This window comes from Phyllobates terribilis, unplaced genomic scaffold (genome assembly GCF_046119375.1).
Source record: "Phyllobates terribilis strain yellow unplaced genomic scaffold, ASM4611937v1 Scaffold_3__8_contigs__length_932513732, whole genome shotgun sequence".
NCBI lineage: Eukaryota > Metazoa > Chordata > Amphibia > Anura > Dendrobatidae > Phyllobates > Phyllobates terribilis.
Window position 1 is genome coordinate 214,656,655 of NW_027362763.1, and position 120,720 is coordinate 214,777,374.

A 120,720-nucleotide genomic window follows, 5' to 3' on the forward strand; every position below is an offset into this window, starting at 1 on the left:
CGTTAGGGCCTTCCTCCCCCCTACGTCACCCTATTGCATCCGTGTGTTGTGACGTCCACCAGACATCCCCATGTCTGTCCATGACAGGTATCTGATAGGAAGAATGAGCATGTCGCTTCTTGTGACTGCTTCAGGGTTTCCAAACCTTGAAGCCTTTAAAAGAAGTGACATAAGGCGGAACATGAACACAGCAATGTTGTTTTAACATTACTGTGCATAATGTTTATTTTATGCGGTGCTTTTGCAGTGCTTTTTCAGGTGAATTGATTGCAGCATCCACCTAAAAAAGACGTCATGTGCACATAGCCTTTGAGGAGGATTTTGGGGAGTTTTCGTTCCAAAAAACTCCGGATAAAAACTCAGAATCAACATACCCCTCCAAGTATGTTCACACACTGTCTTTTTCTGCCATCTTCTGTAGAGAGGGTCTGCTTAAAAAAATGGCGGAAAAAGTTCTAATAAAATGATCAAAAGAATGGTCTCATTAATTTGTATGGGAAAACTACTTCTTTTTTTTGTATGTTCAGGCTTTTAAACGTCTTTTAAACATTTCAGGCTTTCAAAGGTGCCATGCATTATAAAGAAGAAATGTACCTTCTTCTGGCATTTCCACTAGGTAGCCCCTCAATACTGTAAGAAATACCATTTTACATAGCGCCACCATGACAGCACTGACATGAGATTGCCTCTTGGTCCTAATAGGAACAGGAAACAAAAGCAGAGAAGTTAAAAACACCTCCCTTTTCCCTACTTCCTCAGTGTTTCCTGTTCCTATTAGGACAGGGGCAGAAAGGGGTACCTTTCCTTTTAGACCCTGTGGCTGGTGGCAGGGTTTTGTACGTTCTTAGACAGGATATCAAGGAGCAATACTCCTAGGTATCTTTCCTATAGGGGATGAATTTTGGGTAAAGAAATTAGTTTTGGTGCAGTCTCTGTTTAAGAGCTTATGCAGATGATCGTATAATGCAATGCGGTCAAATTCTACAAGTTCCCAATTGTAATTGTAGCACCCTGAGGATTCGGCTGCTACAGGGGTATTGCACCTCAACCCAGAGGTGTGATATTCCACTCCCGGGTAAGGATGGAGTGTGGGACTGAGCTCGGTAGGCTGCATGCACTACATACATCCCATTTCCGAGGAACAGACCAACGGTACTCCCACTTAGAAATGTGCAGGTACGACCGAGTCTGTTCCTGGCTGGAGTGGGAGGGGGGTGGTACATCCCATGTAGTGTAGGGGCAGATAGGGGGAGCAGCCTGGGTAAAGTTAGGAGCTCATTGGGTGCTGGTCACCTGAGCTCACACATAGAGGGATATATAAGGTGGGCACCAACTAGAATCAGGGTCAGTTGTAGAGAACAAGTCAGTTGGAGAGGAGCCTGTCTGATGCAGAGAACAAATCGGCAGAGAGAAGGAAACAGCAGCCCTGGAGAGAGAGAGAGTGGAGCAGAGAAAGACCCAGAGGGGGAAGACTGAAGGGACCCAAGAACCCAAATTAGAGCACCGGGTGAGGAGTCAGCAAAAGGGTACCGGAACCCAAACTGGTGGGGGTAAAAAACAATCCCCAGCCAGAGACCGGAGGCCGTGGGCAGCATCTGCCACGGCCACCCACCACATTCACCCCGAAGGCACACCACATGAAGGGTCAGGGAACCCAAGGCCAAGGGTGTCCCAACAGCAGGCCCGAGGGAGCTGGACTTAGGTGGATCACTGGTGGGGACGGCTGAAGAAAGGACAGAGGGAGAGCTCAGGGCCACGCTCCGGACTTGTTTGGGGGTTGGCTGGATCCAGGACCTGGTGGACGCAGCACGGCTCGGGTGGTCACTAGCAGCTGGAGTGACCAGTACAACATCTGCAGTAAGTAAACACCCTTAACTGCACTACCCGACTCTGTCTTCATTGCCGTCTGCACTGCACCACTACAACCCCCATCCTCTGCGCCTGTCCCCTCTGAGGCTATACCCCTCCCGTTGGGGGTTATCTCACCAAGCTGCGCACCCACCATCAGCCTCAGCGGACCCTGCTGCAGCGGCGGCCACAGTGACCGCATCACAACGGGTGGCGTAGTCGACACAAAAGAACTTTAGTAACATCTGTAGAACTGCCACATCACACTGAGCTTGACGCCCTGGGCACGGGACCGGGTCACAGCCGCTCGGAGACTACAACCCCCCATCTGATCCGGTGCCGGGTATTCCCCTCAAAAAAGGAATATGTCCCAGGGGGCGCGTCAACTTTGGCGTAGTCGGCAAGATTACGTGCCCGCAACACCCGGGTACTGCGTGCCTGAAGAAAAGTGCAAGTTTACCTCAGAAAGAAGTCTCCTGCCGGTTCCGGAGGGTCCCCGCCATCGGACTCCATCACCAGTCGTTTCCCGCCGATTGTCCGCCATTTCCAACTTGTTCCCGCCATCTGCAGAGTTTCCCGCCACTGGGCGACGCTTCCCGCCAAAACCGCGGATTTCCCGCCTTGGAAGAGCAGCGGACGCCATTATGGGCGTGCCAAAGGAGGGCAGGAGGCCGCCTCCCATCGTGGGCCAGGACAGAAAATGGCGCCAAAAGTGGAAACCGCCCCCACCAACAGAGACTGTGATGCTGGAGGTGTCTGTCAGCGTGAAAGAACTACCCCTGGAGCTGACAGTCACCAAGTTGCCCCGGGACCGCCCTCGAAGTGGGAGGAGACGAAAGGAGAGAACAAAGATGGGTGCCGCCTGGAGCAGTCTGGAGCGAGCGGACCCGGAGGCAAGAGGTCTAACGAGGAGTAGCGGAGGAGCTCACCCGGAGATGGAGAGAAAGCAGAACAGCACCGGCCCGCTGGCCAGGAGTCTGCTAGAGACCGAGGAAGGAGGGCAGAGCAGCACCGGCCCGCTGGCCAGGAGCCTGCCGGAAGAAGAGCAGAGCAGCACCGACCCGATGGTCAGGAGCCTGCTAGAGTCCACAACCCCGCTAGGTCTAGCGGAGATCTTAGCGCAGCTCCCCCGAGACCGGGAGTGTGCACAAACTGCCTTGGAGGGCCTCGCAAGGAGGATGGCCCGGGTACAGCGTGAGATACTGGCGGAGTGGAGCCGGGAGATGGCCCAGCAAGCTGGAACCCGTCCACGGAGCATGCTCCCCTGGGAGAGGACACCAACTGCCTCTACGGATGACGCGGGAGGACCCAAGGTCGGAGACGGCGCTGAGAAGGGAGCCGAACGTATGAAGGCAGGTAAAGGGGACGCTTATACCCCATACCGAGAGATCGCCCACCTGCCCCGGTTCCCCGTCGCAGAGCCCGAAAGTCCCCCGTCCGTGCCCGTAACCGCCATGTCACCGCTATGGACTAGGCCCCGACCGGAAGCCGCCGAAGCGACCCCTGTGACGTCACGCGCCTCGACCCGGAGCGTGACAAAGCAGGAAACACCACCAGCCTGGTCGCAAGGCCTAGTACCCCCGGGCGCCGCATCACCAACAGCGCCCCCTACCTCCGCGGAGCCTCCGGCCTGGCCGCAAGGCCAGGTAGCCCAGGGCGCCGCCGTCCTAACGGTGCCCTTCACCTTCCAGGTGCCCCAGGCCTGGCCGCAAGGCCTGGGCAACCCGGGCGCCACCACCACCGCGCCCGCGCCCGTAAAACCAAGGGTGCCACACCTGGGGGAGGACTTGTTCAGCCAGCTCACATGGCCGGACGGGCGGCCCTTCATCTGGCCCGAAGGATACCATGAGCTGGAACGGCAGCAGAAACTAAGACCCCTGGATGAACCCCTGATTCCGGCTCCGAAGCCCGTGGCACGGATCTCGCCCCCGCTTGAAGAGGCCCAATTTGAGTGGGACCCCACCGGAGAAGACCTAATGGGGTTCACTCAGGAAACTCGGGCAGTCGCCGCTGAGCGTACTGAGTGTTGTCGTCGGCAGCTAGCAGAGTTTGCGAGAGAACGGGAGGAGAGGCGGGTCAGAGAACAACAGGCCCAAATCCGGAGCGCGGAGCAGAAGAGCCGGACTAGGAGGAACCCCCGTGCAGCGCACTGTCCCCGCACCATCGGGACGGTGATAAAGTTCAACCCGCAGCATGGGTGGGGCTTTATTCGGGACCGTAACAACCGCGGTGACGTTTTTGTGACCCGCAGAGACGTCGAGTCCCACCTGCCGGAAGGTCACAAAGGCCGTGACCTCTACGTCGGAGACGAGGTCACTTTCACCCGGCACAAGTGTGCCAAAGGACCTTACGCCCTCCACGTACACCGCTTGACGGAGGAGGAGTTGCGGTGCGGGGAGGAGGAGCAAGAGGACCCGGACGGGTCTGAAGTTACAACCAGCTATAAGCAAAGAGCAGGAGGAAGACGCCGTTGAGTGCGGCAGAGCAGGTGATGTAAATAGTTACCCGACCGGGGTATAAAGAAACCGTTGCTGCTAAAATAGTCCCCGTTGGGACCAGTGAACTGTTTACCCGTTAACCCCTTAATCCCACAGGCTGAGGACTGTGAGCAGCCATTCCCTTCCCTCTACCTGGCCGAGGACTGAGAGCGGCCAACTTCCCCTGTAAATAGTTGCGCGTCCTAAAGCGCCCCCTACCGGTTTTATAGAAAACCTGTTTTTCTAAGAGACTGTCGCACTTTTCCCGGACACACGTTGCACAGTGTCCGGAGGAGGAACCTGAAACAAGAGACGACGAGAATGTTATATGAAAAGTTTTATATATATAATGTTTTATACGTTTTATTATGTTTATATGAAAAATTTTGTATGTTTTGGTGTTTTTGTCTTTACAGCCCGAGGACGTGCTGTGATTTACCAGGGGGGAATGTAGCACCCTGAGGATTCGGCTGCTACAGGGGTATTGCACCTCAACCCAGAGGTGTGATATTCCACTCCCGGGTAAGGATGGAGTGTGGGACTGAGCTCGGTAGGCTGCATGCACTACATACATCCCATTTCCGAGGAACAGACCAACGGTACTCCCACTTAGAAATGTGCAGGTACGACCGAGTCTGTTCCTGGCTGGAGTGGGAGGGGGGTGGTACATCCCATGTAGTGTAGGGGCAGATAGGGGGAGCAGCCTGGGTAAAGTTAGGAGCTCATTGGGTGCTGGTCACCTGAGCTCACACATAGAGGGATATATAAGGTGGGCACCAACTAGAATCAGGGTCAGTTGTAGAGAACAAGTCAGTTGGAGAGGAGCCTGTCTGATGCAGAGAACAAATCGGCAGAGAGAAGGAAACAGCAGCCCTGGAGAGAGAGAGAGTGGAGCAGAGAAAGACCCAGAGGGGGAAGACTGAAGGGACCCAAGAACCCAAATTAGAGCACCGGGTGAGGAGTCAGCAAAAGGGTACCGGAACCCAAACTGGTGGGGGTAAAAAACAATCCCCAGCCAGAGACCGGAGGCCGTGGGCAGCATCTGCCACGGCCACCCACCACATTCACCCCGAAGGCACACCACATGAAGGGTCAGGGAACCCAAGGCCAAGGGTGTCCCAACAGCAGGCCCGAGGGAGCTGGACTTAGGTGGATCACTGGTGGGGACGGCTGAAGAAAGGACAGAGGGAGAGCTCAGGGCCACGCTCCGGACTTGTTTGGGGGTTGGCTGGATCCAGGACCTGGTGGACGCAGCACGGCTCGGGTGGTCACTAGCAGCTGGAGTGACCAGTACAACATCTGCAGTAAGTAAACACCCTTAACTGCACTACCCGACTCTGTCTTCATTGCCGTCTGCACTGCACCACTACAACCCCCATCCTCTGCGCCTGTCCCCTCTGAGGCTATACCCCTCCCGTTGGGGGTTATCTCACCAAGCTGCGCACCCACCATCAGCCTCAGCGGACCCTGCTGCAGCGGCGGCCACAGTGACCGCATCACAACGGGTGGCGTAGTCGACACAAAAGAACTTTAGTAACATCTGTAGAACTGCCACATCACACTGAGCTTGACGCACTGGGCACGGGACCGGGTCACAGCCGCTCGGAGACTACAACCCCCCATCTGATCCGGTGCCGGGTATTCCCCTCAAAAAAGGAATATGTCCCAGGGGGCGCGTCATAATGCTATATGATGTTGATTTCCTACAAAGGCATACCTACGTTTTTTCAATTTAATTCTGGAAGAATTACTAAGCAGACGCACCGTATGCAGACAAGACCAGTGTCGAGGAACAGTGGACGATATTTAAAGACACTATTTACAATACTGCCCTGTAGCATCTTGGACCAGCAGTTAAAAGAAACCACGATTGGTTTGTATTGCAGGTGCTGGAATGCAACGCACAGAGACACAAGACGGGAACAGTCAAGGAAAACAGTAACCTCTCTCTCCAAGACCCTGGCTCCGGCCCCAACCTCTAGAAAACACAGATCAGGACTCAAGCGCAGTTGCTCCTTTACAATCCGTTTCAGGGAGGGGTCCTTCAGGCCAGCAATCAGTTGGTCACGCAACACTTCGTCTAATGGCCCTAGTTCTCGGTTCTTATCTCGAGCCTTCTTGACGATATGGGCCGTCACTTCCTGCAATGCATTCACATATTGGTTTATGGTCTCATTTTCCCCTTGGACCCGCTGAAATAACCGCAGATGTAAGTGCCCCAGGTCCATGGTATCACCGTGCATGTCCTCTAATATTTTTATCACTTTTTCCACGGTATCGCAGTCCCCAGGTGAGCGGTACATCACAGTCTATCGGGCCTCTTCATCAAGGGTTAGGAGAGCCAGCTCAGCCTGTGCGAGAGGGCTCAGGGGATACATGCGTAGCATGCTTTTCAGTCTTTCTACCCAGTCCCACAGCAACATGCTGCTCCCTGTAAACTTAAGAAGGTGGCTTAGCATCGCCTCCAAGGGTATATGTCCCCTGCTGGACTAGGCCGCCATCTCTGTATCTGAATGTTGCATTCTGCTGACTACGCCAAATGTAATGCAGGTGCTGGAATGCAACGCACAGAGACACAAGACGAGAACAATCAGGGATATATATATAACCACTTTATATGTGTAACAAGTATTATGCAAGGGGGTTAGTAACAGGGATAATGAACAGCAAATGGGAATAACAATGAGAAACAGTTTCAGTGAATAACGGTAAAGTTCTTTGAAAAAGTGTGATGCACCCAGTCGTGGGAGTCACCACGTGAGTTCTCTTTGTATGACCCTAGTGGGGGTCTCCGGTTATTCCCGCTAGGCCACCTGTCTCTTCTGGATAAAGTCTATCAGATCCTGTTTAGCCTCCCACGCACCAACCTGCCCCCTCCCAAACTGAAATCCTAATTCCAACTGTCCCCGGTACCGTGAGTGGAAATTGGAAGTGACGGCCCTGTTCACTTGCGCGATTCCTCCGCTGCTGCTGGCGGGTCTCTCCTGTCGCAGTCCTCTCTCAGCTCTTCTCGGCTTGACTGTCGACAGTAGTCTCTCATGCTTGGGGTAAGGGGATCCAGACCTCGGCTCTTGACAGGGGGCGTCAGGTCCCAGGAAGTTACTCTGTGTGGGGCGCAGGTCCTGGCTCTGGGCCTCAGGTGCAGGGCTCAGGGCGCTTCTGTGAGGAATCCAGAGATTCTCAGGTGGTGTCTGACTCTGGTACAGCGCAGGCCTCCGGTTGGGGCCTGCCACGTTGGGATCTGCGGTCCCTCTGGAGCACGTCTGCTCCACTCTGCAGCCTGGCGTCAAATCTCCCTGTGTCTTGTCGCGCTGGGCTTTTATCTCCAGGAAATCCTTCCTGGAGGTCACCTGATCAGGTCCAGCATCTGAATCTATTCCCCCTTCAAATCTTCTAGCATAACATGGTTCCGCTTTATTTCACCTGGCAAGCAGATAGTAACCTTTCCTCATCTCTGGCACATCCTGCAAGAATCCTAATCCATTGCACTCTACTACAGGTTCGATGAAAATGTTGAAAAAATAAAGGCACTCCTAGAAGAAAAGCATCGGCAGTACGAAGCGCTAGCCAAGAAGGATGCCTTTACCAACACAAAAAGGAAGGTATAGATAAAGTTACACGAGATGCAGGACACTGTTAGAACCTTGCTCTTAGGTTTTTTCTATTGTTGGTCACATGACCTTGTTTGGCCTATTTAGTCCTGCTCCGCCCTTCTGGCTTGGCTGGACTTCATTGTATATCTACTTTCTAGCTAGCCTGTGCTCTGTATCTAACTCTGTTAGTTTGCTTGGTCTACGGACCTCTATGTTCTATATATTTTGTTTGTTCGTCTGTCTGCTACTATTTCTGTTAGGAGGTGTCCCATTTTCCTCCCAGTCCTTAGTACTTGTAGGGATTCCTTCCCCACATCTATAGGTCTCCGTACAGACTAGCTTAGGACTTTAGCAGGTCTGATCGCAGGATCAGGTCCCCTGTTACATCGTAGGGATTAAGCTGAGTTCTATCGTAGGGACAGATCTCCTCTCTTTCCTTAGCTCTGGTAGCAGAACATAACAGCAGACACCTGGTTTAGCAAGAAGAGTGACAAAATCCAGGGCTATGAAGACAGCCATGACCTGAAGTGCTTCTATGATGCGCTAAAGGCTGTATAGAGACCCCAATCATCCAACTCCTCCTTAGCTCGGATGGAACTAAGCTGCTGACGGAAAAGAAACAGATCCTGGAACGGTGGGATGAGCACTTCAACAGCATCCTTAACCACCTTGCCGATATCAACGACGAGGCCATTACTCGTCTGCCCCAAGGAGATCAACAAGGACCTCAATGTTCTTCCCACAGAAGACGAAGTCAGTAAGGCAGTAAAGCAACTCTCCTGTGGCAAAGCGCTAGAAAGCGATGCTATTCCTACTGAGGTATACAAAGCAGGCGGCCCTGTCCTGATGCAAATAATGACTGAACTATTCCAATCTATGTGGAAAAGGAACAAGTTCCACAACAGCTGAAAGATGCCAGCATAATTCACATCTACAAGAGAAAAAGCAACCTCCAATCTTGCAATAGCCATCGAGGCATCTCCCTTCTGTCCATTGTTTTGAAGATTCTGGCTTGACTCTTGCTCAACCGCCTCCTCCAGCATGCTGAGCAAAGTCTGTTACCTGAAATCCTATGCGGTTTTCATGCTGAATGTGGGACGACAGATATGGTCTTTGCGTCAACTACAGGAAACGTGGCAGGAGAAATGCAGCAACCTTTTCATGACCTTTGTTGACTTGACCGAGGCTTTCAATACAGTTAGCAGAGACGGCCTATGGAAAATCATGGGAAAGTTTGCTGCCCGAGCAAGTTCATCACAGTCATCCAGTTGCTCCATGATGTATGATGATGAAAGTCCTGAATGATGGAGACGAATTGGAGGCCTTCCCAGTCACCTACTCACCCCAACCCTGTTCAGTATGCTATTTTCTGCAATGTTGACAGATGCCTTTAGCAACCAAAATGACGGAATTCATGTCAGGTACATGACAGAATTCATGTCATGTACCAATCTGCTCCAGGAAAACCATACAGGAGCCACGTATTACAGTGAAGGAGTACAACCCCAAAACAGTCGACAACTTGACCTACCTGGGCAGCACACTCTCCCGTGTAGTGACCACTGGGCGGCACGGTGGCGCAGTGGTTAGCACTGCAGCCTTGCAGCGCTGGGGTCCTGGGTTCAAATCCCACCAAGGACAACATCTGCAAGGAGTTTGTATGTTCTCCTCGTGTTTGCGTGGGTTTCTTCAGTTTCCTCCCACACTTCAAAGACATACTGATAGGGAGTCTAGATTGTAAGCCCTGACGATAATGTATGTAAAGCGCTGTGGAATATGTATATTTATATATAAAAAAATAAAATAAAGATTATTAGATTAGACGCTGAAGTCAACAACAGAATTACCAAAGCAAGCGCCACCTTGCTTTGTGTACCAAGTGTGGTAAGGACCTTCAGGAGGTCCTTACCACACTTCTCTATGCCAGCAAGACCTGGACTGTCTACAGCAAACATGCCAATCAGCTTAATCACTTTCACGTGAACTGCCTCCACAGACTTCTCCACATCAGGTGACAAGACAATGTCCCCAACATGGCAATCCTGGAGCAAGCTGGGCTCTGCAGCGTCTACACTCTCTTGCTGAAAAGCCCAAGCCAGTTGGGCTGGACATGTGGTGAAAATGCCAGACAATCGATTGCCTAAACAACTGCAGTATGGGGAACTGTGTCAGGGAAAGCAAACAGTCGGTGGGCAGAAGAAACATTACAAAGACTGTCCCTCAAAATACTGAGAGTCGACATCAACGAATGGGAGAAGCTTGCCTTGGACATTTCAGTTTGGTGAGGCAGGATCACGTCAGGAGCTCATGCAGCTGAAGACAGGAGACTCTTTGAGGCAAAAGAAAGCGAGCAGTGCACAATGCACAAGTCCTGACTAGACCTACTTACTTATAACCCGTATGTAGGCAAGCCTTCAAGGCCCAGATTGTTCTCATCAGTTACCTCCAGATCCTCATCTAAACCCTGAAGTCATGGTTGGTCATCTTCATCTACAAGGGACAAACAGCAGCGGCAAGCATTGTTTCTGCAGCTGACTATCACTTGAATATAACACCAAACAATTGCACCATAAGTCCCCGTGCACAGGATCTAGGCTCAGGTGTCTGCTATTTGCATGAGCCTTTTTACATATAGTATAGACCACATGAGCAACACCATGAAGAGGCCTTCATTAGGCAGCGTCACACAGGTCCTACTTCCGGGACTATGGTGTGAGGTGACACCCCAGGTACAGTAACAGCTCAGTGTTACATTGATTTGGTGGTGGAACCAGTTGTACAGCCATTTCTCCAAAGTGTCCCAGGAGCTATTTTTCAACCCGACAACACCAGGCCACATGTTGCTTGTGCTACTTGGGGCAGCGTACATGGCTTAAAATGTGCTACAATGACAAAGTGTCTTTGGACTTCTATGCCATTGAGCATATCTGGGACATCATTGACTGTCAATTGCAAAGGGAGTCTTGATGACTTGCATGCCCTAGTGCATTCAGTGTGGCAGAACGTTTCTCAGAAAACCATTAATAACCTCACTGATAGCATGACAAGATCACGTGCCAACTCGTCTCACCTGGCTTCTCTCCACAAGAAGTCAAATGGGATACATATGCACCTACTCTGAGCGCACTGCATTCTGGCACAATTCAGCAGTCTGCAGTCACATAAAGTGACTGCAAACTTTTCTCCCAAGCCTAGAAGAATAGCTTTAAGTGTCACAAAATCATGCCCCCAGCACATCTGAATAAATAACAATAAAATGGCCAACCCTTTAAAAATATAACATCTGCCTACCTAATACAGCAAAACAAGAGACAGAGGTGTATGAGGTGACAGTCGATTTGCAATTTAGGAGTCTTGGACAGCATAGCTGCTGCCTCTATGGATGCTGTAATCAATACCCTGTTAGTTGTCTCTTGGCTCTCTCAGAATCAGTTCAAGGCAGCTAAAACTTTAAAGAGGCTGAAAAGAATTTTCAACTGTGAGAAACATATTTTTCATTTTCGGGTTGTGTTCTTCTTATATATGCATATATTTAGTTTTCTTTAGATGTTTGTGGAGCTGTAAATCAAATGTCAAGCTGCCGATGTATTTTTCTGCCTACCAGGACCATGGTGCGTCATTGTGAAAGAAGAAAATGTTCTCTGTAGACAGACAAGATAAACTTTAGGACCACTCTTACTCTGTCAACCGAAGAGCCAATTATCTAAGCATTGGAAAATGAAATCCAGATTGTTCCCACTGAGTATCCTCTTCGTCATGCTGTTTTAATTGCCATTTACTGCAGCCCTCAACATGAAAACAAAACTATTTCCAGCTACAGAACATTCTATGCAATTTGTGTTATTTCTTGTTCTTAAAACTTTTCAAGACTCCCATTGCGACCATCCCCAGCAGGTACAAACCACTTTCTTAAAGTGGGCTGCAAGAAAAGTATAGATATACGAGTATATGTATGTACTTTCTTCTGAAAGCCATGAATTACTGACCTGAAATTCTTTGTATCCAGACACGTGGATCTTTGAAATGAACCATCAGCAATATAATAGGTGACAGATGGTCACAGTGGGGTTAGCATCTTTTCACTGACTGTTTACATTCTCTTAGTAGGCACTGACATGATTATATGGATATATGATAAACCACTTGTGGAGTTAACACATTAATAAAGCTGTACAGCCACAATATAAGCACTGCTATGTATAGTACAAGCAAATCGGATGAACCCAACTTCAAGTCTCCTAAGGGGACTATTAAAAAAGTTAAAAAAAGTAAAAAAAAAAATATGAAAAGATTAAAAAAAAAGTTCAAATCACCCCCCTTTTGCACCATTGAAAATAAAACAATTAAAAAAAAACCTATTTTTTATCACTGCGTTCAGAAATGTGTGATCTATCAAAATATAAAATAAATGAATCGGTAAACTGCGCAACGAGAGAAAAAAAATCGAAACTTCAGAATAACTTTTTTTTGCCACTGCAGCATTGCAACAAAATGCAATAAGAGATGGTCAAAGCATCGTACCTACTCCAAAATGGTATCCGTAAAAAAGTCAGCTCAGTGCGCAAAAAATGAGCCGTTACCCAGCCCCAGATCTCGAAAAATGAAAACGTTACGGGTCTCGGAAAATGGCAACAAAAGCAAAAAAATTATTTTCAGATGAATTTTCTAAATTTTTTTTCCACCACTTCAATAAAAAAATACATACATGTCAGGTCAATTTTACCATTAGCTGAACGTGGTAAATAAAAAAATAATAATAATAATTGTGAAATTGCACTTTTTTTGGAAAATTCACTGCACTTGGAATTTTTTTTCCTGTTTTCCAGTATAATATATGGTAAAGTCAATGATGTCATTCAAAAGTACAACTCATCCAGCAAAAATCAAGGCAGATTAAGATCACTAGTGACCGAGTTTTTTCCCCCACCCTAGTCATAGAGAATAATTTATTATTCTAAGAATAACCCTTCAATTATCTTTTTCTGTTGTGAAAAATGCAATTCCACAAAGACAAATTCTATTGCCATCCTTTTTCAGAAATATAAGTAAAATTATAATTAAATTAAGAAGTACAAGATAGAAAATACTGCTGTAAAGAATGCCAGCAGACAAATAAAAGAGGACAACTCATAGATTTATATGCACATAAAACATTGAATTTGAGTTATTTCAGTCCTGTCTGAATAAATCACTCCCTAGTCAACTGTGCTTTTTTTTTTATAGAAAATATATTTTTGTATTTTAAACAGTAAAAAGTCCCCTTGAAACTACTTTTGTTTTCTAAATTCTAAATTACTTTTATTTTATTTCCAGTAGGGGGTGCACTAATCCTACAAACTTTCAAGAGGACGATTCAACTTTCTTAGTTTCTTTTCATAAATACAAAAACATGAAATAAAATACATTTAAAAAATAAATATAAATATATATATACATTAAACAAGAAAAATAAATCAACACTTTAGCTCCCATTTGTCATAACCTAAACTCAAAGATCTAAGATTTTTTCAAATCTGTCTAAATCTGTAAAGGTACTTTCACATTGCGTTCTGTGTCCCCGTTGGGGCATACGTCCTAAAATTCCCCGCAAAACGGGGTCCGGACATATGCGGTGACGGGGGGGGGGGGGGCAATAGACCGCAATGGTGACGGCAGAGCGAACGTGCGCTCTGCTGTGCACTTTTTTCGGGAGTGTACGCCCACAGGAGGCGGACACTCAGATGCAGCAGCCTACACAGAATGCAATGTGAAAAGCAAAGTGAGCCCTTCTCCTTTGCCGAGATAATCCATCCACCTCACAGGTGTGGCATATCCAGATGCTGATTAGACATCATGATGATTGCACAGGTTTCCCTTAAGGCCCCGTCACACTTAGCGACGCTGCAACGATCCCAACAACGATACGACCTGTCAGGGATCGTTGCTGCGTCGCTATGTGGTCGCTGGTGAGCTGTCAAACAGGCAGGCTCACCAGCGATCAGGGGAGCAGCGACATCGTGGAAAGAATCTTTCCTCGATGTCCTGCTCCTGGTTACCAGCCTGCTGAAGCAGGAGCAGGCAGGTAACTATGGTAAACATCGGGTTACTAGGGGCACACGCGCTCCTAGTAACCCGTTGTTTATCATGGTTACCACTCTGCTACAGTGAGCAGGAGGTTACCGCTCACCGTAGCAGGCTCGTAACCATGATAAACAATGGGTTACTAGGAGCGCGTGTGCCCCTAGTAACCCGATGTTTACCATAGTTACCAGCCTGATCGCTGCTCCCGCTGGTCACACACAGCGATGTGTGCTGACCAGCGGGAGAGCAACGACCAAAAAATGGTCCAGGACACTTTGCAGCGATCAGCGACCTCAAAGCAGGGGCCTGATCGTTGCCAAGTGTCACACATAGCGACATCGCTGGTGAGGTCGCTGTTGCGTCACCAAAACGATGCGAGACGGGGGCTTAAGGTGTACCTTAGGCTGACCACCATAAAAGGCCATTCTAAAATGGGAAGTTTTATCACACAGCACAATGGCACAGATGTCACAAGCTTTGAGTGAGCGTGCAATTGGCATGCTGACCGCAGGAATATCCACCAGAGCTGTTGCCCATGAATCGAATGATCATTTCTCTACCATAAGCCACCTCCAAAGGCATTTCAGAGAATTTGGCAGTACATCCATCTGGTCTCACAACTGCAGACCATGTGTAACCACACCAGCCGAGGACCTCAACATCCAGCGTCTTCACCTCCAAGAACATCTGAGACCAGCCACCCGGACAGCTGCTGCAACAATCAGTTTACATAACCAAAGAATTTCTGCACAAACTATCAGAAACTTTTTTCATCGGGGTCTCCACCTGGCTGCAGTTCGTCGACTTAACCGACTTGAGTGGGCAAATGCTCACATTTGATGAAGTCTGGTTCATTGGCGAGGTGTTCTCCTCATGGATGAATTTTGGTTTTCACTTTACAGGTGAGATAACAGACTATGTATATGGCGTTGTATGTGTGAGCGGTTTGCTGATGTCAATGTTGTGAATCAAGTGGGGTTATGGTATGGGCAGGCATATGTTATGGACAATAAACACAGATGCATTGCTGAGGCCCATTGTTGTGCCATTCATATACAACCATCACCTCATGTTGCCGCATGATAATGCTCAGCCCCATGTTGTGAGGATCTGTACATAATTCCTGGAAGCTGAATACATCCAGTTCTTGCATGGCCAGCATACTCACCGGACTTGTCACCCATTGAGTATGTTTGGGATGCTCTTGCTCGGCATGTACGACAGCATGTATAAGTTCCTGCCAATATCCAGTATCTTCGCACAGCCATTGAAGAGGTGTGGACCAACACTCCACAGGCCACAATCTACAACCTGATCAACTGGATGCGAAGGAGATGTGTTGCACTGCTTGAAGCAAATGATTGTCACACCAGATACTGGCTGGTATTCTGACCCCCCCGGATCTCCTCAATACTGTAAAGCTGCACATTTTAGTGTCCTTTTATTGTGGCCAGCCTAATGCACATCTATGCAATAATCATGTGTCTAACCAGCATCTTGATATGCCATACCTGTGAGGTGGATAGATTACCTCGGCAAAGGAGAAGGGCTCACTACCACAGATTTAGACAAATATGTGGACAATATTTGAGAGAAAAAGGCCTTATATGTATATAGAAAAAGTCTTAGATCCTTGAGTTCAGCTCATGAAAAATGGGAGCAAAAACAAAAGTGTTGTGTTTATATTTTTGTTCAGTGTATGTATGTATGTATATATATATATATATATATATATATATATATATATAGTTAACAATTAAAGTATGCTCTTACTGCAGAAAATTGACTCCAAAAAAAATGTGATGTGTGAACATAGCCTAAGAATAAACTATATCACATACAACAACTAAGCATAAAAACACGATTTATAAAAGAAATGTACTTTACAACTTTACATTTTTAATTTAGATATCAAGATTCAAGATATAAATTGTGAAAAGATGAACCTTCTGCTTCAATGGGGGGTAGTTACGAAAATACCAATATGATAGGGGATAACTTGCTGATTGTTGGTTATCCCAGTGGTTGGACCACAGCGATCAGCAAGTTATCACCAAATCCTATGGGTAATTTAGGAAACCTTTGAGATAAGTAAACAACACACACCTATAATAAGATAATGGTTTACCTTAGATCCCGAAATGATGGCTCTGCAGCCCTGTCTTGAATGATCAGGGAGGTTCACGCTTGGCCTTTCATCCATTCATTGTCAATCAGACCGCCAGAAATAGTGACGCAATGTTCTCAGCTTTCTTGAGCAGTCAATAAATGAAGATTAAGTCGAGGATGTGCACCTCCGCTCCATTCCAGACAAGGCCGCAGAGCCCTGTTCTTGGGGTTTACGATCTCAGGATCCCTGGGGGCTCCAGTGATCGAACCCCCAGTGATCACCAAGTTATAATTTGTTTTTTTAGATAACTACCCTTTAAGGTGACTAAACAAGACACATTTATAATTAAAGAATGGTTTCACCTATTGAATGTTAAAAGTCTAATCCTGAAAACATATGATTTTCCTTCATTACAAGGACAACAGATGCAGCACTGGCTGACATTAAATGAAAAATTCCTCTGTGAGCTCCTTGCTATTACTATGGAGTCGTTGAGATCTCTCAGAAGGAAATATTTTGGTTTTGAAGTCGGTTTCTTTGTTCCCTTTGACAGCCAGAGGGCAAGAAGAGTCTCTTTGCCTGGAATGTAAATCTTGAATATCTTTATACACTGGAATATTTTGTAGATCTTTTTCCGTCCTACAAACAGACGGCAGCTGCTGCCTTAGATTTCCTACTCTGTGTCCGGTATCTACATTGGTCTCTGTCTCGTCTACTTGTAGATCAGGTTTTGGCATAGGTTTGGGACCATTGTTATCAGTAATATCGCACACTGTTTGTCTTTGTTCTGATGCATTGAAGAACTTTTTACAATCTTGCTTCAGATTCAGGCTTCCTAGGACAATCTCATCCTCTAAGTGTATTGTTTCTGTTGGCTCTGCGACTGATGATAATTGGACAGTTATAGGACATGATTGAGGCTCTGGATCAGATTTGTCATCATTTTGTGACACTGTGGTGCTGCCAATCACCTAATAACCAAAATAAAGTATGTTAGAGAACAGAAAAGTAACAAAGTCTACTTTAGTGTAACATAAAGACATCATATACATCACTGGTAAGATATACAGGTGCATCTCACTAAATTAGAATATCATCAAAAAGTTAATTTATTTTAGTTCTTCAATACAAAAAGTGAAACTCATATATTATATAGAGTCATTACACACAGAGTGATCTATTTCAAGTGTTTATTTCTGTTAATGTTGATGATTATGGCTTACAGCCAATGAAAACACAAAAGACATTATCTCGGTAAATTAAAATAATTAAAAAACACCTGCAAAGGCTTCCTAAGCGTTTAAAAAGGCCCCTTAGTCTGTTTCAGTAGGCTCCACAATTATGAGGAAGACTGCTGACTTGACAGATGTCCAGAAGGCAGTCATTGACACACTCCACAAGGTCCCAGAGTCTGGAGGAAGAGTGGAGAGGCCACAATCCAAGCTGCTTGAGGTCTAGTGTGAAGTTTCCACAATCAGTGATGGTTTGGGGAGCCATGTCATCTGCTGGTGTAGGCCCACTGTGTTTTATCAAGACCAAAGTCAGCGCAGCCGTCTACCAGGAAATTTTGAAGATGGAAATTTCATTTTCCAGCAGGACTTGGCAGTCACCTGTCCACACTGCCAAAAGTACCAATACCTGGTTTAAAAACAACAGTATCACTGTGCTTGATTGGCCAGCAAACTCGCCTGACCTTAACCCCATAGAGAATCTATGAGATATTGTCAAGAGGAAGATGAGAGACACCAGACCCAACAATGCAGACGAGCTGAAGGCTGCTATCAAAGCAACCTGGGCTTCCATAACACCTCAGCAGTGCCACAGGCTGATCGCCTCCATGCCACGCCGCATTGATGCAGTAATTGATGCAAAAGGAGCCCCGACCAAGTATTGAGTGCATTTACTGAACATACATTTCAGTAGGCCAACATTTCGGATTTTAAAATCATTTTTTAAGCTGTTGTTATACAGTATTCTAATTTACTGAGATAATGACTTTTGTGTTTTCATTGGCTGTAAGCCATAATCATCAACATTAACAGAAATAAACACTTGAAATAGATCACTCTGTGTGTAATGACTCTATATAATATATGAGTTTCACTTTTTGTATTGAAGAACTGAAATAAATTAACTTTTTGATGATATTCTAATTTAGTGAGATGCACCTGTATGTATCATACACATCAGTGGCAACATATGTATATCCTATAAATCAGTGATAAAATATACGTTTCATATATTTCAATGGAAATCTTTCATTAATATTTCCATAAATAACGAAGAAAGCTGTTGAAGATGACAATTACAGAAGGTTCCTTCTTTGTGTCAACCACTGATTGACATCTTGTACTCCCTCCCTATGACAAAGAAAGCTCTTTGATAGCGGCAGTGAGTGTTATATAGTTCTGTACCCCTGTTGCTTCATATTATAAGATACACTTAAAGGGAATCTGACAGTAGGATTAAACCTCCTAATCCGTCTATATGGGCATGCAGGTCATAGGAAGCTTAATAAAGTGATAACTTGATATCTGCAATCTGGTGTCTTATTCCAGAGAAATCCATGTTTTTCTTATAGGTAAATGAGCTGTTCCAGGCTATGGGCCGGACACTGATCTGCATATAAATGGATTAGGAGGGTTGATCATACTGACAGATTCTCTTTAAAGGGAATTTGTCAGCAGGTTATTGCTATGTAATCCAAGGTCAGCATGATATAGGGGCAGAGACACTGATTCCAGCAATGTGTCACTTATTTGTCTGTGTGTTGTTTCTATAAAATCAGTGTTTTATCAGTAGTATATATCACTAATGAAATAGTTGTTTTGTGCCTGGAGTCCCCCTGCTTTGTATATCCCTGCCCCCACCACTGACTAGCAGCTTTCTGGCAACGTACAGCGTAAGCTGCCAATCAGAGGTGTGGGCGGAGTTATACAGAGCTCAGCATTGTGAGCACTGCTACACCTGCAGCAGAGAAAACAGTGATTTTATCAAAATGACAGCATACTAACCAGCAAGTGACCCATGGCTGGAATCAGGGTCTCTACTCCTACATCATATTGCTCTCCAATTATATAGAAAAATCCTGGTGATAAATTCCCTTTTAAGGGAATCTGTTACCAGGTTTTTGCTACCCCATATAATAACAGCATGATGTAGGGGCAGAGACCCTAATTCCAGCTATGTATCACTTACTGGGCTGATTGCTGCAGTTTTTATCACAGTTTTAGCTGCGGTATATTTACCAGTTCCCTGACTGCGCATAGGCAGAAAGCTGCCAATCAGTGGTGGAGGCGGGGTTATACAGAGCTCCTGAATATGGAGGACTACATGGCAGCAGACTTACTAGTCCTCTAATGATGATCTTTTGCTGATAAAACAGTGATTTTATCAAAACTATAGCAAGGAGCCCAGTAAGTGATATAACGCTAGAATCAGGCTCTCTGCCCCTACATCATGCTGCGCTCAGATGGAGTGGCAAAGACCTGGTGACGGATTCCCTTTAAGTTGCTAAAGACCTTTTAATGGAAAGTATGAGTGCATTATAAATAAATGAATAGGGGGCATGAATGTCCCCCCTATACATATTAGATGAAAGTAGCTGAATATTTTCAGAAGGATCTGGATGATTGTTTGATGTATACAAGGAGGGGGGCTCCTGACAGACAATGTTGGGGGAGAGAAGGATCAGGCAATTGGAATTTCAATGCCCAGTCTGTTTATTTTCAAGGGAGATAAGCCTCTTTCAGAGGAAAGATAGCTGTCTGCATCATGTATGGCCCACTATACTCTTTAAAAAGAGGTTCTGTAGCAGCTGCAGTGTGTACATTATAATGAAAATTGTAGCTCCTGCTATAAATGATAAGAATATAAGAAGTCATGGGTCAAGAACAGATTGAGATGTCTGGACCCGCCGCTGGTCTGCTCATATATTCCTCTGAGACTGTTAAACTCGAGCCAGGAGGCCGCTGGACGGTCCAAACGGCACAATCCATACTTGGACCTTTAATGCTGAATGTGTTAAACTGGCCTTATGGTAAGTTTATATTCCTAGCTGCCAGGGACTAGCGGACTGTCACGTGGGTACTACTACTTCCAAGGCAGGAGAGTCCTCCCATTTTTATTAATCCAAGGACAGAGGTGGCATAGGGCTGTAACCAAAGGAGTAACATACACAAGCCTGACACATGGAGAGCAAAGTGAGGGGAGAGAAAGCCTTGTCTGTATATGCTTGCTTATGGACGCGTAGCTCTAATGAACGGTTTACAACTCCATGTTCCCACGTGAAGTAGGGAGAGAAGTTTTGGAACTTGAATTATTGTTAAAACCATTTATACAGAAGTAAGAGTCTTATATGGTTTATAATTGTGTTTAAATATATTTTTTATGTTTTCATATCCACCTCCAAGTTTGTTTTGATTTGTTTCTGAGTTTTCTTAAAGAGAACCTGTCAGCACGATTTTGTAATGTAAAGTAAAGACATGGCTGTAATGGCGCTGTAATACTGATTACATTGATGCCTTTGGTGAAAAAATCCGCTTTGTGGTTCTTCTTTAATCATCATATGAAGTTTTCTGCTAATTAAATTTCGGTGCACAGGGGCCGGACTGTGCACTGGGGCTTCTCCTCCCTGTCTGTGATAACTCGCCCCTTTGCATCAAACACAGGAGACAGGCCACTGAACAAGCAGAGACCTATTATTCAAAGACCAGAGGCAGGCGGAGGGGCCGGGAATCACAGGAAGGAAGGGAAGACCCAGTGCACAGTCCGGCCCCTCTGCACCGAAATCTAATTATATGAAAACTGCATATGATGATTAAAGAAGTACAACCAAGTTGATTTCTTCATCAAAGGTATTGATGTAATCAGTATTACAGCCATGTATTCGGTAGCACTGTGTGCAATATACATGTTACAGTGATAAACACCTACAAATATGGCTCACAGTAAATGTACAAGAAATACTTTATTATAAGACATATAAAAACTGAATAATTAAGAGGGCATCTGAGCTGCAAACTACATGGATAAGTAGTAATACATAGTAAATATATAATCGCCTATAACAGGTATATTATGGAGGGGCGTTATACTGCCCTATGTACTTGTATATTAATCCCATATTTATTACTGTCTATTACTACTTATCCATGTTATTTGTGGCTCACTTTGGGGTTGTGTTGCATCTCACGGTTTGCATTTACCTTTGTGAACAGCGTCCTATCCTTACTGGCTATTCAGTATATATTTTGGGCATTTTTACACTCCTTGCTCTTTGCTGGATGTTACGTCGCACTGGTCTTTCATAATATACCTGTCAGCGTAGATTATATATTTACTATGTATTATAACTTATCCATGTAGTTTGCAGCTCATGTTTCTCTGGAGGTGCCTCCAAATTATTTAGTTTTTTTGATGTGTGTTTTTAATAAGTATTATACTAATAAAGTACTGATTTTACATTTACCATCTTATGTTGTGCAATATTTATAGGTGTGTATATTTATTAAAAAGCATAGAAATCGTGTATAGGGCGGTAACTGAGGCTTAAACTATGCAAACGGTTGAAACAGAATTCATTACCAAAAACAAGATTTTGTTTCCATCATAGTCTTGGGTTTGCCATCTCATGTCACTGATTGGCACACAAGGGTAAGGCAGCAAGGGAACCAGCTGTCCTATCGCTTGTATGGTGAACTGCAGGGCGCAGGCATGTTTTACTTGGGCACACACCCCAGGCGGCAGCTGTTTTAAGGAGAATTGTATACACGTGTGCTTTGTAGAATGCAAGGAAAATAAGCAGAATCCAATTTTTTGGCTTGTCGCCTCCATCCCCAAAATCATTTCATAAAGTCTTACTGAGTCCTCATAGTTATCAAAATCACAGTATAGAGTAACTCTCAAAATCTCTGTGCCATAGTGCACCTGTCTTATTCCCCACACGGGCATGTGCACATTCAGAGAGTAAAAGTCATCAGTAGTTTGGCATGATGATTGCGATGGTCCTTGACTAAACCCTGTGTTCACATGATCCCATGGGGGTAGCTGGAAAAAGCTTTGCAAAAGTGAGATCCTTTCTTCACCTAGGTCTTCACGGAGAAAGAGTATCACCGAAATCCCTGGAAATTCAAACCTTCTCTTTCGATATTCATAGCATTGTATTGGGGCTGCTCGATCAGACACCATAATAAGTTGAATATCCATACACAGTCCCTGAAGAATTCGCTTGACTGCTTGACGAAAAACTTCAGATTCACCTGGGTTGGCAAGAAGATGAATGGTGACGGGCAGAGCCGTGTGTTTGCCATCCATTTAAATGCTGTGTTGAAGAAAAAAATATTATATTATAACCTCACTGACTTTTTTTTCAAACCACGATATAAGCTTTGTTACTGTATAAATCTTATTTCTTATCTTGTATTCTGCTCTGTATGTACAGTGGCAACAATGTATCAGTATAGGATTGCTTGATATACTGTAGGTCATTCATTAATTCTACATGACATGGTGGGAGTTTGAAGGACATACAGTCATGGCCGAAAGTGTTGGCATCCTTGAAATTTTTCTGGAAAATGAAGTATTTCTCCCAGAAAATTATTTTAATTACACATGTTTTGTTATACACATGTATTTCCTTTGTGTGTATTGGAACAACACAAAAAAAAACTGAGACAAAAAGGCAATTTGGACATAATTTCACACAAAACCCCAAAAATGGGCCGGACAAATTTGTTGGCACCTTCAACGTAATATTTGGTTGCACACCCTTTGGAATAAATAACTGCAATCAATCATTTCCTATAACCATCAACAAGCTTCTTACACCTCTCAACTGGAATTTTGGACCACTCTTCTTTTGCAAACTGCTCCAGGTCTCTCATATTTGAAGGGAGCCTTCTCCCTAGAGCAATTTTAAGATCTCTACACAAATGTTCAATGGGATTTAGATCTAAACTCATTGCTGGCTACTTCAGAACTCTCCAATGCTTTGTTTCCATCCATTTCTGGGTGTTTCTTGAAGTATGTTTGGGGTCATTGTCCTGTTGGAAGACTCATAACCTTGGATGCAAACTCAGCTTTCTGACACTGGGCACTACATTACAATCCAAAATTCTTTGGTAATCTGTCAAATTTCATAATGCCTTGCACACAGTCAAGACACCCACTGCCAGAAGCAGCAAAAAAAAAAAAAAAAAATCTTTGAACCTCCACCATATTTGACTGTAGGTGCTGTGTTCTCTTCTTTGTAGGCCTCATTCTGTTTTCAGTAATAAGTAGAATGATGTGCTTTACCAAAAAGCTCTATCTTTGTCTCATCTGTCCACAAGACACTTTCCCAGAAGGATTTTGGCTTACTTATGTACATTTTGGCAAACTGCAGTGTAGCTTTTTTTATGTCTTTGTGTCAGCAGTGGGGTCCTCCTGGGTCTCCTGCTATAGCGTTTCATTTCATTCAAATGTCGACAGATAGGGTGCATCAATGTCAGTGCAAACTAAGCCTGCAGGACAGCTTGAATTAGCTTGGAACTTGATTGGGGCTGCTTATCCACCATCTGGACTAACCTTTCATCAATTTTTCTCTGCCATACACGTCCATGGAGATTAGCTACAGTGCCATGGGTTGTAAACTTCTTGATTATGTTGCGCAGCGTGGATAAAGGAACATCAAAATATCTGGAGATAGACTTGTAACCTTGAGATTGTTAATATTTTTCAACAATTTTGGTTCTCAAACAGTTCTCTTCTCATCTTTCTGTTCTCAATGCTTAATGTGGCACACACATACACACCATGCAATGATCGAGTAAACTTCTCTTTTTATCTGGCTTATTGCCCACACCTGTCACTTACCACAGGTGAGTTTGAACGAGAATCACATGCTTGACACAAAGATGTTTATCACAATTTTGGAAAGGTGTCAACAATTTTGTCCGGCCCATTTTTGGGGTTTTGTGTGAAATTATGACCAATTTTCCTTTTTTTCTCAGTTTTATTTGTATTGTTCCAATACACACAAAGGAAATAAACGTGTATAACAAAACATGTGTAATTGCAATAATTTTCTGGGAGAAATACTTCATTTTCTGGAACAATTTCAAGGGTGCCAACACTTTCGGCTATGACTGTATTAACTTCCCTCAAACAGCTCAAATTGGCACCACGTTAGCATTATTGGCTGTCAATTAGCCTGGTGTCGCCAGTGATGATACCGTCAACAGAGGAAACCAGGTGAACTGCTCTGTTGACGTGAGGTAAAATGAAGCAGCAGAATCACCGGCAGGAGAGGTCCGTGACCTCTCTTAGCAGAAATCGGCGCTGGGCATAACAAGCAGGTAGCTAACAACTACATGACTGTAAGTTCGTAGCCCCATAGGGAAAAATAAGCAAAGTGCTTGATAACCCCTTAATGGCTAAATTATTAAAGGAGACTTGGGAGAACTATGCAGCACACACCCTCATATGATAATGTCAGATGTCACTCTCACAGTTTATATTAAGACTCCTCTGTTTATTTTAATAATAAATGGAAAGTTAACTTTCCTGTCTGACAGCACAAGCTACAGTATCTTCCGAGCAGGAAAGGTGCCACTTCCGTTCATTGTGTTCTGACTCATTTCAAACAGCAAGGAACTAAATTGTAATTCAATGCGCTCCCACAATGCTGAAGTTACACTTGCAGCAAGATAGACATAACTTAGAGGGGTTGTCTGGGCTTACAGAATGGGGACCTATCTGTGTTATATGTCATCAATATGAGATCGGTGGGGTTCTAATAACTATTCTGGCAGTGGCCGGTTGTAATTTATGGAGTGGGACACATCAGTTCTGTTAATTTAGTGGCTGCTTTGGAGTACTGCAATTTACCTACCAATCACTTAAATGCTCCTGGATCCCATTCCAAAAACCAATGTAACAGGGCTACCCACCACTATGTGCCATTTATACTAGTGGTGTCTTCTTATGTGGCAGAGGGACCCTAGGACCCCCTCAGGCACCAGGACATGAGTACAGCTGCCTCTACGTGTCCTTTAGCTATATTACACCTCTGTGCAGTAACGTACGTCAGGGTTATCATATAAAAAAAGCGCAATACTTATAGACTGTTTAGAAGCTGTTTATTGTGGTATACGGAAAAAGTATTTGAGTTTATTAACTCTACAGTTGCCATGGCTATTAAATGTATTTCTTTACTAAATTGCAGGACTATATTTACCACAGATGTTTTAATTTTATCTAATTTTATGAATGTCTATAAGGGGGCATAGCTGGTAAATTTAGCTACATGCACAATTACACAATTACATACATATTAATAAATGTTTACGGCCCAACCATTGGGATTCCCGCCATTCCTCAGATCATGACTAATCAGAGCACAGTGTGAATGGAGCGAAGGTTGAGCACGCTTACGTCAATGCCAGTCATTCTCTATAGGACGGACAGATGTAGCCGAGGACAGGACATCTCTGCTTTGTTCATTGTCTATAGGACAGACAGAGATAGCAGGATATTGTGCTGTGCATTTGCCTGTAGTCTGATAGAGAATGGATAGAGTTCTGGTGTGCATGCTCGACCGTTGCAACATTCAGAAGGCGCTCTGTAGAACCTAGTTCTCAGCATCGGTGGTGGTCCCAACGGTCAGACTCCCAGCAATCAATAAGTTATTCTGTAGCACCCTGAGGATTCGGCTGCTACAGGGGTATTGCACCTCAACCCAGAGGTGTGATATTCCACTCCCGGGTAAGGATGGAGTGTGGAACTGAGCTCGGTAGGCTGCATGCACTACACACATCCCATTTCCGAGGAACAGGCCGACGGTACTCCCACTTAGAAATGTGCAGGTACGACCGAGTCTGTTCCTGGCTGGAGTGGGAGGGGGGTGGTACATCCCAGTAGTGTAGGGGCAGATAGGGGGAGCAGCCTGGGTAAAGATAGGAGCTCATTGGGTGCTGGTCACCTGAGCTCACACATAGAGGGTGTATATAAGGTGGGCACCATCAGAGAACAGGGTCAGTCTGTCAGCCTTTGCAGAGGAGTCACAGGAAGAGGAGCAGAGCAGATCCAGAGAGAGAGAGGAGAAAGAAGGAAAGACCCAGAGGGGGAAGCAGAAGAGAGGACTCTAAGACCCCAAATTCAAGCTACGGGTGAAGAGTCGGCATCAGGGTACCGGAACCCAAGCTGGTGGGGGCAAAAACACACCCCAGCCAGAGACCGGAGGCCGTGGGCAGCGTCTGCCACGGCCACCCACCACATCCACCACGAAGGCATACCACGTGGAGGGTCAGGGAACCCAAGGCCAAGGGTCACCCAACAGAAGGCCCGAGGGAGCTGGACCTGGGTGGATCAATAGTGGGGACGGCCAGAGAAAGGACAGAAGGAGAGCTCAGGGTCACGCTCCGGACTCGCTTGGGGGTTGGCTGGATCCAGGACCTGGTGGACGCAGCACGGCTCGGGAGGTCACTTGAAGCTGGAGTGACCGGAACATCAGCAGTGAGTAAATACCCTAAACTGCACAACCCGACTCTGTCTTCCTTTAACACCTATGCTGCACCACCACAACCCCCATCCTCTGCACCTGACCCCCTGAGGCTATACCCCACCCGTTGGGGGTTATACCATCACAAGCTGCACCTACACCATCAGCCTCAGCGGACCCTGCTGCAGCGGCGGCCGTAGTGACCGCAATACAACGGGTGGCGTAGTCGACAATAAAGAACTTATAACATCTGTAGGACTGCCACATACAACTGAGTTTGACACCCTGGGCACGGACCGGGTCACAGCCACTCGGAAGACTACAACTCCCATCTGATCCGGCTCCGGATATTCCCACTAACGAATATGGCCCAGGGGGCGCGTCAACTTTGGCGTAGTCGGCAGGATTACGTGCCCGCAACACCCGGGTACTGCGTGCCTGAAGAAAAGTGCAAGTTTACCTCAGAAAGAAGTCTCCTGCCGGTTCCGGAGGGTCCCCGCCATCGGACTCCATCACAGGTCGATTCCCGCCGGTTGTCCGCCATTAACAGCTTTTTCCCGCCATCTGCAGAGTTTCCCGCCACTGGGAAGCGATTCCCGCCATTTACAAAGGTTTCCCGCCTTGGAAGAGCGGACGCCATTATGGGCGTGCCAGAGGGTGGTGAGAGGCCGCCTCCCATCGTGGGCCAGGACCGAAAATGGCGCCAAAAGTGGAAACCGCCCCCACCAACAGAGACTGTGATGCTAGAGGTGTCTGTCAGCGTGAAAGAACAGCCCCTGGAGCTGACAATCACCAAGTGGCCCCGGGACCGCCCTGGAAGGGGGAGGAGACGAAAGGAGAGAGAAAAGATGGGTGCCGCCTGGAGCAGTCTAGAGCGAGCGCACCCGGAGGCAAGAAGCCGGGAGAAGAGTTTCGGAGGAGCTTACCCGGAGATGGCGAGAAAGCAGAGCAGCACCGGCCCGTTGGCCAGGAGCCTGCTAGAAACAGAAGAGGGAGAGCAGAGCAGCACCGGCCCGCTGGCCAGGAGCCTGCTGGAGACAACTGTAGGAGAGCAGAGCAGCACCGACCCGTTGGTCAGGAGCCTGCTGGAAACAACGACCCCACTAGGCCTAGTGGAGGTCCTAGCACAGCTCCCCCGAGACCGGGAGTGTGCACAGACCGCTCTGGAGGGCCTCGCAAGGAGGATGGCCCGGGTGCAGCGAGAGACGTTGGCGGAGTGGAGCCGGGAGATGGCCCAGCAGACCGAGACCTGTCAGCGGAGCACGCCACCCAAGACGAGGAGACCGACCGCCTCTGAGGATGGTGCGGGAGGACTCAAGGCCGGAGACGGCGCCGAGAAGGGAGCCGAACGAGTGGAGGCAGGTAAAGGGGACGTCTATACCCCAAACCGGGAAACCGCGTGCCTGCCCCAGCTCCCCGTCGCAGAGCCCGAAGTCTATCCTGCCGTGCCCGTCGCTGCAACGTCACCGCCGCAGACTAGGCCTCAAACGGGAGCCGCGACCCCTGTGACGTCACACGCCTCGACCCCGGGCGTGACCAAGCAGGAAGTACCACCAGCCTGGTCGCAAGGCCTAGTACCCCCGGGCGCCGCAATACCAACAGCGCCCCCTACCTCCGCGGAGCCCCCGGCCTGGTCGCAGGGCAAAGTAGCCCAGGGCGCCGCCGTCCTTACGGTGCCCTTTACCTTCCAGATACCCCAGGCCTGGCCGCAAGGCCCGGGCAACCCGGGCGCTAACACCACCGCGCCCATAAGACCTAAAGTGCCGCATCTGGGAGAGGACCTGTTCGCCCAGCCTACGTGCCCAGACGGGTCTGAAACTGAAACTAGAGCCAAAGGTAACAATAAAGAAAGAGCAGGAGGACGCCGTCGTTAAGTACAGCGAAGCAGGAGCTGTATATAGTTGCCCGTCGGGGCACCATAAACTGAAACTGTTACTGCTGCTAATATAGTCCCCGTTGGGACCAGCATGTGTGAACTGTTTACCCGTTTATCCCTATTCCCATTACCTGGCCGAGGACTGAGAGCGGCCACTACCCTTGTAAATAGTTGCGCGTCCTAAAGCGCCCCCTATCGGTTTTATAGGAAAACCATTTTTCTAAGAGACTGTCGCACTTTTCCCGGACACACGTTGCACAGTGTCCGGAGGAGGAGCCAGAGGCGACGAGAATGTTTTTTATGAAAAGTTTTATATGATGTTTTATTATGTTTATGTTTATGCAAAAATTTGTATGTTTTTGTTGTTTTTATCTTACAGCCCGAGGACGTGCTGTGATTTACCAGGGGGGAATGTAGCACCCTGAGGATTCGGCTGCTACAGGGGTATTGCACCTCAACCCAGAGGTGTGATATTCCACTCCCGGGTAAGGATGGAGTGTGGAACTGAGCTCGGTAGGCTGCATGCACTACACACATCCCATTTCCGAGGAACAGGCCGACGGTACTCCCACTTAGAAATGTGCAGGTACGACCGAGTCTGTTCCTGGCTGGAGTGGGAGGGGGGTGGTACATCCCAGTAGTGTAGGGGCAGATAGGGGGAGCAGCCTGGGTAAAGATAGGAGCTCATTGGGTGCTGGTCACCTGAGCTCACACATAGAGGGTGTATATAAGGTGGGCACCATCAGAGAACAGGGTCAGTCTGTCAGCCTTTGCAGAGGAGTCACAGGAAGAGGAGCAGAGCAGATCCAGAGAGAGAGAGGAGAAAGAAGGAAAGACCCAGAGGGGGAAGCAGAAGAGAGGACTCTAAGACCCCAAATTCAAGCTACGGGTGAAGAGTCGGCATCAGGGTACCGGAACCCAAGCTGGTGGGGGCAAAAACACACCCCAGCCAGAGACCGGAGGCCGTGGGCAGCGTCTGCCACGGCCACCCACCACATCCACCACGAAGGCATACCACGTGGAGGGTCAGGGAACCCAAGGCCAAGGGTCACCCAACAGAAGGCCCGAGGGAGCTGGACCTGGGTGGATCAATAGTGGGGACGGCCAGAGAAAGGACAGAAGGAGAGCTCAGGGTCACGCTCCGGACTCGCTTGGGGGTTGGCTGGATCCAGGACCTGGTGGACGCAGCACGGCTCGGGAGGTCACTTGAAGCTGGAGTGACCGGAACATCAGCAGTGAGTAAATACCCTAAACTGCACAACCCGACTCTGTCTTCCTTTAACACCTATGCTGCACCACCACAACCCCCATCCTCTGCACCTGACCCCCTGAGGCTATACCCCACCCGTTGGGGGTTATACCATCACAAGCTGCACCTACACCATCAGCCTCAGCGGACCCTGCTGCAGCGGCGGCCGTAGTGACCGCAATACAACGGGTGGCGTAGTCGACAATAAAGAACTTATAACATCTGTAGGACTGCCACATACAACTGAGTTTGACACCCTGGGCACGGACCGGGTCACAGCCACTCGGAAGACTACAACTCCCATCTGATCCGGCTCCGGATATTCCCACTAACGAATATGGCCCAGGGGGCGCATCAATTCCATACCCTATACTTGGTACAACTCAATTAAGTACAATCAGAAGTATTTTGAAGGAGTTTGTGAAATGTATATAAACAGCAAAAATTTAAATTATCAGCACAATTAAATTTAAAAAGTATAAGTGTCTATACGATTGGGAATCATTGTTGTCCTAGATTAGAATTCACAATTGGTATGAATTATTGAAGCTAATGCAAGGTGAATTCTTTCAATTTTAAAATCTGTACTTAATGGGTGCGAATTTGGTAGCCATGAGCTGCATTTTTATTTAGTTGTAAAGCTTATTTCTTTGAATGCCTTTGCAAAAATGTTTTCTGTTCTTTTCAAAAACAGACAGCGCTCAGCTACCCCCGTCAGTTCTGTAGAAAGTGAATGGAGCAGAGGTGCAGCGTCTCGTCCTCCGCATCATCCAGACATGACTCAGTACAGCCCCTTTCTTAGGACCAGTCCAAGCAGTCAGTCCCCCAATAAGTTATCCTATTGTTGGGGAATAACTTGGTAACTTAGTACACCCCTTAAATGTTCTGGGTGACAGAAATACCTGTAATATCTTCTCTTTGTAAAGCTGTCCTTCTCCATGATGCGTGGTAATAGATCTTTGTGCTTTTTTATCTGCTTGTAGCTTGTGGTGAAACAAGTCACATGCGGCTCTGTGTCAGGAGATCACTTGGTTTTGAAAGGTGATTTATGCCTGGAAACGAAATAGACATGAATACATATGACTCCATTATAGCTGGAACTCCCCCGATAACCAGTTTACAAAGCTGTCGCTGTTCTTTCATTCATATTGCAAAATCCCTGTCTCCTTAGTTACAGGTTACATTGCTTCTCTGTAGAAGGCAAAACCTGTCAGCCCCTCCCTATGTGCCGAATCATAACCCCACGCGGACAACGCTGAATCACATCTTATCGGAGAAGGTTTAACTGCTGAAAACCAAGCAATCCTTCAACTTATTCATGGTACTTTTCTGGTGTGGCTGGTTACTGGGCTGGACAACCGCACTCTTAATTTGCTCTACTTTTCATAAATGTGTCTCAATTAGTGAAGAGCGAGCATGCTCGTTTAACCCTTTTGCTGAGCAAGCTCGGGTGCTTACCGAGTATCTTCAGCATGCTCGTATATTAAGTTCGAGTCCATGCGTCTGCATGATTTATGGCTGTTAGTCAGCCTCAACACATGCAGAGATTGCCTGTTTGTTAGGGAATCCTCACATGTGTTGAGGCTGGCTAACAGCCATAAATCATGCAGACGCATGGACTCGAACTTAATATACAAGCACACCGAAGATACTCGGTAAGCACCCGAGCTTGCTCGGCGAAAGGGTTAAACGAGCACGCTCGCTCATCACTAGTCTCAATGCTTCTCGACGGTGTCATGAATAGAAGAATGCTAAATCAAAGACTTGACTTTGTAAGCTAAAATCCTGGATATTATATAGTAAGTCTCCTAAATGGAGAAATAACCCCTTTCAAAATGCAGCCCCTGGGACGATCAGCGGATCGGCCCAGTCCTGATTCCACACTACTGGCAAACAGCTGCTTTTACTCAATAGATGATAGGTGTCACTCAACTGTTTTGTAGAGGGTGCTCAGAAGTACGACAAAAAGTTACATGTAAATAAAAATAATTACTTTGGCACTCCAAATTGCAAGGAAAAAGAACATTTATATGAAATCTTGTGTCACAGACATATAGAATAAGCCAACGTTTTGGCCCATGTGTGGTCTTTATCAAGGTAAATCTGTGAAATGCTGAGACAGAGAATCAAGATTTAGCCTCCTCCTGCAGTAACAGTTTACAGTAAGGCTATGTGCCCACGTAGCAGATTTGATGCAGAGCGTTTTTGCCTCTCTCTGGCAGAAAAAAACGCATGTAGATTTACATGCATTTTTTCTGCCAGAGAGAAGCGTTTTTACATGCGCTTTCGCATGCGTTTTTTCAAGCACTTTTCCAAGCGATTTTGAGCATCACTTGGAAAGTGCTTGACAAGTTGGTCACACAATATAAATCCATGCGACCATCACCTGACTGCTGACGTCAGCGGTCGCGTGACCATCAGCTGACTAAATGACGTCACCGCAGGTCCTGCCAGTACACCATGGGACGTCGAGGAGAGAGGACGCGGCCGGAAGGAGAGGAGACTGGAGAGGTGAGTATACAGGTTTTTTATTTTTAACTTTTTAATTTCTTTTTTTCACCGCGTGGTAGCCAGGATGGAGAGGAGTTGTAGTCTCCTTTTCATCCTGGGTACCACACGCACCGCGATTACGCTGCAAATTCGCGGCCATTGAATTTAATTGAAATGCAGCAAATCCACATATACCTGGGTTTCATATATTTGCTGCGTTTCAATGTTCCTCAATGGCCGCAAATTTGCAGCGTAATCACGGTAGAAATGGTCATGCTGCGTTTTGCAACACAATTGCGAATTTGGAGCGCTAATTAGCGCATCATGTGCACAGCACATTGTTTTGCATGGCAGACGGTTTTACAAGCGTTTTCGCGGCCGTAAAAACGCCGCAAAAACGCTACGTGGGCACATAGCCTAAGGCCACAAACCCACTATCAGTATTTGATCAGTATTCGGCCTGTATTTTTCTCAGGAGTGGGAGTCAAAACCAGGTGAGGAACAATCAGAGAAAAGGTATAATAGAAACAAGTCACCAATTCTGCATTTATCACCAACTCCTGGTTTTGGCTCCTACTCCTGAGAAAAATACTGACCGAATACTGACCAAATACTGATAGTGGGGCCGTGGCCTAATACCAATATTAGGAATCATAGGTCCATATTTTCCCAAAAAGACTTGTTTTAAAAATGAGTGGGAAAACACATAGTAGGTTCTGTTTTTCCCATCAGCCCATCCTTCCCTATTGTTAACATTTCCTTTAAGTGAAATTCCTATATACTTGGAATTTGCATGTCTTTGGAAATTATCAAAGTAAATGAAGACATTTGGTTTTTATATTACTATTTTTATTTTAAGTCCCTAAAATGGGCAAAACCAAATAAAAGTATTTGTGAAAACAACGTCAGGCAGCTTATTGTGCTATAAGAGCTGGCAGAGTCCACAGCTTTTCTTTCTCTAACTCACTGAAATGCTAAACATGTACAATTATATTACATCTTACACGTTTGGCACAACAGACATATTCCACAAGCCTGGTGTTCTTAGTACTACCACTATCTGCCATTAATACGCTGCAAAATGCGTTCCTCTTGGATAAAGTAATGAATATGATTATAAAACTCGAAACAGAGGACGATGGCTTGTGAGTGACCAATTAATGTTTTCTGACTAATTACAATTAACCCGATCAGATCAGAGAACATTTCGGATACTGCTGCAAAGCTTAAACCTTGTTTTTAAAATCTTGCAAAATAAGGCATTTAATCTGAAAGGTTTTTTTCTTGGGTTTTTGGAGTAATTTTTTAATTTCTTACATTAATAAAAATAATAAAAAACAAAACATTGTTATTTTATTTTTTGCATTTTTCTTAAGAATCTTATGGAAAAAAAACAATTCTCTATAGGAACAATGCACCAAAAAATGCATGTAAGGCCAAGTTCACACCTCCAGTATTTGATCAGTATTTTACCTCAGTATTTGTAAGCCAAAATCAAGAGTGGAACAATCATAGGAAAAGTATAATAGAAACTCGTCACCACTTCTGCATTTATCACCCACTCCTGGTTTTGCCTTACAAATACTGATGTAAAAAAAGACCAAATATCGAATGTGTGAACGTGGCCTTAAAAATGTAATATAACAAAAGAGATAACAAAAACACTTGAAAAACATTATGATAAAACTTCCAGTTCATGACGTTATTTTGGAACCATTTTAAAATGCTGAAAATACAGTAGAGCCGCATACTGAATTATTGAAAATAACACCAATGACCCAGAAAATGCCACAAACCAAAACACATGGGAGCAGAATTATCAGTGATGTCTAATTCTTAGACAGTGCACATTTAGACAAGACAGCCTTATAAAACACCAGATTTTTCCTAATGCTTCATGCTGTTTGACAAATCTGTTATATTTTAATACTTACTATTCGAAGTTTGCACCACTTTTTAGTACCTTAATTTGTGCCACAAATGTGCAGCACAATTCTGGTACATTTTTTTGCTGCATTGTGTTGCACGTTAGGCCATACCCCTTTCAGTGAGGCCATCCCCCTCATCGGACATGTCATAAAAATGTTTAAAACGCATCCTATAATGCAGATTATGACAGATTTTGGGCAAAATTCTAGTACATTTAAGCTTGATAAATTGTATTTAGTTAAAATATTTATTAATTACTTTATATTGACAGCCTATCCATAGGATGTCATCAATATCAGATCAGTGGGGGTGGGACACCTGGCACCCACACTGATCAGCCGCCAGTCGGATGTGCTCAGGTGCAGAGTGGAACTACACAGCTCCATCAACTGTGTAGTGGCCAAAGCAGGGTACTGCACTTCCATTCATATTTATATGAATAGGCGTGGATGTGCAGTACCTGGCCGCGGCCACTATACAGTTGATGGAGCTGTGTAGTTCCACTCTGCACTTGAGCACATATGACTGGCACCAAGAACAGCTGATCAGTTGGGTGCCAGGTGTAACACTCCCAATGATCTGATATTGATAAGCTATCCTTCAGACAGGCAATTAATATAAAGTACTGGACAACCCTTTTTATTTTTGCATTGACTTTAAAGTAACAGCTGTCAACATACAAAAAAGTGACAAAAAATGCAGTGTGAAAACAGTGTGTGTAAATGTAGCACCCTGAGGATTCGGCTGCTACAGGGGTATTGCACCTCAACCCAGAGGTGTGGTATTCCACTCCCGGGTAAGGATGGAGTATGGAACTGAGCTAGTAGGCTGCATGCACTACATACATCCCATTTCCGGGGGACAGAACAACGGTACTCCCACCAGTATATGTGCAGGTACGACAGCGTCTGTCCCTGGCTGGAGTGGGAGGGGGGTGGAACATCCCAGTAGTGTAGGGGCAGATAGGGGGAGTAGTCTGGGTAAATGTAGGAGCTCATTGGGTGCTGGTCACCTGAGCTCACACATAGAGGGAGTATATAAGGTGGGCACCATCTTAGGACAGGGTCAGTCAGTCAGTCAGTGAGTCAGCAGTAACTCCAGGAGAGGAGAAGGAAGAGGGACCCAGAGGCGCAGGACGAGAGGGGACCCCAAGAGCCCGTATGAGAACTGATAAGGGTGAAGGGTCGGCAAAAGGGTACCGGATCCCAAGCTGGCGGAGGCCAAAGCAAACCTTAGCCAGGAACCGGAGGTCGTGGGCAAGATTTGCCACGACCCTCACCAAATCCACCAGAATGGCATACCGAGCATAGGGTCAGGGAAGCCAGAGAAGGTTCAACCACCAAGAGACCCGAGGGAGCCGGACACAGGTGGATCCCTGGTGGGAACGGCCAGAGAGAGAGAAGAAGGGAGCTCAGGACCATACTCAGGAATTGCCCGGGAGTTGACCGAGTCCCGCACCTGGTGGACGCAGCACGGCTTGGGTGGTCACTGCTGTACAGAGTGACCCGAGCAACACCAGTGAGTAAAAACCCTGAAACTGCATTTCATGCCTCTGAGTCTCCTTGCTGCACCTTCACAACCACCATCCTCCACGTCTGACCCCCTGAGGCTATACCCCTCCCGTTGGGGGTTATACTACCACAGCTGCACACACACCACCAGCCTCAGCGGACCATTCTGCAGCGGCGGCCTTTTGACCGCAAATCAACGGGTGGCGTAGTCGACACTAAGAACATCTGCAAGGACTGCCGCACACTGAGTTTGACACCCTGGGCACGGACCGGGTCACAGCCACTCGGAGACTACAACCCCCATCTGATCCGGCTCCGGGTATCCCTAACAACATGGCCCAGGGGGCGCGTCAACTTTGGCGTAGTCGGCAGGATCACGTGCCCGCAACTACCGGGTACTGCGTGCCTGAAGAAAAGTTCGCAATTACCTCAAAACGAAGTCTCCCGCCACTTCCAGAGGGTCCCCGCCATCGGACGCCAGCTCGGATCAGTTCCCGCCATTTGCCCGTCATCTGCAGTCTTTTCCCGCCATCTGCAGTGTTTCCCGCCACTGGGAGACGATTCCCGCCATCAGAGAAGATTTCCCGCCTTGGCAGAGCAGACGCCATTATGGGCGTGCCAAAGGATGGCAAGAGGCCACCTCCCATCGTGGGCCAGGACCGAAAATGGCGCCAAAAGTGGAAACCGCCCCCACCAGCAGAGACTGTGATGATTGATATGTCCATCAGCGTGAGGGAACTGCCCCTGGAACTGGCAATCACAAAGTTGCCCCAGGACGACCCCCAATGTGGGCGGATACAGAACAAAAGAAAGAAGATGGGAGCAGCCTGGAAGAGTCTAGAGAGAACACACCCGGAGATGGAGGGAGAGTCAGGCAGCACCGACCCAGTGGTCAGGAGCCTGTTGCAGGCCGCCACTCCAGAAGGCCTGCTGGAGATCCTGGCGCAGCTCCCCGGAGATCGGGAGCGTGCACAGACCGCGCTGGAGGGCCTAGCACGAAGGATGGCCCGGGTGCAGCAGGAAACACTGGCGGAGTGGACCCGAGAGATGGCCCGGCAGGCCGGAGCCCGCCAGCGAAGCATGCCACCCGCAGCGAGGAGCAAGTCCACCTCTGAGGACGGCGAAGGATGGACGACGGCCGGAGACGACGCCGCGGAGGGAGCCGAAGAGATGAAGGCAGGTAATGGGGACAACAACATCCCGTGCCCAGAAGCCGTAAACCTGCCCCAGCTCCCCGTCGCAGAGCCCGAAGCCCCACTCACTGTTCCCGTAGCCGCTGCGTCATCGCTCCAAGCTAGGCCTCAAGCGGCCGGAGCCGCGGCCACGCCCCCTGTGACGTCACGGGCCTCAATTCTGAGCGCGGCCAAGCAGGAAGCGCCACCGGCCTGGTCGCAGGGCCGAGTACCCCCGGGCGCCGCCGTCTTCACAGCGCCCTCTACTTCCATCATGTTCCCGGCCTGGTCGCAAGGCCTGGTAGACCCGGGCGCCACTGCCTCTAAAGCGCCCTTTGCCTTCCGGCTACCTTCGGCCTGGACGCAAGGCCAGGAACCCCTGGGCGCCGCCAGCACCACAGCGCCCTCTACCTCCACAACATCCCGCCTGGGCGAAAACCTCGCTGCCCAGCGCGCCATTCCGGACGGGCTGCTCGTCGTATGGCCACTGGAATACGTCCACCCCCGACTCCGAAGGGAACGGCCTCTGGATGAGCCTCTAATACCGGCTCCGGCGCCTGCCAAAATCGATCCGCTTCCGCTGAAGGACGCCCAGTTCGAGTGGGACTTTACCGGTGAGGACCTAATGGGATTCACCGAGGAGACCCGGGCAGCCGCAGCCCAGCGTGCGGAGTGCTGCCAGCAACAATTGGAGGTTTTTGCTAGAGAGCGACGAGAGAGGCGGGACCGCGAGGAGCGGCTCCAAGTGAAGAGCGCTGAGCAGAAGAGCCGAGCCCGCAGAAACCCCCGTGCTGCCCACGGTCCCCGTGCCAGCGGGACTGTAATAAAATTCCAATTGGAGCACGGGTGGGGTTTCATCCGGGACCACAAGACCCCCGGCGACGTCTTTGTCACCCGCAGAGACGTTGAAAGTCATCTGCCGGAGGGACACAGAGGTCGTGACCTATACCTGGGTGATGAGGTCACCTTCACCCGGCATCAGTGCGCCAAGGGCCCGTATGCCCTGCATGTGCATAGACTGACTGAGGAGGAGCTACGGGGTGAGGAGGATCAAGAGGACCCGGACGGGTCTAAAGATTACCCTCAGCCAAGAGCACACCGCCACTGATGAACTGTAAATAGAATATGTAAATAGTTACCCGTGTGGGTACAAAAACTGCTGCTACCAAAGTGTAGTCCCCGTCGGGACCAGCAAGTGAATAACCGTGTGTCCCTATCCCCTAACAGGCTGAGGACTGTGAACAGCCATTCCTTATCCCCACTGGCCGAGGACTGAGAGCGGCCATATTCCCCTTTTGTACATAGTTGCGCTTTCTAAGGCGCCCCCTACTGGTTTTGTAAGGAACTGTGTTTTTCCAGAAGAGACTGTTGCACTTTACCCGGTCACAAGTTGCACCGTGGCCGGAGGAACAAGAAGGTTTATATGAAAAGTTTTATGCTGCTGATAATGTTTAGATGTTCTATATGTTTATGTTATGAAAAAAATTGTATGTTTTTGGATGTTTTTATTCTTTTACAGCCCGAGGACGTGCTGTGATTTACCAGGGGGGAATGTAGCACCCTGAGGATTCGGCTGCTACAGGGGTATTGCACCTCAACCCAGAGGTGTGGTATTCCACTCCCGGGTAAGGATGGAGTATGGAACTGAGCTAGTAGGCTGCATGCACTACATACATCCCATTTCCGGGGGACAGAACAACGGTACTCCCACCAGTATATGTGCAGGTACGACAGCGTCTGTCCCTGGCTGGAGTGGGAGGGGGGTGGAACATCCCAGTAGTGTAGGGGCAGATAGGGGGAGTAGTCTGGGTAAATGTAGGAGCTCATTGGGTGCTGGTCACCTGAGCTCACACATAGAGGGAGTATATAAGGTGGGCACCATCTTAGGACAGGGTCAGTCAGTCAGTCAGTGAGTCAGCAGTAACTCCAGGAGAGGAGAAGGAAGAGGGACCCAGAGGCGCAGGACGAGAGGGGACCCCAAGAGCCCGTATGAGAACTGATAAGGGTGAAGGGTCGGCAAAAGGGTACCGGATCCCAAGCTGGCGGAGGCCAAAGCAAACCTTAGCCAGGAACCGGAGGTCGTGGGCAAGATTTGCCACGACCCTCACCAAATCCACCAGAATGGCATACCGAGCATAGGGTCAGGGAAGCCAGAGAAGGTTCAACCACCAAGAGACCCGAGGGAGCCGGACACAGGTGGATCCCTGGTGGGAACGGCCAGAGAGAGAGAAGAAGGGAGCTCAGGACCATACTCAGGAATTGCCCGGGAGTTGACCGAGTCCCGCACCTGGTGGACGCAGCACGGCTTGGGTGGTCACTGCTGTACAGAGTGACCCGAGCAACACCAGTGAGTAAAAACCCTGAAACTGCATTTCATGCCTCTGAGTCTCCTTGCTGCACCTTCACAACCACCATCCTCCACGTCTGACCCCCTGAGGCTATACCCCTCCCGTTGGGGGTTATACTACCACAGCTGCACACACACCACCAGCCTCAGCGGACCATTCTGCAGCGGCGGCCTTTTGACCGCAAATCAACGGGTGGCGTAGTCGACACTAAGAACATCTGCAAGGACTGCCGCACACTGAGTTTGACACCCTGGGCACGGACCGGGTCACAGCCACTCGGAGACTACAACCCCCATCTGATCCGGCTCCGGGTATCCCTAACAACATGGCCCAGGGGGCGCGTCATAAAACCAACCTGAGAAATGTAGGCACATTTTAATATTAATGTTAGTGGTGGGGTCCTGGATTCAAATCCCACCAAGGACAACATCTGCAAGGAGTTTGTATGTTCTCCGTGTGTTTGCATGGGTTTCCTCCCACACTCCAATGCTTCATACTGATAGGGAATGTAGATTGTGAGTCCCAATGGGGACAGTGATGATGATGTGTGCTGCGGAATATGTTAACGCTATATAGATAAGCATAATAGTGTCTGTAGGTTGATCTTTACCCAGAGGTAAAAGATGCTTAATGACAGCCACTAATGGTTGCTAACCTGAAATCCCTCTATGGGGGAACAGCTGTGCAGCATGGCTGTCAATGAGATATCGTGTTCATAAAAAATCCTACAGAAACATTCTCTGTCTTCATCCATACATAATCAAAGGCATACGGAATTATAGCAGAGCCTCCAAACGTCTATGGACACCATATTACGGCTGCTTACAAGTAGAAGGTTGTATGGGCTGTAATGCGGAGGAGTGTATGATTCCTATGTCAGCATTCTTATATAATGAAATTCTGTAAAGCAATCTATATTACGAGTAGCTACGAGTGGAAGGTTCTGAGGCTGGACGAGAACTCCAATGAAGATTGCTCTAGATACCGCTAGAAGTTAATCTGGCAAATTTCTTCAGTGTATGAAGAATAAAATAACTTAAAAACAGAGAGACCAATAAATCCTTAGAAAGGCAATGTACAGTGTCTGGACCATATGTACAGGATACATGTAAAGATTGCTATAAACATCTCATCTCATGGATTAATTGAGGATAAAATGGAGCATAGTATAAAATGGTTTTTTTAGTTTACTGTGTAAAGTGTTGAAAACTTGAATAATGATGATGTGTTCACTCACCTGTTGTTCATGGCGGAGGGTTTCCTAGCGGGATGATTCATATTGCTCTGCAGATTCTCTTGCCTCACTCTCCTTAGACCAACTGAGCTGGAAAAGGAAGAGTCCAGAGCTTTCCTCTGTTCTGGGGAGGAGGCCACCCCCTGGATCAGCAGTAAACTCCGTCTGGGCGTCTATTGTCAAGCACTAATTTATGACACAAGTTGCTACAGTTTTCTTTCCTCCCACTGTGAAACTCTATAAAAGGCAAAACAAAAGCAACTGAACGAGAAAATTAATTAAAGAAAATAGAACCTGACGTAGAACAGCATCTTTATTGAATATCGGATCAATAGTTTCTATTGCACATTTTGAGCTGTGATCTCTGTTTCTCAGATGTGTTCTCTGATCAGGTATTTAAATAGAAATTCTGCAGTTAGCAAAATTTCACTGTTTAAATCTACATAAAATACTGAGCAATTTACTTTTAGGCCTCATCCATTTTTCACATACATGTTCTGTGTCTTTCACGTATAGAGCATGTACCCATCATAGTCTTTGGGGCTGTTTGCATGTCCGTGTTTGTTTGCAGACTGAGTGATCTGCAAAAAAAGTCACAAAGACATTTCTGTTTTTGATTCGAGTTACGGATCAAAATTCCCCATACGAGTCTATGGGTCCGTGAAAATCACAAATAGCAAAAGGATGGCATCAGTGTGCTGTACTTGTCCTGTCCGTGATTAACATTACAATGTAAAGCTGAAGCTTTGTCATTTATTTATTTCATTTTTTAACTCTGATTGTATAAACTTACACAGACCAAAGACTGATGAAACTCTGATCCAAAACAATTAACAGCAACAGTCCATGTTTTTACGTACAATAAAAATCCTGGACGTCTGAGTGATGCCCTTCCCCATCCCCCCTCTAAAAGAATGAAAATATTCAAAGGAGTATCATAGGTCATAGCTCCCAACTTTTATAAACAGGTTCTCACTCACAAAACAGCTTTCATAGCCATTATAGAGGCATTATAGAGTTTGATGCTCTTGAAAATGCTCTCCAGCAACATACACAGAGTATAATGCCCCCACACTTGTCAGTATAATGGCCCCCACTCAGCATGATGCTCCCACAGCCATGTCTAACTATGATACCCACACACAGTATCATTGCCCCACAACTTCTCATACATTATAATTGCACCTTAGTATGATGGCCCCACAGCCCCCCACACCACACAGTATCATGGTCCCCACTGTGCTCTACACAGTATAATTACCCTTAAGTATGATGCTCCCACAGCGCCCACTCAGTATGATGACCCCAATGCCAGCCCCTACTCAGTGTGATGGCCTTGCAGCCCGCCAATCAGCATGATGGCTCCACAGCCCCCCCCACTCAGCATGATGTCCCCCATAGCCCACCCCTCACTAATTATGATGTCCCCCACTACCATGATGGCCCACAAATGCCAGCCCCCCACTCATCCCTACTCAGTATGAAGTCCCCACACCCATTCAGTCTAAGGGTCCCCACAGCTACTGACTTACCTTGCCCTATCCCTCCTACAAGCTGCTCTGGTCTGTGCAGTGTGATTACTGAGGGTCCGCACTGCAGGCGCATCTTTGTGATATCATTGTGCCTGTAATGCACAGAGTTTCAGACTCACAGGTACAGGCTGAATGGTAGCTGTGATGGTGTCTCCCTGATCCACCATCTATTCAAAAGTATCAGCATCCTGAGGATGCGGATGCTGCTGAAATCGTGATGATGGACAGGTGGAGAACGTCGCCAGCCCCATAGTGGCCATGTGGTCTGCCGCTATGCGCGATATGCCCTGATGACTGCTTCAGCTAGTCAATAGGTCAACAGTGGCCATATACTGTAGAAAGGAAGTCACCGTTGTTGCCCTGTCAACAAAGACTTAAAGACTGGTGAGGAGCAGCAAAGGGGCAGCACTGGAGCGGCAGAGGAATCTATAGGTACATAATGCTCATTTTGTGTGGGTGGAGATTTGTTTCTTAAAACATCATTTGTCTGTTCCCCACTGTTCTCTGAAAACAGACAACTCCTTTATATCATTTTCTCCAATTTTCTCTATGTATATATATATATATATATATATATATATATATATATATATATATGTATATATATATTTATTTATATTTATATAGCTGCTTAGAATACTGCTGGTTGGCTTTAAAGAGTTATCCCCAAAATAGCTAAGGGTCTGACAGCCGGAACTTGTCTTTGCAGATCTCGATCTCTGTTTTTAATGGAGTGCAGGTGCGCATAATTAACCTCTGCTCCATTCATTGTCTATTCATTGTCTATGAGACTGCTGTAAATAGCAGAGTGTGTACTTGGCTTTCTATGGCAGTCTTAGGATGAATGGAGCAGAGGTAAGCATATGCACTTCTGTTCCATTCAAAACAAAGTTCTGCACAGCCCTATTTTCAGGGTTCCAGAGTCCCATTCTCTCAGCAAGTTTTCGCCTGTTCTATATATATCTGCCTTCAGCCAGTGTCTGCCATGCTTGATTTGATCTCGTGCTTTTCTCTATATTTACATCTTCTGCATAAAGCATTAATCATTTTTCAACAATTAAAAGAAAGTTAACTGCGATAACCTTAGTGGTGTCAGCGCTAGTCACAGCAGCCGGATTCACACGCTACTGTCAGTGTGTTCCGGCTGGCGTGCTGAGTGGCCGCATTACTGATGTCACCGCTCAACACACCATCCAGATCTAGCAGCGTTGGGGATCGTCGTGGGATGTGGGATGGATTTACTGCGGACACCTTTGGAATATTTGTTTTTTTTTTAAGATCATAAATGGGTAAAAGAGGGTTGGGGAATGCTTTGTACAAATAAAGGACTTTTCTCTGTGTGTGTTTTTTGCTTTAAACTTACGTGGTTAGTAATGGGGGTGTCTTATAGATGCCTCTCCATTACTAACCCCTGGGCTTGATGTCAGCTGACATTAAAAAGCTGTCATCTACCCCAAAACCATTACCTAGCTAGCTTGCCAATGCACCAGGGCAAGCAGGAAGAGGTGAGGCTAAGCGCCAGAATTGGTGCATCTAATGGATGAGCCATTTCTGGGGCAGATGAGGGCTGGTGTTATTAGTCTGGAAGGGGGCCAATATTCATGGCCCCTTTCCAGCCTATTAATATCACCCCACAGCTGTCTACTTAGCCTTTGCTGGTTATTAAAAATAGGGGGGGGGCCCCACATCATTTTTTTGTTTGGGTCCCCCCTTTTAAATAACCAGTAAAGGTTAAGTTGACAGCTGTGAGCTGATATTAATAGCCTGGAAACAGTGGTGTACCGCCAATGGCAGCAAGCCACGCGACTGCTATGGGGCCTGTGAGCCAGGGGAGGAACCTGATGTCAGCACCCGCATCAGGCCCCGACTGTCTACAGCAGGAGCTTCGCTGATAATAGCATTGTCAGTGAAGTTTCCGATGTAGAGACAGGTTCAGGACCTGTAGTGACATCACGATCATGTGACCATGATGTCACTACAGGTCCTGCAGTCTGGGGAGCTTCGGGACCTTTGATGAGGGCCTGGCCTTGAAAGAGGAGCGGGCTCCTGTCCCCCTGCACGGCGCCTTTGAGGGGGAGAGGTATCCAGAGACCCAGCGTCTACCAACCTGAGCTGTCAGATAAGTTCTCCTGTATCCACCTGTGTTCTGTGCTGCTCCTGGTGATGGTGTAAGTGGCTCATCTTGTGTCAGCTCCTCCTGCTCTTGTCAGGAGTCCCAGCAGAAGAGAGGCAGGGAGGTGTCTGCTGGGACAGGGCTGCTGTGAGCAGGAGAAGCTGCAGCTCATATTGTGGAACATCTTTATTCCCTCCAATGTAAAGCAGTGTGTGTATGTGAGGTGTGTGCTGTCTGTGAGATATCTGTATATGTTTATATAAATGTGTGTTGTCCTGAATACATGTGCTGTGTGTAATGTGTGTATCTACTGAGCATTTGTTGTGCGGTGTATGTGTGTGTGCTGTCTACATGTGTGTATAAGTGTGTGCCGTGTACATGTGTGTGTGTGTGTTGTGTATGTGTGTGCCCTGTGTGTGTGCCATATACATATGTGTGTGCCTTGTACATGTGTGTGTATAAATGTATATACCTGTGTGTATATCAGTGTGTGCCATGTATAAGGGTGTGCCGTGTATAAGTGTGTGCTGTGTAGATGTCTGTGCGTATGCCGTGTACAGTACATGTGTGTGCTGTGCATGTGTGTGCCATGTACATATGTGTTATGTGTGTGTGTGCTGTGTACATGTGTGTGTTTAAATATGTATGTTTATATATTTGATTGCATTATTCTAACTTGTATATACACTACCGTTCAAAAGTTTGGGGTCACCCAGACAATTTTGTGTTTTCCATGAAAACTCATACTTTTATTTATCAAGTGAGTTGCAAAATGATTAGAAAATATAGTCCAGACATTGACAAGGTTAGAAATAATGATTTTTATTAGAAAGGATAATTTTCTCCTTCAAACTTTGCTTTTGTCAAAGACTGCTCCCTTTGCAGCAATTACAGCATTGCAGACCTTTGGCATTCTAGCTGTTAATTTGCTGAGGTAATCTTGAGAAATTTCCCCCCATGCTTCCTGAAGCCCCTCCCACAAGTTGGATTTGCTTGATGGGCACATTTTGCGTACTATACGGTCAAGCTGCTCCCACAACAGCTCAATGGGGTTGAGAGCTGGTGACTGCGCTGGCCACTCCATTACAGATAGAATACCAGCTGCCTGCTTCTTCCCTAAATAGTTCATGCATAATTTGCAGGTGTGCTTTGGGTCTTTGTCCTGTTGTAGGAAGAAATTGGCTCCAATTAAGCGCTGTCCACAGGGTATGGCATGACGTTGCAAAATGGAGTGATAGCCTTCCTTATTCAAAATCCCATTTACCTTGTACAAACCTCCCACTTTACCAGCACCAAAGCAACCCCAGACCATCACATTACCTCCACCATGCTTGACAGATGGCGTCAGGCACTCTTCCAGCATCGCTTCAGTTGTTCTACGTCTCACAAATGTTCTTCTGTGTGATCCAAAACCTAAAACTTTGATTCGTCTGTCCATAAAACTTTTTTTCCAATCTTCCGCTGTCCAATGTCTGTGTTCTTTTGCCCATTTTAATCTTTCCTTTTATTAGCCAGTCTCAGATATGGCTTTTTCTTTGCCACTTTGCCCTGAAGGCCAGCATCCCGGAGTTGCCTCTTCACTGTAGACATTGACACTGGCATTTTGCGTGTACTATTTAATGAAGCTGCCAGTTGAGGAGCTGTGAGGCGTCGATTTCTCAAACTAGAGACTCTAATGTACTTGTCTTGTTGCTCAGTTGTGCAGCGGGGGCTCCCACTTCTCTTTCTACTCTGGTTAGAGCCTGTTTGTGCTCTCCTCTGAAGGGAGTAGTACACATCGTTGTAGGAAATCTTCAGTTTCTTGGCAACCTCTCGCATGGAATAGCCTTCATTTCTAAGAACAAGAATAGACTGTCGAGTTTCATATGAAAGTTCTCTTTTTCTGGCCATTTTGAGAGTTTCATAAAACAAACAAATGTAATGCTCCAGATTCTCAACAAGCTCAAAGGAGGGTCAATTTTATAGCTTCTCAAATCAGCCAAACCGTTTTCAGCTGGGATAACATACTTATGCAAAGGTTTTCTATGGTTTTCTAAACATCCATTAGCCTTCTTACACAGTCAGCAAACACAATGTACCATTAAAACACTGGAGTGGTGGTTGTTGGAAATGGGCCTCTATACACCTATGTAGATATTGCAATAAAAACAAGACATTTGCAGCTAGAATAGTCATTTACCACATTAACAATGTATAGAGTGTATTTCTGATTCATTTAATGTTAGCTTAATTGAAAAAAAAAAGTGCTTTTCTTTCAAAAATAATGAAATTTCTAAATGACCCCAAACTTTTGAACGGTAGTGTACAGTTGTGCTCAAAGGTTTACATACCCCGACAGAATTTTTCCTTTTTTGGCCTTGTTTCAGAGAATATGAATGATAACTAAAAAATGTTTTTCCACTCATGGTTATTGGTTGGGTGAAGCCATTTATTGTCAAACTACTGTGTTTTCTCTTTTTAAATCTTAATGACAACCAAAAACATCCAAATGACCCTGATCATAATTTCACATACCCTGGTCATTTTGGCCTGATAACATGCACAGATTTTGACACAAATGGGTTTGAATGGCTACTAAAGGTAACATCCTCACCTGTGACCTGTTTGCTTGTAATCAGTGTGTGTGTGCATAAAAGCTGAGTGAGTTTCTGGGATCCAGACAGACTCTTGAATCTTTCATCCCAGCCACTGACGTTTCTGGATTGTGAGTCATGGGGAAAGCCAAAGAATTGTCAATGGGTCTACGGGAAAAGGTAGTTGAACTGTATAACTCAGGAAAGGGATACAAAAAAATATCCAAGGAATTGATAATGCCAGTCAGCAGCGTTCAAATTGTGCTTAACAAATGGAAAATCAGGGGCTCTGAAAAAACCAAACTGCAGTCAGGTAGACCAACAAAAATTTCGGCTACAACTGCCAGGAAAATTGTTCGGGATGCAAAGGGAAACCCACAAATAACATCAGCTGAAATTCAGGACTCCCTGAAAACTAGCGGTGTGGCTGTTTCAAGATGCACAATAAGGAGGCACTTGAAGAAAAATAGGCTGCATGGTCGAGTCACCAGAAGAAAGCCATTACTGGGCAAATGCCACAAAGTATCTCGCCTACAATACATCAAACAGCACAGAGACAAACCTCAAAACTTCTGGAACCAGGTAATTTGGAGTGATGAGACCAAAATTGAACTTTTGGCCACAACCATATACGTTACATTTGGAGAGAGGTCAACAAGGCCTATGATGAAAGGAACACAGTAAAGCACGGAGGTGGATCACTGATGTTTTGGTGATGTGTGAGCTACAAAAGCACAGGAAACTTGGTAAAAGTTGAAGGAAAGATGAATGAAGCACGTTATCAGCAAATACTGGAGGCAAATTTGCACTCATCAGCCCGGAAGCTGCACATGGAACATACTTGGAAGTTCCAACATGACAATGATCCAAAACACAAGGCCAAGTCAACCTGTCATTGGCTACAGCAGAAAAAAGTGAAGGTTTTTGGAGTGGCCATCTCAGTCTCCTGACCTCAATATCATTGAGCCACTCTGGGGAGATCTCAAGCGCACAGTTCATGCTAGACAGCCCAGGAATTTACGGGAACTGGAGGCTTTTTGCCAAGAAGAATGGGCAGCTTTACCATCTGAGAAATTAAAGACTCTCATCCACAACTACCACAAAAGACTTCAAGCTGTCATTGATGTTAGAGGGGGCAATGCACGGTATTAAGAACTGGGGTATGTGAACTTTTGATCAGGGCCATTTGGATGTTTTTGGTTGTCATTAAGATTTAAAAAGAGAAAACACAGTAGTTTGACAATAAATGGCTTCACCCAACCAATAACCATGAGTGGAGAAAAAGTTTTTGGTTATCATTCATATTCTCTGAAACAAGGCCAAGAAAGGAAAAATTCTGCCGGAGTATGTAAACTTTTGAGCACAACTGTATGTTAATAGTGTATGTAGATGGCCAGATATAGACACAGTGGCAGTATGTGACACTGTGTGTGTGTTTGTGTGTGTGTGTGTAAAGCTTCCACATTTATAAATCCCAGCTGCACAGATAAGAGTTCATAGGTGTAAACATATCGGCAATCATCCAATGAACTAGCAAAATGCTGCTCATTCATCGAGTGATTGGATTGTTTATGGCAGAACTAACATCATTGTCATCAGCAGCACATCGCCGATGTAGACTGCTGATGTGCTGCTGATAACATGATACTGTATGTGGACAGATTGCTCTATTAGTGATTGTTCTGTCCCCATCATTCTTCCTCAGCCGGTGTAAAGAGGCCGGGAAAAAAGTGTAGAGCAACTTCAATATTGTCAATCACGCTCGTTTAATGTCCTGAGCTCAGCGCATGTAAATACAACCAAAATCTTTGAGTGTGATAGTGCAATATGTGAGCATTTGTGGCCCCACTTTAAACTTTTGCCTAGGGCCCCATTTTGTCTAAAACCGGCCCTGCCCCGCCCCTCTGTGTCTGATGCAGTGTCGCGATGACGTCACTTCACCACGCCACTAGGTCAGGCAGTGGAACTGAGGAGACGCGCTGCAGAGACTGAAGCAGTGGGGTAACGAGGAGCGGTAAGTGTGTATTTATTTATTTATTTATTTAAATGTGGTGCCCATATTACTGGAGGGCTGCGGCTGCACTAAGCCCTATGGGGGCCGCACTAAGCCCTATGGGGGCCGCACTATACTGTATGGAGGACCATGGAGGCTCTATTATATTGTGTGGGGGACTATGAGAAGTGCAGTATACTATATGGAGGACCATGAAGAGCATTATACTGTATGGAGGACCATGGGGGTGCATTATATTGTATGAAGAACTATGGGGGGTGCATTATATTGCGTGGAGGACCATGGGGGGTACATAATATTGCGTGGAGGGCTATGGGGGGTGCATAATATTGCATGGAGGACCATGGGGGTGCATTTTATTGCATGGAGGACCACAGGGAGTGCAGTATACTATATGGAGGATTATGGGGGGTGCATTATACTATATGGAAGGCTATGTGGGGCTATTATAATATTTGGAGGGTTATGTGTGGCCATTATACTGTGTGCAAGCAATTATACAGTGTGAAGGTTTGTGTGGGGGCCATCTTACTGTTTGGAGTGCTAGTGAGGGCCATTATACTGTATGTAGGCCCTTTAATGTGCACGGAGGGTTGTGTGGGCGTCACAGTTGGGGGATCATACTGTGTTGGGGTCACCATACTTTACCTTGGGAGTTGAGGTGGGGTACAGTAGGGTCATTATACTGTGCATGTGTAGGAATTCACCATGGGGGTATCATACTGTGTTTAGGGGTGGCACTTTTGTTGGCATCATACTTTTTTGGGCGGCAATGAAAGAGGAATCTAGGACTTCAACAGGAAGGAAATTACTATGTAAAGGATGGTGACCCCGACAATTATTTAATTTTTTTTACATTTTTTTTAGGGGAGGGGGGGGGGGGGGGGCAATTAGAACTTCTGCTATGGGGCCCCATGATTTCTATGTACACCCCTGCCTGGAAAGCTCCATGTTTATTGTCCCCTTCCCAGACTATTAAAACCAGCTCTCAGCTGTCTTCTTTCCCTCAGCAGATTAATAAAAATAAGAAAATAAGGGGGGCCCCACGTCATTTTTTTCTTTTATTTATTTATCAGCTAAATACAAGTACAGAAAGCTACACACACAAAGCACTGATTATATATCTCAATGACATATTTCTATCTATCTATCATCTATCTATATCTGTATATAAGATTGTTTTATTAGTTAGAAAACTAGCTTGGAATGACATAGGGAATTACTGTATGTAAAAGCTGATGTTAAAATCGCATTGCATACGCATGTCATACAGATACTAGGTGAGAAAAAAACGCATGACACTCTCCAACAAGAATCTCAGCTACTTTATATACGCAGATGTGAGCATACCCTTAAAATGATGATGTAGCTGAGCTGTTTGTGTATGCAACAGAGCTATATGCATCTACTGTACATGCAGCAGAGTTATATGCGCTGTAATGCGTGTACATGATCTGCGTGCTGTAAAGCTATATGTGTATAATACACGCTGTATGGAAAAACTAACAATTGATCTATCACCACCCTATTCTACCCAGAGCATTAAAATTAATAATATTGACCCCTCCATTTCTTTACACCAGCAGGGAAGTTTTAATTAGTGAGAAATATGTTCTTCCTATTTTCTACTGTCAAATCTGGGGTGTGTTTTATAGTAATGCTGCGGTCACACATCCATGTGAAGTGTCGGTGTGATGTCCAGTTTCTTACTGACCAGTTGAGTATGGCCTATTCTGATCCTGACAATGAGATCGGAATAGGACCTTTCCTAATTCTCCCCGATTTCACACTCGATTCCGTTACTTTCACCGATGTGTAAATGTAGCATTCGGTGCGTCCTGTAGTCCGAATAATATGGTAGATTGACAATGTATTTCAGGAATTGAAGATGTTATTTCTGGGTAATTTACAGCTCATGGGGAGGCTGCATTCCACACATTCCCAATGCAGTAAAGGAAATCTCAGGGCTGGGTACCCGTTGCCTTGGCACTATATGTCTGTTTCTTACACACAGATTTATGGGGTTTCTTTCTGCATAACGTCACAATGACAATGAATACAAAACACACATTCAGTGCGTGTCATTGGATTAAATGGTCTATGCACCTCTTCATTACATAAACACGTGTTTTAATTATTATTTTATTTAAATCTTAATTTTGTCAAACACTAAATTATCTAGAAACATTTGAAATATTAGCATCGAATAATAGGGTTACCATCATTATAAACTTGGTCATACTAAATGTATCAGTTTTAACTCTCATAACTCAGGTTACTTTATCCACCATTTTAACAGCTGCCCAAAGGATATATTAGCTATCAGAGGCATAGCTAGGGGTTCAGCGACAAGTGATTACAGTACAAGCAACAAGTGATCATAGTACAGTTCTATATAATGACCTTCAGCTGACGTTCTTTCTGATGGAGCCGTTCATTTTTCACATCTTTTCCATTTGACCCAGACCAACATGGCAACTTCTTCCAGCCAGGACTCGTCCACAGAGATTACAACAAAGACACATTTGACTTCTCACATTTCCAGCACTAGTCCCATGTATTCCCAACCTACACGAACGCTTCATCCTACAGCTACCCTGATACTGAGCTGCTGCTGCCGTATGTGTCCCTATTACTGCACCTGCTGTTTGGCATAATAACAGCGCTCCTTGTAGTGCCCCGCATACTAATGCCCGCCACTATGCTACTTACATAGTAATAATACCTCCTTTGTGCCCTCTAGATGATAAAATTTGCCCCTAGAAGACATTCTACACACAGAATAGTGGACCAACAGTTCATTTATACAGAGTATGGTGTCCCCACAGCTCCCTTATACACAGTATGGTGGGTCCACAGCTCCTTAATACATAGTTTGATGTCCCCACTGCTCCCCCAAAACACAGTATAATGACCCCCACAGAAGCCTTTACACTGTATAATGGCCCCAACAGTAGACCCACACTCTATAATGGCCCTCACACTGTATACTGGCCTCCACAGTAGCCCCCACACTAGCCCTAAAACTGTATAATGACCCCCGCATTAGCTCCCACACTGTATAATGTCCTCCACAGTAAGCCCCAAACTGTATAATGGCCCTCACATTAGCCCCCAAACTGTATAATTGCCTCTGCATTAGCCCCCAAACTGTATAATGGCCCCCACCGTAGACCCCAAACTGTATTATGGCCACTGCATTAGCCCCCAAACTGTATAATGGCCCCCACATTAGCTTCCATTCTGTATAATGACCCCACATTAGCCCCCAAACTGTATAATGGCCCTAAAATTAGCCCCCAAACTGTATAATGGCCCTAACATTAGCCCCCAAACTGTATAATTGCCTCCGCATTAGCCCTCAAACTGTATAATGGCCCCCACTTTAGCCCCCAAACTGTATAATGGGCCCCGCATTAGCACCCAAATGTGTATAATAGCCCTCACATTAGCACCAAACTTTATAATTGCTCCCATATTAGCCCCCAAACTGTATGATGGTCATTGCATTAGCCCCCAAACTGTATTATGGTCACTGCATTAGCCCCCAAACTGTAAAATGGCCCCCACATTAGCTTGCACGCTGTATAATGGCCCCCACATTAGCCCCCAAACTGTATAATGGCCCTCACATTAGCCCCTCTCATAGAGGAAAATTATAATCCATAAGACATGTCCCCCTCACATTGCACATATGGCAAAGTGGGAAAATTACTCATAACCGGAAAAAAGCTGACAATTCATCTTCCTGTGAAGTAGGCCTCACATTAAACATTTGCAAAAGGGAGAGAGAAACTAACTAAAACAACTTTTGAAGCAGAGACTTCCTGCCGTGGACAGGTAATTACCACAGAGGTCTATTGTGGAAAAAAGACATAGAGGAAAAAAGGGTCTCCTTTTTTCTAAGGAGGAGAATTGTGTTCCCCAGGATGAGCTTCACAGTTTGGCTCTAGTGGTCAGATATGAATATTGGGGTTTATATCGATCCGATATTTATGGAATATAGATTTTCGGCATCGTAGCAAAGGGACGAATGTGTCACATACACTCACATTGCTGTGGGGCCACTAAAATCCCTCCAACTTAATAACGATCCAATAGATGATGTGAACTAGGCCAAGTTTGATCTCTCTGTAACAGTGAAATCATGATAAGAAATATAACGTCAATATCTACTGGCTGGAACCTTCAGAAGTGTAGATATCCTGTAAGTTGGGGATCTCATAAAATTCTAACTGACTCAGCACATCCCACAATCCACCCCCACATGAGCTCATCAAGGGGAGGTGTGTGGAAGTGGTTTTGAGCTAATAAAAAGTAGTAGTTGGTGTGAGGCTGAGCCACTTCTCACAGACAATCCATGAGTCAGGGTAGTCAAGGAGTCCGAGGTCAAGAGCCAGGAGGGTACGTCATGAACAGAGGGAAAAGACAAAGGCGTAGTCAGGTAACGGTCCGAGGTAAGAATACATGGAAGATAGCAGATCAGAGGAAAGGGGCTAGGCAAACTGATGATCAAAACAAGGTCCAAGGTCTGGCAGCAATAGATCTGCAAGCAAAGCACAAGGCACAGAGAAACAAACCACACTGAACTGAAGCTACGACTCAAGGCTATCTAGGACTGTCAGCCAAGTTGAGTAACTGAGTAATCATTAGGAACAGGGAACATCTGATGGAAGCTCAGCACCTTCCAGTCTCAGATTGGACGACCGCGCTGTCTATCAAACACAGACAGCTAAGCACGCCCCTGCACTAGACTGGATGAAGGTGCTGTCAATCACTGCGTCCAAGACACACTGAGGGTTGGAATTGTGACAGTTGGGTTTAGGCCCTTGGTAAGTCCTTGGAAGACATAATTCGCTGTGGAGGCTCTGTCCATTTTCCCAATCGGAGTGCTTCCCTCTGCTAAGCTCTCAGCGATTTCCATGACCAGGTTTAGCACTTTTCTTTTTTTATTTATTCCTTTTATTCTCATTCCTTTTTATTTCATGTAATTGTATATATAGTATTGTTTGTTCCTAACTTGTATCATGGTGTATATTTTTTATAAACACTGCCTATCTTTCTGGATCAGATATATAAATTTAATAGCTCTATTTCTTTTGCTCTGTAAACCGCACCCCTGAAGCGATATGCTACCTGTAATGGGTAGCATCTGCCTGTATAAACGATTGGCAGCTAGTAGTGGTTCCTTTTTTCTTATTGCAGAACTGGCAGTGACCGTACAGGGGGTATATACATATATTCCATGTGTTGGAATCTGAGGTGTATATACCATACGCTCACTGCATAATTGTCCTGACAATTGAAGGCTGTCAAAGTGGTAGGAAAGTGGTATCCCTAGCCTGTCAGGGTGGAGGGAAAGTAGTGTCCACAGCCTGTCAGGGTGGTAGTAAAGTGGTATCCCCAGTCTGTCAGGGTGGCGGGAAAGTAGTACCCATAGCCTGTCGGGATGGTGGAAAAGTAGTATCCACAGCCTATAAAGGTGGTCAGAAAGAAGTGTCCCCAGTCTGTCAGGGTGAGGGGAAAGGGTTACTCTCAGCCTGTCAGGGAAAAGGGAAATTGTCATTATCCCCCGGGGAGACATCCTACATAGCCACTGTCACCCGCAGTCAGAGTGTCCAGAACGCAGGTAACGCGCTGCTTTCTGGACCCTCATCATCCAGCGGGATAACAGGATCAGTTACTGAGGTTAGGGCCTTAATGTCGCTTCTGGCTACCTCTAGCCAGGAGTTTCAGACTTGCCTGAAGGCGCTGAGTGACTTCACAGAGAAAACCCCTGAGTCCCAGAAGGAGAGGGTACTGTGGGATCCAGGGAGGTTGTGCCATGAAGTGGGTTTGGGAGACGGGTAAATCATTCTCCCACCTCAAAAAGGGGGAGGTGTCATAGAGGAAAAGTAAAATCCATAAGACATCACGCTAAACGTATGGGGAAGAGGGAAAATTACTTATAACTGGAGAAGAGCTGACACTTCAACTTCCTGTGAAGTAGGCCTCACATTGAACATTTGGGGAAGGGAGAGAAACTAATTAAATCAAGCTTTGAAACAGAAACCTCCTGCCGTGGATGGACAGGTAATTACTAGGATTTGCACAGGATAAGCTACCTCTTATTAAAGAAACTGCAGCTAGCCAGTCAAGCGCCAGTGGTCAGATATGAATATTGCGGTTTGTATCTATCCGAAAATTATTGGATATAGATTTTCAGAGTTATAGTGAAGGGATGAATATGACATTCACTCACATCACCGTGGGGGCCACTAGAATCCCCTCAACGTAATAATGGTTCGATAGATGATGCGAACCAGGCCATGTTTGATCTCTATTCATTAAAGTGAGGAACAAGGAAAAGGCAGCACTCACAGAATCTTTAAAATCAAGTAGTCTTTATTCATTCAAGCGGGACATCTTAGCAGTATGCAGGGTGGGGAGGAAAACATAAGATGGAGGAGTGAACTGGACATGTTTGATTTCTATGTAATGGTAAAATCAAGATCAGAAATATGACGTCAATATCTACCGGCTGGAGCCTTCAGAGGTGAAGATATCCTATAAATTGGAGATCTCATAAAAATCCAGCACATCCCATAATCCGTCCCCACATGAGCTCATCAAGCGGAGGTGTGTGGGTGTAGCTTTGAGCTACTAAAAATCAGTAGTTGAGTTTGGGTCCTTGGAAGACATAGTTCGCTGTGGAGGTTTTGTCCATTTTCCCAATTGGAGTGTTTCCCTTCGTTAAGCTCTGAGCCATTTCCGTGACCAGGTTTTCTTTCGTTATTCCTTTTTATTTATTGTAATAATGTATTGTTTGTTCTCATTTTGTATCATCTTGTATATTTTTTTATAAACACTGCTTATCTTTCTGGATTAAGTATATAAATTTAATAGCTCTGCTCCTCTTGCTCTGTAAACCGCATCCCTGAAGCCATACGCTACCTGTAATGGGTGTCTAATCAGCCTGTATAAATGATTGATGGTGACAGCTAGTGGTGATTATTTTCATTGTTATTGCGGAGAAGCAGTGACCGTACGTGGGCGAATATACATATATTCCATCCATTGGAATCGGAGGTGTATATACCATATGCTCACTGTTAGTTCCCCAATAACCAGCCTAGTAGTTGAAGCAGCCGTGGCCTCGTACATCACTCATCAGCCAATTGCGTAATTGTCCAGCGACTAGAGGCAGAGGAGTTGCGTTTCCTTGACAAGTGTTAACAGTGGTGGGTTCTGCATGATCCCCCCCGGCTGTGTATACTTGACAATTGGTGGCAGCAGTGAGATCTGCGTGACCCTCCCTGGCTAAGTATCCTTGACAACCCCATAATGGGCCCCACACTGTATAATGGCATCTACAGTAAGTCCAAAGCTGTATAATGGCCCTCACATTAGCCCCAAACTGTATAATTGCACCCATATTAGCCACCAAACTGTATACAAGGCATTGCATTAGCCCCCAAACTGTATAATGGCCCCCACATTAGCTTCCATGCTGTAAATGGTCCCCACATTAGCCCCCAAACTGAATAATGGGCCACAAATTATCCCCCAAACTGTATATACTGTGTGCAGAATTATTAGGCAAATGCGTATTTTGATCACATGATACTTTTTATACATATTGTCCTACTCCAAGCTGCATAGGCTTGAGAGCCAACTACCAATTAAGTAAATATGGTGATGTGCATCTCTGTAATGAGGAGGGGTGTTGACTAATGACATCAACACCTTATATAAGGTGAGCTTAATTATTAGGCAACTTCCTTTCCTTTGGCAAAATGGGTCAGAAGAGAGATTTGACGGTCTCTGAAAAGTCCAAAATTGTGAGATGTCTTGCAGAGGGATGCAGCAGTCTTGAAATTTCCAAATTTTTGAAGCGTGATCACCGAACAATCAAGCATTTCATGGCAAATAGCCAACAGGGTCGCAAGAAGCGTGTTGGCCAAAAGAGGCGCAAAATAACTGCCCATGAATTGAGGAAAATCAAGCGTGAAGCTGCCAAGATGCCATTCCCCCAGTTTTGCCATATTTCAGAGCTGCAACGTTACTGGAGTATCAAAAAGCACAAGGTGTGCGATACTCACGGACATGGCTAAGGTAAGGAAGGCTGAAAAACGACCACCTTTGAACAAGACACATAAGATAAAACGTCAAGAATGGGCCAAGAAATATCTTAAGACTGATTTTTCAAATGTTTTATGGACTGATGAAATGAGAGTGACTCTTGATGGGCCAGATGGATGGGCCAGAGGCTGGATCAGTAAAGGGCAGAGAGCTCCACTCCGACTTAGACGCCAGCAAGGTGGAGGTGGGGTACTGGTATGGGCTGGTATCATCAAAGATGAACTTGTGGGACCTTTTTGGGTTGAGGATGGAGTGAAGCTCAACTCCCAGACCTACTGCCATTTCTGGAAGGCAACTTCTTCAAGCAGTGGTACTGGAAGAAGTCGGTATCGTTCAAGAAAAACATGATTTTCATGCAGCACAATGCTCCATCACATGCATCCAACTACTCCACAGCGTGACTGGCCAGTAAAGGTCTAAAAGAAGAAAAAATAATGACATGGCCCCCTTGTTCACCTGATCTGAACCCCATAGAGAACCTGTGGTCCATCATAAAATGTGAGATCTACAGGGAGGGAAAACAGTTCACCTCTCAGAACAGTGTCTGGGAGGCTGTGGTGGCTGCTGCACGCAATGTTGATCGAAAACAGATCAAGCAACGGACAGAATCTATGGATGGAAGGCTGTTGAGTGTCATCATAAAGAAAGGTGGATATATTGATCACTAATTTTTTTGGTTTTTGTTTTTGCATGTCAGAAATGTTTATTTCTAAATTTTGTGCACTGATATTGGTTTACCTGGTGAAAATAAACAAGTGAGATGGGATTATATTTGTTTTTTATTAAGTTGCCTAATAATTCTGCACAGTAATAGTTACCTGCACAAACAGATATCCTCCTAAGATAGCCAAATCTAAAAAAAAAACACTCCAACTTCCAAAAATATTAAGCTTGGATATTTATGAGTCTTTTGGGTTGATTGAGAACATAGTTGTTGATCAATGATAAAAATAATCCTCTAAAATACAACTTGCCTAATAATTCTGCCCACAGTGTAATGGCCTTCACATTAGCCCTTAAATTGAATAATGGGCCCCACAGTGAGCCCAAAACTGTATAATGGCCCCCATATTAGCTCCCACACTGTATAAGGGCCCCCACGGTAAGCCTCAAATGGTATAATGGCCCCCGCATTAGCCCCCAAACTGTATAATGGCCCCCACATTAGCTCTCACACTGTATAATGGCTCGCACAGTAAGCCTCAAACTGTATAATGGCCCCCATATTAGCTCCTATGCTGTATAATGGGACCCACATTAGCTTCTACAATGTATAATGGGCCCCACAATAGCTCCTATACTTTATAATGGGACCCACATTAGCTCTTATACTGTACTAGATGGTGGCCCGATTGTAACGCATCGGGTATTCTAGAATATGTATGCGGCCGACCGGGCGCAATCAGCAGAGCGGTGTTGAAATTTGGCGCCAAAATCGCTGATTGGTCGCGGCCTATTATTGTAGGAGACTGCAGGCTGTTTGCATTAACAGGCTATTTATTGGAAAACTAACAGTGAGCATATGGTATACACACCTCCGAATCGCAACACATGGAATACAGTGGTGGCCAAAAGTATTGGCACCCCTGCAATTCTGTCAGATAATACTCAGTTTCTTCCTGAAAATGATTGCAAACACAAATTCTTTGGTATTATTATCTTCATTTAATTTGTCTTCAATGAAAAAACACAAAAAGAATTGTCCTAAAGCCAAATTGGATATAATTCCACACCAAACCTAAAAAAGGGGGTGGACAAAAGTATTGGCACTGTTTGAAAAATCATGTGATGCTACTCTAATTCGTGTAATTAACAGCACCTCTAACTTACCTGTGGCACCTAACAGGTGTTGGCAATAAGTAAATCACACTTGCAGCCAGTTAACATGGATTAAAGTTGACTCAACCTCTGTCCTGTGTCCTTGTGTGTACCACATTGAGCATGGAGAAAAGAAAGAAGACCAAAGAACTGTCTGAGGACTTGAGAAACCAAATTGTGAAGAAGCTTGAGCAATCTCAAGGCTACAAGTCCATCTCCAAAGACCTGAATGTTCCTGTGTCTTCCGTGCGCAGTGTCATAAAGAAGTTTAAAGCCCATGGCACTGTGGCTAACCTCCCTAGATGTGGACGGAAAAGAAAAATTGACGAGAGATTTCAACACAAGATTGTGCGGATGGTGGATAAAGAACCTCGACTAACATCCAAACAAGTTCAAGCTGCTCTGCAGTCCGAGGGTACAACAGTGTCAACCCGTACTATCCGTCGGCGTCTGAATGAAAAGGGACTGTATGGTAGGATACCCAGGAAGACCCCACTTCTTACCCCGAGACATAAAAAAGCCAGGCTGGAGTTTGCCAAAACTTACCTGAGAAAGCCTAAAACGTTTTGGAAGAATGTTCTCTGGTCAGATGAGACAAAAGTAGAGCTTTTTTTGGGAAAAAGCATCAACATAGAGTGTACAGGAAAAAAAAGAGGCATTCAAAGAAAAGAACATGGTCCCTACAGTCAAACATGGCGGAGGTTCCCTGATGTTTTGGGGTTGCTTTGCTGCCTCTGGCACTGGACTGCTCGACCGTGTGCATGGCATTATGAAGTCTGAAGACTACCAACAAATTTTGCAGCATAATGTAGGGCCCAGTGTGAGAAAGCTGGGTCTCCCTCAGAGGTCATGGGTCTTCCAGCAGGACAATGACCCAAAACACACTTCCAAAAGCACTATAAAATGGTTTGAGAGAAAGCACTGGAGACTTCTAAGGTAGCCAGCAATGAGTCCAGACCTGAATCCCATAGAACACCTGTGGAGAGATCTCAAAATGGCAGTTTGGAGAAGGCACCCTTCAAATATCAGGGACCTGGAGCAGTTTGCCAAAGAAGAATGGTCTACAATTCCAGCAGAGCATTGTAAGAAACTCATTGATGGTTCCCAGAAGCGGTTGTTCGCAGTTATTTTGGCTAAAGGTTGTGCAACCAAGTATTAGGCTGAGGGTGCCAATACTTTTGTCTGGCCCATTTTTGGAGTTTTGTGTGAAATGATCAATGATTTGATTTTTGCTTCATTCTCTTTTGTGTTTTTTCCTTGCAAGCAAATTAAATGAAGATAATAATACCAAAGAATTTGTGATTGCAATCATTTTCAGGAAGAAACTGAGTATTATCTGACAGAATTGCAGGGGTGCCAATACTTTTGGCCACCACTGTATATGTATATACCCCCGTATGATCACTGCTAACTTCACGATAACCCAAGAAAGATTGTTAGCTGCCACCACCAGTTGGGTTTTTACAGGCTGACTGGATGCCTGGTTCTGGTAGCGTATGGCTCAGGGCGCAGTTTAAATCAGCCATCATGTCCGGGGAAAGATGCGGGCTCAGCGTGCGAGCCAGCATCAAAGGCAGGGACACGACATATGACGTAAATGTACGTCATATGTTATGAAGGGGTTAAGGAGAAATACAGATTTCATGCCTATTAATGATGAGCGAACACGCTCGCCACTGCTCGGTACTCGCCCGAGCAACTCACTGCTCGAGATGCTCAGCGCTCTGCGAGTATTACCTGGTTGCTCGGGCGGGAACTCGGGTCCCCCCCTGCATGTTTGGCACTCTTTAGAGAGCCAATGAACATGCAGGGATTGCCCACCACACACTGTAATGCCGTAGCCATGTTGGTTGTGGCATTACAGTGATTGGCTGGCCGCACAGCATCATCAGGTGTATAAAAAAACAGGCGCCGCCATTCTCGTCACAGTCTACCCCGGAATTAGGCAGAGTAGGGAGAGGTGCTGCTGTGTCAAGGAGAGATTTGCTTGTTTAGAGTTAGTATAGGTATTCCACAACATATATCTATAATATCCATCTGAACTAATAGTCCTTTTAAGGACTAATCCTGCTGCATATAATCAGTGGTGATAGCAGGAATTAGGCAGGCAGGCAGTGTATGTGGCAGACTGCAGTGCATATAGCAAGAGCGTCCATTGAACGTCCTGTTAGTCTAGGTATTCCACAACATGTGTATATATATATACAGTACAGACCAAAAGTTTGGACACACCTTCTCATTTAAAGATTTTTCTGTATTTTCATGACTATGAAAATTGTACATTTACACTGAAGGCATCAAAACTATGAATTAACACATGTGGAATTATATACTTAACAAAAAAGTGTGAAACAACTGAAAATATGTCTTATATTCTAGGTTCTTCAAAGTAGCCACATTTTGCTTTGATGACTGCTTTGTACACTCTTGGCATTCTCTTGATGACTGTGGTGTTCCGTCACACGTATCACATATAAGTGTGCTCCAAATTCAGGCATTTCAAGGCCTCCATTTCAATTTTGTTGCAGTGTGTCAGTGAAGTTATTGACACAAGGTCGCTGTGAAAAATAGTAACCTACAAACCAGCTATTTAAAACTGTCACACGTATCACATATCACTGCAGTTCAAATGCAGCCATTTGTAGTGAACGTGGAAAATATTGTCCTCCATTTAAAATGGGCAAGACGCGTGGCAAGGGACGGGGAAGTGGACGTGATGGTGGTGCATGCAGAGGACGAGGCCGAGGCCATGCGCAAGCTGAAATTGTGCCACAACAAACACCCACATCTTCTCGCTCGACCTTCCTGTCCCAATTAATAGGGGACCGCAGAACACCACTATTGAACACAGAGCAGTGTGAAAAGGTTATTGGTTGGATAGCAGATAATCAGTCACTTAGCCACCACCACCACCACCACCCTGTCTTCCACACAGTCTAGTCTCAGTAGCCGTGAGTCTGGACTGCATATTCTTCACACTGATCCTCCTTCCTCCCACCATGCCAAGTGCCCAGAGAAAACTGATTCTACACTTGGACACTCCGAAGGGCTGTTCACTTTTCCATTTATAGATTCGGGCCTCTCGCCCGGTCCACTTGAAGCGGGGCAAGAAGAGATCGCATGTAGCGATGCCCAAATATTTGCGCAGCCACGGTCACACAAAGTTGACGGTGGGAGAGTGTCACAAGAGGTGGATGATGATGAGACACAATTGTCAGAAAGTCAGGAGGAGGACCAAGGTGCGGAAGTGGAAGATGAGGTGGACGATGAAGTCACTGACCCAACCTGGCAAGGTGACATGCAGAGCGAGGACAGCAGCACACAGGGGAAGGGAGGCGTAGCACCACAACAGGCAAGAACAATCAGTGTGGTGGCCGCAGACAGAAGGCAGGCAACCGTTCCCCATAACATCAACACGACGGAAGTTGCCAGTACAACGGTTAGGTCTTCCCGAGTCTGGTTGATTTTTGAACTGACTGCCGATAACCCCGATGTTACAGGGCGGTACTCCGTGTATTAATTATTAATGTCAGGCTTGACTATCAATAATCAATATCCGGCTAATACCTTGCCTGTTACTACTCCGATTCCTTTACTATACACTATACTAAATGGCGACTAACTGAGACAAAAACCGTGTTATCAATAAAATATATTTATTACACAAGTCTACAGTTAATTCTACTATTTAATACCACACTGACACTGAATATAACAATAATACGGATATACAATTAACCCCACAATAACCTAGTTACACTTCCCGCCCACTTACCTAAAAACATACATACATTAATTACAGCCCACCCGCCTATCACTATACTATCCCTATGGAGGAAAAGAGGTTACAAGCAGTGATACTTAGCCACTTGAAGATGCCTTGGCTGCAGATGTGCTGCTGAATAAGGAGAGGCAGAAAAGGGGACTCAAAGGGTTAGGTCTGCAGAGGAGAGGGCAGAGGGACAGTGGCTGGGCTAAGAGCAGTAGGACACAGAGGGGCAGACAGGACACATGGGGCAGGAGAGGGGACACAGAGGGGAGCAAGCACAGAGGGCAGGTGTCAGCAAAAGAAGAAGAGAGCGAGCACTGCTGCTGCTGGGTATTTAAATCCAGCGGGGCGCGCTCCCGTTAGGCCACGCCCCTGCTCCCATTTGGCCACGCCCCCATCTGCCTCCTGAAGGTGTGCATGCAGGGTGCGAGAGCCCAGCATATCTCTGGGCTCACGCATCCCTGCAGGTATCTGCGCGCGACCTGTCGGCAGGGCACTTTGAAGTGCAGAGCATCCACACTGATATGATTATATCTATGCTGCTGCTCAGACCCCTACAGGCAGTGTCTGCTCCAGGACAAAGGATCTCATTCATCCTTTTTGTCCTAGCAGTGTGGTGACTATCTACTGACATGGTAATTAACCATGTCAGCATATAGCCACAGACAAATAAGATGGACAGATGTCCACCTCTTTTGATATGCCCAGACTTTCTTGTCCTGGGCATATTATATCAGGTGCATATAATTGGGGACATTATTATAAGGGGGACGTTCATATGAGGGAAACATGGGGCGACGTGAGGGCATTATGAGGGCATTATATGTAAGAATAACCTGGGACACTTCCTTTTGCACCCGAAAAGGCCATTTGCACCACCGGCCAGGCCAGCATCAGCAGGGGTAGCAAAACTAGCAGCCTGACCACCACCAGCATGATCATGTACATGGCAGCAAAGCACCCGGCTAAGTGGACTGAACCCCAGGGTCCAACAACAGTGTCTGCAGGTGACACCACTGCTTGTTCCGCTGTTGTGCGTGAACGCCAATCCCCTGTCCATGGCGCATGCCAATATGCCTCCCGCCCTGCACCTGTCGTTGAACACTCTCAACTAGCACCATCAGCAAGCACGTCCACATCCTTGGCCCTGTGCAGCATGAAGTTGTCCCTACCCCAGTCGTTGGGACGCAAACGCAAATATGCAGCTAATGCCCCACAGGCGACACTACTAAATTCACACATTTTGCGAATGCTTGCGCTCGAAATGTTGCCTTGTAGGCTCGTGGAGACAGAAGCTATCCGCAACCTCATGGCGGCGGCCTTCCCTTGGTACTCGGTCCCCAGCCGCCACTATTTTTATGCTGTCCCCGCCTTACACAAGCACGTGTCCCACAACATTAGCCGTGCCCTCAACAACGCAGTTACTGGGAAAGTCTACCTAACCATGGACACATGGACAAGTGCTTGTGGGCAGGGACGGTACATCTCGCTGACAGCACACTGGGTTAACATAGTGGAAGCCAGTCGGACCTTGGGACGGAACACGTCCTCCTGACGCCGAGGATTGCGGGCCCTGGGTCAATCAGGGTTGCCCCCCATTATTCTACAGCTCCTGCACCCCCTCCTCCTCCTCTTCAGTATCCATCTCCGAAATGACCACATCAGTCGCAAGCTGAAAGCACTGCCTCGGTCAAGCGGCAACAGGCTGTGCTGAAGCTAATTTGCTTAGGTGACAAACCACACAATGCTAAAGAGTTGTGGACAGCTCTGGAAGAGCAGGCAGATCTGTGGCTGACACCGCTGAACCTATAGCCAGGCATGGTCATGTGTGACAATGGCCGGAACCTGGTGGCGGTTTTGAGGAGAGGCGAGCTCACACACGTACCATGCCTGGCCCATGTGCTTAACCTCGTGGTTCAGCAATTTTTCAAAACCTACCCGCATCTGTCAGATCTTCTTTTCAACGTACGCCGCCTGAGTGCCCATTTTAGTAAGTCAGCTACAGCTTCCGCCGCTCTTCCCATGCTTCAGCAGCGTTTGCAGCTTCTGGCTCACCGACTGGTGTGTGTGATGTCCCCACACGTTGGAATTCTACATTGCAGATGTTGGGAAGGTTTTGTGAGCAGAAGAGGGCAGTTGTTGACTACCTGCATCAACAAGGCCGTCGATATTCAGGTCAGACTCCACACATAAAACCTCAGGAGTGGACATGGATGTCAGACATCTGTACCTTCCTCCAAAACTTTGAGGACTCCACCAAGATGGTGAGCGGCGATAATGTCATAATTAGCGTCACCATCCCGCTTCTCTGTCTTCTGAAACGCTCTCTGCTCTCAATTAAAGAGGATGCATTGCAGGCGAAGCATGATGAGATGGAGCAAGGAACCATACAGGATGATTACACACAGCCCAGCCTCATCTCATCCCAACGTGAATTGGGTGACAATGAAGAAGTGGAGGAGGAAGAACAGGAGCTAGTTTCCTGCGCTATAGAAGGTACTACCTGAACAACTGCCATACCGTCTGTTCAGCGTGGATGGCCTGACGACATGGAGGAGAAGGAGGAGGAGCAGGAGAGCATAGTCAGTTGTCCTCTAGGTGAGGACACGAAAGTCTTGCCTCTTTGCAGTCTGGCACATATGGCTTACTTTATGTTACGCTGCCTTTCCCATGACCCTCGCGTTGTCCAAATTTTGGGTGACAGTCATTACTGGTTGGTGACACTTCTAGACCCACACTACAGGGAGAACTTTGTCTCATATTCCTTTGCAGGACAGGCCTAACAAAATGGGGCAGTACGAGAAGGCCCTTGTTGCAGAATTAGTGAAAAAATTCCCATCTGAAAATGCTGGCAACAGAGGTCACAGTTCGTTGGAGTACAGGCAAGAGAGCCACAAATGCAATCCAGCAGAGGCAGGGGAACACTGTGAAAGTTCTGGGAAAGTTTTCTCAGACCCTCCCATCGCATATGCCCTGAGGCGGGGGGTACTCTCCCAAGGAGTGCAAAGTTTCGGAAATAGTGAGGGAGTACCTTGACGACTGTACCAACGCCCTCCATGATTCCTCTGTGCCTTATAATTATTGGGTATCCAAGTTGGACATGTGGCATGAACTGGCTCTCTACGCCTTGGAGGTCCTGGCCTGTCCTGCCGCTAGCGTTTTGTCAGAACGGGTTTTAGTGCCAATGGTGGAATTATAACAGATAGGCGCATTCGCCGGTCAACTGAAAATGCTGACAGGCTGACTCTTATAAAAATGAAAAAGGGCTGGATTGGGCAAGACTTCAAAACACCACCGAATGATAGCAGCGTAACATAAACTCAAATACAGTGTCTTTTTTGGGGGAGGTCTAACTCTATTCCCATGCACCTCTGTCTTCACACCCAGATATGGGTATACGCTTCCTGATTTTGTCTATTTGCTCTTGTCGTCCTCCTCCGCATCCTCATCCTCCACCACCATATCATCACCATATGTACCTTATCAACATATCTACATCTCTTGCAAGAGGCATTGGGGTTCCTCCAAATTTTTGGCAGCCGTTGCTTCACTGCATAGGCAAACACTATGAGAGACCCACTTCCTTATAATGGGAACATTGTTTTTAGGAGGCTCTCTGGCCTCTACGTCTCTTGCAAGGGGCAATGGAGTGCCTGCAAATTTTTGGCAACCCTTGCAGTCACTGCATACGCAATAACAGTATAGGAGACCCATTCATTAATAATGGGAACAACAAAGCATAGCCGGCTGATGGCTCTCTAACAATAGCGAGGGCAGACTGCTGGCCCTTTAAGAATAGTAAGGGCCGTCTGATGGCCCTATAAAAATAGGTTTGTGACTTTCAGAGTCTCTCCATCATAAATGAAACAGGATGTGTCTGATGATGTGTCACACACCACATGGCCAGATAAGGTTGTAAAATGTTAAAATGACATTTCCTTGGGAATGCATTTGTCTTAAAAAATAAGGTAAAAAAACAAACAAACAAACAAAAAAAAACACTGTAGGATCTTTCTTTAGTATAAAAACCAGAGTCGCCAATGTAACCTCAATGCAATCACATTGTTTAGGTCCTGCACCTCCTTCTCCAGGTCGGCCTCCATCTCTGAAAGACCACATCAGTCACAAGCTGAAAGCATAGCAGCACTGCCTTGGCCAAGCAGCAACAGGCTGTGCTGAAGATAACATGCTTAATGCTTAGGTGACAAACCTCCCACCGCTGCAGAGTTGTTGAAAGCTGTAACACAGCAGCCTGATCTGTGGCTCTCACCGCTGAACATACAGCCAGTCATGGTTATGTGTGACAATGGGCGGAACCTGGTGATGGAGAAATGACAGCCGGAGTAGATACAGTTTCCCAAAAGTCAGTCCTTTCACCGAGCTAAAAAATATGGCTGTGGTGAAACACAACTCACCGACAAGCTGTGGACTGGCTCCGTACCATCCCTGGACACATTCACTTGCCCACGTGTTTGTGGTTAGGCGGTCTTTCCCAGTAAGTGCACTGGGGAGGGCACGGGTAATGTTGTAGGACCCGTGCTTGTGGAAGGCGGAGACGATACCAGGACAAATAGTGGCGGCTGGAGACCGAGTACGGACACCAGGCCACCGCCGCCACCATGAGGTTGTGAAAAACTAAAAGGCCACATTTCAAATGCAAGCAGCTGTCAAAAATTTGGTAGTATAGTATTGCAGCCTGTGGGTGGGTGTCTGGCTGCATACTTGCGCTTGCATTCCAAGTAATAAAAAACTAAGCAAATGGTGTCCTCTATCATCATCATGGCCTCACCTCGGCACTATGAACTCTCCTGAAGGAGAAGCCAGGGCCCACCGGAGGATTCTACGGTTCTCTGGTGGACCCGTCCAACTCTGCCGAGAAGCAGCCCTGGCTAAGAAAAGTGTGGGGGAAGGTTCCCGGACACTCTATGGCTGCATTTTCAATGTGGACTGGCTCCGTACCATCCCTGGCCACATTCACCTGTCCACGTGTTAGTGGTTAGGCGTTCCTTCCCAGTAAGTGCACTGGGGAGGGCACGGGTAATGTTGTGGGACCTGTGCTTGTGGAAGGCGGAGATGACACCGAGTGAAATAGTGGCGGCTGGGGACCTAGTATGGACACTCGGCCGCCGCTCCCATGAGGTTGTGGACAGCTTCCGCCTCCACGAGCCTAAAAGGCCACATTTCAAGTGCAAGCAGCTGTCAAAAATTTGTCAGTATAGTATTGCAGCCTCTGGATGCGTGGGGCTGGCTGCACACTTGCACTTGCATTCCAAGGAATGGGGTAGGAACAACTGAACTCTGCACTGGGACAAGGACGTGGACGGTGATTGTTGTAAGTCTGCAACGACAGGTGCATGGCGGGAGGCATCTTCGCATGCGCCAAGGATCACTTATGATGGGCACACTTTTAGGCAGTGACCTGGGAGTCAAACATGCTTCCAGGGGTCTTCCCCATGCTGTTCCCATGTCTTTTCAGCACTGTATGCATGTGTCTGATGATGTGTCACACACCACATGGCCAGATAAGGTTGTAAAATGTTAAAATGACATTTCCCAGTGAATGCAATTGTCTTCTTTGAAAGCAATGCAAAAGTGCCAAAGCGCATCAAAAACGCTACGTGTGAACATAGCCCAAGGTGTGGAGGAGTATTTTTGTTTTTGGTTATTTATTTTGCTTTATATACAAGTCATTACCCTGGAAAGGATGTTCTTTAACATATTTCCCAGGAAAATCCATTTTGGTTTCGTTTTTGTATGTTTTATTGTGAGTCCGTAAAAGTGGCATAATACCTCTGACAACGTTGTTGACAGCAGTGACCTGGGAGTCAGAAATGCTTCCAGGGGTCTTCCCCATGCTGTTCCCATGTCATTTGAGCACTGTTCCCGTCGATTTGGGCTATTTTTAGGCTCTCTGCAGACCGCCAAGGGGGCCGCGGGAAAATGCTCGCGTTTCCCATAGACTTACATTGGGCTCGTTACCCAGACCGAGCACTTGAGCATTCCAATGTGCTCGACCCGAGAATCGAGCACCCGAGCATTTTAGAGCTCGCTCATCACTAATGCCTATGTATATAAGCCCTAGAATAGTGTATCCATTTTTGACCAAAGTATTGATGTGACAGCAGGATTAGAGCCTTATGTAACTATATTACTGTCTGAGCTGCACTTGGCAACCAATCAGCGCTCTGCTTTCATTTCTTAGCTTTGGAAAAATGAAACCTGAGCTATGATTGTTTGCTATGGACAACAAAGACCATTTTACTGGCTTTGCTATTTAGAAGTTGATTGTCTTACAGGTGTAAAAGTACAGAGGGCTCTGGCTGAAATAGAATACAAAAGCCTATGATTTAGTATTATGCTATAAATTTTCATGCCATTTTCAGTTTTTACACTTGCCACTTTGATGCACAATCTTCCACTTTGATCCAAACCTGTCTGTAACGATTTTGAGATAACATAATGAAACTGCAGACTGCCCTACTTTCCCTCTTTGGGAACAGGAGAGAGCTGACAAGTAATGTGATCTGATTCACATGCAGCACTACACTACAGATTATATATCTTCTCAGAAATGGAGGACGACTCATGTACTGTACAAACAATTCAGAACAGAAATTCTCAGAGATTATATGTTACAATTTGACTATTTTACCCTGTGAGTGTAACACAAGTCTGAACCATGCTTACAATAGATAAAGATGATCTACTACAAGCAGACACGACATGCTAAAGAATGAAAAGCCCAAGTTATACTATAGTGATGGTAAGCCGCATGGCTCCCATCTCACCTGACTCCCGATCACAACCAAAAATCACATTGGTGATGACTTATGTTCAGACCTTCTCTACTAAACTTCATGGGAACAGCAAGTCCCCTAGACGTTAGAGCGGTGCTAGACTTCTGGCCACCTCAGACATGAGCAGTATATACAGATGTAGCAAAGTTTAACTTGCCAAAACACGCCTGATTCATTAAAGGGGCTGTCCGGCCTTTTGGTACAAGTGTGTAGTCAATATGTGACTGCAGGCTTGTCAATCCTCACATCGCGCGTTATGCACTGTGAGGATTCTCTGGCATTGGCGCCGGAAGCGATGGGCGCTTGACCGCAAGTATGTGATTTGCATACATGCAGTTGTGGCACCCCAGGGGTCTGGTTTTCCACAGTAATGTAATGTTATGTCTGAGAGCAGGTGGGAGGTCCTTTGGTCAGGGATCCTGTGCATGCCACACCTCCTGCCCAGTCTTGGGAGGGGAAGAACTTCCCCTGTATAAACCCGGGGCTGAGGCAGGGTGAGTCAGACAAGGAGAGTGGAGACAAGAAGCAGCATAGGAAACAGGAGAGTTCCAAGGAGTCAGGGGCTGGCAGCTGCAGCGCTCGCCCTGACTAAGAAGATTCTTTACCGGACCCGGAGTCCGAGGCTGTGGGGACTAACTTCTACCCAGCAGCAGAATCCGTCAGGCAGGGGATTTCAGGTCCTCTGGCCCAGAAGCCCGAAGGCACGGTCACACGCGTGGGACCAGCACCGCCATCGTGGAGCGGAAGCCATTAGAAGGCCCCGAGTCACCGGCCATACGGGTGAGCACCACACGGTACACTCAGGGACGTGGGCTACTTACATCAGCTTCTAGCAAGGTAGCCAGAAGAGTACAGTCAGTTTGTGAGGCCTACAACTACGCCTGGCCAGGGGAGATCCCATCTGCTCAAAGACTGACCAGGCCCCGTTTGCTAGCAAGTACTCCGGGAGGGTCTATCGTTGTTACCAGTAAAGACCCTGAACTACACCGTACCGTCTCTGAGTGGTTCCTGCTACCCCCATCATCTACGTCGGCTGCCCTGAGGCCATACCCCTCCCGTTGGGGGTTATACTATCACGCTGCACAATCCTACCACCGGCCTCAGCGGTCTGCCCTGCAGCACCAGCTCCCTGGCTGCACTCAACGGGTGGCGTAGTCATCAACTATTTACTACTACTAGACTGCCGTCTAGTTTGACTCCCTGGGCACGGACCGGGTCACCGCCACGAGACTACAACCCTCCACTGATCCGGCTCCGGGTAGGCTCCCGCATGCGCAACACAGCGCGACACAGGCCCAGGGGCGCGTCAACTTTGGCGTAGTCGGCAGGATTTCGTGCCCGCAACCACCGGGTACTGCGTGCCTGAAAAGCAAAGACTGTTCAAACTTACCAGTGGTGAAGATTCCCGCTATCCGTGGAGGTTTCCCGCCATCCGGCGCCATCTTCTACCTTCTTCCCGCCATCCGCGAAGTTTTCCCGCCATCCGGCGCCATCTTCGACCTTCTTCCCGCCATCCGTGGAGTTTTCCCGCCATTGGACGCCATCTTGAGGACGCCGCGCGGGAAGAAGAGGGGCGTGGACTCCGAAAGCGCGCGAGAACTGAAGCCCCGCCTCACGTCCGGACGTTGCGTAAGGTCCTGGAAGGAGCCCAGCAGACGCCGACGTCACAGGAGCGCGACAGAAGGTCCTCAACCCTGACGATCCACTGCGGAGCCGCGGCCTACGGAAGAGGATCATCGCAAGGTAGGCCACGGTCCACTAGGGGGGAGGAAGATGTCGGATACGGAGGAGAGCTTCACTGCCTCAACCCCCGCCAGCGCTACCGCTGCTGCAGTTATGCCCTTCACCATGCCCTATATCCCGGGAGCAGCTTGGCTACCCCAGTACTCAGGGGAGTCACATACCCTGCATGACTTTAGAGAAAAGCTGGATAGCCTCTTCCAGGTGTACCCCCTCACAGAAGAGCAAAAAGTGAGCATCCTGGTGGCCCAACTAACAGGGGCAGCCAAAAGGGAAGTAAAATCCTGGCCACCTGGGAGGAAGACTGTCGCAGGGATACTAACCCGGCTGAAGGACACCTTTGATACCCGCACCTCAGCCGAGATTAAGCTTAGATTCTACGGGTGCAAGCAGCGAGCGCATGAGAGTATAAGGGACTATGCACTAAACCTACAAGAGGCCCTGAGGGCCATAAAGCAGACCGACCCTGATGGGGTGGGAAACGAGGACAGGCTGTTGACTGAACAATTTATAGAGGGTTTATATTGCAATGCCCACCGAACCCAGTTGCGGGCAATGGCCTTACAGGATCCCCATCTGGACTTTGCACAGTTCAAGGACAGAGCCATCCGGGTGCTCCGAGAACCGGCACCAGGTGGCGTTGTGACCCACAGACGCCCCACTACCACTTACTACCAGGAGGCGGCGCCCTTGTCAGCAGGGCCTGTGGGAGCTGATGCGCAGGCTTTGGACAATGACCCGGCTCCAGACCTACACCATCAGGTCCAAGAGCTAGCTAAGAGCGTTGCTGCGCTAACCCGAACTGTGCAGTCTTTACAGGTTTCCACCCCAGGGAAGATCCAGCTGGCATCCGGACCGGAGGACATCCCGTGGCGTCGACCAAGGAGGACCCCACCGGCCAGAGGAAGACCCAGTGACCGATACAGTGAGGACGGACGACCCATCTGCCGCCGCTGCAATCAACCCGGACATATGGCAAGGTACTGTTCTTTAAACGGGCACAACCTGGGGTAGAGGGCCAACCCCCAGGAAAAAGATCACCAGGCCCATCGAACTGGCGCGACAGATATGTGGGAGGACGTCCAGTCTTGCCTGTGGTACTGGATGGCATTCCCATGAGTGCCCTACTGGACACCGGGTCACAGGTCACCACCATCCCGTACGTGCTCTTCAAGCAGTACTGGAATGACTTGGATATTACCCGCTACCCCGACGACGACTTGAGTATCATCGCCAGCAATGGTCAGCCCGTGCCACAGATCGGATTTAAAGAGGTGACCATCAAAATCGGTAGAGTCGAACTGGCCGCACAGGGACTGATCATTGTAGATATTGATAAACATGAGAGTCACCCAAAAATAACACTAGGAACTAATGTAATTGAAAATTGTCTTGCAGAGGTGATTTTCCTTTTACAGCAGGTTGCCAAGAATGCCAGCTCCGGCGAGCAGCGGGTGCTCCAGAAAGAGATCCGGGCACTGATGCAACGGCAACAAGTGGAACTCTCCGGCGGTGAGATTGGTAGCGTAAGAATGTGTGACCCTTTTCCTATTGCCATGCCCCCAAAAAGTGAAATGATGATTTGGTGCCGGGCAGCTATTGGTCTGAGAGGTAGAGATTACCAGGCAATGGTAGAACCAGTTTACTCAGACAGTAGGCCCACCATTTTGACAGCACGGGGGGTCGTCAATGTACGCCATGGGAGGGTGCCCGTTCGCATAATAAATATCGGGGAGAGGGAAGTGTACCTGCCCCGGTATGCCACGCTAGCCAAATTATATATCACTAATCAAAATTCTATACAATCTGTGGAACCCTTGCCTCCATCTCACCCGGAGAAAGGTAACGGCTCTAAGAAAGACATGGAGGACTGGTGTCAGCAACTACATTTGGGTACTGATTCCACTCCCTCACATCAGAAACAAGGAGTCTATCGGGTGGTTCAAGAGTATGAGAGAGTGTTTAGTAAACACCCGTTAGACTTCGGGCGAGTCAAGGGGGTAGAACACCGCATCCCCACGGGAGATCATCCTCCCATAAAAGAGAGGTATCGACCCGTACCCCCTGCACATTACCAACACGCCAAGGGGATGCTTAGAGACATGAAGGAGGCTGGGGTAATCCGGGATAGTTGTAGCCCCTGGGCAGCCCCATTAGTTTTAGTCAAAAAGAAAGACAACACCATGAGGATGTGTGTAGATTACCGGAAAATCAACCGTATCACACACAAGGATGCGTACCCCTTACCAAGGATAGAGGAGTCATTGGCTGCTTTAAGATCTGCTAACTTCTTCTCTACCTTGGATCTCACTAGCGGGTACTGGCAGGTTCCTGTAGCAGAGGCGGACCGGGAGAAGACCGCATTCACCACCCCGATGGGACTTAGCGAGTTCACCTGCATGCCGTTCGGACTCTGCAACGCACCAGGAACCTTCCAACGCCTAATGGAGTGTTGTCTGGGCCACAGAAACTTCGAGACGGTCCTGTTGTACCTGGACGATGTCATCGTATATTCCAAGACGTATGAGGACCACCTGAAACACCTGGCGGAAGTGTTCGAGGCTCTGGCGAGTTACGGCCTAAAGGTGAAACCCTCCAAGTGTCACCTCCTGAAACCAAAGGTGCAGTACCTGGGACACGTAGTGAGCGCTGACGGAGTGGCTCCCGACCCTGATAAAATCACCGCAATTAAGGAATGGCCAAGCCCCTCCAGCGTAAAAGAAGTGCGGCAGTTCCTCGGGTTGGTAGGCTACTACCGAAGGTTTATTCCCGGTTTCACCAAAAAGGCAGCACCTATGCAGGACCTCCTGATAGGCCAGTCCCGGAAGGCCAAGAACCAGAAGCCGCCCTTCAAATGGGAAGAGCTGGAAGAAGAGTCCTTCCGCCAGCTGAAGATGGCCCTCACGGGGGACGAAATCCTGGCGTACCCGGATTATAGCCAGCCCTTTATCCTCTACACCGACGCCAGTAACATCGGGCTAGGAGCCGTACTGTCCCAGATCCAGCAGGGGAAGGAACGAGTAATCGCCTACGCCAGCCGAAAACTGCGACCCACCGAAAGGAACCCCGAGAATTACAGCTCATTTAAGTTAGAGTTCCTGGCCGTAGTATGGGCAATCACTGAGCGCTTTAAGCATTACCTCGCTTCTTCCCGGTTCACCGTGTACACGGATAACAACCCGCTGACACACCTGGACACGGCAAGACTCGGTGCCCTGGAGCAGAGGTGGATGGCCCGTCTGTCCAACTACGAGTTCACAATTAAATACCGGGCAGGACGCTCCAATACCAACGCGGACGCCCTGTCCAGGATGCCCAACCTGCCGGACGGAGGAGAAGATCCGGAGGGACTGGAAGAAGTTGAACTCCCTGCGTTCCACCGTCATGGGACTATTCAGTATTCCCACCGGGTAAGGAGTAAGCAGGCTGCTACGTTGAACCCCTTACCCCACTACAACTGGGCGGAAACGCAAGACAGCGACCCTGCCGTCCGACTGGTGAAGGAGATGCTGACTCGGCCGGAGGCTCGCCTTGAACCAGACGCTCCGGAGGAAGCCAAACAACTATGGGCAGAGAAGAGTCGACTGTTCCTTTACAAAGGGAAGTTGTGCCGCAGAATGGTTAACTCCCGGACGCATGAATTACTCTGGCAAGTAGTGGTGCCACGAAGAGACGCAGCCATGGTGATGGAGGCATACCACGACGGAGCTGGACACTTTGGGTGGAAAAAGCTGGAGTTCCTGCTGCGCGAGCGGTTCCACTGGGTAGGCATGAGGGGAACCATCGAGAAGTGGTGCAGAGATTGTGGCCCGTGCAACCTGAGAAGGAAGGACCGAGCCAGCCAGAAGACTCCCCTGCAGTCCATCGTCACCCGGCAACCGTTGGAACTGGTAGCCTTGGTTCATGTAAAACTGACCCCAAGCAGAAGTGGCTATGTCTACGCGTTAACCATCGTGGATCATTACTCCCGGTTCTTGGTTGTCGTCCCCGTCAAGGACTTAACGGCTCAAACAGCAGCTAGAGCCTTCCAGCAGCACTTCTGCCGTCCACACGGGTACCCGGACCAAGTGCTGACGGACCAGGGACCTGCCTTTGAAGCGGAGGTCTTTCAGGAATTCTGCAATCTGTATGGCTGCCGGAAGATAAGGACGACACCCTACCATCCGCAGACTAATGGACTTTGTGAAAAAATGAACCAGGTGGTAATGGATCTTCTAAAAACGTTGCCCCTGGAAGAACGCAGTCTGTGGCCTGAAAAGTTGCCCGATCTGGTGGACCTATACAACCACATCCCGGTAGGTTCCACCAACTGTACCCCGGCTTACCTAATGAGGGCAAGACCTGGTAAGTTACCTGTTGACCTGGAAATGGGAGTCCTGACCCCCGAGGACACTTCACCAGAAACAGACTGGGACACAGAGAGGCAGCAGCAGTACCGGAGAGTACAGGAGAGCGTGGAGCGAAGTCTCTATCAGGCTAGGGAAAGACAAGAGAAAACTTACAACCAGTATGCTCCCGCTGTTCCCCTGGTACCCGGAGAGCAGGTCTTGAAGAGGAAGAGACGGCTCCACAAGTTGGACGACCAGTGGGAGAAGGACCCGTACACCGTACTGCCCTCAAGCCACGAGAACCCGAAGGTCTGTACCATCAGTAAAGACGGAGGGGAAACCACAGCCATTGTATCCCGGGACCACCTGAAGAAGTGTCCCGAACAACTGAGGAACCCTGAAGAGGAACAAGAAGACCATCGACCCGTGGAAGAAAGGGAAGATATGGTTAGTACCGTGCTCGGGGACTTCCCTCAGTCTTGGACTCAAGTCAATGGTGCAGTTGTGGTACCCGTACTCACCTTCCTCCAACCATCATCCCAAGAACCTACGGAGCAACGGGTAGAGCTGGAAGAACAGCCGGTCCAGGAGGCAGAAGACTCCACACAAGCAGAACAGGAGAATCAACCCTCTGCTTATAGTGAGCCTGCCGTACCCCTAGTGAGACAAAGAGCCGGTAGACAGCTGCCCAGTTCACCCTCGACAGCTCCTACACCCTGTAGTTCAGGGCCAGACAGTCAGCTCCGTAGGTCCACTCGGGCCACTAGAGGCCAGTTACCCGCACGCTGGAGAATTTAAAGTGTATAAATTGTTTTATTTATGTTTTTCTGTGTATTGTTGCTTGTGAATAATTTTGTGTTTCCAGTTGTTTTTAGGAAACCTTGGTGGATTTACCGGGAATCCTTGTATATAGTTGGAGCGTAACCCAGGATGGACTAGAGACTGTTAAGGACTCGGGGTAGGACAGACCCCTACCTGGTTACGTCTCCCTGTGTTGGTGAAATGGACACCTTTGCTTTTCTTCAAAGACTGCACCCGGTTGCGGACACGCCGCAACCATCTTATGTGTTTTTCTTATTGTGTTGTTATTGTTATACTTTGTTATGTTTTTCTAAATGTGTTTAGTCCCGGAGTACTAAATTTCACTAGGGGGGAATGTGGCACCCCAGGGGTCTGGTTTTCCACAGTAATGTAATGTTATGTCTGAGAGCAGGTGGGAGGTCCTTTGGTCAGGGATCCTGTGCATGCCACACCTCCTGCCCAGTCTTGGGAGGGGAAGAACTTCCCCTGTATAAACCCGGGGCTGAGGCAGGGTGAGTCAGACAAGGAGAGTGGAGACAAGAAGCAGCATAGGAAACAGGAGAGTTCCAAGGAGTCAGGGGCTGGCAGCTGCAGCGCTCGCCCTGACTAAGAAGATTCTTTACCGGACCCGGAGTCCGAGGCTGTGGGGACTAACTTCTACCCAGCAGCAGAATCCGTCAGGCAGGGGATTTCAGGTCCTCTGGCCCAGAAGCCCGAAGGCACGGTCACACGCGTGGGACCAGCACCGCCATCGTGGAGCGGAAGCCATTAGAAGGCCCCGAGTCACCGGCCATACGGGTGAGCACCACACGGTACACTCAGGGACGTGGGCTACTTACATCAGCTTCTAGCAAGGTAGCCAGAAGAGTACAGTCAGTTTGTGAGGCCTACAACTACGCCTGGCCAGGGGAGATCCCATCTGCTCAAAGACTGACCAGGCCCCGTTTGCTAGCAAGTACTCCGGGAGGGTCTATCGTTGTTACCAGTAAAGACCCTGAACTACACCGTACCGTCTCTGAGTGGTTCCTGCTACCCCCATCATCCACGTCGGCTGCCCTGAGGCCATACCCCTCCCGTTGGGGGTTATACTATCACGCTGCACAATCCTACCACCGGCCTCAGCGGTCTGCCCTGCAGCAGCAGCTCCCTGGCTGCACTCAACGGGTGGCGTAGTCATCAACTATTTACTACTAATAGACTGCCGTCTAGTTTGACTCCCTGGGCACGGACCGGGTCACCGCCACGAGACTACAACCCTCCACTGATCCGGCTCCGGGTAGGCTCCCGCATGCGCAACGCAGCGCGACACAGGCCCAGGGGCGCGTCACAGTCACATGCCGACTAGATGGGTGCGGCCTCGCTCAATGTAAGTGTTTTCAGGGAGGCCAGATACAGTCTAGTCGGAATGTGTCCGGAAGTATGCAAATTCCATACTTCACATGACCGCCCGCTCCCGGCTGAGGAGAATCCTCGCACTGCGCAGCGCACATGAAGTGAGGATTCACAAGTCTGCATATACAGTGAATGAAAACTTGTAGCATAAAGCCGGACAACCTCTTTAAGGCTGGTGTTGTGCATTCCAGTGTTAATGATGGGCGAGCAGGAGTAAGATGTGCCTAATTTATTAAGAGACATGCCTCTTAACAAGTTAGGCACATCTAATCACTGGCGTGCGCTGGGTCAGAGATGATTCTCCAGTCAGGGACTAGATTACCTTTCTGATGTAAGTAATGGAAAATTGTCAGTTTGTGAGAGTATGAAATGTGATAACAGCAGGAGAGCACTAGGATCCTGTGACTTTTGCCTGGCTGGGCTCAGAGGAGGGGCAGTGCTAGAAACTGTGTGTATTCTAAGAGTGTCTGATGTGTGAGAGTCTAGACAGGAAGTCTGTGAAAAGGAGCTGCAAGAAGACGCTGTCTTTACACGCTTCTGTGTGGGGTTTGTTTACCCCTAACTCTGTTTAAGGACAAGTGCTGAACTGGGGAAGCTGTGTGGCTCTGTGGAGTTTTGTGGAAGTCCATGCTGAGTGGATTATAGACTTTGTGCTGAAGGAGTCACGTGTCGAGTGATGAAGGGACTGAGGAATCCATTTCTGTGACTGAGCATGCGGTTTGTGTACTGGATAACAGTGAGAGACTTCGGGAGGAAAGAAGGTTTCTGGTGCTATTTCCACTGAGAGGATATTGACAAGACTTTGTGAAGAGATCTTCCCAGACCTTAATCTGAGGCTACAGGACTAAAGTCCCCGGCGTGTGGGCTCGGCATCGGCCGACAAGACAAGGAATTTTTGCTGTTTTGTGAACTTTGTTTTTGCTTTGGCGCCAAAGTTTTCCGGGACTAGCTGCAGCCACTGCGATTCACAGGCCTGTGATAGACTGCATCTGAGGTTAACGGTACCATAACTTTAAGATATCCGGATATCCTGATAATAAGGGTATAAGAGCAATTGATATAGTTTCATGCATTATTATTGTTCATAGTGGTAGGATTGTATGCAGTGTGCCATCTCAGGGGGTCCCCATAGACCGCCCTCACTAGACTGACACAGTGTTTAGGTAAAATTGTTCCAGATCCCTAGAATAATTCACACAAGCTGGAAACCTTGAGATTGGCACATTGCTTTCAGCTTTTGCTGATTGTGTGTATTTATTAGGGACAGTGTCCCAGGCAGAACCTGAGAATGATTCATCCAATACTGAATTTTAGTCTAATCCCTGTTTTAGTAAAGAAAGTGTTGTTTATTTCTGTCTCTGTCTCAATTTGTGACTCACTGGATCTCTCTCGGACCTCCGGTCATTACAAGCTCACCCTGTATAACCAGCATGCATGGAAAGGTTCAGTCCCATCTTGAATCAGAAAAAGTAGAGGAGCCAGCATCCGTATGTGGTAAAATCCAGAGACTTTTTTTTAAAACTTGTATTAAAAATACATGGGCCATGAGGCAAAGCACCATAAAAAGGGGGGGGGGGGGGTTACATTATTAAGTGTTTCAGACCAATGTGGCACTTTGACTAGGGCCACGGCCCCACTATCAGTATTCAGTCAGCATTTTTTCTCAGGAGTGGGAGACAAAACCAGGTGAGGAACAATCAGAGAAAAGGTATAATAGAAACAAGCCACCAATTCTGCATTTATCACCCACTTCTGGTTTGGGTTCCCACTCCTGAGAAAAAATACTGACCGAATACTGACCGAATACTGATAGGGGGGCTGTGGCCTAAAGGTCAGATCAGCCTGAAACGCATAATAGTGTAAACTCTCCCCTCCCCCCTTTTTCTATGGTACTTTGTCTCATGACCCATGTATTTTTCATACAAGTTTAAATAAATATCTGTAGATTTTACCACATACGGATGCTGGCTTCTATACCTTTCTGGCATAAGTTTCACCCTGAAGAATTTGTTGGGTGGGATTCGCCCCACCCCATCCCTCTCATGCTCCACTCACTTTGACGGTTTTGTCATGAATAGTCACAAAATTTTGGCGTAACTTGTGCAGGACTTTTCAAAGTGTTTTATGCCAGAAATCTTAGGAAAACACTTTTGATGAATTGGGGCCATTATCTTGATAACTTGTGACATAAGGTTTAAGATAACTTAAAATTGCACAAGCTATTAACCAATGTCAAGTTAGGTGTCTAATTATACTTTTTGTGTTGTTATATCCCTGTGTTGTGTGGGCAGCCGGTGGCTCAGTGGTTAGCACTGTTTCTTTGCAGCACTGAGGTCCTACATTCAAATCCCACCAAGGACAACATCTGCGAGGAGTTTCTACGTTCTCCCCGTGTTTGTGTGGGTTTTCTCCAGGTTCTCCGGTTTCCTCCAAAACTCCAAAGACATACTGATATGGAATCTAGATTGCGAACCCATGATTAAAAAAAAATGTATAATAATAATAAATATCTGTGTTAAGGTAAACTTTTCTATATCTCTATACCATTCATGTACTGGACACACAACCAGTTCTACTCATTTGGTAAACAGTTTAGCAACTAAATCAGAAGACTTCTCTTTGGTTGATGTTGCAATGTCATTACTCCAACATACCAGTGTGAAACTGGCAACAGCTGTGCAGCCTGATTCTAAAGGAATATTCACACTGACTTTGTTGGTGTTTTTGGCGTGCATACCTCTCTAAAATCCACAGTTTCCCATTCGCTTGAATGCAAAAAGGCACATAATGTGCAAATGTTGCATTTTGCCCCACGTTTTTATTGCAGTTTTGACTCAGAGATTTTATTGCATTTTTTAATGTGTTTTTTTAATGAGGTTTTTGCAGCAGAAATGCACTAAAAAAATCCGCACCCCACTACTACATCCCATGTTATAATTAAAAATACATCAAAACACGTCATGAACAACATCAAACCAGTGTCAGCCTGAAAAATCCATGTCAAAAAGCTCTATGAAAATATTCTAAATAGCAGCACAAGAGAATAGTATTAGTTACTGATAATTGCATTTTGCAAACTTGCAATCCTTATTCCATCATGCATAGATCATGCAATAGCCATTGAATTTGGAATGCAAGGTAATTCATAGGATCTGTCTACTGTACCTGGTCATTTTCCCTTACTGTATTTCTTAGCCCACGAGCTGTGTTTTCTGAAGTGGTTTTCTCTTCTTACATGCCGGAAGTTCCTTACTGAATAATGTGATACTGGGAATAAGACAGAGAATCCCTTTCTCCCCGGCAGTAACGTCATACTCTTGGCAACACCACAGTCCTATCTCATGTCTTCAAGTGCAAGGCTGTGGCACAGGAGGATGGACTCACTGGGGAGCTGTCTTTGTCTAAAGTTTGTGGTTAAAACAGATAACCACAATCTTTATGTAACAGCCTACCACCACTTCCATCAGATAAACACGTAAATAGACCAATGCAAGGCAAATCGATTCAAACATACTTTATTAAAGCATAATGAAAAAAAACAATTCATTATTAGTGATGAGCGAGCACTAAATTGCTCGGGTACTCGTTGCTCGGGTCGAGCAAATTGGAATACTCGGGTGCTTTGTCCGAGTAATGAGCCCAATGTAAGTCTATGGGAAACTCGAGCATTTTTCAGGTGGCTCCCCCCGGCGGTCTGCAGAGGGCCTAAAAATTGCCCAAATCAATGGGAACAGTGCTCAAATGACATGGGAACAGCATAGGGAAGACCCCTGGAAGCATTTCTGACTCCCAGGTCACTGCTGTCAACAACGTTGTCAGAGGTATTACGCCACTTTTACGGACTCACAATAAAACATACAAAAACTAAACCAAAATGGATTTTCCTGGGAAATATACAGTTATATGAAAAAGTTTGGGCACCCCTATTAATCTTAAGCTTATTGTTTTATAAAAATTGGCGTTTTTGCAACAGCTATTTCAGTTTGATATATGTAATAACTGTTGGACACAGTAATGTTTCTGCCTTGAAATGAGGTTTATTGTACTAACAGAAAATGTGCAATCTGCATTCAAACAAAATTTGATAGGTGCATAAGTATGGGCACCTCACCAGATAAGTGACATTAATATTTAGTAGATCCTCCTTTTGCAAAAATAACAGCCTCTAGTCGCTTCCTGTAGCTTTTAATGAGTTCCTGGATCCTGGATGAAGGTATTTTTGACCATTCCTCTTTACAAAACAATTCCAGTTCACTTAAGTTTGATGGTCGCCGAGCATGGACAGCCCTCTTCAAATGATCCCACAGATGTTCAATGATATTCAGGTCTGGGGACTGGGATGGCCATTCCAGAACATTGTAATTGTTCCTCTGCATGAATGCCTGAGTAGATTTGGAGTGGTGTTTTGGATCATTGTCTTGCTGAAAGATCCATCCCCTGCGTAACTTCAACTTTATCACTGATTCTTGAACATTATTGTCAAGAATCTGCTGATACTGAGTGGAATCCATGCGTCCCTCAACTTTAACAAGATTCCCGGTGCCGGCATTGGCCACACAGCCCCAAAGCATGATGGAACCTTCACCAAATTTTACTGTGGGTAGCAAGTGTTTTTCTTGGAATGCTGTGTTTTTTTGCCGCCATGCATAACGCCTTTTTGTATGACCAAACAACTCAATCTTGGTTTCCTCAGTCCACAGGACCTTCTTCCAAAAAGAAATTGGCTTCTCCAAATGTGCTTTTGCATACCTCAGCCGACTCTGTTTGTGACGTGCTTGCAGAAACGGCTTCTTTCGCATCACTCTCCCATACAGCTTCTCCTTGTGCAAAGTGCGTTGTATAGTTGACCGATGCACAGTGACACCATCTGCAGCAAGTTGATGCTGCAGCTCTCTGGAGGTGGTCTGAGGATTGTCCTTGACTGATCTCACCATTCTTCTTCTCTGCCTTTCTGATGTTTTTCTTGGCCTGCCACTTCTGGCCTTAACAAGAACTGTCCCTGTGTTCTTCCATTTCCTTACTATGTTCCTCACAGTGGAAACTGACAGGTTAAATCTCTGAGACAGCTTTTTGTATCCTTCCCCTGAACAACTATGTTGAATAATCTTTGTTTTCAGATCATTTGACAGTTGTTTTGAGGAGCCCATGATGCCACTCTTCAGAGGAGATTCAAACAGGAGAACAACTTGTAAGTGGCCACTTTAAGTAGCTTTTCTCATGATTGCATACACCTGGCTATGAAGTTCAAAGCTCAATGAGGTTACAAAACCAAAAAAAGTGCTTTAGTAAGTCAGTAAAAAGTAGGTAGGAGTATTTAAAACAAGAAAATGATAAGGGTGCCCATACTTATGCACCTATCAAATTTTGTTTGAATGCAGATTGCACATTTTCTGTTTGTACAATAAACCTCATTTCAAGGCAGAAACATTACTGTGTCCAACAGTTATTACATATATCAAACTGAAATAGCTGTTGCAAAAACACCAATTTTTATAAAACATTAAGCTTAAGATTAATAGGGGTGCCCAAACTTTTTCATATAACTGTATTAAGGAACATCCTTTCCAGGGTAATGACTTCTATATAAGGCAAAATAAATAACCAAAATCAAAACTACTCCTCCACACCTTGGGCTATGCTCACACGGAGCGTTTTTCATGTTTTTTGCACTTTTGCATTGCTTTCAACAAAGACAAATGCATTCACCGGGAAATGTCATTTTAACATTTTACAACCTTATCTGGCCATGTGGTGTGTGACACATCATCAGACACATGCATACAGTGCTGAAAAGACGTGGGAACAGCATGTGGAAGACCTCTGGAAGCATTTCTGACTCCCAGGTCACTGCCTAAAAGTGTGCCCATGATAAGTGATCCTTGGCGCATGCGAAGATGCCTCTCGCCATGCACCTGTCATTGCAGACTTGCAACAATCACCATCCACATCCTTGTCCCAGTGCAGCGTTCAGTTGTCCCTACCCCATTCCTTGGAATGCCAGCGCAAGTATGCAGCCAGCCACCCACCCACCCACAGGCTGCAATACTATACTGCTGATTTTTTGACAGCTGCTTGCACTTGAAATGTGGCCTTTTAGGCTCGTGGAGGCGGAAGCTTTTCATAACCTCATGCCGGCGGCAGCCGGGTGTCTATACTCGGTCCCCAGCTGCCACTGTTTCTCCCGGTGTCGTCTCCGCCTTCCACAAGCACGGGTCCCACAACATTACCCGTGCCCTCTCCAGTGCACTTACTGGGAAGGACTGCCTAACCACAAACACGTGGACAGGTGAATGTGGCCAGGGACGGTACGGAGCCAGTCCACAGCTTTTTTTACTGAGTTGTATTTCACCACATCCATATTCTTTAGCTTGGTGAAAGGACTTGGGAAACCATATCTACCCAGCTGTCATTTCTCCCAGGAAGTCCTCTAAAGCTGCTTTCACTTGAAATGTGGCCTTTTAGGCTTGTGGAGGCGGAAGCTTTTCAGAAACTCATGCCAGCGGCGGCCAGGTGTCCATACTTAGTCCCCAGCCGCCACTATTTCTCCCGGTATCGTCTCCGCCTTCCACAAGCACGGGTCCCACAACATTACCCATGCCCTCCCCAGTGCACTTACTGGGAAGGACCGCCTAACCACAAACACGTGGACAGGTGAATGTGGCCAGGGATGGTACGGAGCCAGTCCACAGCTTTTTTTGATGAGAGTTGTATTTAGCTCGGTGAAAGGACTGGCATAGAGGGAAACCATATCTACCCTGGGTGTCATTTCTCCCAGGAAGTCCTCTAATGCTGCTTGTTGCAGAAGCAATGGCAGCCCATCCAACATCAACTCGCACTTGTCGGTGGTGCTTTGACACACAAACATCTTTCTTTGCGCATTTAATTTCATGAATACAGAGTTGGACAATGGCCTGATCTGCAATGCGGTTTAAGAAATAACATGCATAAGCATGTCCGATCCACATTAAAAAAGCAGCCATAGAGTGTCCGGGAACCTTCCCCCACATTTTTCTTAGCCAGGGCTGCTTCTCGGCAGGGTTGGACGGGCCCGCCAGGGAACCGGAGACTCCTCCGGTGGGCCCTGGCATCTCTACAAACATGTGGACAGGTGAATGTGGCCAGGGATGGTACGGAGCCAGTCCACAGCTTTTTTTGATGAGAGTTGTATTTAGCTCGGTGAAAGGACTGGCATAGAGGGAAACCGTATCTACTCTGGGTGTCATTTCTCTGTCACCAGGTTCCGCCCATTGTCACACACGACCATGCCTGGCTGTATGTTCAGCGGTGAGAGCCACAGATTAGGCTGCTGTGTTACAGCTTTCAACAACTCTGCAGCGCTGGGCGGTTTGTCAATTAAGCATTAAGAATGTTATCTTCAGCACAGCCTGTTGCCGCTTGGCCAAGGCAGTGCTGCAGTGCTGTCAGCTTGTGACTGATGTGGTCATTTTGGAGATGGAGGAGGAGGTGCAGGAGCTGAACAATGTGATTACATTGAAATTAAATTGGTGACGCTGTTTTTCATACTAAAGAAAGATCCTATTGTTTTATTTTTTTTACATTATTTTTTAAGACAAATGCATTCACCGGGAAATGTCATTTTAACATTTTACAACCTTATCTGGCAATGTGGTGTGTGACACATCATCAGACACATCCTATTTTATGATGGAGGGACTCTGAAAGTCATAAAGCCTATTTTTATAGGGCCATCAGACAGCCCTTACTATTCTTAAAAGGCCAGCAGTTGGCCCTCGATATTGTTAGAGAGCCATCAGCCGGCTATGCTTTGTTGTTCCCATTATTAACAAGTGCGTCTCCTATACTGTTATTGCGTATCCAGTGACTGCAAGGGCTGCCAAAAATTTGGACCCAACCCAATACCCCTTTGAAGAGACATAGAGGAGGGTCTCAGTAAAAAAAATGTTCCCATTATAAAGAAGCGGGTCTCCTATAGGGGTAATGCCCATGCTGTGACTGCAAGGGATGCCAAAATTTGGGAAAAACCCCACTAAGAATTTAAAGACACATAGAGCAGGGCCACAGTAACGACAAATTCCCATTAGAAAGGAGAGAGTCTGCTTTACTGTTGTAGGGTATGCAGTGAGTCCAACGGCTGACTAATTTTAGGAAAAACCCCACTAAGAATTTAAAGACACACAGAGCAGGGCCACAGTAACAAGGTACGACATGTTCCCATTAGAAAGGAGAGAGTCTGCTATACAGTTATAGGGTATGCAGTGAGTCCAACGGCTGACCAAATTTAGGAAAAACCCCACTAAGAATTTAAAGACACACAGAGCAGGGCCACAGTAACAAGTACGACATGTTCCCATTAGAAAGGAGAGGGTCTGCTGTTCAGTTATAGGGTATGCAGTGAGTCCAACAGCTGAACAATTTTAGGAAAAGCCCCACTAAGAATTTAAAGACACCTAGAGCAGGGCCACAGTAACAAGTACGACATGTTCCCATTATAAAGGAGAGGGTCTGCTATACAGTTATAGGGTATGCAGTGAGTCCAACAGCTGACCAATTTTAGGAAAACCCCCACTAAGAATATAAAGACACATAGAGCAGGGCCACAGTAACGACAAATTCCCATTAGAAAGGAGAGAGTCTGCTATACAGTTATAGGGTATGCACTGAGTCCAACGGCTGAGCAATTTTAGGAAAAACCTCACTAAGAATTTAAAGACACATAGAGCAGGGCCACAGTAACGACAAATTCCCATTAGAAAGGAGAGAGTCTGCTATACTGTTGTAGGGTATGCAGTGAGTCCAACGGCTGACTAATTTTAGGAAAAACCCCACTAAGAATTGAAAGACTCACAGAGCAGGGCCACAGTAACAAGTACGTCATGTTCCCATTAGAAAGGAGAGGGTCTGTTATTCAGTTATAGGGTATGCAGTGAGTCCAACGGCTGAACAATTTTAGGAAAAGCCCCACTAAGAATTTAAAGACACCTAGAGCAGGGCCACAGTAACAAGTACGACATGTTCCCATTATAAAGGAGAGGGTCTGCTATACAGTTATAGGGTATGCAGTGAGTCCAACAGCTGACCAATTTTAGGAAAACCCCCACTAAGAATTTAAAGACACATAGAGCAGGGCCACAGTAACGACAAATTCCAATTAGAAAGGATAGAGTCTGCTATACAGTTATAGGGTATGTACTGAGTCCAACGGCTGACCAATTTTAGGAAAAACCCCACTAAGAATTTAAAGACACATAGAGCAGGGCCACAGTAACGACAAATTCCCATTAGAAAGGAGAGAGTCTTCCATAGTGTTGGCCTATGTAGTGAATGCAAGGGCTGCCAAAAATTTGGAGGCCATTCAATGCCCCTTGGAAGAGACGTGGAGGAGGGCCTCATAAAAAAATGTTCCCATTAGAAAGGAGCGGGCCTCCTATACTTGTAATGCCCATGCTCAAGTGTATGGGCTGACAAACATTTAACCCTGGGGGGTATACATGAACATACTGTATAAACATTTTTTTTACGGGCATCATAAACACCCTTTAAAAAAATTATGTGGGTGTTGCATCACGGACCACCGTCACCCTGGTGATATGGTGGTGGAGGATGAGGAGAAGGAGGAGGACAAGAGCAAGTAGCCAAAATCAGGAAGCGTATACCCATGTGTGGGTGTGAAAAGGTTCATGGGAATAAACCTCCCAAGAAAAGACACTGGATTTGAGTTTATGTTACGCTATCATTCGGTGGTGTTGAGAAGTCTGGTCCAATCCAGCCCTTTTTCATTTTTATAAGAGTCAGCCTGTCAGCATTTTCAGTTGACAGGCGGATGCGCTTATCAGTTATAATTCCACCAGCGGCACTAAAAACCCGCTCTGATAAAACGCTGGCAGCAGGGCAGGCCAGGACCTCCAAGGCATAGAGAGCCAGTTCATTCCACGTATCCAGCTTGGATGCCCAATAATTATAAGGCACAGAGGAATCACGGAGGACGTTGGTACGGTCGGCAAGGTACTCCCTCAGCATCTTCCAAAACTTTGCACTCCTTGTGAGAGTACCCCGCGCCTCAGGGCCTGTGCGATGTGAGGGTCTGAGAAAACTCTTCCAGAACTTTGACAGTGTTCCCCTGCCTCTGCTGGATTGAAGTTGAGTCTCTCTCGCCTGTACTACTTGGTTGTCCAACGAAGTGTGCCCTCTGCAGCCAGCGTTTTCAGATGGGAATTTTTTTAATAGTTTGGCAACAAGGGCTTTCTGATACAGCCCCATTTTTGTAGACCTGCCCGCCTCAGGAATAAGAGATATAAAGTTCTCCTTGTAGAGTGGGTCTAGAAGTGTCACCAACCAGTAATGACTATCACCCAAAATTTTGAGAACGTGAGGGTCATGGGAAAGGCAGCGTAACATAAACTCAGCCATGCGTGCCAGACTACTAACAGGCAAGACTTCCGTGTCCTCACCAAGAGGATGACTGACCATGCTCTCATCCTCCTCCTCCTTTTCCTCTCTGTCCTCTGGCCATCCACGCTGAACAGACGGTATGACAACTGTGCAGGTAGTACCGTCTATAGTGCATGAAACTAGCTCCTGTCCTTCCTCCTCCTCCTGTTCCTCATTGTCACCCAATCCACGTTGGGATGAGATGAGGCTTGGCTGTGTGTAATCACCCTGTATGGTTCCTTGCTCCATCTCATCGTGCTCCACCTGCAATGAGTCCTCTTTGATTGTGAACAGAGAGCGTTTCAGAAGACAGAGAAGCGGGATGGTGACGCTAATTATGGCATCATTGCCGCTCACCATCTTGGTGGAGTCCTCAAAGTTTTGGAGAATGGTACATATGTCTGACATCCATGTCCACTCCTGAGGTTTTATGTGTGGAGTCTGAACTGAATACCGACGGCATTGTTGATGCTGGTACTCAACAACTGCCCTCTTCTGCTCATAAATCCTTCCCAACATCTGCAGTGTAGAGTTCCAACGCATGGGGACATCACACACCAGTCTGTGAGCAGGAAGCTGCAAACGCTGCTGAAACACGGCAAGGGCAGCGGAAGCTGTAGCTGACTTTCTAAAATGGGCACACAGGCGGCGTACTTTAACAAGCAGATCCGGCAGCTCCAGGTAGGATTGAGAAACTGCTGAACCACGAGGTTAAGCACATGGGCCAGGCATGGTACGTGTGTGAGCTCGCCTTGCCTCAGAGCCGCCACCAGGTTCCGGCCATTGTCACACACGACCATGCCTGGCTGTAGGTTCAGCAGTGTGAGCCACAGATCTGCCTGCTCTTTCAGAGCTGTCCACAACTCTTCAGCATTGTGCGGTTTGTCACCTTAGCATATTAGCTTCAGCATAGCCTGTTGCCGCTTGGCCGAAGCAGTGCTGCAGTGCTTCCAGCTTGTGACTGATGTGGTCATTTCAGAGATGGAGGCTGAAGAGGAGGCTGAGGAGTATGAGGTGCAGGAGCTGTAGACCGTGGGGGGAACCCTGATTAACCTAGGGCCCGCAATCCTTGGCGTCGGAAGGACGTGTTCCGTCCCAAGGTCCGACTGGGTCTCGGCTTCCACTATGTTATCCCAGTGTGCCGTCAACGAGATGTACCGTCCCTGCCCACAAGCACTTGTCCACATGTTCGTGGTTAGGTGGACTTTCCCAGTAACTGCGTTGTTGAGGGCACGGCTAATGTTTAGGGATACGTGCTTGTGTAATGCGGGGACGGCACACCGGGAGAGACTGGGGACCGAGTACCGAGGGGCGGCCGCCGCCAGCAGGTTGTGGAATGCTTCCGTCTCCACGAGCCTAAAAGGCAACATTTCGAGCACAAGCAGTCATGAAATGTGAGAATTTAGTAGTGTGGCCTGTGGGGCGTTGGCTGCATATTTGCGCTTGCGTTCCAAGGACTGGGGTATGGACAACTGAACTGGGACAAGGACATGGACGTTCTTCCTGATGCTGCTACTTGAGAGTGTGCAACAACAGGTGCGGGGCAGGAGGCATCTTCGCATGCACCATGGACAGGGGATTGGCTTGCATGCACAACAGTGGAAGAAACAATGGTGCCACCTGCAGACACTGTTCCTGGACCCTGGGGTTCGGCCCACAAAGTCGGGTGCTTTGCTGCCATGTGCCTGATCATGCTGGTGGTGGTCAGGCTGGTTGTTTTGCCACCCCTGCTGATGCTGGCCTGGCAGGTGGTGCAAAAGGCCTTTTTGGGGTTATCGGCAGAGTCTTTAAAAAACAACCCGACTCGGGAAGACCTAACAGTTGTACTGGCAACTTCCTTCGTGTTGGTGTTACGGGGAACGGTTGCCTGCCTTCTGTCTGCGGCCACCACACTGCTTCTTCCTGCCTGTTGGGGTGCTCTGCCTCCCTCCCCCTGTGTGCTGCTGTCCTCGCTCTGCATGTCCTCCTGCCAAGTTGGGTCAGTTACTATATCATCCACCACCTCGTCTTCCACTTCCGCACCCTGGTCCTCCTCCTGACTTTCTGGCAATTGTGTCTCATCATCGTCCACCTCTTGTGACACTTTCCCACCGTCTCCTTTGTGTGACCGTGGCTGCACAAATATTTGGGCATCGCTACACGCGATCTCCTCTTGCCCCGCTTCAAGTGGACCGGGCGAGAGGCCCGAGTCTATAAATGGAAAAGAGAACAGCTCTTCAGAGTGTCCAAGTGTGGGATCAGTTGTCTCTGGGTACTCGGCATGGTGGGAGGAAGGAGGATCAGGGTGAAGAATATGCGGTCCAGACTCATGGCTACTGAGACTTGACTGTGTGGAAGACAGGGTGGTGGCTAAGTGACTGGAAGCATTATCCGCTATCCAACCAAAAACCTTTTGACACTGCTCTGGGTTCAATAGTGGTGTGTTGCGGTCCCCTAGAAATTGGGACAGGAAGGTCGGGCGAGAAGATGTGGGTGTTTGTTGTGGCACAATTTCAGCTTGCCCACGGCCTTGTCCTTGGCCTCTGCATGCACCATTACCATCACATCCAGTTCCCCGTCCCTTGCCACGTGCCTTGCCCATTTTAAATGGAGGACAGTATCTTCCACGCTCACTACAAATGACTGAGTTTGGAGCGAACTTATATGTGATCCGTGTGACGGAGAAAACAGAGTTTCAAATAGCTGCCCTGTAGGTAAGTAGTTTGAACAGCAAACTGCTGTGAATTGCTTCACTGACACACTAAAGGAAATTTTTAATGGAGGCCAGAAATGGCAGTATTTTCTGACAACTTATATGTGATCCGTTTGACGGAGACAACACAGTTTTAAATAGCTGGATTTCTAGCGCTCTAATATGGAAAGGACCTGGCTGTATTCTGCAGTGCCAACAAGCAAATTGTGCAGAAAAACGGTGTTCTCTGGATTGCTTTTTAAGCAAATAATGAGGATTAAGATCCAAAGAAAAGTATTCCTGGCCCCTGAGACCTGGGCCTTTGTATAGAAATATCTAACAGCAGCAGAAGGCAGAATTGGAATAGAGCCTTTTGTGCTATATGCACTGCAGTCTGCTATATATCCTGCCTGCCTGATATCTCTGCAGATGGATTAGTTAGTCCTCAAAAGGACTGTTTGTTAAGATGGATATGTGTAATGTACGTTTTTTCTCCCTACACTACCTAATACACAAGCAAATCTCTCCCTGACGCAGCAGCACCTCTCCCTACACTGTCTGATCCGGAGTGACTGTGACGAGCATGACGCTATGCAGCCAGCGAATCACTGTAATGCCACAACCAACATGGCTATGGCATTACAGTGAGTGGCAGGCAATCCCTGCATGTTCATTGGCTCTGTAAAGAGCGCCAAACATGCAGGGAGGAGACCCTAGCTCCCGCCGAGCAACCCCGGAAATACTCGGTGAGATGCTCGGGCGAGTACCGAGCAGTGGCGAGCACGCTCGCTCATCACTATTCATTATGACAATTTCATAAAATATGAAGAATGAGAATCTACAGACTAATAGGAATCAGAAAAAGACTAGATAGAACACCTGGATGCAAACAATGTGTACCCTGCTTCATCAAGGTTTTTAAAACATTTTTTACTTGTGGTTTATTTAAAGTACGCCAAAGCCTTTAATTGCCCAGGAAATAATTTGTGTGAGATTATTCCATTTTCATCACACCCTAAAAATCATCACTGCTGTACTGACCCACACAAACACTATCTGTACCATTTTTTCTTTATTTTATGTCTTTCTATATCCATGTTTTTTTCACTATCCTACTTTATCACAAATTGACTGCTGCATTCTCTGCTTCTGCTTTTATACTGACTATGATAGTCCATCATGATTGGCTGTGTTGAATGCTTTGATGCCTGCAAAGCATTGTGGGTGAGCCCGCTCAGCCACACTCTAGTCATGTAAGGCTGCGTGTCCACTATGCATTTTTCAAGTGCTTTTTCTGCGGAATTTCCGCAGCGAAAACGCTTAAAAAACGCTTGCTGATATGTGCCCCATTATCCCCAATGATAATCCGCATGTGCTGTTTTCCGCTGCGGATTATCATTGCGGAAAAATCCGCAGCATGTCCATTATTTTTGCGGACACGCGGCGTAATTGCTGCCATTGACTTGCATTGAATTGCTTAATATCCGGATGACTACATGGGCACATGCGGATATTAAGCGATTCAATGTGCGGATGGTACCCGGGTCTGGAGAAGAGGAGACTCTCATCCAGACCAGGGTACCATAGTACCTGTTAAAAAAAAAGAATTTAAAATAAAAAATATACATTATATTCACCTTCTGATGGCCCGCGGTCTCCTGTACAGTGCGTCCTGGCTCCCCGGTGGCTCGCGATGGTGTAAAAGGACCTTCCATGACGTCATTCAGTCATGTGACAGGTCACGCGACCGCTGACGTCTGCGGTCGCGTGACCTGTCACATGACTAAATGATGTCATGGAAGGTTCTTTTACACCACCGCGAGCCATACAATAGACCGGACGCACCGGAGAGAAGACCGCGGGCCATCAGAAGGTGAGTATAATTTTTTTTTTTTTTTACCATTTTTATTCTTTTTTTTAACTATTAACTTGGTCACACTATATAAATCCATGCCGGTTCCATGGATTTATATAGTGTGACCAAATTGTCAAGCACTATTCCAAGTGATGCTAAAATCGCTTAGAAAAGCGCTTGATAATCCGCATGCAGAAATGCATGCAAAAACGCTTGACAAACGCTTCTACCTGGCAGGAAAAATGCATGTAAAATCCACGTGCGTTTTTCCTGACAGGGAGATGCAGAAAAAATCAGCACCATTTCTGCATCGGGGGCACTTTGCATCAACCAGAGAAGTCTTAGGCTATCTTCTCCAATGTGTAAAATGGTAGCGTCCGTTTTAGGAGATTTGCACAAATTGTTCAAGTTCACTGAGTTCAGCAAATTCTTAAAACATAAATCTGAAATTGATTAATTCATCTCTACTTAGGAGTAAAACATAATGAATATAGAAAGTGTTAAAATATTTGAAATACAACAAGCAGCAGATCCTCTTAAAACTCCTGTTACACCACCCACTATCAAAAGAACCTAATAATTCACCTTGAGCCACCATACTGATAGTAAATGTCACCAGGTATGAAAATAAGTACTGTATTTTTTAGACTATAAGACGCACTGGACCATAAGACGCACCTAGGTTTTCGAGGAGGAAAACAGGAAAAAAAATGTAAGCAAAAATGTGGTCATGATGCCCTGTTATGGGGGAGGGGGTCTGCTGCTGACACTGGTATTTGGGGTAATGTCCCCCAATTCTGTTAATATCCTCCATCCTGGTATGTATGGCCCCTCCTTCCTGGTATACCTGGCCCTCATCCCCATCCTGGTATGCATGGCACGCTTTGATCCCCCATCCTGGTATGCATGGTACCCCTTGATCCCGAATCCTGGTATACATGGCACCCCTTGAGCCCCCATCCTGGTATGCATGGCACCCCTTGACCCCCATCCTGGTATTCTTGGCACCCCTTGAGCCCCCATCCTGTTATGCATGGCACCCCTTGAGCCCCTATCCTGGAATGCATGGCATCCCTTGAGCCCCATCCTGGAATGCATGGTATCCCTTGAGCCCCCATCCTGGTATGCATGGCACCCCTTGAGCCCCTATTCTCCTCCAGCGCCGTCCCGCTCTACTGCCGACACTCTCACTGTGTGAGCCGCGCATGGCAGGGCGTGCATGGCATCCCTACCATGCGCTCTCACACAGTGAAGTGCTGTGCTGGAATAGTCACTGCTCCCCACGCCGGGACTGTGTGCGTGGATAGCAATGACCATTCAGTCTCTTCAACAGCCGACACACTGTACTGCAGCGCGGCTTCTGCTGCCGCTCTGTGGTCAGTGTGTCTGCTATTACAGACCATTGATATTCACTACAACTCATTGGAGTGGGTTGTAGGGAATATTCATGAGCTTTAATAGTGGGCACACTGACCGCAGAGCGCAGCGGCTACAGTGTGCCGGCTGTTAAGGAAAATTAATATTCATTGCTTTCCACGCCCATGGGCGTGGGGAGCAGGGAATATTCATTTTCTTTAGTAGCAGGCACAGCGTAGGCTGCAGCAAGCGGCTGCTGCCTCCTGTGCCCCACATCCCCACCACGCACAGCCATAGTATATAGTATTGGGACTATAAGATGCACCCCCCACTTTCCTCCAAAATTTTGGAGGAAGAAAGTGCGTCTTATAGTCTGAAAAATACAGTAATAAAGTACAAGTGTTCATGCAGGGAGCCAAAGACACTCCAATTCCAAATCTTGTAGTTAACTAAAAAGACATGACATTGACTAACTGGCAAGTTTTGAAAAATGGACAGAGCTCAGGCTGGGACAGGGTGTTCATTCCTTGCGGTGGCACACAGCTGCTGAAAAATGCACCAAATTCATTATAAGGAGCATGACTTTTAATGACTTTGGTTCACACTTCATCAAGACTAGTTTAAAAATTGATAATGAATTGGATCTATAGTCTGCAGAGGGGAAGCCAGGAGGAAAAATGCAGCCTACAAGTCATTTTAGGGCCAGATATAGTGTTATTCCTCATGTTCACACACAACAGCTTATTCTGAAAAGTTATAAGAAAGTATATGTAACCTTTAAAATGATATTCTCAAGTTGTACCTAGTTTATGGCAGGGTGGGCACTCCATGAGTGATAGTTTTGTATAACAGTAGAACTGTACTATTAATAGAACTATAAAAGTTCAGCACAAGTACTGCTATCCCACATTCAGCTATCAATGATTTGTTCTGGAATGTACACTGCTATCACTGTATTTACACATGTAGATAAAAGGGCATTTGAACAAGCAAAAAGCTGTAGATAGCAAGAGCCAAGAGCTGTGACTAGGAGATCTGCTTTGAAAGCTGTGGGCTGGTGATTTATAACTGCATCTCTTCAGAAGAAGTAGGGGGAGGAAGAAGAGCAGCTAACTGCTTTATAGATATAAAGGGGCTGGAGAGAGCTGACTGGGATGTTAAGAGTTAACTCCTCTCCAGGAATGTAGCTACAGTGCACTCTGCAGCGTCATGGAAACAAGCTTTACGCTATAAAAGATTTAATGCGGTCAAATTAAATACTTGAGAATACCCCTTTAAGTGGCATAAATTTCTGGACGCATACTCAGTATAAAGTATCCCTCATTCATAATGGAATACTTTCAATTTACTTTTGGTACTGGTGTTGTAATGAGTAGGACTGCAGGTGTTTTATAGTATGTTCACATGTTTTGTTTCAATTGTAGCTTAAAGGGAACCTGTCACGTCCTAGCTGCCCTCTAGACTGCCCCCATAGCATTGTTAGTGATGCAATGTGCATCACTAACAAGCTGTTTTCATGAAAATTGGTGAAGCTATAAAGATTTTATAACGTTTAATATACTTAGATCCTACCTGCGTTTTCAGTCATAGGGGCATGCTTGTCATATTCAGTCATGGGTGGGCGCAGCATTCACTCACTGCTGGCACCGCCCATGTATTTGAATCCTGCTCCTTGCAAGCGCTGATATTGTGGGGTGCAGGTGCAATTGTATATGTCCGGCTGCCTGCGCAGTGAGGCTGTGATTATCAGCTTTACTGCGCATGCACCGGGAACATAGCGCGTCATAGTGCATGCGCAATGAAGCTGTGTAGTTCGCAGCTGCACTGTGCATGCGCTATGATGCTCTATTCCCCGCGCATGTGCAGTGAGTTTGTGTGATTACCAGCTTCACTGCACATGCGCTATGTTCCCATTGAAGGAGAACTCACCACTTATCGTGACAGCCTGTTCCACTCATTGATCACCCTCACTGTCAAAAAGTTTTTTCTAATATCTAATCTGTATCGTCTCCCATTCAGTTTCATCCCATTGCTTCTAGTCTTTCTTTGTGCAAATGAGAATAAAGCTGATCCCTCTACACTGAAACAGCCCTTGAGATATTTGTAGACAGCTATTAAGTCTCCTCTCAGTCTTCTCTTTTGCAAGCAAAACATTCCCAAATCCTCCAACCGTTCCTCATAGGACATGGTTTGCAGACCAGTCACCATTTTGGTTGCTCTTCTCTGAACTTGCTCCAGTTTCTTCATGTGTTTTTTAAGATGTGGTGCCCAAAACTGTACACAGTATTCCAGATGAGGTCTGACCAAAGAGGAGTAAAGACCGATAATGACTTCACGTGATCTAGACTGTATGCTTCTGTTAATGCAACTCAAAATTGTGTGTTAATATACCCAAGTCTCTTTCACAAGTGCTGTTGCTTAGCCCTATTCCTCTCATTCTGTATATGCTTTTTTCATTTTTCTTGCCCAGATGTAGGACTTTGTTTTTTAACAAGGAGAAAACCATTCTGTTAGTTGCTGCCCACAGTTCCAGTTTGTTTAGATCTTTTTGAATCCTCTCTTCTCTAGTATTAGATATCCCTCCTAGCTTTGTGTCATCAGTAAATCAGTTTATTCTCAATTCCTTCATCTAAATCATTAATAATGATGTTGAACAACACTGGGCCCCGGACAGAGCCTTGTGGTACCCCATTTGAGACATTCCTCCAACTGGATGTGCAGCCATTTATGACCACTCTTTGGGTCCAATCACTAAGCCAGTTATGAATCCACCTAACAGTTGCCTTGTCCATTCCATAGTTGGTCATTTTTTCAATAAGAATGGTATGAGATACTTTGTTAAATGCTTTACTGAAGTCAAGATATACTATGTCTAGTGCCTTTCCCTGATCCACCCAGTCAGTAATTCTGTCATAGAAGAATATTAAGTTAGTCTGACATGACTTATTAGTTACAAATAAGGTCAAAAGTTCTGCACTCCTTTAGAGCTCAGAAGGACCAAGAAGTAACTATAGTGGAAAACCTTTGGCACATAAAAAGCGAAGCGCAGAGTGATGAATAAATGAGAATCATATTCACTGCCGACAAGAAGTGTAACAGATATTAGATCCAACGTTTCGGCAGTTTTATGTCTTTATCAAGGTTATCTGTATCGGTGCAAAATGTAACAATAAGTGCTTACAAATAATAGGTTTATACAAATCTCAAAAAGAAATGCAGACTTTTTTAACAGTAAAAAAAGGAACATTACAAACAATATAACAATAATTGTATCAATAATATCATATCACATGAGCATCTTGGTGTGATCAAAATCACAAAAAGTGTCAATCAGAACATGGAGAAAAACGCCAAATGATTTTATGCAGCAATCATAGCAGGCTTCAAGCTAAAGCAGGTAAGTATGCCTGGTGTAAAAAACGTAGATAGAGTTAGTAAAATATAAATTCCACAAGCAGTGACAGGTTGGCGAGACCCATGGAGCAGGAAAGAGGAGATGTAAACATATAACAGGTGCCACCATCGGTATACAAGGTAAGGAAAGGTAGGAGTGTTAGTGAATTACAACATATCAGGTATAGTAAAGCAGAGAACCATGAAAGGTGTACAACATACCTGTGTCAGTGTAGGTTAGCAGGTAACAGGTGCATAGCGATTCCCCCGGTGGAGTGTGCCGAGGAAAGAGGCAGTGACCGTTTTATGCCCGCGCGGTGGTGTCATGTCCGGATACGGGCATATCCGGACGTGCTCAAAGCGTACGCGCAGGCCGCCAAGTGATGGCGGAAAAAAACGAAGAGAGGATATGAAGATGTCAGAGAGCGCGTGTTGAAGAAGGTGGTGATGACCGAGAAAAGACGAGGGAGGCCAGGAAAGAGAAGCAGTGAGGGCGCATGAGCAGACCTGTTAAAGCAGAATAGGCCCACTCATTAGTTACAAACCCATGCTGGCTCTGGTTAATCACTTCATTCTCATAAAGGTACTTGCACACATGTTTAATAATTTGTTCAAGGATCTTTCCTGGTATAGAAGTAAGGCTCACAGGCCTATAGTTCCCTGGGTCCACCTTCTGCCCCTTTTTGAAGATAGGGACAACATTCGCTTTTCTTCAGTCTTCTGGGACTTTTCCTGTTCTCGAAGAATTTTCAAAGATTATGTAAAGTGGTTTAATAATTTCCTCTGCTGTTTGCCAGCTTCAACTGAAGACCTGTGAATGGACTCGACACGGCATCGTGAATATGCAGCAAAGGAGGAGGTGTCCAGCACCCGTAACAATGACTAATGATACGTGTATCCGAAACGCGTCAGCTTGGAACTGCTACTGTCCAGGTGTGTTCTGTATGTGCTTTTAATGGAAGAATAAAGCTTATCTTTTACTCACCTGAGTGCTGGATACTTCCCCCTTTGCTACTTAATGAATTTGGTGCATCTTGTCACTGGCATATGCCTCACCAGAAATGTTTGCCCAGCCAGAGACTGGAGTACATTTCTGACGTAAGCTACACCACTAAAGTAGGGTAATTTTTAAAAATGGTTCTGCCTGTGTGTCTCCATGCCCCTTCTTGCTCATGATCTACCCACTTTAGCAAATCTGGCTGAGACTGGTGTAAAAATGCCAAAAGCCAAACAATTTTTGTGCAGCTTTGTAAGGTTGGAAAAATCTTTTTGTGCAACTCAACTGTCTTATGCCAGAAATCTGGCAAACATTTTGTTGAATTGGGGTCCTTATACTTTCCTCCTGCAGCACTGCTGTGACAGAAATGAAGACGACAGGTCCCATGTGATATTGTCATGTCCTGTGCCCGCTGATGGGCTGTTTTTTTAGGAATTATACGAGTTAAATTGAAAATCCTTCATAGACTTTCTTTTCCTTCCCCTCTTCTTTCCCTTTCAATGTGCTGAATCCATTTTTGGATTATTGTGTCAATTTTTACTACCGGTTTGAATGGGTGAGTTTCTAACACAAATCAGATGAAAATCGATGCTTATGCAAACCAACGCTTACAAAAAAAATCATAACGTGAATATAGCATTTGAAAAGGTCTGTAGAGCTGGCCTTAGTTCAGGGGCCGGATATATTATTGGTGTAGCCAATTGGTCCAGCTTCCAGGCAATATCCTCCCCATAGGCTGGAAGAGGTCATTTATATAAAGTGATAAAAGACGATTTATCCACAAGCCATCTAATATAAGGCATACAGGTATCACTCTCTTTAGAACCTGTATGCCCATATTAGTTTAGCTGGTCAAATGTGCAGACAGACTAGTTTTAACCCCTATACGACCTATAGGTACGTCATAGGTCACCTCCCCATCTTTGGTGCGGGCTCCGACGCCGAGTCCGCACTTTTTCCAGCACATGACAGCTGATCTGATCAGCTGTCATGTGCCCGTAACAGCTGCAGGTGGAATCACGATTTACCCGCGGCTGTTAACATGTTAAAGACCACTGTCAATGTCTGCATGCAGGAGATGGGGGTGAAGGGGTTAACTAATAGAGCAAGCTGCATGTTTGAAAATCTGCACCATGGCTACAATCTGCTGCAGATGTTATATGCTGTAACTGAATGGCTCCATTTACCTGCAGGTGCTGGATTTTGTTGCTCTTCATGTGAAAAGATCTACCACTTCAGCAAATTAATTTAGTGTATTAACAATGGCATTTCATACAACAATCTTAATATGAATTCACCAGGAGCAGCGGTCACATGGATTACAGCGGGTGACACCTAGAAGAGGTATGTATATGGATTTTCTTATTTTTACACAGGTGGACACCAGGAGACTACCACTACCCTCATCATAGTCCCTGCTGGTGCTGAGCGTAGCGCCGGCAGGGAACTATGATGAGGGCAGTGTTCAGCACCTGGTGCTTGGGAACAGCGCTAACTGTAGTGCTAATTCCCAGGCGCCTGTCCGTGTGATTCTGACGTGGCACACGGGACATATATCTCCGGTACCGGAGATATGCGGACGCGTGCAACTGGCCTTAAAGAGGGGAAAATGTGTTGATTATTCTCCCTCAAAATCCACAGCAATGGACAGTACCAAGGAAGTAAATGGGTTTTAAATCCTCTTTTTCACACTGCAGAAATTTGTTTTGCCATCTCCAAATTCTACTGCAGATGTCATTGTTATTGCAAAGGGTTAAACAACCATGTCACACTGATTGACTAGGCTGTTCTACATTGGAACCCTCCATATGTGTCAAGGGCTGTCACATTGTAGAAGGATCATCTTTATTCTCATTTGCACAAGGAAAGACTAGAAGCAATGGGATGAAACTAAATGGGAGGAGACACAGATTAGATATTAGAAAAAACTTTTTGACAGTGAGGGTGATTAATGAGTGGAACAGGCTGCCACGAGAGGTGGTGAGTTCCCCTTCAATGGACGTCTTCAAACAGAGGCTGGACAGACATCTGTCTGAGATGATCTAGTGAATCCTGCTTTGAGCAGGGGGTTGGACCAGATGACCCAGGAGGTCCCTTCCAACTCTACCATTCTATGATATGTGAATACCGGCTTCTAACACGTCGTAGAAAAACTGTAGAGGAACAAAAGCGCACACTAAAGGAACTAAAAACCATTCAACCCATCCTGGTCCTAAGGATTCTTTACTACAGCAGCGCAGCCTGATATAGTGTTATCCTCCAAATTGGTCGGCTTATAACACTTGACATCAGTGCATTTTTGACTGTGGCTAACCATTGAAAAAAAAAAAATAAATTTTAAAAGAAACCCTTCGCTAAATGTTCGTTTCACTCTCTGAACTTTCAGGCTATGTGCACGTGAAAGTGTTCTGCAGCAAGTTTTCTACAGCAGCAAACAGAGCACCAATTTTTTTCCCCCCATTCCAGAATCAGTTGCAGAAACACTGCAATGCATAGCGAGGAAATCTGTGACAAATCAGCAAAGGGAGAAATCCGCAGCGTAAATGGACATGCTCCATATTAAACATCAGCACCACAGGTCAATTTGTAGAGAATCCAGATTGATCCCCCCCCCCCACAAAATATGTATGATTTGATAAAACTCACCCACTCTGCGACTACCTTAATAGTGTGAGGATTTCCTGTCCAGAACATCTACAGCCCATACAGCCAGTGTGCACATAGCTGTGCGGTATATTCACACATTGTGAATTTGCTGCAGACACTTTCAGCAGCAAATCCCCATTGTGGCCCACTCAATTTCTTCATGCAGATTTACCTGCAGACTGGCCACATATTTTTCCCAATAAAATAAAAGCCCGGTTTTCATAAGACTTCTACACTGGCACCTGCGCATATACAGCCTGAAATGGCTGTAGCTTACACACAGGCTGGAACCTCTTCACAGGAGACCGGCAAGTCACCAACAGATGTTTCCCCCAACCCATTTCTTCAGTTGTGAATTTTGCAGCAAGCTGCATTTTTAATTTAGATTTTAGCCAACTCATTCAAGTCTTTCGGAAAAATCCGCAATAAAAGCACAGCAAATACGCAGGTGAAATGGTCCTGCTGTGGATTTAAAAGTTGAAAAGGTCAATATCCAGTCTGAAAAGTGTAAAACTTTGCTGTTACTGTACCAAATATCTGAACATACTCTTACTGTGCAATCCGCAAGGAAAGACGGACTGTGGGCAAATTGTTCTTTCAGAAGTTAAAGAGAACCAGTCACCTTGAAAAAGCAGTCCCATCTGCAGGCACAATATTATACAGCCCCCCATTCTATAATATTGTGCCTGCAGATGGGACTGCATTTTCATGGTGACTGATTTATAGTTTTGGGAGAAGAGACTATCACCTGTTTCTTCATCATTTAATCTTCTGCTCTTTCTAGGGTTTTGGGTCCAGTGAGTGGCCCCCATCAGTGATTGTATGCAGACATACAAAGAAATTGTCAGATAGCTGTCAGTCACCAATAGGACCACACCCCGGACCAAAATCCCACAAAAGCAGATTAAAACACAGGTTATACTGAATCTTTTCTCAATTATATATAAATAGACTATGCTCTATAATATAGCGCATGCAGATTGGGCTGCATTTTCATGATGACCGGTTCCCTTTAAAAGGGTAATATGTAGCAAAAGGCTTTCTTAAGGGATACATACCTTCTTTGTATTAAAATACATTCACCACCTTAGCTTAAAACAAGTCTGCAAATAGTGCGAACAGTTAAAAGCATCATAAACAAAGCTAAATATGTCATGCTAGATATGTCTGTTTTATAAAACAATTTTTCATAGTCTAAATTCACATTTCCGTGCCCACAATGAAGAAAGGAGAAATACACTTGTAATCGCTGTCACAGTTCACAAAGCAGGTTCCTTTATTTTCATCATTTTAAGGCTATATAAAAATTGTAAATCACTTGAAGTGACAAAACAGAAGAAACTAGAAATGGAAATGTTACAAAACAGATCCTATAAGGAAAACAAAAAATTACAATATGATCTGTCAGTGCTTGTGTAAGGAGAACCTATAGGTATTTTAATGATCCAGACAGATTAAAAAGTGAAGATTGGCAATTAAAAGGCTGTAAAAGAACCAGATCCAGTCAGACTGTCATGAATAATAAAACAAACCTAAAATATTAAATGTGGGGACAATTATCACCTAATAATGGTCAATCCTGGCTAGATTAGCAACATATTAAGACATCCTTTACACTGCAGCCTTGTTCAGGGAGTGTGTACAGCACCATACAGATGCATTGGACTCTGCTCCCCTGGTAAGTTATGCTAAGAGGGAAGATTGGATTTTATATGTAGGCAGGCAATGAAACATCAATTATTTTGCCAAATCTGTATATAATTCAACAGTAAAAACGAAGAAATCTGTGGTATAAGACGGTACAGTAGAGGGCACAATGGCAACCCTATTACAGTTGTTTCCAAGAGTCCTTAGGTAGAAAAACCCATATTTCTTCTGCTATGGTGTTGCAGGAGAAGTTCGCATTACACAGTGTCCAACTAAATTAATCTGATATCTGGCAGGGACCATTCCCCTAGATTTCATCCATAGGCTCCATAAGGGGGAACCAGATGGGGGGGTATCAGAAAGGCAACAAGTTTCAGTGTAGAAATGCTAAACATTAAAAAAAAACAAAACACAAATGGATGGGTGGAGAAGCATCTAAAAGGGCTTACACCAGGGATGGACAAGCTATTGCACACATGACGATTTTAATGGTCCTACAATAGATTTATAGGCTCCAATAGAAAACAACCCAAATTTCAGGATGGCTGAGTCTCCCAGTTGAGATTTGTCCAAACCTACTTTAGACCTCATTCAGACATCTGTGTGTCCATGTATGCAAAAAAAAAAAAAAAAAGGTAAAGAGAACTCCATTTGGTTTGTGTGTCAGTTTTTACCACCATTGCTTTATGATCGCTATTCACATGTAGTTAAATAAATCACTAAGCTTCTCCTATCCATTGTTAATCACGGACCGGACGCGGACTGCAAATCCTCCGTGTGCAGACGGTAATATTCACAGATCCAGAGACTTATATTTGTACTGTTCATCCGAGATGGTGGTAGATCTAGACAGGTCTGTGATTTTTGCACAGACACATGGTACACAGAAAAAAACAACAACACACGGCTATGTGATCCACCCCCATAAACTAATTGCTTTCACAACTAGAACACGTATGTGAGAAGCAGACATCCGAGTAAGGCCTTAAGCTGAGGTCCACGTGAATCACAGTGGAAATCTTAGATTTTTTTATGCATATTCTGTAGTAAATTACTAATAAAATTACTTTTTTATTTAAAACAAAACATTAAGAGTATGGCTTTAAGGTCATGCATTTCAGGTTACCATTCGGGGTTAACATGGACTTTTGCAATAGATTAGGTCAAATTTACACATCCTGCAATCAGGGAAAAGCCAAATCAAAGAGGTTTATTTACATCAGTGTTCCCCAACTCCTGTCCTCAAGGATTTCCTTAGTATTGCCCAGGTGATCAATGGCATCACCCGCACAGGCAATAATTAATCATTTATATTTTTATAGCGCCAACATATTCCGCAATAATTCCATCACCTGTGTAATAGTAAGGAAATCCTACACTTTGTGAAGGTAACTTTTGGTCATATTCCCATGTAGAGTAAATACTGCGCTTTCCCTCATGTGTTGGCAAAAAAAAAATAAGCAATTGCATTCTGCTCTGTTTATTGCGTAGATTTAATTTTTAATGCATCATTTCATAAAAAAAACCAGCGATTTTGAACTTAAAAACGCAATTGTGATTTTACATTGGGTTTTAAAGGGAATCTGTCACCATGGTTTTTTGCCATCTCATCTGGAGAGCAGCATAATGTAGGAAAAGAGACCCCGAATCCAACGATGTATCACTTCGATTACTGGGTGCAGCCGTTCTGACACAATCAGAGCTTTTATATTTAACAATGCAGCAGAGCTGAGGAAGCTAACCCCGCCCACACCAGGCTCTGTGTATACAATGTCCATAGACAGTGAGCTGCTTAGCTGCAGAACTAGTCTGGTAATGTTAGTCGCTTAGTGATCAATCCTTCACAGTTAGTAAACCGCACACACTTTGATAAGTGACATCCCTGAATTCGGTGTTTCAGCCTCTACCTTCTGCGGTCTTCAGATTACATAGCAAAAGCCTGCTGACAGATTCCCTTTAAGGCTTCCCATAGAAGTACATGAAGAAAAATACACCAAAAGTGCAGAATTTTACAGCATCTTCAAACATACAGTTGATAAGATTTTTCATGAAATCATATCCACTTTGCTTGGATTGTTAAATGCAGCGAAATTTCCACACAAAAAAAGAAACGTAGCATTTACATTATGTGGAAACATGGCCTTAAAGCCTCATTACGGCTGTTTCTTTTAAAGCACTAAGTTTTCATGGAAGTGCATGCTGCCTCCAAATACCTCCCTTATTTTGTACTGAGGGTTTTACCGTATTTTTTCATTAAACAGCGGAACGTTCCATCAGATGCTGCGATGTGTGTATGGGGGAACAGTAACGTACATATAGTACAGTAGCATATGGAATGGCAGGGACTGCTAATGACAGCTAAGAACACACCCCACGTTTGCACAAGTCATGGATGTACAGAAACGGACACATTTGGAACTGGACTGCCATTATCTATAGGAAAGTAGCTGGATTACAGAAAGATGTATAATTTCACCGCTAATGGTTGGAATTCTCATATTTAGAGAAGGGATGACAATTCAGGATCCAACTTATGCCCAGTCTTCTTTAAAAGCCATATACAAGTATGGAGGGTTGTTGCATGGCTACTTTTACATAAAGGAATATAATGCACTTGTTACATCTGACACATTTCAGTTACTAGAAGCCTGCTTAGGGCCAACATTAGTCAATATGACTCTTCATTTCTTTCTACATCCCGCTCAATACAAACTGCATGAATATACCGTACATGCAAGAAAAAAAAAAACCACTCTGATAACCACCTAAAAATCTCCAGTGCCGTTACCGATCACAGGACAAGAGTGATAAAACGCACAGCTACAAAATAAAGTCATTTCATCTATTTTGGTTTGGAGGCTCAGTCTCATTATTGAAGCATAAATAAAATAATATACATAATATAGTACAAATAAACCCTTTACCTGCTCTAATACACTGAACTAGGAAAATCCTAGACTAACTTGTGTTTGTTTCTTTTAATTTTCACTTCCAAGTCATACAAAATTATAGAAACTGCAAGTTGAGAATGTTACACCTTTTATTCCCCCAAAAATTTGCATGGCAATGTAAACATGGAAGAGTAAAAACCCTGTTTTATTGCAAATTTGCAGGCTCTTATTACCATAAATGTATAGCATAAAATGGTTTTCTAAAAGAATATAGTAAACAAGTAAAATGTTATTTACAACTGCAAACACTTGAACATTTTCTTTTCGTCTGTGGCAACTTTTGTGGAGAAAAATAGAACAAGGATTGCGGAGATTCAGTAAATGAATGTTTGATGGGCAAATTTCACATGTTTATGTGGAATATAAAAATCCCGGGAGGGAAAAAATAATTCACATTGAGTACGAACATGACGCAGAAATATATCCATTTCTAGCTGTAAAAGAAACACAAACTGCTCAGGACAATGAATTACTTCTTGCAACGTCAACAATGACACTCAACGCTCAACATGCATATTGGTACGTAGGGCTTAAGATATAGAACCATGATTACGGAGATCGGCCCCATATATGCAGTTGAAAGAGGAGACAAGAAGCGATGTGTAACGGTTCAGTGATAAATCATGAGGAAAAGGCATCACTTTCAGGAGATACAGTGGTTATATACACACCAGATGCATAGCAGGTTCTACAGGGGTTTCACTCGTTAGCAATAAGCCGTTCTCTGCATGTTAGAAGCATACTTTATCAGAAGTTCACAGGCCGTTGTAAAGTGGGCGTCTTGAAGAATTGCTTGAATAAATAGGGTTAAATATACAACAAAGAGACACTCCTGCTTTAAAGTCGCCAATAAACAGAATATATTACTCTACAGCAGCCTGCCCAGGGTTGTGACTAAGTGGAAGCTTGAACCTTCCACATTGCTTGTTCAAAAGAATAAGTGCGACTTCACTGGGTGCTGACGGTCCGGAGTGCAAGAGAAGAAGGGGAACATGTGCAGAAAGGCTTCATCTTAGAGACAAAGACATTTGTGTGTTCATTCAAATTTATGTGCAAGGATCAACATAAACAGCAGCCCAACACCCATCCTGGTATTGTAATGACATTCCTGCCTTTAAAACTACAAAAAGAAAAAGAATTTATTCCCATAACCTGAACTGCAACAGAGAACTCAGCATTTCCATTTATATACCCTCAAAAAAAAAAAAAAGATTAGATTCAGCAGATGAACATAAACACCACCACTAACATTTGGGGGCAGGGAGTAAGTTCCCCAAAATTTTATTAACTTGACTCGTATTTTCGAAATTATTTTTTCTCATTTTTTTTCCTTTTTGGTGTTTCCCCCATTCCTTCCATACAGTATTGAGAGAAGGAGAAATCTGGATGATAACAATTCCACAAAGGAACTGTATAAATGATATCTACAAAGGCCCCCCAAGGGAAATCGGATGTCGTAAAATCTTGTAGGCTTGTCGTGCATGTTCTAGAACACGTACTGTAATTTAATAGATGACGCTCGTAACCGTGTAATGATTTAAAAGAACTTCCCAGTCCATGCGAAGGGGTATAAAGTCCAAGAGAAAATCAATTAACAGGACGCATTTTCTATGCTACATAGGTGTATACTTTGCGATCCTCAGGTGTTCGTGCTAGATATTCCCGTTCAATAAGTCCTTCAATACGTTTTTTAATAACAACTGGACTTGGAAGGAACCGGGCCTTCAATTGCTGTGTTACCTGGACGTGGGGGAAAGAAGAAAACACATTAATAGCTGATACGTTATGAGCTGGCAAGTGACCAAAACATGTAACAGCAAAGAAAGTTCTCACCATCATGAGTCTGCACGATTTAGGACTGTTAGGGAATCCTCAAGTGTTGAGGCTGGCTAACAAACAGGCAATCTCTGCATGTGTTGAGGCTGACTAACAGCCATAAATCATGCAGACGCAGGGACTCAAACTTAATATACGAGCATGCTGAAGATACTCGGAAAGCACCCGAGCGTGCTCGGCGAAAGGGATAAACGAGCACACTCGCTCATCACTTCTATCTCTGATCAGCATGTGTTTGTTTTTTGTATATCATGGGAAAATACAGACATATATAAAAATATAAAGAACCTTCACAAAATAAAACCTATAACTACTTCTGCTTCAGTGATCTCCGGTGCCTGAGCAGAAGCAACACGAAACCAATGCTTACGGAAGGGCGTCACACTAATGTGGAACGTCGGCAACTGCAGTGCGCCAGTGCGGGACTTCTGGGAAATAACTAGATGTCACATGGACACTGGTGGGAGGCAATAGCTGGGCTAATGAAGTGAGGAGGCAGTATTATCTTCCAGACAACTTCTGCCCCATAGCCTGGAAGAGGCCACTTACATAAAAGGATAAAAGCAGATTTATCAACAAGGCATCTGATAAGAGGCATACAGGTATAACGCTCCTCAGCAGTCTATAACCTGTATGCCCATATTAATACGTTAGATGCATCAAATGTGGTGACAGGTTTCCCTTTAACAGTAGAAGATTTAATTAAAAAGAAAATGGCTCACACCAATCAGAGGTGTAAAACAAAAAGTAAATTGAACATATTAAAAAATAAAACTATACTGCTTCCATTTGGTTGGATGATTGCCAATAATGAGGGTCATATCAGGACAACAGCACTGCACCAAGCCAACGCTTCAGTACTCCGTACATATAGGGGGTGTGTGTCCCTCACTCCCTGGAATGGCGTTTGATATTTTTTGTGAATATAAAACCATAAGGTACCAGTTGACTCTTTCATGTATTAATACTAATCATATTATATATTATTTGCACGCACTTTTACTCAAATCACTTAATTTAGGACACTCAATTTCCTTAGAAAACTAAATAGAATATTTCAGGTCTTAGTAAATATTTCCGCAAGTAAAAACATTTTGTGTATAAAAAAAAAAAAAGCACAGTAAAAGCTAATACCTCTGCTACTAATACGTTGTGCTGCATCTTCTTTCTAGATTTCATAATCCGAACTATAGCAGCTTCTATCTCGTGTTTTCTATCGTCGTCAACTTTCTGTCGAGTCTCTTTTCTTTCAGGGTCAGATTCACCTTGTTTGGCCGCCACTGAAAGCGCAAAGTACATTAGTTACTAAGATGACAAGTATATGAGTAACGACACAAATTTAATGTACATAAAATTTCAGCATTTTCATACTGAAACAATCAGGAGGATATGAAATGTGTATTCTATATTAAAAACACATGCCAATAATCTCCTTTATTGAACAGCTATCCAAGCCATTCATTGTGACGCATCCTGTAATGTTGTAATAGAATATAAAATAAATCAGATAAAAAGCAATCATTTCAGTTTATGTTGTAATCAGTAAAACAAAACATAAAATGAAGAGAAATATACGCTTATTATTTAATTTACACTTTAATGGCAAAATATAGTGTCATCTGTTACCAGTTAAGGCCACTTCTTAAAATCAGAAGTGATCAAAATTGTTCCAGACAAATTTACAATATTTTGTAAGTTTTCCAGTGTATGAAGGATCAGTCTATTCTCAAATAGAACACGAAAAGGATCTGCAGCATGCTCTGCTGACATCGCCCCTGATATGCCCAACTTTACCAGCACCAGCTACTACTACACTGTTGTACCCACCCGTTTGGATTTTAACTCTATGAAGCTTGGAAGTGAATTGATCATTAACAGTGAACATGTGGCCGCTCTCTATTTCTTTTGATTTGGGTTCTTTTGTGAGGACTCGTTGGGTTGGTTTTCCACAGGCCAGAGACTGAAGTGCCCTCACAAGCTCCCTCTCTGGGATGTCCGTCTCTTGCTGAATTTCCTAAATAGATACAAGAAAACATGATGTTAAAAAATGTGCTTTTCCTATATACAAGTTGTACTAGAGAGAAAAATGTTGGTTTTACCAGAAAATCACAGGAAACAAAAATAGAGATCTAAAAACATCATAAGCAAATAAGAACAGTCGTAGAGACTATGCAGTGCTGTCTATGCGATCTCATGTGTAGAGACTATGCAGTGCTGTTTATGCGATCTCATGTGTAGAGACTATGCAGTGCTGTCTATGCGATCTCATGTGTAGAGACTATGCAGTGCTGTCTATGCGATCTCATGTGTAGAGACTATGCAGTGCTGTCTATGCGATCTCATGTGTAGAGACTATGCAGTGCTGTTTATGCGATCTCATGTGTAGAGACTATGCAGTGCTGTCTATGCGATCTCATGTGTAGAGACTATGCAGTGCTGTCTATGCGATCTCATGTGTAGAGACTATGCAGTGCTGTCTATGCGATCTCATGTGTAGAGACTATGCAGTGCTGTCTATGCGATCTCATGTGTAGAGACTATGCAGTGCTGTCTATGCGATCTCATGTGTAGAGACTATGCAGTGCTGTCTATGCGATCTCATGTGTAGAGACTATGCAGTGCTGTCTATGCGATCTCATGTGTAGAGACTATGCAGTGCTGTCTATGCAATCTCATGTGTAGAGACTATGCAGTGCTGTCTATGCAATCTCATGTGTAGAGACTATGCAGTGCTGTCTATGCAATCTCATGTGTAGAGACTATGCAGTGCTGTCTATGCAATCTCATGTGTAGAGACTATGCAGTGCTGTCTATGTGATCTCATGTGTAGAGACTATGCAGTGCTGTCTATGTGATCTCATGTGTAGAGACTATGCAGTGCTGTCTATGTGATCTCATGTGTAGAGACTATGCAGTGCTGTCTATGTGATCTCATGTGTAGAGACTATGCAGTGCTAGGTGATCTCATGTGTAGAGACTATGCAGTGCTGTCTATGCGATCTCATGTGTAGAGACTATGCAGTGCTGTCTATGCGATCTCATGTGTAGAGACTATGCAGTGCTGTCTATGTGATCTCATGTGTAGAGACTATGCAGTGCTGTCTATGTGATCTCATGTGTAGAGACTATGCAGTGCTGTCTATGCGATCTCATGTGTAGAGACTATGCAGTGCTGTCTATGTGATCTCATGTGTAGAGACTATGCAGTGCTGTCTGTGATCTCATGTGTAGAGACTATGCAGTGCTGTCTATGTGATCTCATGTGTAGAGACTATGCAGTGCTGTCTATGTGATCTCATGTGTAGAGACTATGCAGTGCTGTCTATGTGATCTCATGTGTAGAGACTATGCAGTGCTGTCTATGTGATCTCATGTGTAGAGACTATGCAGTGCTGTCTATGTGATCTCATGTAGAGAGGACAGAATGGATTTGTCGTTTTCTTAAATCTGTAAAACATCAAAGACTGCTTTTATTTATTTCGATAGTCACACAAGAAAAAAAAAAAGCAGAATGGGAACCGAATGCTCTCATTACACCCCAACCATAAAAATAATAATGCACTGAACAAAACACTAATAGTGATCTGACAGGACAGGGTCATAATAATGGCTCTATGAATAGTAACGTTACTTTATTACAAGTCAGATATTCTAGAGCACTGATGGGAACCTTTAAGAGACAGATTGCCCAAACAGCAATCCAAAACCCACTTATTTATCGCCAAGTGCCAACATGGCAATTTAACCTTAATACTGAGGTTTTAGTTTAGAAAAACAACTCCTACATTAGAGCGATATAGAGTCTATAGAAAAGAGCTTGTAAGCGCTGCACTCTAAGCCCAAGATACGAGCCACTGATTGCAGAGGGGGTCTGTTCTTGAGAATGGAGAGGATTTTTAATCAAAAGTAAAATTGCCAAGTTGTTTGACATCCCTGGCTTAAAGAGTTATTCTCATCATGATAAAAGGGTTACAACTGCAAAGAGGTTGTAAAAACAAACTGAAATACACAGAGGGCCAACATTAAAAGCTTGGACAAAGTGACAGGCTAACCTTCATATTTGTTAAAAAAAAAAGGTCTACAATTGAGGGCATTTTTCCTTGTTTTCGGTGATACTGTTATTTCACTCTGCTTATAACTTTCAGTAATAGACTACTTTATACGATTTCTGGACAGACAGCTTTACATCATTTTATATTGTCTAACAAACCAGAATTGGCTTTTTATGACAAACAATAAGATTGTATGGAGGGTTTCAGTCATGGCTGCCGCATGAAGCCTTTTGTGCTGTCACTGTTAGCAACCAATCAGAGCTCAGCTTTTATTTCTTAAGCTAGTGAGGAAAAATGAAAGTTGCACTGTGATTGGTTGCTTTTGGTCGGCAAGGCAATTTTGATAAAAGTTTAATATGTGGTGCTGAGTTATTACATAATTTTTTCTCTCTGGTAAAACAGAACAGAGTCTCTCATACAAATCACAGGCCTCGTGTTTGCATTACCTCCATCATATAGGCCTCATACAATGCAAGAACCCCATGTAACATGCTGGTACAGGTACACACAGGACAGACAGCCTCATACGTAGTAGTGAGCAGAAAGAAAACTACTTCTGGCCGAACGGTTTCAGAAGAAGCCAATAACAAAAACGCTGCTTATTTTTCCACAGATCTGCTTATAGGACTATGTTCACAGTAGGTTTTAGTTTCAGGCAGGCTTTATCAGTTCCAAAAAGCCACCTGAAAAAGTGATCCGAAACACTCAAAAGGAAAGAACACTAATTTCTATGGTAAAATAACGTGCTGTGCATATCTTCTGGCTTTTGACCGTCCTAACCGCTTCATATTTTTAAAGACACCAAGGAGAGATGGCCTGACCATTAAGAGACATGTCCATTCGGTGATAGGTCCTTCAGGGATCTTCCACTGTGAAGACGCTCTATACGTTACTATACAAAACAATAAGGCGGCTCAAAAGAAGCCTACAATATTCCCAGGAGGTGTTTTTGAGTACTTTAGTCAACTTTTTGCTTCTTTGCTACTTTAGGTTTCTTTATCGTTAAATAGAGTTTAAAAAAAAAAAAAAACAAACCCCATAAAACTTTCTTTTGAAAGGAGAGGACAGCATTATCTCTCGCAGGAATTCCCACCACTGTGGGATTCATTTGTTTTCTCTTATTCTCTGACACCAAGCACTTTGACACTTTTTTGCTCCATGAATATGGAGAGAGGTCTGGACTTCAGAAGCTTTATTGTCTGAAATTCCCCCATTACAAGTAAAGTCCCCTGATATCTCTAGAGTGAGAAAAGAAACAAGTCGGGAGGGATTTTTTATGGGACATCGTATTGAGGGCCATACTTGGGTACTGCCCGTGTCAGGGCGGGAGCTACTGCAGAGGGCACGACAGGGAGGTTAGGCTTTAATACCTGCCCTGGATTATCCAGAAAAAAGTCTGTCCTGCATGGCAACCCTCATTGGACCAAATGGGTGAGTGACGCTTTTTTGCACTTCATGCATTATTTTGTGTCCTACTTATCTGTAGTACCTATTGTGAAGGTGACCTCATTCAAAAAGCAGGATTGTCTGCTATACATTGTCAGTAATAAAAGTGTGTATACTTCACAGGTGGTACCTATAGGTCCTCTTGACCTTGAAGGTTGTGGACCTAGTAATATATATTTTTTCTGTTTACTATGATGACTGGTCCAGGGTCTGGTATAAATACTGTTTTTGATTAACAATTAAAGATTGTGTATTAAATGAATCTTTCAAAGCTATAAAATAACTGTCACTACCACAATTTATACATGTTTTTCTCTGTTTTGATACTTAAACACAATAAAAAGGCAAAAAAAAATTCCCCAAGAGACCAAATGGATTTATTTTGTGTTACCATATTATGACAGACATTGCTATATTTTTTCATTTAAGGGGGTCCTGGCAAAAGAACCTCAATAATACTCAAAATACAGATAAATATGTAAGCAGAGCACCAAATAGAGTGCCCCCCACAGGCCGCTCCGGAGCACGAGCATATCATCTCCAAACAGAGTAAAGATTACACAAGAACCACAGGATGGGTATCATATTAATCAGTGTAATGTCGCCCACGTGACAGTGTATGTGGTTTACTGAGCACAATCCTGCTGACAGGTGCGCTTTAAACCCATATGAGAAGGCCAAGTCTATCAAAGACCCATGATAGTTGGGACCCGGTTAGAGAATTTGCAATGGGGCTCATTGTGTCTGATAGATAAAAATAATTGCTACGGAAAGGAAAACACAATTTAAAATGTATTTTAGTGGTCGTCTGTGATTAAAAAGGGAAATATAGACACTTATTTCATTTTTTTTCCTTCATATTTTCACAAGTTAGCTTAAAAAAATTGAAATGACAAATTTGAGCATCTGATTAAGGAAAAGTTTTTTTCTGGAGCTCTTGAAACCACAAGCAAAAAGAAAAAAGCCAAATGTGCCTGGGTCATGAAGGACCTTGTTTTGAACGGACTAAAAAATAAAAAAAATGGGTAGGAGTTTTGTCCTCCAATAAAGACTGGGAGGAAGATTTTATGACAAGTCCAAATATCCGATTGTTTTACTGGGGTACTCCGATATCATAAAACAGCCCATGATCTAGGAAAACTGAGAAGTGGAGGGCTAAGCCTCCTCATCTTCAAAAACCTTACGACCAAAGCCAGATCCGCAGATGCAAAGGCGTTTGTCTTTCAAAATTCAAGTAGTGGCCTCACAAACTTGCGTAGCACCAGGCTGATGGTAGTAGAAGTCCAAAATGCATCAATTTGTCTCAGATCCACACGTAAAATGTAACTAAAACTGGGTATTGCTGGACTGCGGCACATTACTGGTGGCTGCCTCCAGGCCAAGATCCATATCACTGGTACTACATTCCTGTGTCCGGATCGGAGCATGTGTAACTGATTATCACTGCCACTTGACATTCCCAGTGTTCTACCTGACGGCTCAATCTGTTCTTAGTAGTAAGTGGCTGCAAACTGTTAATTATTGAAGAAATACAAATGTTTCTTTTAGGCTATGTGCCCATGATGCAGATTTTAAGCAGAAATTTTTTGAGCATGTCTGCATCTCCTTGGCAGAAAAAAAGCATACGGATTTTACATGCGTTTTTTTCAGCGTTTTTAAATGCATTTTTCCAAGCGATTTTGAGCATCACTTGGAAAGGGCTTGACAAGTTGGTCACACTATATAAATCCCTGCAACTGGCATGGATTTATATTGTGTGACGAACTTAGAGGAAATTTCTACTTCAAACGCTGCATCTAAAGTAAAAAAAAAAAAAAAAAAAAAAAAAAAGTAAAAAGAAATAAAAAACCTTATACTCATCTCTCTGGCGGCCCCCGGTCTCCTCCCGGCAACGTCCTCTCTCCTCAGCGGCCCGCGGTGTATTTGGAAGGACCAGCGGTGACTACATTTAGTCAGCTGACGGTAACACGACCATCACCTGGCTGCTGGCGTCCGCAGTCACGTGACCATCAGCTGACTAAATGATGTCACCGTAGGTCCTGCTAGTACACCCCGGGACGCCAAGGAGAGAGGATGCAGCCGGGAGGAGACCGGGGGCCAAGGGAGAGGCGACTATGAATATTTTTTTTTATTATTTTTTTTACTTTAGAATTCTTTAACTTGCAGGTACCATGGTACCCAGGTTGGAGGAGAGTCTACATGCATGTATACATGCGGATATTATGCAGTTCAATGCAAGTCAATGGGGGCGATTTCGCTGTGAAATCGCTCCCAAATACGTTGTGCTGTGGATTTTTCCGCACTGACAATCCGCAGCGGAAATATCCACAGCATATGCGGATTATCATTGGGAGACATGGTAGACATCTTACCAAGCGATTTTAATGCGTTTCCGCGGCGGAAATGCAGCCGCGGAAACGCATTAAATCCACATCATGGGCACACAGCCCTACCACGTGGTCCAGCACCATGTCGTAGAGGTGGCATTGTAATTGCACTGGTTTATAGTTTTAAGTATGGAACTTTCGCAAAGATTAAGCCATACGTGCACCCATGACTCCTGGAAGCTATTAATTCAGAGGTGCAGTCCCAACAGATACCAGATAGCAATACATATGTACAAGACAACCTATAAAAAAAAAAATATACAAGCAGCAGAGAAAACGATCTAGATAAAATAAGCCAATTGAATGAAGTTCAGACTTGGTTATTTTTGCTCAGTCTTCTGCTTCAGATTGTGGAAATTTTCTAATTACATTGCATGGATTTACTTTTTTTTTTTTATTTATTTTTTAAGAAATCTATTTTTGCATCTATAGATAATGATAACTTAGGAGAAGGACAATCAGATTCATCATACTGTACAGGATGGGCAGGTGATAAGTTATAAGAGGTTATCCAGGACCTTTAATATTTTTGTATATGGGGATAAGAACAGCAGGATGTTGCTAGCGGTTCTGACAGGCGCCAATGTCTGCCAGCTCAGAGGGGTCACAGACCGCCCCTGCGACTTCCGCTGAAGTCATGTAACAGGGTAGCACCCTCTGTGCTGCTGACAGGCCGTCTCTGCTGAGGTCATGTGTATTGACATCTGGCTCCTGCTGTCCAAACGCAGGGAGACCACTATCAGTCAGGATGATGTGATGCCCCAGCGAAAGAGCAGAGGAGAAGCTGCTCCTCTATTGACTAGGTGTGAAATTAAGCAAGGGAATCGCTGGCTGAGATCTTTCTCATGCAGAACAGGCAAGACGTTATCAACTACCTCCCTGTTCATTCTTGGCTTCATATGCAAAAAAATATTAAAACCCCTTTAATCATAAAATGCCAACTGACAACTACACTGCTCAAAAAAATAAAGGGAACACTTAAACAACAGAATATAACTCCAAGTAAATCAAACTTCTGTGAAGTCAAACTGTCCACTTAGGAAGCAACACTGATTGACAATCAATTTCACATGCTGTTGTGCAAATGGAATCGACAATAGATGGAAATTATTGGCAATTATCAAGACACCCTCAATAAAGGAGTGGTTCTGCAGGTGGGGGACCACAGACCACATCTCAGTACCAATGCTTTCTGGCTGATGTTTTGGTCACTTGAATATTGGTTGTGCTTTCACACTCGTGGTAGCATGAGACGGGCTCTACAACCCACAGAAGTTGCTCAGGTAGTGCAGCTCATCCAGGATGGCACATCAATGCAAGCTGTGGCAAGAAGGTTTGCTGTGTCCAGAGGCGCTACTATGAGACAGGCCAGTACACCAGGAGACGTGGAGGGGGTCATAGGAGGGAAACAACCCAGCAGCAGGACCGCTACCTCCGCCTTTGTGCAAGGAGGCACAGGAGGAGCACTGCCAGAGCCCTGCAAAATGACCTCCAGCAAGCCACAAATGTGCATGTATCTGCACAAACGGTTAGAAACAGACTCCATGAGGGTGGTATGAGGGCCCGACGTCCACAGATGGGGGTTGTGCTCACAGCCCAACACCGTGCAGGACGCTTGGCATTTGCCACAGAACACCAGGATTGCCAAAGTTGCCACTTGTCACAGATGAAAGCAGGTTCACACTGAGCACATGTGACAGACATGACAGTCTGGAGACGCCGTAGAGAGCGATCTGCTACCTGCAACATCCTTCAGCATGACCGGTTTGGCAGTGGGTCAGTAATGGTATGGGGTGGCATTTCTTTGGAGGGCCGCACAGCCCTCCATGTGCTCTCCAGAAGTAGCCTGACTGCCATTAGGTACCGAGATGAGATCCTCAGACCCCTTGTGAGACCATATGCTGGTGCGGTTGGCCCTGGGTTCCTCCTAATGCAGGACAATGCCAGACCTCATGTGGTTGGAGTGTGTCAGCAGTTCCTGCAAGATGAAGGCATTGAATCTATGGACTGGCCCGCCCGTTCCCCAGACATGAATCCAATTGAGCACATCTGGGACATCGTGTCTCGCTCCATCCACCAACGTCACGTTGCACCGCAGACTGTCCAGGTCTGGGAGGAGATCCCACAGGAGACCATCTGCAACCTCATCAGGAGCATGCCCAGGCATTGTAGGGAGGTCATACAGGCACGTGGAGGCTACACACAATACTGAGGCTCATTTTGACTTGTTTTAAGGACATTACAAAGTTTAATCAGCCTGTAGTGTGTTTTTCCACTTTAATTTTGGGGGTGACTCGAAATCCAGGCCTCCATTGGTTAATAAATTTGATTTCCATTGATGATTTTTGTGTGATTTTGTTATCAGCACATTCAACTTTGTACAGAACAAAGTATTGAATGAGAATATTTCACTCACTCAGATCTAGGATGTGTTATTTGAGTGTTCCCTTTATTTTTTTGAGCAGTGTAATATGGCAGCATATCTGTTTTAACAGAATAGATGCAAGTATATTTGTAACATTACTCGTTTTTGGGCTTTGCTTTTGTCTATTTATTATGCATTGCTTATATAGCGCAATTATATTCTGCAGTGCTTTACATACATTATCATCACTGTCCCCATCGGGGCTCACAATCTAAATTCCCAATCAGTATGTCTTTGGAGTGTAGGATGAAACCAGAGAACCCGGAGGAAACCCACACGAACACAGGGAGAACATACAAACTCCTTGCAGATGTTGTCCTTGGTGGGATTTGAACCCAGGACCCCAGCGCTGCAGGGCTACAGTGCTAACTACTGAACCACAGTGCTGCCCATATTTACCCCTTTGCCAAGAGCCATAACTTTATTATTGGCATAGCTGTATGTTGGCTTTTTATTTTTTCCGCAAGATGAGTTGTAGCTTTGAATAATACCATTCATTTCACTTTTTAACCCCTTCTCAAATTAAGACTTGAATTAACGTCCTTTGGAAAGGGTTAAGCGTGTGTGGAGCTGGGGGCTCAAGAGCTGAACTCACTTTCTCATGAGACGGACCCCGGCTATATTACATAACCAGTATCCGTAATTAACAGACCCAGCTGGAACATGGTTCAGACCGCCGTTAACCATTTAAATGCAGTTGTCAACCTCGGATGTTCGCATGCTCCAACTCGCATCGGTCCCTGGTGACACTGGGTAACAATGGGTTAATATTACAACCAGCGGTACTGAAGACTACCCATACCACCCATGGCTGTCATCTCAGTGCCCCTGTGAAGCTCAGCCTACTCCGCCTGTAATTTTTCTTAAAGTCATTGACTATATGTGCTAAATATGGCTATTGATCATTAATTTGATCGGACTTGTACGGAAGCGACAAATCCAAATATGCTTTTCTCTATTTTTTGGGGAAAAAATGAGGGGTGGCTCAAGATGATTAAACTTTTTACAATTTGGGAAACTTTTTAAAATTACCTTTTTAGCACTTTATCCTTACCTCTATCACTGATAAAGAGACAGGGAAGAATGGGGGGCCTGAGGGTAACCGCAAACCTTTTAAAAAGTTATAGGGGTTCTCTCTTTAGATTAATTGCTTTTGTACCACTTGCTGCAATACTTTTGCATATCAGTATATACTGAGAATAACGAATCTGCTATGATCTCACAGCCGACCGAGATGCCGACATCTGTATGGCGATATGTTGGCTGGGCAGAAGACTTGGTTGTAAGTGCCAACACAAGCAAGTGACATCCGCCATGTACATGTTGGGAAAATGATAAAGGGGAGAAAAAGTTAACCTTTCGCCCTCTACTGGTTTACTTACATATGGACATTTTAAAATTAAAACAATAGTAAAAAGGTACATACTGTACAAAGGGGAAAAAGCAAAACAGCTGAAATCTGGCGAAACCACTACACAATGCAGTTTTTCTTTTACCTTTAAATTTTCTTAGAAAGGTCCTGAAACGTACACATTTTAATATCTCACCTCAAACGTATACTTTTCTCTGTTGTTGAAGAGCATTAGTATGGTCATTTGGAAAGTTGAGACTTGCAGTATGTGTTTCCTTGTGTTAGAACCAGTGACTTGTGCTCCTCCAACACCGACCTCTGAGCCGTCCTCCTAGGACAAAGTCAAAACCACACTATAAAACCAGCACGAGGCCCTTCTAACATTATGCGAGGTGTGCGCCAGTCACATAACTTTACTCACTCAGCAAGTAGGAAGTTTACCTTTTTTACAGGCCCATAGAAGGTGGCATTGAGATCTGCTGAACCCATGTGGTGCTGCAATGTGAGCTGCCGTCCACTGTGCTTAGCAAGGTAAAACCTGTGCGGGGATGAAGGAATAGGAAATATTTACAGCCATAATAAATAGCCAGACGGTAATATATAGGTATATGATACATAATGACCAGCAGGGATAGACAGGAAGGTAGTGGACTGGATGTAAACAGTTAAATATTTGGAAATTATATATAAATGGTTTTAATGGAAGAAATTATAAGCTAGTATTATTCTGTTATGTCATGTCCTAGTATTTCTCGGATGAGTGATGGACCTCTACGTTTATGACCGTACAACCAGTTATTAAAAGAGGTTGTCCAGATTTTAATGCAACGTGATTGCAGACTTCTGAATGATGACAGCATATGGTTCACAAGCTGCCATGATTCCTCAGTACTGTCATTGCGAGGAAGTGGTCACAAGATCACATAAGTGATTTTTATACATGCGGTTACATGCAGACTACACGGAGAGGTTAGATAAGATTGGTCCGCACGTGATCGCATACATGTGGTCAGGCTCGGTCTGGCCTGGCGGGGCGCCGGGAAATTTCCCGGTGGGCCCCGGGCCCCATGCAGAGGGAACTGAAGAATTTAAAAAAAAAAAAGTGGTCGTGGGCCCTTTAAGGGCGCGCGCACGCACTTTCGCCGACGCGATGCCCAGGACAGTAGCGGGAGGGGCCTGGGAGCAGGAGAGCAGGGGCTGCACTGCAGCGTCACACTCAGCAGACAGGGAAGCACGTCTGCTAAAAGTGACGTCACAGCGCGCCCTGCACTGCAGTCTCCCACATTAGGAGCGTGTCTGTACACTGTATGGGCTGGAGACAAGCCAAGGTACTGTAATATTTGTGTGTTTGTATGGATTTTTATGTATATGCTGCCTGCATGTGTGTGTACAGTGTGTGTATATGCCTGTGTGTACAGTGTGTGTATATGCCTGTGTGTGTATATGCCTGTGTGTACAGTGTGTGTATATGCCTGTGTGTGTATATGCCTGTGTGTACAGTGTGTGTACAGTGTGTGTATATGCCTGTGTGTGTGTGTGTGTGTATATGCCTGTGTGTGTGTGTGTGTGTGTGTGTGTGTGTGTGTGTGTATGTGTATATGCCTGTGTGTGTGTACAGTGTGTGTATATGCCTGTGTGTACAGTGTGTGTATATGCCTGTGTGTGTATATGCCTGTGTGTACAGTGTGTGTACAGTGTGTGTATATGCCTGTGTGTGTGTGTGTGTGTATATGCCTGTGTGTGTGTGTATGTATATGCCTGTGTGTGTGTGTGTGTGTGTGTGTGTGTGTGTGTGTGTGTGTGTATGTGTATATGCCTGTGTGTGTGTGTGTGTGTGTGTGTGTGTATGTGTATATGCCTGTGTGTGTGTGTGTATGTGTATATGCCTGTGTGTGTGTGTGTATGTGTATATGCCTGTGTGT

At 45.6% G+C, this 120,720-nt stretch overlaps 2 protein-coding genes across 3 annotated transcripts in view; both read right to left on the minus strand.

The window, feature by feature from the left end:
- Positions 1–14,071: 14,071 nt before the first annotated feature.
- FAM124B (family with sequence similarity 124 member B) lies at positions 14,072–80,673 on the minus strand. The gene is made up of 5 exons (XM_073674626.1): positions 80,541–80,673; positions 40,381–40,614; positions 30,596–30,745; positions 21,675–22,410; positions 14,072–17,059 (listed from the first exon to the last, which is right to left on the minus strand). Exons 4-5 carry the CDS (start codon positions 22,401–22,403, stop codon positions 16,532–16,534), a joined length of 1,257 nt encoding a protein of 418 aa, XP_073530727.1. The 5' UTR covers positions 22,404–22,410; positions 30,596–30,745; positions 40,381–40,614; positions 80,541–80,673; the 3' UTR covers positions 14,072–16,531.
- Positions 80,674–106,551: 25,878 nt separating this feature from the next.
- CUL3 (cullin 3) overlaps positions 106,552–120,720 on the minus strand; it is a 145,511-nt gene continuing 131,342 nt past the window's right edge. Inside the window, exons 12-16 of one of the 2 annotated variants that reach the window (XM_073674628.1) lie at positions 119,240–119,336; positions 118,995–119,126; positions 108,965–109,151; positions 108,272–108,417; positions 106,552–107,041 (exon numbers count right to left, since the gene is read on the minus strand). In XM_073674628.1, coding sequence (XP_073530729.1) covers positions 106,910–107,041; positions 108,272–108,417; positions 108,965–109,151; positions 118,995–119,126; positions 119,240–119,336 — 694 coding nt within the window. In that variant the 3' untranslated portion in view covers positions 106,552–106,909. Of the gene's footprint in view, positions 107,042–108,271; positions 108,418–108,964; positions 109,152–118,994; positions 119,130–119,239; positions 119,337–120,720 lie in introns of both variants that reach the window. The other variant, XM_073674627.1, reaches the window with a different exon arrangement.

Bases quoted from the DNA above. Each gene is read 5' to 3' on its own strand.
- FAM124B (XM_073674626.1), bottom strand. From the start codon at position 22,403: ATGGATGGCAAACACACGGCTCTGCCCGTCACCATTCATCTTCTTGCC. The intron at 17,060-21,674 runs GTAATGAATTCT...TTTGGTTATTAG, and splicing joins GAAACAAAATCTTGTTTTTG to GTGATTGGCAGCACCACAGT.